The sequence below is a fragment of the Prinia subflava genome, chromosome 8 (genome assembly GCF_021018805.1).
Source record: "Prinia subflava isolate CZ2003 ecotype Zambia chromosome 8, Cam_Psub_1.2, whole genome shotgun sequence".
In the NCBI taxonomy this organism is placed as follows: Eukaryota; Metazoa; Chordata; class Aves; order Passeriformes; family Cisticolidae; genus Prinia; species Prinia subflava.
Window position 1 is genome coordinate 331155 of NC_086254.1, and position 137981 is coordinate 469135.

General features: G+C 52.3%; 8 protein-coding genes across 21 annotated transcripts; 4 read left to right on the forward strand and 4 right to left on the reverse strand.

Annotated features, from left to right (window-relative positions):
- Nucleotides 1-407: 407 nt before the first annotated feature.
- Nucleotides 408-25573, reverse strand: FKBP6 (FKBP prolyl isomerase family member 6 (inactive)). The gene is made up of 8 exons (XM_063402313.1): nt 20309-25573; nt 18889-18978; nt 18119-18321; nt 16832-16951; nt 15678-15872; nt 15286-15395; nt 11893-11980; nt 408-819 (listed from the first exon to the last, which is right to left on the reverse strand). Exons 1-7 carry the CDS (start codon nt 20535-20537, stop codon nt 11905-11907), a joined length of 1023 nt encoding a protein of 340 aa, XP_063258383.1. The 5' UTR covers nt 20538-25573; the 3' UTR covers nt 408-819; nt 11893-11904.
- A 352-nt stretch (nt 25574-25925) lies between these two features.
- On the forward strand, nt 25926-29424 carry NSUN5 (NOP2/Sun RNA methyltransferase 5). The gene is made up of 10 exons (XM_063402312.1): nt 25926-26154; nt 26275-26397; nt 26508-26682; nt 26761-26869; nt 27129-27267; nt 27643-27758; nt 28092-28270; nt 28351-28555; nt 28627-28779; nt 28946-29424. The coding sequence occupies exons 1-10, from the start codon at nt 26062-26064 to the stop codon at nt 29049-29051; spliced, it is 1398 nt and encodes a 465-aa protein (XP_063258382.1). The 5' UTR covers nt 25926-26061; the 3' UTR covers nt 29052-29424.
- Nucleotides 29425-29614: 190 nt separating this feature from the next.
- POM121 (POM121 transmembrane nucleoporin) lies at nt 29615-88655 on the reverse strand. 14 transcript variants are annotated; one of them, XM_063402304.1, is made up of 32 exons: nt 88478-88655; nt 59634-59697; nt 58948-59090; nt 58321-58377; nt 56966-57046; nt 56221-56297; nt 55988-56049; nt 54645-54785; nt 54204-54261; nt 53388-53463; nt 52813-52944; nt 52154-52251; nt 51924-51996; nt 51402-51585; nt 51219-51307; nt 51014-51130; nt 50827-50928; nt 49931-50125; nt 49665-49815; nt 49487-49573; nt 49274-49381; nt 48748-48884; nt 48531-48641; nt 48353-48411; nt 48150-48243; nt 47675-47775; nt 47457-47562; nt 47204-47327; nt 46661-46722; nt 46044-46155; nt 41710-41913; nt 41314-41454 (listed from the first exon to the last, which is right to left on the reverse strand). In XM_063402304.1, exons 1-31 carry the CDS (start codon nt 88598-88600, stop codon nt 41750-41752), a joined length of 3288 nt encoding a protein of 1095 aa, XP_063258374.1. In that variant the 5' UTR covers nt 88601-88655; the 3' UTR covers nt 41314-41454; nt 41710-41749. The 14 variants fall into 14 exon arrangements, with proteins under 14 accessions (XP_063258372.1, XP_063258374.1, XP_063258373.1 ...); XM_063402303.1 differs by having other exon boundaries at nt 51909-51996; XM_063402305.1 differs by having other exon boundaries at nt 49665-49812; nt 88478-88654.
- A 10810-nt stretch (nt 88656-99465) lies between these two features.
- Nucleotides 99466-100538, forward strand: LOC134553060 (C-C motif chemokine 5-like). Its single transcript, XM_063402316.1, has 3 exons — nt 99466-99582; nt 99853-99967; nt 100439-100538. Exons 1-3 carry the CDS (start codon nt 99510-99512, stop codon nt 100536-100538), a joined length of 288 nt encoding a protein of 95 aa, XP_063258386.1. The 5' UTR covers nt 99466-99509.
- Nucleotides 100539-101295: 757 nt separating this feature from the next.
- On the forward strand, nt 101296-106937 carry LOC134553055 (E3 ubiquitin-protein ligase TRIM39-like). Its single transcript, XM_063402311.1, has 6 exons — nt 101296-101907; nt 102531-102630; nt 104471-104697; nt 104801-104823; nt 105374-105486; nt 105992-106937. Exons 1-6 carry the CDS (start codon nt 101470-101472, stop codon nt 106561-106563), a joined length of 1473 nt encoding a protein of 490 aa, XP_063258381.1. The 5' UTR covers nt 101296-101469; the 3' UTR covers nt 106564-106937.
- A 6679-nt stretch (nt 106938-113616) lies between these two features.
- Nucleotides 113617-115135, reverse strand: LOC134553058 (C-C motif chemokine 4 homolog). The gene is made up of 3 exons (XM_063402314.1): nt 114934-115135; nt 114415-114529; nt 113617-113962 (listed from the first exon to the last, which is right to left on the reverse strand). The coding sequence occupies exons 1-3, from the start codon at nt 115001-115003 to the stop codon at nt 113875-113877; spliced, it is 273 nt and encodes a 90-aa protein (XP_063258384.1). The 5' UTR covers nt 115004-115135; the 3' UTR covers nt 113617-113874.
- Nucleotides 115136-124186: 9051 nt separating this feature from the next.
- LOC134553059 (C-C motif chemokine 4 homolog) lies at nt 124187-125698 on the forward strand. Its single transcript, XM_063402315.1, has 3 exons — nt 124187-124321; nt 124805-124916; nt 125267-125698. Exons 1-3 carry the CDS (start codon nt 124249-124251, stop codon nt 125352-125354), a joined length of 273 nt encoding a protein of 90 aa, XP_063258385.1. The 5' UTR covers nt 124187-124248; the 3' UTR covers nt 125355-125698.
- Nucleotides 125699-129097: 3399 nt separating this feature from the next.
- Nucleotides 129098-130882, reverse strand: LOC134554388 (C-C motif chemokine 5-like). The gene is made up of 3 exons (XM_063404931.1): nt 130763-130882; nt 130174-130285; nt 129098-129672 (listed from the first exon to the last, which is right to left on the reverse strand). The coding sequence occupies exons 1-3, from the start codon at nt 130833-130835 to the stop codon at nt 129585-129587; spliced, it is 273 nt and encodes a 90-aa protein (XP_063261001.1). The 5' UTR covers nt 130836-130882; the 3' UTR covers nt 129098-129584.
- Between the last annotated feature and the right edge of the window lie 7099 nt (nt 130883-137981).

Here is a 137981-nt window from a genome sequence, read left to right on the forward strand (position 1 = left end):
AGCCCCTTGTCCAAAGTCCATCTCCAGCTCTCTTGGAGCCTCTTAACACTGAGGCATTCCTGGAGCCTTCTCCAGGTGAACACCCCCAGTTCTTCCAGCATGGCTCCAAAGCAGAGGTGCTCCAGCTCTTAGAGCATCTTTGACTCTGCACTTACTCAGTCTCAACCACAGCCCCATGTTCTGAGCACACAGAGTTCTAGAGTTTGCGCCAAAGCTGGTATTATTCAGCAATTTTAAATCTAGCATCAACATTCACAGGAGTGTTCAGCCAAAACAAAGAGTACAACAACCTGCTGCCCACAAACGGAGCCAGCTCTACAGACTCCATTTCAAATTCGAGTTCCTTTCAGGCATTAATCACTCTTACACAATAAACTGGCAAAAGTCATGCCAGCTTTAGTGCTTAAGTTGGTTTATTTCCTCAGAACAAAAATATCAAACATATTTTTTTTGAGAACAACCTGTGTAAATAGAAAACTTCATGGCATTCTCCTCCCACTTACAAATTCTCTGAAAGCAGCCTGGAATCTACCTGCAAGAGGCAGGACATCAGGAAAGAGTTTTCTTCAAACTTTGTGCATGGGAGAAGAGAAGGAATTTACTCAGACCCTTCCTCTCTCCAACAGCAGGACTTAATTATTCTGGAAACTGCCTCAAAACATGGCAAACAAACCAAACTTCAGGAAAATCAAGTTGTGTATAAACACAGAACTTTCACTTCAGTCTCTCAAAGTAAGACAGTGCTCCTGCCCCTTTTTCCAAAACTTGTATATGATGCTGAGATCTCCATGTGCCCAGAGCTGGACAGCTGGAACAGTCCTAGGATGACAAAGTATCACAGTCAGTGTTTCCCCAGCATCACCTGTACAGTTTATTTATTTTCAGCTCTGAATCATCCATGGTTACCAGCACACACATCCAGTGGCCCTGTAAGAAACACCTAGAATTCCATGGCTTAGCACAAGTGTAACAAACACAGTGAAATTCCATTAAAAATCCATTCAACTTCCTCATGAAAGACTTGGAGAAAACAGAGTATCAAGTGACAAGAGCTAAAAACGAGCCAGGCCCCCTCATGGAAACCTCCAGAGTACTCCTTGGGCCACTTCCTTTCCTACACAGGGTCATCCATGCTTCCCATCACTTACGCTTTTCCACCCTGGTTCTGAGAAACTGAACCCTGGATACTTACTCTGCCTTTGGGAGAAAGGTCAATCTTGTACGAGACACAGGAATTTCTCCTCAACCCAGATTTCTATTGTTTCTCCCCATATTTCCCTGCTCCCAGCCCCTTCCTGCTGCAGGACAGGAGCACTGGAAGGTATAGCCATCTAGCTGCAGCCCAGCACCAGATCACAGAGCACAGCCAGCACTTTGGGCAGTCATTACCTCACCTCATCACTCCCACTTGCAGTTGGGTCCTTGACAGTCTTGGAGCCCTGGCAAGAGGAATCACAATTTCCACATCTAGCAAAACCTCTTTCTTTCATCTCAGCCTCCACCCATACCTCCCCTTCTTTAGGGTAACCTGAAGGAAATCAGTACCTTGGTGCAGCATCAGCTTGGTCTGGATAACAACCAGGACTGTTTAAGCAGTGATTCCTCCCCCCCAAGCTCTAAATTTCACAGGGGAACATCTCTGGTCACTGATCAGGACTTGGCTCACCTACTTCACCTTCTAATGGCTTCACTTGAACTTGTTGCCAAAAGCTCACCTGCTCCTCCAGTGCCTCTCCCAGGTGGGCTTTCCCTCTGCTCCTGCAGAAGAAGCACCTTCCTCTCCCTCATCCTCAGGCATATCCAGCACCTTTCCCTGTGTCTGGTGCCACAGGTCACATCCTGCTGTTCTTGATGTAGCTGCAAGTGGCTCCTCTCAAATACCAACACAGAAAAACTCCTACTGAAAGTATTTCCCCAATTTGTGAGCACAAAAGGCACCAAAATACTGTTGGAACATAAACCTTGTCTCTCTCTCTCATCCACAGGATTACCAGCACAAGGAAAAACAGAACAAATGAAAAACCAAGGAAATCCTTGGAAACCTTTCCCCAAAACAACCCACTATCTGTTTCCTACAGGAGCTCTGAGGATTAAAGGATCTCATCCAAAAGGTGCATGACCTGCTCACAGCTCAGGAATACCATGACCCCAGATGCATTTTTATACTCTTCCAGCATCCACATGCCACCACAGCTGGCCCAGCCAGCTCAGCTACAGTGGCCATTTCAGCACATGTAAATCAAATTATTGGTAGCAAAATAGGGAAGCCTGTTCCTTAGAGGATATCAAGTTACAGGCTGCTAACCAAGAGGCAAACCCCACCCCTGGGAAGTGTGAGAGAAATAGCCTCTTTACAGACTAAAAGAGAAGATGAAATTACATGATGCTCAAAATCCACTCCTCATTTGTTACACATCCTTGAAAGGCACCACAGGATCACGGGGTAACTGGGGCTCTGAGGAACATCAGGACTCTCCAGCCCACCCCCAATGACTCATCTCCCTCTGCTGACCCTGGAGCAGTGGAATCAGAGACACACAGAACCTATGATCAAAGGCCACCCAGCCAGAAAACTGGGTCTGATTCAGGACAATGGGCCTCTTACAAAGGCTATCCTCAATTTAAAGTTCAGGATAATGAAAGCACAGAAGAGTTTAGGAACTTTCAAGACTGCCAGAAACACAGGACTGAGACTTCCATCCTACCACAAACAGGGATTTAGTGCAGTCACTGTCCTGGTTCATCCACACTCACCAAATCCCATGTTACAGCCCCATTTAATAGGCCCCCTTGTACTGCCAAACATCTCAGAACCAGGGGTACACGAGGTTCCTGACACACAAGATACCCATTGTCAGTCCAGGCTGGCAGCACTTTCCAGAAGAAGGGGGAAAGGAAGTCCATATAGAAGGAAAACGACTGAAGGACATTCAGCTGATCTCCTCCTTGAAAATGAATCAGAGAGAGAAACGCTTAAATCATTTGTCCAGTTCTCAGCAGAAAGTTCTGTCAACCAGGAGAAGGAAAGAAAGGCTTCAAGTGGGAAAAAGGAGTCCTCATCCTTGATGTGCTACAGTGTTCTGTGCATTGTTAGACTAAAGCATCCCTGCTCCTCCTAAAATACAACTGACTTCCACTCTGCTTCTTGTCAGTCTAATCCCATCCCCACGCAGCAGCTCCTTGACACGTTCCCAACAGGAATACTTCAAAGCTGATCACTGGGTGTTCCCACCAGTGTCAGCTGTGGTTTGGGTTTGGAACAACTGTTCTAATTTGGAGCAAGCCTACAGCTACTGAGGCTTCTTGTGCATCAGGAAACTAAAGGATCAGACCAAGAGGTTTCTGGTTTCATGGCTGCTATTTGAAGTACTAAAGTCTTTATGTGCAGCTAATTAAAAAAATATTCAAACTGAAATCCTAAAGCCATTTCAGGGAGTGTTTGATCAGTTTATCTCTTGCGTTTATACCCAATGGCTCCACAATCAGAAGAGAAGTGGGGGGGAACCACATGGCCCTGCAAACACAGGAGTTGGATGGGGTTTGATACCAGTGCTGCTCCTGATGGAGGAGAACGGCACACTCCAACCAAAACCCTTCTCCAAGATTTGTTTCCTTCACTAAGGCAGGTCGGAGCAACTCAGCTACGAAACCCCACAAGGCACATGCAGATTTCAAAGGCCACACCCAAGCCTGTTAGTCTCAGTTATTTTAACTTATCCTTCAGAACTACAAAGCTGATCATCAATTCACAGGGAGTAACACACCAGGTCACTTATAATCACAGTCACTTTTACTCTGCATTAAAGCCACAATTAACAATTAATGCATAACTAAGGCTTTTAAATTTGTTTAAGCTGCTTTTCTGCACAAAAAAACCTGCAGGTGCATCTTCCCCAGCTCCCCTTTTCCTGCCTCCATCTCTAGAAGGGCTGTAGGGAAGCACCAAACACAGCAGAGAAAGTTCCTGTCAAAACATGAGGAAACTGAAAAACTCAGAATTGTGCACTTAAACACTGCTCCTGGCAGTTCAGCCCTCACTGCCCCCATGCCTTGAGGCAGCAGCTCTCAGAATGTTGCACTGGGATAACCCTGAGTGAGAAGAGCACTCCTCAAGGCAAGTATCCAAGAAATGAGGCTGGTGGTGGCAGTCCGGAAAGCTTTCATATCTCAGAAAAGTGACCTCAAAGGCTATTCAGAGAAATGCAGCCTCCTCTCTTAGGGGAAACAGAACATCTCCTCTTTCATGCTTCTGTTCAGATCTAAATGGGATTCACAACTGAGCATGGAGAAGAAAGGAAGGGAAGGGAAGTTGTGACTCAGTAGCCAGAAGGATAAAGCACATCCTACACCATGGTTCCACATAAACCTGGCTGGGAAAGCAGATGTTATGTGCACGCATCAGCAAAGAGCCAAAACCATGAACAGCAACTCTCTGAGAAGTGCTCTTCACTCAGAGCCTGACCAGCCCCACAGGCACTGCCACTCTGGAGAAAAACCACTGTGACCAGGAGGGAACAATCTCGTGGACTCCGTGAGGGGTTCCTGACAGGTTGTGGTGCTCTGGAGCACTGAGATGAAAATCCAGCAGCACCAGACTGCTCTCAGCAGCTGATAACATTATATTATTATGTGCTGGGCAATCCACCCTGACACCAGGAGAGGCAAAGCTATTTACAATGCCAGCCTATCCTGATTTATCTGGGCATGAGGCATTGCCATCCCAGGGAGCTTTCTCTAGGCACACAACATGCCTTAGGGAGAAAATTCCCTAATTACAGACCATTTATATGCTCTCTGTGGAAGTGACTCTGCAGTCAGCCATGCCCTCCTCTTTTCTCTGTAAGTGTTCTTTAGGGATGTCCAGCTGTGGGGGCTTCAAGTGGCCACTCCAATGGTTGAGGTGGCTGTGGATATACCCTCAGAGCATGGCAGCACACACGCACACACACTCACCCTTCCCACATCCAAAGTCAGAGCCCCATCACAGATGCCCAAATCCAAAGAGGAAAGTGGAAGGAACAGATATGCTGCTCTTCTCTTCTAGAGCCAAGCTACATGAACTTCAACTGCCATCTGAAGATTTGCACTTAAACACATTTTTTTCCTCAGGACTCTTTTGCTGATCCAAGTCAATTTGCCGAGATCCTCAGGTCTGCAAAAGATCCATAGTGAATTCCAAGAACCTCCTGTATGCCAGACAGACAACTCTGTGGCAGGAGGAATTCTCCAGAGATCTGTAACAAGTCTTGACTCCAAAGGCCCTGAATGCTGATGACAAGCACTACCATCTCAAACCTAAAGTGATGGAAGTCAGGTCTGCTTAGATCTGGCATAAGACAAGGATACATAAAGCAAAAAGCAAGAACATAAAGCAGAGCTCTTTCCATTTCTTTTTGAAAGGTGTGAAAGCACACCTTTCAAAAAAAACCCCAAATCCTTAAAACTGCACCCAGCCAAAGCAGCAAAACATCTTGTTCAGAGAGCAAGAGGTCTCCTAAGAGGTGCAATTATGGGAAGGTGAAAGAAGTGGTGAACTCTTCAACACACACTTCTGACTCAGGAAGTACTTCATCCAGCAAGTTGGGGCTGAAACTGATCCTTGGAGCAGCTCCCAGTCTTTCAAGTGCTTAGATAGCCTTTAAGACAATAATATTCAGCATTCTATGGAATCAACAGACCCTGATAAAGCAGGGTGGGCTTATGCAAGAGGCATATTAAGGTCATGTCTATTCTTACTGGAAATAACTCTTGACCTCTGCAAACCAACTCTCAACAGTGCCAAGACACTCCCTGCATCTGCAGCATAAAGCCTTTCCAAAAGCTCAGTCAATATGGAGCACTTGTGGGGATTTCCTGGTGCCAACAGCCAAAAACATCATCTGTTTGCAAAGTGCTGCTGTCAATGTGTCAGACACAGACACTAGTGCCCAGGTGCTGTTGTGGCAGGGATGCAGCCCCCTATTCTATCAGGTACTCTGTGCTGCTGATAATGGAAAAGACACTCCTATATGGAGCAGCTGAGGGAGCTGGGAAAGGGGCTCAACCTGGAGAAAAGGAGGTTCAGGGGGGACCTTGTGGCTCTGCACAACTCCTGACAGGAGGGGGCAGCCAGATGGAGGTCAGGCTCCTATGGAACAGGGACAGGACAACAGGGAAGAGCCTCAAGCTGTGCTAGGGAAGGTTTAGTTCAGATATTCTGTAAACTTTTTTCACAGGATGGTTAGTCAGGCTCTGACAGAGACTGCCCAGGGCAGTTGTAGAGTCTCCATCCCTGGGGGGTTTAAGAGATGTGTGACACTTGGGGACAAGGGTTAGTGGTGGCCTTGGCAGTGCTGCGGGAACAGGTGGACTCTGTGATCTTAGAGGGCTTTTCCAACCTCAACGACTCTGTGATTCAGTGATTCCATGCACAAGTGAACAATGGTGAACAAGGCTTGGGAACTCACAAGCAGAGGAATGTTTCTCAAAATGACAATGAACACTTTTGAGGGCCCTCAGCACTTTTTTCATTAACTTCAGCTGTCCCTGTGTCATCATAGCTACTGCAATGCCCAAGTAGAGCACTTAAAACTGCCCAAGTTTGCTCACTAGAGCAGAGAGTTGGCAGGTCTCAGGACTCGGACTAGCACCCTCCTATAACCAGGAGAGCACTTCCCCTGAAGTATCAGGACAGTAATAAGCATCCATGATAATTTAAAAGCCCTGGATTATAGACTAAGAAAAACAGATAGGACAAAGATATCTCTTCTGTTAGTTCAAAGGGAAAGTCTGGAGCCTCCAAAGCAGCAGGACTGGTGCCGAGACAGGGCACAAATCGAGGGGGAGAGGAAGTCGGCCTTAAAAATTATAACTCAGAGAAAAACTTGGGATAATTATGTGCCTCCTTGCTGCTGGAAGTGAGGGATAGTGACTCTGAGTGCTCTGCAAAGCTAAAACTTCATAAAGAAATTCCCATCTTACACAAAGCCAATTCTCTTTAAACTCCACCTTCATGATAAACCAGCTGTCATCACGGGACTGAAAAGAGCACGTTCTTCATGTTCTACTGATTTGTAACATCAGAATATTTCATATTAGATATTATATTAATTATATTTATATTAGATATTTTATTAATCTAATTTTTTTAATTAGATTTGCCTGCTGGCAAAACCTCACACAAGGAGTGTGTGGCATTCTCAGCCTGGCCTTCGCAGGACCAGTGCCACATGACCGTTAGTAGGCAAGAACTGGAGGAGAACAGAATCACAAAAGGGTGGAGAAACCCTCTAAGATAAGTCCAAAAGACCGAAGTCCAGCACCACACGTTCACCACTAAACCATGTCCTGAAGTCCCACATCCATGCATTTTTTGAACACTTACAGGAAGGGTGACTCCACTACTGCTCTGAGCACTCTATTCCAATGCTTTACAACCCTTTCAATGAAAATTTCCCAAATAGCCAATCTAAACCTGGTACAACTTGAGGCCCTTTCCCCTTGTCCTGTCACTTGTCACCTGACAGTAGAGCCCAACCCCACCTGGCTCCAACCTCCCGTCAGCGAAGTTTCCTTTCAGCACTGCAGGCAGGAATCTGCTCCTACCTCACCTGGGAGCTTTGTGTTTGAGCACAAGAGGAAATTACAGGCTTTAGGCACTTCCTAAATCAGAGAGAACAGTTGAGGGCCCATCCTTGGATGAGGCTGGAGGACCAATACTTCACCAAGGCCTTGAAGGACAGGCACAGTGGGACACTGGGATATTGCACAGGTCTCTGTCCTTTCTGTTTCACATAATCTTGTGACTTTTAAGTCCTGGCCAGACCTCCCAGTCTGAGCAAAGCCTAGTGCATCCAAACCCATGTCCAATACGTTCACTGGGAAAGCATATCAGGGGTCCCTAAAACCAGGTGCTGCAGTAATTTCTCCAGTTTCCAGAAGAGATCAGAGCCCAGGATCTTTCCAGAGAGGTATACAGGTACTATTGCAGGTAGGAATTGCAGAAATCCTTAGAAAAAAAGTTCAAGATGCTAGAAGAGGAGAGAACTGGAGGGAAAACAAAATCCCCAACTCAACAACCTCATTAAAGCTTTTCTCCTTCCTCTGCTTAACAAGGAGAATGCTTAATTAAGTCCTCCTTCAAGCCTTCCCCCTCACAGAGCAAGGCTCAGCAGAAAGCACTGATTTAACAATTGCCTCTGCAGCACAGGACACATCAGTGGGCCGGGAATTTGCATATTCTAAAGGAGGAGTGAATTGCTGGTTCTCTGTTGTTGAGTCACAGTGAGGAGGGACAAAATCAGCAGGAGGTACACTTCAGATCTGCTCAGGAATAAGGGAGAGCAGGAGGGGAAGGAGTAAGTTGCTGGTTATTCCAAGTCTGGAGCTTTCCCAAGGCAGGATTGTGTTATGCACAGACTTAGTTTATTTGCAAGCCTCTTGCAGCTTACTAGGTCAGTTCAACTGGCAAATGATGCTGATTTTCAGCCCAATTATAGTCACTTCCACCTGGTGACACAGCCTCAGTTCTGCAGCCAATTCTTACCCATTAATGCCACCAGAATTGGCAGAACTTGAAATTCGTGGCAGTCACTGGTGACCTCAAAGATACTGTTTCCTGACATAATTTCAGCCTTATTTGTTTCCACTGGAACATCTCCCTGTGTGTTCCCAACTCCTGGGACTACTTCTCCTGTGTACTAAGCTAAGATACACATTAGAGATAAGTTTTCCACTCTGGCTGACTTATAATCAAAAGCAAGAGCTTAGAGACTGATCCTCCTGGTACAGAACTATCACCAAGGATCCTCTGCTAGAATCCAGACATGGCTAGGGAAGTTGTCCCTACTCCTCTTGATTTAGTTCTCTTATGAAGAGCAACACAGCAACACAACAATGGGAAATTTATTTTTTTTAATTTTCTGATGGGTCTTTCAATCAAAACAGAACGAAAAGCTCCAAAAAGACAGAGGCCTCAAGCCCACCATTCTGCAGTTTAGGGGACACCAAGGAGGACTTCCAGCTCTGCACATCCCAGGAAAGTAGGCTCTACCTACCTGCACCACACAAAGTGAACAGAGACAGGTAAATAAACCAAACCCTGAGAGGAGCCAGCTTGAGACCCAAGAGATTCACAAGGAACTGCAGCAGGATGGATTTAAAAAGGAGCTTGTGCTTCTATGTCTCCCTCTGAGTACTTCTGAATTCCTCCCAAGAAGCACCTCAAGCAGCCTTACATTTAACCAAAGGGAAAGGTTTATTCTGACCCGAAATTCCATTCAAAAGGTAGGAAACGTGTTCCAAGCAAGATGTTTGTGGCAATTAGAAGAATTGGGCTCTACAGCTGGCAGGGGATACAGAGGTCACGGAATGGTTTGGGTTGGAAAGGACCTTAAAACCCATTAGTTTCACTCCCTGTCATGGATAGGGGCACCTTCCACTAGACCAGGGTGCTCAGAGCCGCATCCAGCCTGGCCTTGAACACTTCCAGAGATGGGGCAGGCCCAGTTTTTCTGGTGAACGTGTGCTGGGTCCTCACCACGCTCACAGGAAATAATTTCTTCCCTATATCCAATCTAAATCTCCCCTCTTTCAGCTTAAAGCCATTCCCCCTTGTCCTATCACTGCCAAATCCCTCGCAAAAATACCAGGCGGAAGGAAGATGCTCAGGTATACACCCAGGTTTGAGTGTAATGATACAAAACAGCCCTGGATTATTCAGTACAGAGAAATGAGCTTTGCTCCTGGAACACCAAAGGCACAGCAGTCCCACCTGGGAAAGAACTCTGAAGCAACAGATGGATGCAACAATGATTAGGAGGGAAGAGATGCCACAACTGCAGCTCTGAGCTATTCAGGAGCTGGGCCACAGGTCAGCTCAGTGCTCCACAAGTACCTGTCAGCTGGAACATAGGGAGGTTTTCTGTAATTTTTTTGATTCTACTGGTCCATTAACCATGGACTGCAGACAGCATTCCCAGCCTATGTCTCACTCAGCGTCTAACAGAAAATGGATGAAGCTGGCCTGCCAGACTGGCCCAGTACAGCCTGTGGCCTAAACTTAACTGGTACAAAGCTGCTGGAAAACACTAAAGAATGTTCTGCCTCAATTCTGACCAATTCCCAGTGTCTTTGACAGAGAGCGGGAGCTTCTGCTGGAACTGCTTTGCTCCTATCTGAAGGTATAATGAAGTTTTAAAGCAGCAGCCCAACCTCCAGCTCGCACAGGGCCCTGCAGGATTCTCCTCCGGCAAAGGATTAATTTTTTGTCATGAATGAACAGTAGAATTTTTTTGGGGATCTCAGTGATTTATGTTCATCTGGGAGACTTAGTTTACTTTTAATATTGCAACAAAAATCAGCCTCAAGGAAGCTTAGAAATACTTTTGACTGACAGCTACCTATCATCTGTGTAACGTGGGAGAACTCCACACACAGGAGTCAGTGGATAAACTGGTTGATAAGCAGCTTAGCTCAACCCTTAAGCTTGCTTACAGGAGAGATTTCTGCCTTTCCCTTTGTACTTCTCAGTCTCCTCTAACCAAAATCACTGGTTTACTTACACCAGATGTGTCAAAATCAGCACCTTCAAAAGATGCTTTTGGGGAAACGAGAAGGCACACAACTTCCCAGCAGATCACCACAGTCACTCTGACTCCCACCACAAACCAGGCCTAGCTGATCACAGAGCCCCACAAGAGCTTCCCAGGTCAGACACCACCAGGGATGAGACCCAAGGCATCCAAACTGCCAACCTAATGAAACACAGCAAGTGGAAAATCAGGGCCTCTTGCCAAGACTAGAGCTACAGACTTTCTGCACAAGACCTCATCAGTCTTACATCCCCTTTCAGAGTTCCTTTCCTGAGGGCAGGCACCTGCTAACACAATAAGTCCCATCCCAAACCCAGGGCAGGATGACTTGTACTCTGAGGCCACATTGGACCAGAGCACAGGGGCAGCAGGAAGGGTAAAGGCTCCACAAGGAGGCATCTCCAGCCAGGAGAAGGCTGTGCTCCTTTAGGAAGCAGCACTCAATCCAATCTCTTCTTCAAACGCTGCTTTAGCTTTCTCACAGGCACAAAGAGACAACTTTAAACACCAGAGCTGATGGAAAGGCTGCCAATATTCATTTTTCTGCTAGCAAAGAGGTATCCTGTATTGCAGGAGAGACAACAGCAGCAAACTGATGGCCCTGAGCTGGGGATGGCTCATGACAGAAGGATGTTGTCATTTGCCAGAACTCTTTCCCTAGGGCTTCCCCCAAAGCAAGAGACCAGCAAAGATTTTCACTCCTGCCTACACCCTCTGAAGACTTTGAGAAAAAAAAAGAATGATCAAAGAGCCTTTGTGCATTTATAAACCTGTCAATTTTGCTAGAAAATTTAAGGCTTTAAAGAGTCCAAAACATCTACTTGAAATTTTCTATCCAAACAGACTTCTTTTAATACTTTAAAAAACCTCAGAAATAAAATACTTAGATTTTTCTGAAGCGAGGCACTCCAATAGCTACAGACAGAAGCACTGGAGGAGAGGAGGAAATCCAGTTCTTAAGTTTGACAGGAACTTTTTTTCCCCCTTTCTTTTAATTGGCAGAGAAATAAGACTACAGAACCATTCTGACCAGGAATAGCTAGGATGAGCTGCACAGGAAACAACAAACCAAATTTACTCAACTGCTGGCAGTTTCAAGTCCCTGTCCCACACATGCTTTGCCTCACAGGAAAGATTCTCCAAGGTGATGAGGCAGGAGTATTCCACCTCACCATCCTCCCCTTCCTCTCCACACACTCCCAACACTTTCTATTTTGTCTCTAAAAGCCTCCCGCGCATGAGAGAAGCAGGTTCCCCACCTGAGAACACTACATGCATGACAGGTTTTGGGAGAACTCAGCCTTTTTCAAAACCTGGTTACCTTGATTTCTTCTCAGCCATAAGAATTGAGAGGGTCAAACATCTGGCAGCACATTTCTTTCTCCATTTTCACATACTCCTTGTAGTATCTGCAAAGTAGAGCACAGGATGGCATAAGGGGCTGGAGACTGTTTGGGCTACCCTCAGTGTCACAACCTGAAAATAATGTTATTTTTTGGATATAAATAAATTAACATAATGGAAAAGTGTGCTGGCAGCAGAGACACAGTGCCTCCAAGCCCTTCTTTCTGCAATGTCAGGGAAAGAGAGCTAGAAACGTCATGCCTCATCCCCAGATCTTGGGTCTCTGCTCTGCTTGGGACTATTTAGATCATTTGCCTTCTATGAGACAGGCGCTTCCTATACTAGTTTTGGAAGCATGGGACAGTTCAGAGGAATCCCACCTGTGTACTGTGGGATACCTTAGTGCATCCTTATGCAAGTTGTTTTAGCACCCAGGAACACTGTCCAACTGCCATACAGCAGGGTATTTACCATGGATATAAGATCTGGGCAGAGGACGAGCAGGAGATAGCAGGGATTTGTGTCTGGACTAAGTGGACGGCAAGGCAGATGTTTCCTCCTCCATTGTCTTGTCCTTGCCAGCATTATAGGATGGCCAAAGCTTTGCAGTCTGCTCCATTTGAACTTCTCCAAGCACAGCATCCTCTGCTCCCAGTGCTCTCACCTCACTGGTAAGGAATCCCTGAGCTGCAGGGTGACTCAGTTTGAGAACACTGTCCCAGGGATCAGTGGCTGCCCACGAGTTTGGCTTTCCTGCATCTGCTGCCATATAAGGCCAAAAGAAAAGGGGTTTGTGCAACACACTAGAACCATCCCCAGTGAGAGGCTGGCTCAGGCTCTCTCAGCTGCAGCCCTCAGCACCCTTGGGGCCCAGAACCTCAGAGGGTGTGAAATCCTGGCACAGCAAATCTCTTCTAGTAAGTCTCACACATAAGTTGCTGATCAAGGATGCAAATGATCAAGGATATGGCCTATTCCCACACCTATGACAGCAGGAAATCCAAGAGCCCCTTGTTTGGAGGAACAGATTAATGCCAGATATTGGAACAACCCAAATTCCTTCTGGTTTTGATGCAATGCAAGTCTTCCAATAAAATTATCAGCTTCAGCAGCAGAATTTGCACCAAATCCACCACAGCTGGTGCCAGACCCATTCTACATACCTCCCACCCTGGATTCTGCCTGTTGTTCTCCAGGAGATTTCACCAAGAACCTGTTTCAGCCAGTAAACAGATACATTCCAAAGCTTTGTCTTAGACAGCAAAAGGGAGTTTACTGATTACCACACAACATTGCTTTTAACAAAGTATAAATGTACTCAGTAAGGAAGTGAAAAGCCACTAAGAACAAGATTTTGATTAATATTCCATTTCTGAAGCATTTTTCAGATCACACTACAAGTTCCCAGGTAAGGGCAGGCTGGCAACATTACATATCTAACCTGAGGTAAAGCTTCATTAACAACACCCAGTAACACTTGCTTCATCTGTTTCACACTAAAAAAATTCCACTCATTATCACAGGCAAAAGACCATTCCTCCAGTGCTGCGATCCAACATCAGAAAGACATAGAGCTGCTGGAGCGAGTCCGGAGGAGCCCATGGAGATACTTCAAAGGCTGGAGCCCCTCTGCTCTGAAGACAGGCTGGGACAACAGGTGTGTTCACCTGGAGAGGACTCCAGGAAGACCTCAGAACCCCCTCCTCTGCCTAAAGGGGCTCCATGAGAGCTGGAGATGGACTTTGGACAAGGACAAGAGGGAGCAGCTTCCCACTGCCAGAGAGCAAGGTTAGATGGGACATTGGGAAGAAATTCTTCCCTGTGAGAGTTGTGAGGCCCTGGCACAGGCTGCCCAGAGAAGCTCTGGCTGCCCCATCCCTGAATTGTTAAAGGCCAGTTTGGACAGGGCTTAGAGCATTCTGGTGTGGTGAAAAGAGTCTTTGCCCATGGCAGTGAAATGACCTTTAAGGTCCCTTCCAACCCAAACCATTCCATGGTTAAAAGCAAAAATTACAGCAGTTTTAACAGGCAAGACGACAGTGGCACTCAATTCTGATACACGCACACTCACTAAATGTGCTGCTCTCTACAGAGCTGGAGCTGACAAAGGCAGAAATGCCTTCTTGCTTCCCGGCCACACCACCTCAACAACATTAGCAAGATTTCTCTTTTATCTACCAACATATTTCAAACAAATCTAAGTGAATACATGAGACTTCTAGAACCAGGCCTTCTAGCACTGCACATGTACATGCCCCCAAGAGCAGCCAGCCAGATCTAGTTTAAAACTAGTTTAGAACTCCCTGCCATCAGTGGACATCAGGTAGCTCCATACCCAGTGGGAGATCAGGATGAATACAAGAGATTAATTTAAATTTTTTAGACCAGCAGCTAATACTGCCTTCAAGCTCTTTGTACTTCAGAAGTAACAGAATAAATTTGAAGACTTGGTATTATGAATGACAGAGTATTAAAGACAACAGGGATACACAGGACAGAACGGCCCTCTACCAACACATCCCCTGGTGGAAGGCACTCCGCCCACCAGACTGGCTTTTCCAGCAGCACCAACCATTCTTTTTAGATGTTAATTGCTGCCTTTCTGCAAGTGCCTGGTAGTGATGTACAGAAGAAGGTTTGTTTTCAATGGCTGCTTTGTGAGCTCCACAGCTGAGGACAGCATCACTCCTGCCTCAGCAAACAGTGCCAGGAGGACAGCACCCACTTTTGGGAGAAAGCTAATACTTTTGGCAGTTTCAAATGAAGAGCATCATGAGGACATAGACAAGCATTAGTAATGTTTTAGTGGGGCTGGAGCATGACTAAAGCTGGCAGGATAGTCCTGTACTCAGTCTGTGAGCAAAGGAAGAGTTCATCTTCAGGGCTGTTCATTTATTATCTCCAAGATGGCAAGAAATTCACTTTTAATCAATATCAGTATTATGCATTGAAGCACTTGCAGTGCAGAAAAGCTGCTGAATTTAACCATCACATGTTAAAGGGAACAAAAATCATACTTATTGAGAACATTAACAGCTGGAGCATCAGCCAACTGTCTTTCATGGGATTTGAGCCATTTTAGTAGCCCCTACATCCCTGTCCTCACCTTGATCTGCTCACAAGTCAGGCAACACACATCCCACCAAAGAAATATATGGAAAAGGTAGGTGTTCTCAGCTCCTCACTTGCAGCTTCTGGGCCTGAAAAATGTTTCAAGCTGTTTTCTCCACATGCATTTTCCCAAGTCACTTATTAACGCAATTGTTCGGGGGTTTGGAGGGTTTTTTTACATTTTAAATATTTTGGAATGGGTATTTACAGCCTGTCCAAACACTCTCTCTTCCCCAGGCATGGAAAGGAGGGCTCTCACCTTGCCAACTTCTTCAGCTCATTGTTGATATCACGGTTGAAGGGCTGGATGCATTGAGCTCTGGCCAGGAAATCCCGGGATTTGCTGTACTCCCTCATGTAGAGACAAGCCTGTCATGGAAAGAAGATAGATACATCACAAGATAAATAAAGACCCACTGCCCTTCTTCAGTCCTTGTGCAAAAATAAACATTCCTGAGACAAATAACTCAGGAACACCCCAGGAAAAGCTCCGTGTGATACATTACCAGAGAGCCAGACTTTCCAAAAGGGCAGATGCAGACAAACCACCTTGACTGCTACAGCAGCCCAGAATTCAGAGATTCTCCTCAGTTCATTCTGGGCTCCCTCCACAGCCAGGCTGGGATGTTCCATGATGATTTATTTGCCCACCTGGCCACACCTGAACAGCGCTTTGGCATTTCCTTGGTCCATCTCCAAGGCTAACTCCCCGTATTTCAAAGCTCGGTCAGCACATTCCAGTTTCAGGTAAGTGAGTGAGAGATTCAGGAACAGCAGCAGTTTGGAAGCATTGATCTGGCTCTGCTCTGCCTTACTGGAAGACCTGCGACCCAGGATGGAGAGTGCCTGAGTAGAGAGAGAAAACCAGCCAGCACACAACAAATCCATCATGAAAAGTGAGAAATCCATCTCATCCAACAGCTACACCCACGTTTCTGTTCACTTAGGAAACTTAAAATAATAACAATCGGAACTCTAAATACAAGGCATGGCACTCTCAGCAGGACTAGTCATGCTGGCCATATAACAGGTTTAGGAGCTTACCATGGAATACAGCAGAATAAAAAAAGACTCAGGTCTCAGATATTAAGGATAAATATGGAAATCTTACAGGGAAGAAGGCAAGTCAAATTACTTTTGTTTCAAAAATACCAAGCAAAAGCAATCTTGAATCATCTCTACCTCTGAAAAAGTAGCAGATGCCTTTCAGTTTGAGAATAACTGAGCATTTACCCTGTCTGGAGAGGGAACTGAAGAGGCTCAGGCTGGGAAAAAGGATTGGGGGTACCTTCTCACTCTCTACAATTCCCAGACAAGAAGGTGCAGTCAGATGGGAGTCAGGCTCTGCTCCCAGGAAGCTGGACAAGACAAAGCAGCCTCAAGTTGCAGCACAGGAGGTCTAAGTTGGATATTGGGAAAAAATTCTCACTGAAAGTGTTGTCCAGCCCTGGCACAGGCTGTTCAGGGCAGTGGTGGAGTCCCCACCCCTGGAGGGGTTTAACAGCCCTGTGGATGTGGCACTTGGGGACATGGGTTAGTGGTGGCCTTGGCAGTGCTGGGGAATGGTTGGACTTCATGGTCTCAGAGGGCTTTTCCAATCAAAATGATTTTGTGTCTATTCCTTCATTTACCACTGCTGCTCACACAAAACCAGATGTGCAAACCCTGTTCTGAAGTAACAAACTATGCCTGGAAAATACCACAAAGTTATTTGATCTATAACCTGTACCTGTTGTGGTAAGCTAAAATAATCCCTTCCTTCACAGCTTTCCAAAATCCCAGCCCACATTTTCCTGGTGCCATACCCTCTTGTATCTGTCCTTGGCAATCTTGAAGCACTGCTTATAGAAGAAGTAGTTGCCAAACTCTCTCTCCGTGGCTGCCACTTTCAACACCTTTTCTAGAGGAAGTCTATCCTGCTGTTCCTGTGTGAAGAAATACATGAATTACAGCTCAAACTAAAGAAAATAGGCAGAGAACTCAGACAGGACAGTCCTGCACAGCCCACTCCTACTCACAGAGCAGAAGCCAGGTCCTTACCAAGGCCAGGCCACCACCAGGTGGTATCTCCCCAGCCATGCTGAAACTTGACAGTGTTCTTGGGCTGATTATTCCTAACAAAGAGGTCAGGAAGTTCCCCAGGCCCAAAGGGGGACTGAAAAAAGCAGGAATGTGTCCTTAAAACCTGCCCAACTCTTTCAGTGCACAGCTGAGTTAACACAAATGCAGCCACTGGCACAAAGCTGCTTGAAACATTATGTCGCTCTAATTGCTCTCAGGCCAGCTCTGGGGCAGCCTGGCACTCCCAAAGACCCCAATCGGCAAAACAAAAACCCCAGCAATCATTTAAAAAAATATAAAAATGGAGGCATAGGTTTTCTTCTGGGCCCACAAGTTGGAACCAGCGCATAGAGAGAGGTCAGTCAGCCAACATGGGTGGGCAAGGGGCAAGGAGGGAGCACAAGTGTGGTTTGCTCACAGGGCTCTGGGGAAAAATATGCCTGTGCAGAGGCTGGAGGGGGCTGGAGGGCCTCCCCCATTAGCTTCTTCCTCCACTCACTGATCCACCACCACAGCCCAAAGCCCTTCTTGACATGAAAAGGTGAATTAACAATAGCACAGTTACCAGGGAGGAAAGAACAGGGAAGGAACACCTGGGAGAGGAGCCAACAGGTAGAGACAAAGCGGGGGCTGCTGGTGGGGCACTGGAACACTGCAAACTGAAGAGGATTGTTACAGACAGCTCCTTATTGTTCCTTAAAGAAATTCCCGGAAGTTGGTGCCCTCTAGTGCTACCATGAGGTTTCTGGTAAAACTAAAAATAAATGGGAGCCATTCCACTGACTCCATCCAGCACAGAGGAGTGAACAAAGGCAGATCCCACCTTCCCCCTTTGCATGGGAGGGCAAACAGAGACAGACATGAAGGGACACAAAAGGCAGGCATGTGGAACAGAGCAGAGCTGGAAGCCCAGGGACTGGATACTTGCAGCAGCATAACACATGTAGCACACAAGCCACAGCAACTGTGAGACAAGACAACGATGGTGCACCCTCCAGATTTCAGTCTCAAGCCTCATTAAGGGAACTCACATAAGTCAACTCAAAGAACGTGTCACACTCTTCTGAGTCTATGAAGTCCAGCAACTCCACCTTGAAGAGGACCGTGGTGTTTGGGGGGATGGAGGGAGGACAGCCCCGCTGGCCGTAGGCGTATTCTGGAGCAAGGACAAACAGCGCAGCCTCTCCTTTGGTCATAGACAGCAGCCCGATCTCCAGCCCCCACAGCGTGATGTCTGTCACGAGGGGTGGGACAGGTGAGGTTCACGAACACCAACACCCTCACACACACCAAACAATGTCTCCTTAAGCCTGAACAAAAAAATCCCTGAGAACTCCTGTCTCAGCAACTACAACAGCCAGTTGCTCCAGAGAGGATTATCAGGGCAGCCTGTGGTGGGACCAAACATGTGGTATTGCAAATACCACAGTGGGATGAGTTGGAAGGGGCTTTAGAGATCATCCAGTCCAAGCCCTGCAACTGCAAGTACACCTTCCACTAAACCAGCATGCTCCAAGACCTGTCTGGCCTGGAAAACATCATCTCCTCTCAAGAGATTTAAAACTACCTGAGGGCAGGTGGGAAACACCTCCCTACCACTCCCAGGCAGAGGGTAAGCAGGTCCAGATTCCTTCTCCCATGTGAACCAGGAGGATTTAGGACTCCATGAACTGTTAAACATTTCAAACAACCTAGGGACACCAAACAGCACTTAAACTGAAATGCCATAATACAACCCCAGGTCCCAAAATGCCTTAATACAATCCCAAGCCTCGGGACAAAGTTTGTGCTTCAAACCTACCTTTTCCAAGTTTCATCAGCCTTGGATACTTGATGTTCCCGTTTGAACAGAAGAGTTTATTCCAATTTCCAAGGTATCCGGAGTACTTCACTGTACAGCCCAAAGTGAGGAGTGGGGAGAAGGGAAAAGCAAGAGTTTGATTTCATAGCCCATAGTGGCAACATCAGGAGCATACCAGCAGCTGTAACCACCCAGTTATCCTGCTTCTCTTCCATTCTGCTATAGAACGGCAGAGGCAGCACAAACCCTTTTGTTTTACACCAAAAACCTGGTCACATCCAAGCAGCCAAGTGCTGTGTTTCAGCATCATTCCCAGACTAAGCAGCTGCTTCACAGTCCTGAGTTATTTAAGAGATGTGATTTTGTGCTTTTAAGAATTGGAAACTTCAGCTGAGCAAATTAGAATGCCCCAGTTACATGCAGAAATACTTAAAAATAATCCCTTAACTGAAGCTGGAACTCTGGAAATTGGAACAAGGGGGAAAATGTACCGCCACCCCAAGTTCTGCATCTGTAACTCCAGTCCTGCCTCAGAAAATATACTGTAATGGGCCTCTCTTTACACAGTACCAGGGCCCTGCACTTCAGGAACTTCGAGCTTCAAACTACTCTGTGAGCACAGATGGGCCCTAGAAATCCTTCTTTCTGCAAGGTCAAGATGCCTTTTCATTTAATGTGTCAGCCACAAGAAGTTAAACAGGGTATCCCAAATGTTAAAATACTGATGAGGAGATAGTCTCTGCTTCAGAGACACACTACAGTATAATATCAGCACTTTTAAGTCTTGTTGTGGTCTTTGCCACCAGCACCTCAACATCAGAGTCTTGGAGGATCTTTCCCAACAGTCTCTGCCCCCTTTTTTTTCCCTTGGCACATGCTTCAGGTCCAGCCACACCGACCAAACCTCACACCAAGACACAAGTGACAGATGAGCACCAGACCCTCACTCCAGCCTACACTTCCAAGGACTTTTGCTTTCTTAGTACAGCTGAACACAGACTAAACTAAGCAATTCCTATTTAAAAGCGGCTCAGATGGTTACTGGTGCCTCAACTACCTGTGAATTCAGGCGCAACATTACTGCAGAGCACGCTGAACCTCCCCCTGGGCAGCCCGGCCGAGCTCAGGCAGCCTCACCCCAGGACACCAGCCATGGTGAGACTGCAAGAATCGTGGAATGGTTTGGGTTGGAAGGGACCTTGAAGATTCAGTCCAACCCCCTGCCCCATGGGCAGGGACACCTTCCACTAGAGCAGGTTGCTCCAGCCTGGCCTTGAACATTTCCAGGAATGGGGCAACCACAGCTTCCTTGGGCAACCTGTGCCAGGGAACTGGGAGATCCTTAACAAGGTGCCTGGCCCTGGCCACGGGACCTCCCACGGCCCGCAGGAGGCTCCGGGGGCCCCAGACCCAGCTCTACCTGCCACGGAGGCGGATGGGGGCACGGGATGACCGGTGCCGGGGCGCAGCTGCTCCTTGCGCACCCCTCCATCGCCGGTGAGGTCCTGCAGGGATTGGAGAGACTCCGAGGCCAGAGACAAAGAGGGTATCGAGGCCGAGGTCGGGGTCAGTGCCAGAGCCCACGTGGGAGTCGAAGCCGGGTCCATGTCCTGCCACCCGGCCCCGAGCTCCTCCTCGCCCGCCATCATGGCCGCGCGGCGACTCTTCCGCGCCTCACCCGCTCCGCCAACGCCGCCCGCCCAGCGTGGCGCCTCCAGCCAATCACGCTCCAAGGAGCGACCTCGTCCCAAGGAGCAGCTTTAGAGCCACGCGGGAATGGACACGCCCCTGCGCGGCTCTGCACCAATGGAAGATGAAAAGTCACGGACCGCCGCGGTGCACGCTGGGGGGTGTAGTCCGCGGCGTGCACCGCCTCTGCACTTCGTTAAAACAAAAATCCCGAACCAAACCAACCCAAAACTCAAAAACCAAAACCAAATTCCACAAAAACAACATAAAAAACCCCAACCAAACTACAACAAAAACCACACAACTACAAAAAACACACACCAAAAAAAAAAAAAAAACCAAAAAAACCAAAGCAAAACCCAATCAAATAAAACCCCACACCAAAGGAAAACCAAAACCATACCCACCACCAACCAATCAACCAAAAAAACCAAAACTAAAATCAAACAAACCCGCCCCAAAAAAACACAAAACAAAACAAATAAACAAAAATAACAACCAACCAACCAACCAAAAACTAATAAACCCCCAAACCAGCCAACCAACCAACCACAAACTACCACAGGCAAAAACCCCAAACTGGTTTCAAATTACTTTGTAAGTTTGGCCTTCTTCAGGCACCTGAAATTGTATAAATGCAAAATGAATGAGAATATAAAATAAAAGCAGAAAGAAACCCACATTCTTGAGAATTTTTGAGATCACCACAAAAGAACATAAACCCAAGTTTTTTATTCACAGAAGCTTATAGAAGGAAGGCAGGAAGGCAGGGGAAAAGACAGGAAGGGACATCCCCACAGCCTGTCCCCAGCCCCTATTTGGAGAGAAGGTGCTGCATTTTCTGCTTTGCTGTGTCCGGAAGACCTTCAGTGTGAAGCTGGGTGAGAGCCCCAGGCTGATCCTTCCCTCACCACATTCCCAAAGTTGGACACTTTTCCAGGGAGGAGACAGGACCATCCCCAGCTCCCCAGGAGATGCTGAGAGGGAAGCCAGGGGATGGGATCATGATGGGATTCATATGAGGGATGCTCATAAGCCAAACACATCCGTGAACCAGGAATTATTTATTATATGAGAAACTATATTTTTTCACAATCATACAAAATAATTCCTTGTGCTTTGCCCCACACAGTATGAGCAGTGTTTGTTTTCCTGTTTTTTCCCCAAAGCATAACAGGTTTTCGCCAGACAACAAAAAACCCCCACCGGTTTAACAACAACAACAGCAAAATTGTAGTTAATAGCAAAATTAACCTAGCCGATAACAATATCTTAAAGCCAAGTTGCTTTAAACTTAGCTGATAATAAAGGGCTTTGGTGAGAACATTCTCTCTGTTGCAGTGGGGATAAAGGAAGTCCCATGGGGATCTGGGGATCCTGGCTGCTGTCAGAGGTAAAGACAGCCAGCTCTTCTCTTGGTCCTGCCCAGTGATGTGCTGTGTGTGCCCACGCATGGCTCCAGGCAGCCCTTCCTGGGGTGTGCAGGGACAGGGGGATAAGAGCCTGCCTGGCTCTCCTTGGGAGCAGGAACATCCCGGAGGGGCTGAGGCTGCAGGACGGGAGCCACTGGGGTTCCCATCCTGAGGAAGAGCTACCTTGTCTGACCGGGTCCCACCAGCTTGACTGGGAGAAGCTGAGGAAAGTCCATTGGGTCCATGCACTGGGAGAAGCGGAGCTGGAGAAATCTGTGCAGGCTACCTCAGTGGTTGGGTACTATTTGGGTCTCTTTGAAGTGTTTTTCTGTGAGTACACGGAGCACCTGAGGCTAGTCCCTCTGCTTGTGCTCCGGGGTTATCTGGTGGATGTTGCCATGAATTTTCCTGGTTTGCTGAGCGTTCATATTAAAGGAGAAATGTGCAGTTTCTCACGCTGGTGAATTGTAAACACAGGACCATGTTTTGTAAATATTGGCAATGTTATGAATACTTTCTCCAAGAGAAGGGGAGGTTGAATGACAGCCTCCTGGACCAATGTGCAGGAGAGGTGGCGATACCCTTCTCCAATCCAAGGTGGTCACCTTGCCACAGATATATAATGGAAAAATAAACTAAGGGCAGGTCTTCTGCCCTGCTGCTGTTGATGCACCCAGATCTGTGTCCCCAGTCTGTTTTCCTGGTTGGGCCTCCACGGTGATAGGTGGACACTTGAGCTTCTCTTGATTCACCCCACAGCAATGTGTGACACCAGCCCAGCTCAGGTCACAGCCTCTCCTTTCCCTGGGGAAGTAACCAAGTCCCTGACTTCAGGTTTGTTTTCTTCAACTTCGGGGCCACGTGTTTGACTTGCCCAGGAGTCTGCAGTTCTGTCTCAACTACGAACAGCAGGGAAGGCAGTGCTGCCTGAGCCTTACAGCTTGGAAACACACCACCCTGTGCTCCCTGGAGCTGACAGAAGAGGCTGGGATTTCAGCTCACATCTTTTGGGGAAGAGCATGGAACATGGAAACAAATTTCAACGGGGTGAGTTCTGCCTCAGCTTCCCAAATCCAGCTCTCCTGTCTCCAAGATAAATGTTTTTAATGTTTTCCTTCTGCTTCTTGCTTAGATGTATCACTTGAGTGATGCCAGTCTTTCTGAGGATGTCCATGGGCTGAAATAACTCCAAAGAGATCTGTGGGAATTCATACAGGGACAAGACTGGAATTTTTCTGTGGAAAATGCCTCCTGGCTGTGTCTGGGCCCTGGGACACAGGCAGGAGTCCACTTCAGTCTGACATCCCTGCCTGGGCCCAGGTGGAAACAGCTTGGGGGTGACTGCTGACACCTTGGGCAGACCCAGGACACATGGCCAGGTGTGGGCCAGGTGTAGCCACAAACCCATTATGGGTAAAAATCATCATCTCAGACTTTGTTTGGAGTTTTAAGGATGGGTTTGCAACTCTCCGTTCTGCTGATCTTGTTCTTGGAAGCAGTGTTTCCCAGCCACGATCTGTGTGGAAAGGTGGCAGGATGGCTCAGAAGATGAGCACTGACACGATGGAGGAGCAGCTGCTCTGTCCCATCTGCTTGGAGATGTTCAAGGAGCCACTGATGCTGCACTGTGGTCACTTGTCCTGTCAGCCCTGCATGCTGTCTCTCCCAAGAGTGCTGGAGGGGCAGCTCCTGTGCCCTGTGTGCTGCCAAGGAGTGGTCTGCAGCTCCCTGGCACCCAGCATTGTGCTGGCCTGTGTCATCAAGGTGCCAGGGCAAGGACAGAGCCCACCTCAGTCTTGCCCAACGCATCCCACAGATGCACAGGCATAGAACCGTGGAATGCTTTGTCTTGGAAGGGACCTTAAAGACAATCTCATTCCACCCCCCTGTCATGGGCACGGACACTTTCCACTAGACCAGATTGCTTCAAGCTCCATCCAACCTGGCCTTGGAAACTTCCTGGGATGGGGCTGGATGGGCCATAGCTTCTCTGGGCAACCTGTGCTAAGGCCTCTTCACCCTCATGGGAAAAATCTCTTCCATATATCTAACTTAAATTTCCCCTTTTTGAGTTTGAATGCATTTCCCCTTGATCTATCCAGTTCCTGATGAAAAGTCCTTCTCCAGCTTCCTTGTACCCCCCTTCACATACTGGAACTTCCTCTTCTCCAGACTGAACAGCCCCAGCTCTCTCAGCTTATCTCAGTTAAAGCTGTGGCAGAGTTGTCCTCCTGTAGAAACCGTGGTGCTGCACAAAGCGCTCCATCATAAAGAAGAATCCTTTCCCTCTCCTCTAAGGACATAAAATGTCAGCCTTGACCTCAGCATCCTCATCCCCAGTCTACCACACTGAAACACAGCTTACCTGCCAGGATGTCCCCGTGGAAGGGTCTGTATGCCTGAAGAGGGTGAGCTGTGAGTGTTCAGGGTCTTTGTGGCACATCCTTCCAAATGGAGTTTGAGGTGGATGGGCTGGTTGCTGGCTGACACAGGAACCCTCTCTCAGAGAACAAGCACAGCTGGAGCCAAGTGGGCAGCCATGGTGAGAGGCTACTGAATAGGTCAATGGGGGCACAAAAGGAGCTGAAGAGCTGTGTGCAGGCAGCAAGTCAGTCCTGGTCTTTCCAGCTACCCAGGGCAGTGAGCTGGCATGGGGGACTGTGTGCCCAGTCTGCTAGGGAGAGACACTGCCTAGGGCCATGGGCTGAGGGGAGCAGGGCACCTAAGGGGCTCAGCCACCCTGCACACAGCCCAGAAGTGGCTCCTGCAAACTGCAAAGGGTTACCAGGGGCCTGGCGCCTTGGGCCTGTCACCAAAATGCACAACCAGCCTGTGCCAACCAGAGACCAGGGAACAAAATACACCACCACCAATGTATACGTTTGTTCTTGCTTCTCTGCCAAACTGAGGCTCCTGAATGTGCCTTTCCACAGGTTCAAGTAATGTAGAATCATGGAATATCCTGAGTTGGAAGGGACCTACAGGGATCATTGAGCTCAACTCCTGGCCCTGTACAGACACCCCAATAATCCCACCTTGCACCTGAGAGCATTGTACAAATGTTGCTGCAGCTCTGGCAGACTCAGGGCCGTGCCCATTCCCTGGGGAGCCTGTTCAGTGCCCCAGCACCCTCTTGGGGAAGCACCTTTTCTTCATTTCAAACTAAACCCTCTTGTGACAGTGACAGAGCCATTCCCTCAGATCCTGTCATTAGGATGAGATTCTTCCACCCTTTGATTGTTCAGCTACTGAACAACAGATGACTGATCCCCAGCACCCACTGCTAACCCTTCAGACCTTGCAAAGCAGTTCTTTCCTCTCCCTGGAGGCAGGTGTCCCTGGAGCTGGTCGTGCTGAAGTGACTGATCCATCACACCAGATGGTCCTGGGACATTTTCAAAGCCATGTCCAGGTTGCTGGGATATTGCCTTATGGTATCCTTTACTCTCCATATACAGCTCTGAGCTTCCTGGAGCAGATCCCTCTTTCCCAGAGCAGATCCCTTTCCCGGAGCAGACCCCTGGGCTGGGCATCTTTTGCTCTGAGTGCAGCATGAACACCACAAAGTCTGCAGCAAATCCCCACCAATCCAACGCCCACAGGGTACTACAGGGTCTAACCACTAGTAATGTCAGTGTGCTTCCTCATGCAGGGACCAGATAGGGTGTCCGTGGCTGATGACCAGGATCACTGGGGTGATAGAGGTGGCTGGTATGTCCGGGCTAACCAGGATGGTCAGGGTGATTGGTTGGTCAGGGTGGCCGGGATCACCAGAGTTGCCGAGGTCATTGTGATGATGGGGTGGCCAGGGTGGTCAAGGTGGCTGGGATCACTGGAGTCACCAGGGTGATGGGAGTGACCGGGGTGACTGGGTGGGCCTGGGTCACTGCGATGATAGTGTAGCCCGGCTGACCAGCGTCCTTCCGCTGGCGCTGCTGCCCAGCAGAGCCCGCATGGCCCTCGCTCCGCCCCGTGCCCCCCGCCCGCTCTGCCGCGGGCACCGAGCCCGGAGCGGGGCCGCGCTCGCCCCCTGTGGCTCCGGAGGCCGGGGCGGCAGCGGCGCGGGGCGCACATGGCGCTGTACAGCGCGGCGGCCGCGGTGCTGGCGGGGCTGGAGCGCGGCGAGGGCGGCCTCAAGAGCCTCGTTTACAACAGCGGCTTCCCGGTGCGTCCGAAGGTGCCGGGGCTGCGGAGCGGCCGGGAGGGGGAATCACACCCGGGAGGGCGGGGGAAGGCCCCGAGCCCGGCGCGGGCCCGGTGGTGCTCACCGCTGACTGCTCCGCAGCATGTCCGGCAGCTGTACGCGCTGGTGTCCGAGACCCTCCGCTACGCTTCGGTGCTGGAGAAGCTGCTGGATGGAGCCGCGCTGCTGCAGGCCGAGAAGAAGCTGGCGCCGCAGCTGGCGAAGGTACGGGCGTCCACGGAAGCCCTAGGCCGCGGTGTCCCAGAGCCGCGGAATCCTGGAGCTGCGGTGGCCTGGGGCGGCGGGGCCGGGCTCACCTCGTCCCCTTCCCGCAGGTCCTGGTGTATGACTTGCTCTTCGGCAAGGGGCTGAAGTGCGGGGGCCGGTGGAAGGCGCTGGCCCGGCGCCACCGGCCGCGGCTGGAGGCCGAGCTGGCCCGCATGAAGGTGCGGCACAGGGTGAGCCGCAACGAGGACCTGCTGGCCCCGGAGGAGGCAGTAAGCACCGGAGGTGAGTGCTCTCGGTCTGGGTGGGCACCCTGTGCTGGGAGCAGTGGGGGGCTGTGTCTGACCTGTCCAGCCCCTGCAGCCTCCCAGGTCCCACGCTACGTCCGAGTCAACACCCTGAAGACTTGTGTGGACGATGTGATCGACTTCTTCAAGCGCCAGGGATATGCCTACCTGGGCAAGGCAGCCAGGTGAGTATTCCTTTCTGCTATCCCACCTTTCCCAGAATGTCCACAAGTGGTGTGGTCTGGTGGTTGAATGGTTGCTGAACTTGGTGCTCAGAGTGATTGGGTTGGGATCTCCATCACTCCCCACTCTTAGATGCTGCCTATGTGGGTGCTGCCTGGAGCTGGTGAGGAGCTGTGGGGTGAAGGGGTTTCTTAGCCTGGGCTCTGCTGAGGGCACCGGGATTAGGACTTTGTATTCATGCTCCCTTTGTTTCTTGGGCAGTGTGGAGGAGCTGAAGACCCTCTCTGGAAAAAAATTCTTGTTGGATCTGCATCTCCCGGAGCTGTTGGTTTTCCCTCCACAGACAGACCTCCATGACAACCTGCTGTACACTGCAGGACACATAATTCTGCAGGACAAGGTGAGGGAACTGGAGCAGGAAGTTGCAGGGGCAGGAGAACTGCTGATACGGATGAAGGGTGAGCTCCTTCCACGGTGGCTCAGCTTGCTGCAGTATTTAAGTCTAAGCAGAAACTGTGGGACTTCCCTGGTGCTTTGCTTCCATTGCTTGAAGGTTCAGGATGAAATCCTGGGGTATAAAACCCCTGGGGGAGCTGGGGACCACCAGCAGCTGGGAGGAGGAGGGGGCTGTGGATTGGGGAAGGCTATTGGTGGAGTGTGGTGGTGACCTTGGCCCTGTGTCGTGGTGGTCCCTGTGACCCCACAGCATCAGCCATGCCTGAGGAAGGGCCAGGTGTTTCTGCCCACCCCTCTGACCGTCTTTGCCCTCTTGCAGGCCAGCTGCCTCCCTGCCTTCCTCCTTGGCGCTGTTGCCGGCTCACATGTCATTGATGCCTGTGCTGCCCCTGGAAACAAGACGAGCCACCTGGCTGCCATCCTGAAGAACAAGGGGTGAGGGCAGGGTTGTGTGCAGGGGTGGAGGGAAGTGGGGAGGTGGCCCTGGTCCCCCTAAGCCCACAGAGAGCACAAGAAGGTGGCAGGAGGAGCTGCAACTTGTTACCAACCCAGGTGAGCTGGTGTCTCTGACAGTTCTGGGCCACTGGAAGGACCTGAGAGGACATAAAATCACATAGGGGTTTGCTCCCAATCCCCAGCCCTGACCCTGTTCCATAACCCTGCCAGAGGGGAGGCAGCTCTCAAGGTCTGCCTGCTCAGTATTTGAGTGTTCCTGGGGGCCAGGTGGTCTGTTCACAGCTTCTCTTGGGTACTGGGCTCTGCCTTCAGACAGATCTTTGCCTTTGATGTGGACCCCAAGCGCGTGGCCACCATGAACACGCTGCTGACGCGGGCAGGGGTCACTGGCTGCCAGCTGGCCCAGCAGGACTTCCTGACGGTGGATCCCAGAGACCCCAAATACAGCAGGGTGACCCACATCCTTCTTGACCCATCCTGCAGTGGCTCAGGTAATGTGTGAGGCTCCAGCTGTTCACCTGGAGCCAGGCTGTGGGTGCGCAAACCCTGTGTGACAGCTCCTGTCCTGCAGGGATGGTGACTCGGGGGCCAGGGGAGGAGGCAGCCCCGAGTGCTGAACGCTTGCAGGCACTGGCTGGCTTCCAGCGCCGAGTCCTCAACCATGCCCTGAGCTTTCCAGCTCTCCAGCGCCTGGTCTACTCCACCTGCTCCCTACACCAGGAGGAGAACGAGGATGTGGTGCAGGCTGTGCTGCAGGAGTGGGGCTCGGCCTTCAGGTGGGTCTGGCTCAGGTAACCTGGAGGGCTGTAGGGCAGGGTTTGGTGCTGACCCCTGTTCCATGCCACAGGCTGGTGACTGCCTTCCCATCGTGGCCCTGCCGAGGACTCACTGCCTTCTCTGGAGCAGAGAGTTGCCTCCGTGCCTCCCCTGCAGAGACCTTCACCCATGGCTTCTTCGTGGCTGTGCTGGAGCGGTGCAAGGAAGGGGCTGCTGCCTCCAGGTGAGAGGGCTCTGTGGGGGACTCCAGCTGCTTCTGGGGGCATCATGGCCAAGGTCAGTGCTCTGGGCACCCTGGGGAGGGTTTGAGGGGACGTGGCTGTGGGAACAGAAAGGCAGGAACTGTGGCACTGGCAAGTGTGGCTCAGGCTGTTTGGTCTTGTCCACAGCTCCCGGCCTGCAGCAGGCAAGGAGAACCCACAGCTAGGAGAGGGAACGGAGCCAGGAGCAGCTCCCAAGAAGAGGAAGAAGAAAAAGCAGTGGATGAAAGAGTGAAACAACATTTTCTAGACAAACCTCTGCACAGCTGGGCTGTGGGGAACTGGCCTGAACACAAGCTGTGTGCCAACTGCAGTCATAGTGAGAATTCTGTGACAGCAGGGGCTGAGTGTCAACACTGGGACCACGCTGGTGCCAGAAAGGGGCAACTGCTCACCCAGGGCTGCCCCTTGCAGCCAGTCCCTGCCCCAGGTTTGCCCCCAAGGCAATCCCCACTCTGCACCTTACAGGGCTGTGGTCCTCCAGATGGATTAAGGGTGGTTTATCATGTTCTCCTCTCCAAAATTCCAACCCCTAGCCTGATGTGGAACTTTGAAAAAGCGTTTCACTGTAGGAATGAAGCAGATTAAAAGTTTCTCTCTTCACTGTCTTTTCCAGTGTATTTGTGCAGTCCTGCCCTGAAATTGCCACTGCTCATAGTAAAGTGTGGGGGAAAAGGTGAAATAATAATCCTGTCCCTGCACCTCTTTGAACTGGGGGAGCAAGGACACATGAACCTGAACCCCACCAGCACTACCCTGCCCGGGGAATTCCAGCCCCAGGAATCACACACAGGCATGGACATGTGAACACAGTCATTTTATTTTAAACTGGGGACATAAGAAGCGAGGAAACAAAAATTGCACATTCACACTAAAATCCCTATCAGCCACACTGGGAATGATCCGACTCTTCAGTCAGTTAAAACCCAACTTCCCCCCAGGCACAAGGGGCTCTCCCAGCAGGGCCTGTGTGGCAGGGAAGGAACAGCCTGCCTCTTTACAGTGGGGCAGCTGCTTGGGGGGCAGGACCAAGCTAGGGTGCCCTCAACCTTATCCTAGCTCATCCCCATCTTGTCAGAGCTGACCTGGCCAAGTCCTGGCACCCTGAGGATGGTGAGCAGGTGTTCTCCTGGCCCAGGACCCTAACTGGGGCACCCCAGGGTCATTCTTAGCAGGCACTAGCCCTTTCCCATCTGCTTCTTCCAACCCAAAGGACACATTTTCCCAGCCTGGCTACTCTTGGCCCACTGCACCCTCGGCCCTGCTGGTAGGTGATGGCCAGAACATTCCCACCAACACCTGCAGGTCCTCTATGTCCCCTTACTACGGGGCTGTGTTCCCTCTGTGCCACACAGAGTCTATCATGTGCCCCTTCTGCTTTGACCCTGGTACTCAGCAACACAACGTGAGAGCTCCTGCTCCTCACCCTCAGAGAAATAATTAAAAAACTTTAAAAAACAAACAAAAACGGTTTAGTCACATCCACATACGTCACATTTAAAAGGAAGGGGATGATGTACAGTAGGGGAAGCATGGCAGAGCCTGCAGGGTGCAGCTGCCTTTCCCAGCACAGTACATTCCCGCAGGCACAGCCAAGGTGGGAACAGCTAAACACTAACAGCTGCGGGGCAGGCAACTTCACTGAACCAAGCTTGAAGGAATTTGAAGGCAATTTAGCTTAAATATAAAAATAAATTTTTATTTTGTTAAAAAATGTTTAAATATTTGTGTTTTTATTTTTTTTTAATTTAGACCTCAGCAAACACACACACTCACACGGCTCGGAGAGTAAAAACCCAGCAGCAAAGCATTCCTGGGAATGGAGTGCCCATCCGTCAGCAGGGACAGGGCAGGGGGTGGCTCTTTGGTGAACCCCAGCTCTGGCAGTCTCTTCCCACAGAAGGCAGGGAAGGGTGGGATTCCCACTCCTGGCTGGATGGGGATAGGAGAAGCAGCACCACAGTTCCTAGGAGCTAGTAAAACCCACTGGGATGGAGATGAGCTGAAAAATGAAAAACAACTTGGATTTGGGATTGGAGGGAAAATGCATCTGCTCTCGACTCCTTTTGTGAGCAATTCCAGAGCCTCCTGAAGTGCAGAAGAGGTACTAGGAGAGAAGGAAAGGGAGGGGAGAGACTGCCAGAGTTGAAACCCCCTGTCCCAGCTGCCTTTCAGTCACAACATGGAAGGGACAACTCCCCAGCACGAGCAGCCACGCAGTGATGCTACTGTCAACACCCAATTAGCTGGGGCAAGTCTCCCCCCAAGGACTGGTGCCCCCCAAAAAAGAAACTCCAAACAGCAAATCCGGCATAACCAACATGCCGCCACACACACGGTTCAGCTCTTCCTCCAAACTCGATTCAGTGAGCACAGAACAGGAGCACAGACAAAGCAGAACTGGGGAGAAGGGTGGGGGGCTGCCCACAGCCTCATGGAGCAGCAGAGATGGGAGAGGGGTGGGGGGACCCCCATCCTCACCCCATGCCTCCAGCCCAGGTCCCGGGCTATAGCATGTCCACAGCTGCAGGTAGCAGGACATTAGGTCCCAGTGGGGGCTGTCACCCAACTGTATCCACAGCCATCACCTGTGGCACCAAAACAGAGCCAGGCTGGAACCTGCCCTGGCTGCAGCCATGGAACCATGTTCACTAGGCCATGGGATGAACAATGGGAAAGATTTTGGGACCTGGTGAAGATGGTGTCTGACAGCAACTTGGAACACAGCATGTTGCCAGCCAGGCTCTGAGTGGGACATGGCCTTAGGGCTGGCTAAGGGCTGGGGCAGGGCATGGGAACAGCTAGAAGAAGCAAATGGGGAGAAATGTACATATTATTAACCAAGACAAACTTAACTGAGGGAAAGAACATTGTGGATATGTACAGAGATGTGTCCAGCCTTGGCTCTGGAACTGTTCAAGTAACAAGAGTTTGGTTTATCCTGTCCCAGCATGGTCTCTAGTGGGTGATAGGGATGGGGCGTGGCTCCACCACAGGGAGAGCTCCAGCCCAGAGCCTCCCACGTGTGGGCCAGCAGAGCCCAGCAGCACCAGGGTTACTTTTTGCGGGTGTGCTGCCTCCGTGCCTGCAGCCGTTGGCGAGTGCCCGTCTTGGATCCTGCCCCAATGGAGAAGGTGGGAGTGGATGAACCTGCAAATAGAAAGGTTGCTTAGGTCTCTGTAGCTTTGGGATCAGTGCAAGCCTCACCCTGGGAGGAACGGAAGGCTCAGCATCCCCCGGAGTCCAGGCAGGTACCACCTGAGCCATCTCCCAAAGCACACCTGGCCCTACCACTGTTCCCAGCCCAAGGGGACAGACACTATGACCCACGAGCTCCCCAAGGCTCGAACACCAACTCCCTCCTTACCAAAGGAAGAGCCAACTCCTCCAAAGCTCGAGGCAGGAGTGCTGGGTGTCCTGAAGGAAAGGGTGCTGCTTCCACTGCCCACGGCTCCGGGGACAGGTGTGCCCTGCCCAAAAGTGGGCACCGGAGCTCCTGGAAAGCAACAGGTCACTGTGAGCCAGGGCTGACGAAGGATAAAGAGTCTTTGGGAGTTGGTGGCACCTACAGGACGCACAGGATGCTCTCTGGGGGCCGAAGCAACACAAACCATCGCCCGGAACCAGCCTCTGCTCCTAAAAACCCCCTTTAATGCAAAAGTTACACTCTTTGGATAATCCCTGGGCTCTCCAAACAGCAGGGCTGCACAGGGAGGAACAAAGACCTTGGCATTTCTAGATCAAGGAATTGTTCACTGCGTGGGTTTCAGTTCCATGGGACCTGGGAATGTCCAGCAAGGATCTGAAGTGTTAGGGAAACCCTGAGAGCAAACATGAAGTGATGGCAGTTGCTGGCTGGCAGCCTTCCAGCTTGCTAAGGTGTTCCATGTGGTTGTTAAGGACTCAAGACGCTCTTGGCTCCTGCATAACACTTGGATGCGGAGCAGGTGCCTTCAGAGGGGCCAATGAGCAGAGTTTAGGGATACCCTTCCCCAGAGGGCCAGGATCCTTACAGAGAGTGATGGGAGTGCCTCCCCTGTGTGCTGTGGACCCCAGGAGGTGCATCAGGAATACTACTGCCCAACTCTAGACTCTCAGGATGGCCAGTCTGCCCCCATCCCACCCTGGAAATGTTCAATGCCATGTTGGACAGGGCCCTGAGCAATCTGGTCTAGTGAAAGGTGTCTCTGCCCAAGGCAGGGGGGTGGATCAACATGATCTTTAAGGTCCCTTCCAACATGACCCATTCCATGATGACTCACCTCCAAATGCAGGCTTGCTGTTGGGAGTGCTGGTCATGGTGAAGGCGAAGGGGGTGCTCTGGCTCTGCGCTCCCAGTGCACTCTGTGGCAGAGATGAGCCGAAGGGCATTGCTGCTGGGGCTGCCCCGCTCTGCCCAGCTCCAAAGTTGAAGGCCACAGCTGGGGACCCACTGCTGAGGCCTGGTGTACCCATCCCAAAGGTGCTGGTGGAGGGGCCTGGCTGGGTGGTGGCCCCAAAGGTGAACAGAGATGGGGTGGTGCCAAAGACAGTGCCACTGGTGCTGCTGCTTGTGGTCTGGGTGGTGGCACCAAAGCTGGATGTGGTGGAGGTGGCTGTTCCAAAAGAGAACACCGAGGTGGTGGTCCCAAACGCTGCCTGGGTGCTGCTGGTGCCAAAGGAGCCCTGGGAACTGGTTGTACCAAAGACTGGCTGGGCACCACTGCCAAATGCTGGCTGAGCCACCGACTGTGCTGAGGGGGCTCCGAAACTGAACGGGGGGGTCAAGCTGATGGGTCCAGTAGCAGGCTTGCTGGTGGGCACCTGGCTCTCAGCAGCCCCACTGCTGAAGGTGAGCTGGCTCCCAGTGCTGGGATATGGCGGCGGTGGCTTTGTGCTGGCTGAAAAGCTGCCAAAAGCTGAAACGGAGGAGCCGAATGTCAGTGGTGCTTGAGCTGTGGTGGCTGGGGCAGAGGAGGTCAGTGTAGTGCTCCCAAATATGCTAAAGCCCACGGTGGTGGCAGCAACTGTTGAGTTTGAAGGTACCTGGCCAAAGGCAGGGCCTCCAGGGACACTTGTGGTAGCAGTGACTGTGGCTGGAGGCAACTTCCCAAACTGGAACACAGGCCCTGAGGTGGCAAAGCTGGTTTCTGTGCTGGGAGCTGAGCTGGCAAGGCTCCCAAACAGGAAGGGCTGGGCTGTGCTGGTGGAGGTGGCAGCGGTGACAGTCACGCTGGGAGCAGGGCCAGTGGAAGCAGGTGGGTTCAGTCCAAAGCTGAAGACAGGTTTAATGGTGGCATCTGTGGAGGAACTCTGGGTGGTGGCAGTTGTAGCTGCAGTGGTGAAGATGACATTGGGAAGACCCGTGAATCCTGCCAGAGTAGCTGTGGAGGCAGTTGGTGGCTCTGAGGCTGGCTGTGCCATGGGATTGAAGGCGAAAGGAGAGACTTTTGCTGGAGATGAAACTGCAGTGATGCTGCCAAAGATGGGCTTGAATATGGAGGATGTGGAAGATGTTGAGGCAGGGCCTGAGCTTGCAGACACAGTGGCTGTGGTGGAAGTGACAGCTGTGCAGGCTGCTGCGTTCTCACTCTTTGGCACAGCACCAAAGATGGGTTTGAAGATGGGTGCTGTAGTGGGCACAGCAGTGGCTGTGGTGGGCACAGCAGTGGATGCAGCTGTGGCTGCGGTGGGCACGGCAGTGGATGCAGGCACTGCTGGCTGGCTGGCTGGAGGGGTGTTCAGCATCCCAAACAGGATGCTTGGCTTTGGGAAGGAGGGAGGCTTGCTGGGGGTCTGGCCCAGCTCAGTGAATACAGGAGGTGCCAGGCTGCTGGGGGATTGCACCGCCAGTACAGGGGGAGCACTGGGAGTAGGTGTGCTCAATACAAGCATGGGCTTGGTGTCAGCAGAGATGGCAGGCAGGGTGCTTGACTCCGATGACACAGCAGGAGCAGGTGGCTGTGCAGCCGATGGAGGTGATTTGGATGCTGCCACAGCTCCAGTAGAGTCTGGAAAGGGGAAAGAGCTTATTTACAAGACAGACAGAAAGAGCTTATTTACAGACAAGGGAGCACTTTCAGAAGCCCACCCTTCTGCCAGATGCCCACCCACTGCTGCAAAAACTCCCATCACACCCCACCCTCCATGGTCACCATAGCCTCCAGCAGGACCAGGGGCTCAGCATCCCCAAAGGTGTCCCCTCAAGCCCTGACTGCTAGTTCTGCTGCCAGCAGAGCATTTGAACAGTGGGGTTTGTCAGCTGCCTCATGCAGAGGCAACAAGCAGTTCCTGCTGCACCTGCCCGACTCTGCTAGCATTCCACTGTGCTGACTCTCCTCCTCCTCACCTGGTGCTGTGGATACAGCCTGGCTGCTCTGCATCTTCTTCAGGCTGTCTAGGGGTGAGGAGCTAGCCAGGGCAGGAGCTGTGGAGGCAGGCATAGGCCCAGGGGAGGTCACAGCAAACACCAGTGACTTGGACACAGGCATCATCTCTGCAGTGGTGCTGGGGACTGCATCTACAGAGAAACAGCAAGATATCAGGACCTACAACTGGCTGTGAGGAACAAACCCTTAGCAGAGCTTCCCAGCAGGCAAGGGAACTGCACCTACACCCTACAGCCCTGGGCAACCTCACCCAACACCACAAGGCATGGGATCTCCTCAGCTAGAAGGCATCAAGAACACACCCAGACCACTTGTGATCCTACCCCTCCACATTCCCAGCCCATCCTTACCAGCCTTATCCTCCAAGACACTGTTGAACCACTGCAGCACTGCCGCCTTCTCTGCATCCAGGTCCTCTGAGGTGATGGAGTAGCCCAGCTGAGGTGGTGGGGGCTGCCAAGAGAGATCAGCAGCAGCTTAGCTCCTTCCCAGGGAAACGGGCAGAGCCTCTTTGAAGGTGTGCTGGCGACTGGCTGTGGCGAGCCCTGTGAAGCAGGTGGTCCTGCCGCAGCTACCGTGCAGCTCCAGTCCCCAACTCTGGTGGGCCCCTGGCGTGGCACTGAGGGCACAGCAGGCCTTCCCCAGGCCATTACCTGGTCCGGCAGCAGGCAGCACAACCACGCACAGCCCACCAGACACTGGGGCTGGGGAGAGCGTCACTTCCCACTCGGCCAAGGACGGGGCCTCCTTCCTGAGGGCAGGCAGGTCAGTGTGCCCCCAGCCCTGCAGAAATTGCAGTGAGCACATTCTATTGCCAGAGTGGGGCCAAAGGGGCTAAGAGACAGCAACATACCAGCACCAGCTGGTCCCCACGGAGAGACGACAGCAACGGGATCTTTCGCTTGCGTGTCCCACTGCTCCCTGACGTGGATGGTGGGCTCAGGGAACTCTGCTTCTTCCACACTGGTGACTCCACCACTATAGAAGGAGACAAGTCAGGTCAAGCTTTGGGTTGGAGAAGTGTTTGGTTGTAGTGACAGGGCTGTCCCTTCTGACCCCATTCTGGGTGGCCCGCTCAGAAGGAAGGGCCAGGGGCACAGTTTGATACTGAGGACAAAGCTGTGATGCCCCAGAAGAGCAACTTCACATCCAGGAGGTCCATGACATGAGGCTGGTGGGGCTCTGTGGGGCAGTGGCCCCTTCCCAGCTGCCTGGCCTCTTCCCACACTGCCTTCCAAAACCAGATGCCACAGCTGACACTGTATCATGGGGCCCATCTCCCATGGGCAGAGGATATCCTCTCTCTTTTAGCTGAGGAAGCACTGGAATAAGCTCATGCTACTCATGCTGCTAGTCATGCCACAGCAGGTTGTGGATCAAGGCTGACACCTGACCCATGTTGGGTTAGGAGCTGGACTTCCTCCTTGCAAGCCAGCTCTCAGACATTTGCTAGCAGCCCAACACTGTCAGCATCGTCTTATCACTTGGAAATCCCACTTGGGCAATCACTGAGGCAAACAGAAGTGCCACTGCGTGGGGAACAGCACATGCCAAGTTTCCTCATGACCCCTCAAGCCAATCCCACTGCAGATCTCAGCTGCCTCCTGTCACGCTTTCTTGTTGGTGACCTGGGTGCAGCATCGGGGCACATCTACACTTACCTTTCTCTGTCTGCAGCTCCTTGTCTGATTTTGCTGGGGTGGAAGTGTTGGAATAATGTGACTCCTCTTCCCTGTGTAAGCAGGAGGGACAGTTAGGGTCAACCCTGGGCTCAGCCCTGTCCCCAGGGAGCAGGATGAGACTGAAGAAGCTGAAGACTTGCACAAGTATCCCTGGTGTGTTTATTTGCCTCCTGCAAACAGATCTCAGGACAAAAGCTTTGCCCAGCTCCAGGCAGAGGAGTTGCTTCCTGCTCCAGACTCAGCTTGGCTGAGCACTCTCCACGAGTCAGCCCCAGGAGCATAGCTAGGGGTCTCAAATGGGAGTCACTGCCCTACACAGGTTGGGCCCACCCAGTCGATTGTGACAGTTTTAGTTCTGACATAAGCTCAGGCTCCTCTGACTTGGGAAAGAGGAGAACACAGGCTGTGCTCCAAGGCAGGCACTAAAATACAGATCTTGGGATTTGACTTTGAGATGCCAAAAATTAGGGTGTGATTTTTCCCAATGATCCAGCAATCCAGACCATGTCAATGCCATGAGGCAACATCACTACTGCGGCAACCTGTGCCCTTAAATCCCCGATCTGGCTTGGGAGAGGGCCAGGGGTGGCACAGCTTGGACATGCTACAGCATGACAAGGTGACAGAGGTCAATTGACACAAGTGGGTCTCTACATCATTATGTCTAGGAGAAGGACCTGGACTGTCCCAGCTCCAGTGGAAAGTGGGACTTGTGTGCTAAGATGTCTGGGAAGGACTGCCTTCTTGCTGGCTGGCCATCAGCGAGCAGGCACTTGCCATGCGACCAGCTGATTACCTGGCTTTCTTGAGAGGCCACTCTGGTGTCTGAGGGCGGGAGGATGCTGGGCTGGACAGAGGGGACACGCTCACACCACTTTTCTTCCACAGCTGCAATGCAGAGATATCAGCAGTAACTTGGCATGGGTATAGCAGCGAGCACAGCCCCCCTCCTCCCTGCTCACCCACACTAAGTCCCAATGCCCAGGGCCACGGCTGTTGAGTCCAACGAGCTCAGAGCTTCTCCTGTTTCACCACCATTTAAACTCCCCTCCACATTTTAGGGAGCACAAAGTCTGGCCACCCCAAGTTAAATCCACGTGAGGAACAAGTGGCCTCCATGGCTTTTACTGCTCTGGCTGAGCACAGAGAGGGAGGACACTGCTGGGCCTGCTCCTGCCTTTGTGTGACACAGGCGAAGGCCACCAAACTGCTTTGGACACCCTCCTGTGTGGGGCTGCTCTGGCAGGAGTTAGCAACTCCTTGCCAGGAGTTCAAAGCAAATGGATCCCAATGCAAGGGTCAGACTCTTTGCAGCCCCAGCAAAGCCCTACCTCCCACTGCCTGAAGCAAACCTTTCCCCATACAGACAGAGCTCCAGTAGCCATGGCTGGGTGTCCCTGGCACATCTGCAAGCCCAGGCAGACCACAAGCAGGGCTCCATTGCAGGTAGGATGCAGAGTGGGAACAGACAGCTGCTGACTCCAGCTGAAAAGGTGTCAGCACAGCAAAACCATTCTTTTTCTCCTAAACCTGGATCTATCCAGTCTAACAGACTGGCCAAGAAGGAGGAGAAAGGGGAAAACAGTCTTGTGCTTGGTTTGGTATAAGAGCAGCAGTACAGCTCAGCCTGGGACTCCTCCAAAAACCAGCTAATTGCTGCTTCGACTATGGCCCACAGCCCACTTGATCCCCAGGGTGGTGAGACTGCCAGGCTGAGCACACTGCATCCAGACACCCAGCCCACACCGGTGTCTCCTCACAAGCCCAGAGCTAGGGTTACATGGGTGATCCCAAAAGAATGTCAACCTAGTGTCCCTACCTGTGTGACACCCTGGCTTGAGCTGTAGGAGCTGGCAATAGCATTGCGGATGGAGCTGGGGATCCCACCAGCATAGGTGTTGTTGAGGGAGCTCATGGAGGAGGTGCGAGACCTCTTGTTGGAGCAGTCATCTGGGCAGTGTGAGACAAGGCTCCTCTTCAGAGAGCCTGGCCTGGAGGGGATGAAGGTTTGATGAGCTCCTCACCGCTCCTGCCCACCAGTCCTTTCCTTGCAGAGCAGGTGAAGGAAGGCAATCCTGCTTAGAAACAACCCTCAGCAGCAGCACAGCCCAGCTGTCACAGGGTGACAGACTGAAGGCACAACCACAGCTTCTCTTGCTCTGCCCTGAAGCTAGGCTCTGCAAGCAAAACCCAAGCTCTTCTTCCAGATCCCACAGACATCTGCTCCCTCTCATCTCAGGAGCTGCTTTTGACCCACTGGGCACTTACTTGGGTATGAGAGAAGCAGGGGCACCATTGGCTACCAGCGGCTCAAATGCTGACTGCCCACTTCCACTGCTGTCATGGCGCCTGCGGGAAGACAGTGTGAAAGCCTATGACAGTGTAAAAGCCTCTTCCAGCCTGGGGAAAGGCAGGCTGAGCATTCAGAGAGATCAAACGTTGCTTTTTTCCTGGCACTTAATACCCAGGACAGAGCTTTCCCCCATCTACACCCTGCTGCAGATTTTCTCTCCCTGTGGGCCTGTCATCAGGAGCTCCTCCAGATGCCTGCTGGGCATAGTAGTTTGGTATAAAAAAAATTTAAAATCTTTCCTTAAATCCAAGCCAATATACTCAAGAAATTAGCTGCTGGGTCTTTCTGAACAGACCTGAGCTCTGAAACTCGCACCTCCGACCTCTCCCTAACCAGTGCCCCAGACAGTTCAAGTCAAAAACTGAATTCCCCTTTCCACTATGATTTCATGAGGATCTGAAGTGTTAAAATCACAAAAGTCATCCTGTTGTAAAGTGGAGCTGGGGATGAAGGACAGCCCTGTCACTTGGTCAGGTGCTCCCCTCAAGCCCAGAGCATGCTGACCCCAAGGCACAGGCAATCCCACACTCTCCATCAGCAACAGCTCCTTTCTGTCCACCAAAGACATGGAATTTTCTATCTACAAGCATTCCTCATGCTTGCCAGATATTAATGCCTTCAAAATTGGCTTTTGTGGCAGAGCTTTGTATTGGCATATTAAAAAAACCAGTAAATGTCTGTGCACCCATTCTGTTGTTGTCCTGATTAGCTCTTGTGGGGCTCAGATCCAATGAGCCAAGCATTCAGAGATAGGGATTCAGTGCTGAAGGAAGACTGTGTGCCCCTGCTTTACCCTGCTCTGCTCCCTGGGCCACCTCCAGCAGCAGCCCCAGTGCAGGACAATGCCCCAGGCACCACCCAAGCAGTGTCTCAGCTCCCCATTCCAGCCCAGATAGAAGAGCCTCCATGGACACAACTAGGAAGGATAAAGCAACTACTGGACCAAGTCTAAAAAACAGCTACAAGTTTGGTAAGAGGACTGGAACACCTTCCCTATGGAAATAGGCTGAGACATCAGGGGCTGTTCAGCCTGAAGCAGAGAAGGTTGTGTGGAGATCCCAGCAGCCTTTCAGGATCTGAAGGGGCCTGCAAGGAAACTGGAGAAGGACTGCATCAAGAAGTGCAGTGATAGGACAAGGCAGAAAGGCTTTAAATTGAAACCAGGGTAATTTAGGTTGGATATACAGAATAAATTCTTCTTTCCGAGAGTGGTGAGGCCCTGGCACAGGCTGCCCAGAGAAACTGTGGCTGCCTCATCCCTGGAAGTGTCCAACGCCAGGTTGGACAGGGATTGGAGAAACCTGGTCTAATGAAGGGTGCCCCTGCCCATAACAGGGGGTGGCACTGGATAAGCTTGAGGCCCCTTACAATCCAAATCATCCTGTGATTCTAGGAAAAGCAAGAGGGTGGGATAGCAAGGCAGTGGTGTGGCTGGGTGGTTGGAAAGGCTTGGGCAGATCACAGCTCTCAGCTCCTAGGACACTGGCAAAACCATAGAACCCTCCCTCCTTTGAACACAGGGATGGAAGTTCCTGACCTTGAGTAACAAAAGCAGCAGACATGTCTAGTTTACTCTCTTGCTTCACCTCTCTCTGCAAAATCAGCTCACAAGGGAAGTGCTTGGAGCTCTCCAAATGCAATGCTTCCACTTGGTAACCCTGTCTCTCCTGTGAGCCCAGTGCTGACGGAAGGACAGAGCCCACAGCAGATACCAACATTTCCTACCATGCTTTCCCAGTCTGCAAATCCCTGTGAGCAGACAAGTTGTTTCCCACACAGGCTTCCCAAAATACATTTCAGCCAGGCAGGGGAACACACTGGACCTACACCTAAACCACATTCCTTCAACCGCAAAGGAGGACTTTTAGATGCAGCACCAAGGGCCAGGTGATGGATGGGGTGTGCTTCCTCTTTGCAGATCACTTCTTATAGTACTTTTCCAGCCGCGACTCCAGTTCTCATGGGGCCTGGCATGGTCTGGGACACACCCCATTTGTCAGCTCTGGAGCAAGAATCCCATATGTGACCTTCCCAACATACTGGCTGCAACTTGAACTGTTCTTTTTTTACCTTCTTTTGCTTTCCTGATCATTCCCAAATGTCTGGTCCTCCTCCTCCTCTTCCTCCACAGCCCTTTTCCTGCTCTCCCTGATGGCATTCAGCACAGTCTCCTTTGCACATGGGTCAGAGCTGCTGGTGGCTGGGAAGGCCAGGGGTGAGACCAGCTGCTCTAGACTGTGGAACAGAGCAGAGTGAGGTGTGAGGCAGGCTGGGATCCTCGATCTGATTCCCCCACAGAAGGGAGAACACAGCTCTCCCACGTAGCCCTTCCCGGAGGTTTGGACAGCACCATCCTCCCAGCCCCATGGCTGCGCTCGAGATGGGATGCTGCAGCACAGCCGGCTGAGGGCTCCCCGCGGTGTGTCCTGCTCCCCACCGTGGCTGATAACCGGGCTCCCCCAGGTGTGTCTCGGTCTCCTCCGTACTCACGCCGGGGAGCGGGCGATGCCGACGGCTGGCGGGGCGATTCTCACGGTGACGGGGCTGCGAAGCGGGGTGGCACGACGGGCCCAAGGCGCGCTGCGGGGGGAGCCGCCCTCCCAGCGGGCGGCGGGCAAGCAGAGCGGCACGGCCGGCCGGGCCTCAGGCAGCGGGTACCGGCGGCGCGGGGCCTGCGGCCGGCAGCGAGGAACCCTGTGAAGACAGAGCGCAGTCAGCGCCTTCGACGAGGTCTGGAGCTTCCCCGCCCCCTCCACCCCCATCTTCCCCTAGCCTACCCGGGCTGCGGGCGACACGGCGCAGCCCTCGCGGCCGGGCCCCCGTTGGCGGCGGCTTTGCCAGGCGGGCGCAGTGCGGGCGGGCCAGGCCGCATGGCGCACCAGGCGCCCGCCGCACCCAGCGCCGCCGCACCCAGCAGCGCGCCCCGAAGCAACAGCCAGGCTAGGGCAAGGGCTAGGGCGAGCGCCAGCGCGGCGGCCACGGCCAGCGCAGCCCTCACGGCCCCATCCCGCCGCCCGCCCCGCGCCGCGCCCGCCATCGCCGCGCGCCCGCCTTTCCCGGCGTGCTCTGCGGGGCGGGGCGGGGCAGGGCGGGGCAGGCCTTAACAGCAGGGCGGAAGCTCCTCGAGTGGGCGGAGCTTCAGGGAGAGCGCGGCTAGCCCTTTCGGCACGTACTGCGGGGGCGGGGCTTAAGGAAGGGGCACGCCCAATGGGCGGGGCTTCCAGTGCCAGAGCGACCAGTCCTACCCCCATGCAGAGAGCGGGCGGGGCCCCGTCTGTAGGCGGGGCTCAGAGATGAGGGCGGCCGGGACCAGCCCTCTTGCGTCAGCGTGGGGGCCTGGCTTCATCGGGTGGAGCTTCTGGGGTGAGCGGTGCTTCCCGCCTCGTGCGATGGGCGGGGCTCCCCGGGAGGACGGCCGGCCCTCTCTCGGCGGGCTCCCGGCATACTCTGCGCGGGAAGGGCGGGGCTGCTGCCGCCCCCGGCCCCGCGTCCCCATCCCTCCCCCGCGACCCCTCAGAACACCCCCGTCCTCCCTTCTCGTGCCCCGGCCAGGGTCTCCCCTCCTCGTCATCCATCTCCCCTGCCCCAGGCCATGTGTGCCCCCGTCCCCACCCCCATCCCTTCCACGTCGACCACGTCTCCCCCACCCAGATTCCAATTTCCCCATGTCTATTCAAATCCACAGTCCTGTTCACCACCCCACTCTCCATGTCCTCCCGGTCCCTGTGTTCCCATCCTGTCTCTAACAACCCCCCCTACATCATTCCAGCCTCTGTGTCCTCCCCTCTGCCCTCCCTATGTCGCCCTCCCCTAAAGGCCCTCTATACCATTCCAGCCTGTGTCCTGCTGTCCCAGTCCCTGCGTAGCCTCATGTCCCCAAATCCCTCACGTCCCCAGTCCAGACCCCATATCTGACCGCATGTCCTACATGCAGGAACCTGGAGGCACAGTCTTGCCTCTCCCCAGTCACCACCGTGTCCAACCTGTCCCCTTGTCCCAACTGAACGGCGCCATTGCCACCATCCTGCACTAAGGACAGGGGTGGGAACTGTGGGAAATTCTCTCTGGCTGGCTGTGCCCCTGGGGTCCCAAGGAGATATGGCTATCCCAGGAGATTTCCCACCTCACTGCCAGTCAGCTGTGTCCTGCAGAGCAGGGACCATGGCAAGCAGGGACAACAGCAGAGAAAATAACAGGGACCATGGGAGGCTGCTGTCACAGGGCTTTCTGCATCCCAGGGGTCCAGGTGGACCTAGCAGGGCTGAAAGACACTAGGTCTGCCAGGGTGGGTTAACCATGCTTAGGAGGGGACATTCCCCTGAGATCCCTGTCTGTGGAATCCGTGGGCCACCCAGCAGCAGGACCCACTTACCATGGCTCTGCTGGGATGACCCTACAGCACAGGATGATCTGCATGGCCTCCCCACTGCAGCATCACCCCCCAGGAAGGGAGGACAAAGCCACCTGTGCTCCTCAGGACTGAGTAGGGACCACATGCTGGTGCCTTCGCAGCTGAGACATGCAGGGTGGCCGTCCCTGGGGACATGCAGGTGTGGGACAGTGGGGACAAAGGCTGAAGGTCATCACCAGGACAACACCCAGGTCACCTTGACACCAAGTCATTTTGTGGGCTACTGAGCACACTGATGAGGGCAGAGCCCAGGACCCCTTTGTGACACAGGTCCCGTGTGTCCCCCCGCAAGCTGTGGGGCTGGGCTGAAGGCTTTATTGAAAAATCCAAACCAAACAACATGGTCATTATTATCATACAATGAAAACCCAAATCAACTCGTGCTGCAGTGGGGGGCACCCCTGCCGTCCTCGTCACCAGCTGCCATCACTGGGGACACTGCAGGGACCCTCTGCCCATGCCTGGCTGAGATACAAAAGGGACAAGTGGATTTGGCCAAGAGCAGTGCTGCTGTCCCCAAGCCCCCACTGCCGCTGTGACCCCCATGCTGCTCCCCGGCCCCAAGGCCTGAGGTAGTTAGGCGTGCAGGCAAGACTCCCTCCCAAAAAAGTGGGGAGGGTTTTGGGGCTCCCTATGTCCTGCAGGAACAGGATGGTTGGTATTGCATCTGACGGGAGCCAGCACGGGTTGAGGATGGGGAAGCAGCAGGACCTCCAGGAGGAGGTCCAGGTCCCTCAGGCAGGCTGGCGCAAAGACCGGGTGGTCCAGCAGCAGGGCTGGCAGGGAACACGGTAATAGTGGGTTCCTGCACACTGGACATCTGCGTGGAGGGGTGGCAGCTCTGAGGCTACGGTGATGGCAGGTCCCACTGCTCTAGGTGCCAGCTGGGTGCTGACGGGTGGGCATTGCTGGGAAAGCACACAGTGACAGCCCAGCCCCTTCCCAAAGGGAGAAAGGCCAAATTCTTTTGGCCCCAGCAGGGCCACCAGCAGGACGGTGGGGGATGGGGACATTGCTGCATGGTCTGACGTCACTGTCTCTACTGCAGCAATATGAGCTGGGGTGGCTGATGGCCCCTGCCCTCTGAGTCCCCTGCTCAAGGCACAAAGGTTCCCCGGCTGGTGCCAGCCCCATGGCCACCCCTGCCCACAGCCACACTGGCCCTGGTCCCCCTGCACCCAAGAGGGTGGCGATGACACCAGGGTGGCACCAAAGTGAGCAAGGACAGGGAGTTGCTAACTCTGGCTTTGGGACACCCTGACTTCCTCGCAAACCATCTGTGCTGCTGCCCTAGAGTCACCCCATCCGCAGGAGCTGGTGGCTTGTGCAGTGGCACTGTTGTGGCCCAAACCCACACCCAGCACCTTGCGGAGGGTTTATTGCTGGCATGAACACAGTGAACTGTCAGGGCCGAGCAGCCCATCTTAGGGGGGGCTTGGGAGGCATTTTGGTGGCCTGGAATTAGGGGCAGGAGCTCATGGCAGCATCCCTCCTGCTGCCGTCCCTCTCCTAGCTATTCCTGGCACCCTGTGTCCCAGCCAGGGTGTCCCATGGGAACACCACCTCTCAGCCTGCGGTGGCCAAAGGCACTCGGTGCCCCTGCCAAGGGGGAGCACACTTAGCACCAAGCCCAGCAGCACCCCAAAAGCTGTCCCCCATCCAGTGGCACCCCTGGGGCCATCTGCATGCTTATTCCCAGGAGAGGGGGATGTTCAGGTCGAGCCAGTGGCTGGATTAAGGCTGGAAAAGCAGCAAGAGGCAAGAGAAGCCCGACTGCTCTCACTCAGCCAGAGATGGCTCTAGTTCTCGGGATCTGTGCAAAAACTAAAACCAAAGGATTGAAGACCCCCGCGTAGACACACCCCCCCACCCTCAGCAGCTCTAATAAATACAGGTGCAGTCTGTGCACTGGTCCTGGTGTCTCACTGGCAGCTCAGCTCTGGTGCTGGAGGTGGCTCCTGGGGGAACACAGGGGATGTGTGCTTCTGCACCACTTCGTTGGGGATCTTCTCAACAGACTGCACCAAATGGGGTCCCAGGGGTGTCCCCCGCAGGGTCCCAGATGTCCCCCGTGGGCTGCTTCTACCAGTGGTGCTAATCTGCAGCTATAGGTGGGAAGACAGAGTAAGGGGGTCCACCAGCATCCCTCTGCCTCATCCCTCTGGGACCACAGGGCTGCTCTAGCAGCACCTGAGTCCCCTGCCTGGGTATGATGCAGATACCACATGTTGGGGTCTTTCCTGTTGAGATACCCCATTGGATTTGCCCATGTCTGCCAACTTTCCCCGGGCTTGTGCCAGGTGCAGCAAAACCTCCTCGCCAAAACGCTATGGATGGCAGGCAGGGCTTCTCCACCCTGCCCCACCTTTTCCAGCAGCAGCTACCCAGCTGAAGCAGCGCTGGCACCACTCACCATCCTCCTCCCAGCCCTCTGCCACACCAGCCAGCTCGTAGTGCTTCTTGCGCAGCTCCCCCAGCTTCTGCCGCTCCTTCTGCAGTTGGTTCTCCAGCTCCAGCACCCGCACCTGGGGACATGGCCAGGACATGCCCACCCTGGCACAGAGCTGCGCCAAGCACTTCCCTTTCATACCCATTATATCCCCAATATCGAGCCCAAAGTCCACAGAGGTGCGTCCCACAAGTAGACCTAGGGAGGGGATGGAGCTCAGGTGGGCACTGCTTGTGCAAGCAGGTGAAGGCATGATGATCTGTGTGGGTATCCCAGGCAGAGGAATTCCCCGGAGATGCCCCAGGCCAGGCAGGGGGTGGGTCCTGTGGGTAGTACACAGGGGGCAGGGGTGGCCATGGGCTGCTATGTCATGGTGGGAATAGCACTGGGGAGGGATTGAGGACAAAGTGATTGTGACTCCTGGGCAAACCCATCTGTTGCCTTCACACCTTGGGCTTTGCCTTTGCTTGTACTAGCTGGGGGCAGCTGGGCATGGTGACCCCAAATTTTATGGCCCACACCAGGCAGCCCAAGAGAGACAAGATGAGGTGCGTTTCCCAAAACACGTGGGAATCTCCTACCTGCGAGTCCATCTCCTGACGCTTGATCTGGGTGAGTGTCATGCTGGAGAAGTCCATGCTATCTGTGGAGAAAGATACTACTAGACCCCTCAAGCTCTGCTCCCCCACTCAGGCCCCCCAGCAGCTCCCATGCTGGTGGCAGGGTCTGGCACCATGGGATATGCAGGGAGGGAGTGAGGGGCAGCCAGGGGCAGAGATCATGGGGGCACAGCCAACCAAGGATGGTGAGTGCCAAGAGCAGAGGTTTTGCGGCAGGTTTGTGCTCCAAGTATTAGGACCAAAGGAAACGGCCTCAAGTTGTGCCAGAGAAAGTTTAGGCCGGATAAAAAGGAAAATTTCTTCATGAAAAGGGTTGTTCAGCACTGGGAGAGGTGGCCCAGGCCATGGTGGAGTCACAGTTCCTGGAGGGATTTAAAAGCCATGTAGATGTGGCGCTTGGGGACATGGTTAGTGGTGAGGGAACAATTAAACACAATTATCTTGGAGAGCTTCTCCAGCTTCAGTGACTACATGATTCTAAGACCCCTGCAACCCAACACTCACCTTTCTCCTCCACCTGAGACTTCCCAGCCTTGGTGGAGGCCACCACGCTGGCTGTGGCCTGGTTGACGCCCCGGGAAGCTTGTTGGAGCTTGCAGAGGTTGGCACTGTCTTTGTCTGCCTTCACCTGGTGGGAGAGTGAGGAGGGGGTCACACCCCGACAGGCAAGCAGAAGACCAGCTCCATGATTTGGGGTGACCACATGGTGCCCCAGCATCACTCTGAACCACAGGCAGGGTAGCAGCCTTGCTCCTACCTTGGAGGCTGCCACCAGCTGCGCGGTGCTGGCTGCAATCTCCCGGGAACAGACCATCAGTTCCTCAAATGTCCCCTTGCCTTGCACTACCAGGTCAGCAGCATCACTGTGGGAGAGCACAGAGGAGCTCGAGCATCGTCCCGCCACCCTTGTCACCTCCTTGTGGTGATGGCAGGACTCCACCATCCTCTCCCCACTCTGGTGACAGTGGCACTTACACCATGACAGTGGCACCCCAGCCTACTGCCTTGGAGGCAGAGATGAGACCCTCGGTCCAGCGTGAATTCTTGGCATAGAACTCCTTGGGGGATGCTGCACCCTGCCATTGGTAACGGCACAATTAGTTACCTGGCACCCCCAGACCCCTGCTCCGGGGGGAAAGGAGGAGGTCAGGTTGTCATTCAGGATGTGTATGGGAGCTGGGGACACACTGAACTTAGGAGTCCCTGTGTGGGAAGGCAGATCAGGGATCATCATGACACCCCAGAAACCAAAACCAGGGTGAGCACCTGGGGGTGTAAAGGAGCTCCTGGCAGCTGCTGGGGAAGTCCCAGTGGGACAAGGGTTGGAGCAGCATGTCCCAGCAAGTGCATGATGACCCCCAGCTGGACAAGCACCCCTGTCTTCATCCTTGTCCTCAGCCCTTCCTACATCTCTGCCTGCCCCCTTGCCCTCACCCCTGTCCCAGCTCACCCGTCCACTCTCCACGATCTCTCTCTGGAGGTCCTTAGAGGCCAGGACTAGGACATGGATGGCCTGCATGAGGCCTGTGCAGGAGCCCAGGATCCTGTGAGACAAACCCCACTGAGCCCTACCTGTGGAACAGCTGCCCTGTCTGCAGCACCTGTCCCCATCCTGCCTGCCTGGCTCTGTCCAGTGCTCCGATCACCACTCACCTCTCGTTAACTTCCAGTTTGACTCCAGTGTCACCAGCCCGTGCCTTGCTCAGCATCTCCTGGTTGATGGGAGAGAGGCTTGTACTGAACCTGCTGCACCTCTCTGGCCTCTACAGTGGTCCCAGCAGGCCCCCAACATGGTGCCTGTGGGCACCCCTCTGCTCATGGGGACCCTCACCTCAATACGGGCAGATGCTGTTTCGATAGCTGTGGCCGTTGCTGCCATCTCCTTGTCCACTAGGTCACCCAGCTCCTCCTGCTTGACATCCAGACCTCTGGGACGCAGCTCCTGGGAATAGGATGGGATGAAAGGGACCATCCAGGAGCACTACAGTCCCTTTGGTGGTGCCTGCCACAGCCTGATCCCATCCCACCAGCCCTCCTGGGCCACCCACCTCCCCGATGGCGCTGATCTGGCCCAGGCAGGCTGTCACCAGGCTGCAATCAGCACTTGCCACCATCCCTGGGTCTTGCAGGGCGCTGAGGTAGCTCACAGCCTCACTGCCACACTGCTTGCACAGCTCCAGCAGACCTGTGTGGGCAGCATGGGGGCTGAGGGGGGCCACACATCGGGAGGAGATATCTGGTTCCTACCTATCATAGCATTTTGCCTGTGCTGGCCTCTACCTGCCCTGGTTTCTGCCCACTTCAGCACCCTACTTGCCCCAGCATCCCGCCCGCCTTATCCCTGCGACCTGCCATGACCGCTGCACACCCTGGCCTCCACTCACCCCAGTACCCTCTTTGCCCTGGCCTGCCCTGGTGCCTTCTCACCCTGATATCTGCTCACCCTGATCCCCTGCCCATCTTGGCCCCTGCCCACTGAGTTCCCTGCCCACCCCAGCCTTTGCCCACCCTGACCCCTATCCATCCCAACCCATCCTCACCCTGATCCCCTGCCCACCCTGGGGCATCACTCACGGTCAGCAGGCTCCACAGGGGCCACATGGGAGGTTGCACTGCCCTGCATGAGGGTGTTGCTGACCAGGTGGGCGAAGAGGGCCAGGCAGGGCAGCAGGGAACCCATGGCTGTGGCAGGACAGCAGACACAGGCCTCAGCCCCATCACACTGCCCACCTGCCCCCTGTGCCGGGGCTGCCCCTGTGCCCAGTGCCCGGGGCTGCCACCTCTCACCTGCACCATCCGAAAGGTACTTGCTGTGTGCGTCCTGCAGCCGCTCTGTGCACTCGGAGGCTGCCAGTGTCTGGGACAGGAGGCAATCTGCAGGCAGACAGCAAGCAGGGCTCAGCTGGGACCACAAGAAGCAGGCAGGCTGGGATAACGCCAGGTTGGGGAGCAGCAGGGGCATCACCTGCTGAGCCAGTGCAGCTGACATGAGCAGGATCCTCCATGTGAGCCAAGGCATCCTGCACCATGCGCTTCGCCTCGTGGATGGTGCCCTGCAGCAGGGACAGCTGCTCCTCAATCAGGTGCTGCTGCAGTGTCTGCGCTGTGTTCTCCTGCTGGGCCAGAGCTGGGTTCAGAGCCCCTGCTGAACCACTGGGCACTCCCTGCACCTGGGCCTACCCAAACAACTCTGGTCTGGCCAGAATGGTAACGGCAGGACCCTCATGGTACCTTGTCTCTCAGCTGGGTCTGCAGCATCTCCAGCTCTGTCCTGCTGCTCTCCTGCTCATGGCTGCGCATGTCCTGCAGGTGCTGCAGCTTAGCCTGCAGAGCTGCCATCTCGTCCCTGTGCTGCTCTGCTGCTTGGCTCAGCCTGTCCCTCTCCTGCTCCAGGCTGGCAATCCGAGTGTTCTGTTCTGCTCCTGCCTGGAGGGGGCATGACATGGCAGTTTGGGCTGTGCCGAGGGTGAACCCTCCAGTTTGGGGACTCATTCTTGATCCAGGCTTGGGCCACCCCGACTGTCCTTGCTGGGTGCATCATGGCCTGCACAAGCACAGCTCCTCACACTAGCAGCACTGATGATCTTATTTGGTGACAAGTGAGGCTCCTGGGGAGTCTTTTTACTTTTATCAGTGAAAATGCATTTTAATCATGACTGTCACCACCCTGATGGAAGAGTGGTGCTGCCTCTGCCCCATTGCCATCCTGCTCCCAAGTCTGCCCACTTCATAGATGGGTTGACTGCATTTTCCCACCAGCTTCTGCCTCATACAATGAGCCCAGGCACCCCTGCTGTTTTCCACAGCACTGTAGGCATAGCATATCCTCTGGCACATCATGCAATATAGTGCCACACTGCTACCTGGGCTTACAGCAGGCAGAGCTGCTGAATGACCTTGTTCTTCCAGGCCTTTTATTCCATAATCCCTGCTGCTGAAGCCCATTGCTCCCCATACTATCACACTCAGGAGTGTGAAACCCACCTGTGTGACCTCAAACCCACTCAGATTTAGCAAAGATGACAGGAAGCTGGTTTTGATGCCAGTGCTGGGTATCACCGCTCAAAGGATTAAGGCCTGGCTACCCAGCCCAGAGGGGTGCTAAGGGTGCCCATGTGCTCTCTCACCTGTGTGCTGGACTCCAGCATGCCCTGGAAGACCTGTAGCTCCTGTCTGCTGGCTGCCAGCTCCTGCTTCAGTGTCTCCAGCACCTCTGCCTGCTCCTGAGACTGCAGCAGGGGGAGAGGTTGGCAGCACTGGCGCCCCATGGGGAGCCCCTGCTCATCCATGGTATGTTCCCTCATCCCTACTCACCTTCCTCTGTGCCTGCTCGCTCACCCGTTGGAAGGAGTCCTCCAGTTCCTTCTTTTCCTGCTCCACATCCCCCTGGGCCTGCCTGGCCACTGTAATCTGCTTAGTCACCTCTGCATTCTGGCAATGTCAGAGAATGAAATGAGCAGCCTCTGGTATTGGGGGCACACTGGGAGAGGGATGCTGGGGGGGGGTTTGGGGAGCCCACCTTGCGCAGCAGGTCAGCATGGTTCTGCACCAGCTCGCTGTACTTTTCCTTCAGTTTGCTGTACCGCTGCTCATTGGCCTGTGCCCGTCCTGCCATGCATGCAGGGATACAGAGCTGAGCACCTGGGACCTCCCACTCGGGGCTGACCCCCACCCTGTGCTAGTGCTGGCACTCCCTGCTCACTCTCAATTTCCGTCAGGCTCCGCTGAGCCTTCTCCGTGTCCTCCCGCTGCTTCTTCAGCTCCTCCAGCTCTGTGCGCAGGAACTCACTCTCGTCCTGTGCCTGCTGCTTCAGGTGCTGCTGTTCGGCCAGCTCAGCCTCCAGCTCGCTGGCACGGTCACGCAGCTGCACCACACCCCGTGTGCTCTGCGGGGACAGGTGGGGGCTGATGGCGCTGTTCAGTGCTGGCCAGGATCATCCAAGGCCCACTGGTACCATCCAATGCCTACCAGTACTGTCCAGCACCTCCCCCATGGGTACCAAGTGCATCTGGGCAAAGCACAGGGATGCTGGGCAGTGGGGCTGAGCCCAGACCCCAACAGAGATGCAGCCTCCTGGCACACCTGGGGACCCGCTGTACTGGGGAAGCCACTGGGAAGAGGGCAGGGCAGAAATGGGGTCACTATCTTGTCCACCCAGGGACACAGCCACCAGTCTATCCAACATTCCCCAGGTCTTATCCTGCCCACCTGGTTATCACGCACCTCAGCCTTGAAGTTCTCCAGCTCTTCCTTCAGGGCTGTGATCTCCCTGTAAAGCTGCTCAATTAGCCGGTCCCTGGCAAGGAGAGACATGGGGTACACCCTCAGTGCCATGGGGACACAGCCTGGGAAGGGAGGTGTGTCCCCTGTGTCACCATGACTACGGTGCTATTCCAGGCAGGGAGCTCCTGGTACAATCTTGGCCATTCTGCAGCATCACCAGGATTGCTTACTTGTCATCCTTGCTCATCCCGTTCTGGCTGTTGAAGTTGAAGGGGTCACAGCTGAAGGAGCTGCCAAAGATGTCATCAAACTTGTTGTCAAACAGGCTCTGTGGGAAGAGCACGACAGATCTGGAGTGACCCCACCACCACTTTGGTAGCTCTTGTCCCTCCATGTCCGCAGTGTCACTGCCAAGCCAGCCTATGAGCTGCCTGGACACTGGAGCTGTTTCTCCTCCTGCTTCCAGGACACTGAATGTGATGAACTTGATGAACATGGAGCATCTGTGGTCCACCCCACAAAACTCCAGAAGGGAGAAGATCCTCAAAGCCATCTCCCTCCCCACTCAATGCCTGAGGACAACCCTTGGTGGAGAGGAGGGTGAAGACCTAAAGGTCTCCATGGCAATGCTCGAAGCCAAACCTCTCCTTGCCCATCACTGGAGGGCACCACACCACTGAGCAGCACTGGGAGAATTCGGGCTAGTTCAACCCTAGCAGCACCCAGACAGGACACCCAGCACCCGGACGGGACATCCAGCACCAAACCATCTCTCTTCAGTGACACTCCCTAGCTCCCGAGGCCATTCCCACTGTCTCAGTCCTCACTGCAGCATGGATTTGGAGAAATAACCCTGGGCTCAGAGCCAGAGAGACCCCACCATCCTCACCTGAGAGGCTGCATCCATCTCCACCAGGTCTGTGATGGGTTCGCTGTCAGGTGAGGATGCCTCAGCGGGGATCACCACCACAGGGCTGATGTGCTCCGACAGCGCAGAGGCACGCAGGAAATTGGGAGGGTTCTGGGGAGGGAAGGGAGCACGGCTGAGGGGAAGGACTGGCACTGGTGCTGGCCTGAAGGCACAGTTGGTTGAAATGCTGCCCTGGAGCTGAGCTGGCCATGCCTTGACCCATGAGAATAGAGCCAGGACCCACAGGGATGGAGTCAGGATGCAGAGGAATAGAATCAGAACCCAGCAGAATGGAACCAGGACCTGCAGGGATGGATCTCAGCAAGGGCTATGGATCAGGGGATCCCAGCTTCCAGTCAGAGGGCAGCTCCATCCAGTCAGATGTCACCCAATGAAGGATAAAAGAATGATCTTCAAGGCCCAGGAGCCCCATGCTGCCACCAGAACTAAGAAGCTGGGCAAGGCAGCAAGAGGCTTTTTTGGGCGTTTTGCCAGTGCCCCCACTGCTGCCCCTGGGCACAGGGACAGGGAACATGGGGACTGCAGGATCTCACCTCTGGCAGCTGCGGGATCTGAATCAGCTGCTTGAAGTACTGCAGGTTGCTGGAGCGGTAGAAAAGGTCCTTGAGCCTGCAAGCAGCAGAGAATGGTTAGGTATGGCTCTTGTCCAACCTGGACAACCCCTTGCCTGGCTCCAGGGAGTGTCACCTGGCCACTGTACTGCTCTGGAGGGGAAGGTGTGCTGCCACCAGACTCAGGGCAGGTCCCATAAACCCCAGGCCTGATGGGCAGGGAGAAGGACCTGGAATTTGAGCAATCTGGTCTAGTGGAAGGTGTCCTTGCCTATGGCAGGGGTTGTACTTGATGACCTTCAAAGGTCCCTTCCAACCTAAACCACTTCCTGCCTACCCAAAGTTTCCAGGAGCAGGGGGCTTTCCTGCCTGGAACCAACACCCTCACTTTCAGTTCCTGCAGAAGCATCTTCCCTAGAAGCAGGGTACCTCCCTCCAGGACTTACAGTTTTGGGGAGGAGAGACAGTGCCGAGCCGCACCACTCCTAGCTCCCAGCTCTCCCAGTCACCTGAGCATCCCAATCAGGATCTTGGTGCTGTTGATCCCTGTCCCAAGGTTAGTCCCTGTGTGGTCAGAGCACAGCCAGCCCTGCTTCTACTCTTTGTAGTTTGTGACCTTGAACCAAGCTGTCCCTCAGCACCATGACATCCCCTCCCTGCTCTCAGTGGCAGTTTTTGTTTTAGTTATTCTAAATAATCATGTACCAGAGGCCACAGCACATCCCTGCTCACTCATTTTTAATCTCAGTGCCTTGGGAGCACTCCCAGTGCACCAATGCTCTGGGTCTGGGCACTTACTTTCGGAACTGCTCCAGGAAGCGATCTCGGTGGCCCTGCAGTGTATCCGCTGGCAGACCTGGAAGAAGCAGCAAGTAGAAATGTCCATAGATGTCTTCATGGATCAGGGAACAACCCATCAGCACAGCCATGTGGAAATGGCTCTTTCTCAGAGATGGCCATCCTCCTCCGGGAGTCTGAATACACCAGGCAGTGTCCCATTGCAGGAGGGGACCACATCCCACACACCACAGGCCACAGAGAAGTGTGGGATGGTGGCGCCACAATTCCAGATCCTGAAGGATATGGGTTTTGCACCTCTTTGCCAGGGTGACTCCCTTCATCCCACAAAAGAAGCTGGGGAAGAGGTGGTTGTGAACAGCCCAGGCTGAGCAGGGTGGTGGCCCCAGCACCTTCCTGTGTGTCACCCTCATCAAAGGCAGTGGTGCTGGAGACACTCACAGGAGTGGAGCTTGAAGAGCAGCTTGACGGTGTAGTCGTAGAGGTGGCTGGAGTCCAGGATCACCTGGATAAGCGGAGCCAGACGGCACTGCCCCGCTGCTGTCACTGACACCGAGCGTGACATGTCCAGGGAGCTGAACACTGCAGGGAAAGAGTGCAGGATCAGATTCAGCAGCACTGGCAGCATCAGAGGGTGCCATACTGTGTCTGCCAAATCCACAGATGTCATCCAGCACAAGATACCCTCTGGCCCTTGGGGACATAGCCTGCTGCCCTGCAGCTGTTTGTGAGCTCAGCGGGAGGGGAAATTCCCACTGAGGTCCCTCACCCAGGCCTGGGAACACTCCAGCCTGGCACCATAGCCCTCCAACCAGGACTGAGCCCCAGCCGTGTCCTGGGCAGAGCTGACATGTGACTCCTGTGCTCTGCTTGTCACTGTTGTCCCACTGGAGTGACTGGAGTGTGCTGCGTGTGCCAGAGGAAAGGTGTTTCAAAACCAGCTTGAAACAGCTGAAGACCATCTCATTCCAACACCTTCCACTAGACCAGGGTGCTCCAAGCTCTATCCAACCTAGCCTGGAACACTTCCAGGGATGGGGCAGCCACAGCTTCCCTGGGCACCCTGTGTCAGGACCTCACTATCCTCACAACCAACAATTTCTTCCCAATTTCCCACCTAGCCCCACCCTCTGGCACTGGGAAGCCATTCTCTGTTGTCCTGTCACTCCAGGCCCTTGTCCAAAGTCCCTTTCTGGTGCTCTTGAAGCCCCTTTAGGCACTGGAAGGGGCTCTAAGGTCTTCCTGGTGCCTTCTGTTCTCCAGCTGAACATCCTCTCAGCCTGTGTTCAGAGCAGAGGAGCTCCAGCCCTCAGAGCATCTCTGTGGCCTCCAACAGCCCCATGTCCTAGATGTGCTGGGACACCAGGGCTGGAGCTCTGGAGCTCTGCAGCTAGGCTCTTACCTAAGTGGGACAGAACCACCTGCTGCCCACACTAGGGGATCAGCCCAGGGCATGTGGGGTTTTGGAGCACACATGTCTGGGGCATGTTGAACTCCTCATCCTCCAGCATCCCCAGGTCCTTCCTGGCAGGGCTGCTCTCCATCCCTTCATCCTCCAGCCTGGATTGATACCAGGGGTTGCCCTGACCCAGGTGCAGCATCTTCTACTTTGCCTTGTTGAACCATAGCTCAACAAGTGAAGTGCCCACAGAAGAGCTGAGCTGTGGTGCCCTCAGCCAACATCCCCTGTCAGAGCCTCCTCCAGCTCGGATCAGCCCCACAAAGGGGCTGGATTCCGGCAGATCTCTCAATCCACCGTGTCTCAGATCAATGCAGGGCTTTACCTGTCTGGAAGAGGTTCAGTTCACACTCCAGGTAGTCAAACATCTCCACCGTCAGCTGAAAACTAGGAAACCGGGTTGAGGATGGTTGGGAACCCCATGGCCCATGGGGTTGGGTTCCCAAGGCCACCCATGAGGAAGAATCCTATCTCTGCTTGGTCATGTGGCTAGTGGGGTGGGCAGATCGCGCCACCCAACTGCACCTACTCCCTGACCTTCCCCTGCCCCACACTCACAAGTTATTGACATCGTTCTCCCCAGCCTCATCAAGCTGCCGGTCGGACATCTGCAGATTTCCAGGGAATCGGGGATTCTGTGGGGAAAACAGGAGTCAGGAAAGAGTTCCAGAGGACCTCCTGGTCTGGCCACAGCTCTGGGAGCACCAGGCCTGTGATCCTGCAGCCTCAAAGTCTGCAGCTTGGATGAGCCAGGGGAGTAATGTGGGGGAAAAGGGAGGTAGCACACGGTCTCTGAACCCTGGGTGATCACAGCGTCCCTAATCCACAGTATCTGTTCTCTTCCCAGCAAGAAAAGCTGATTCTCCATGGACTGAGAAACCTGCCGAGCAGGGAGGAGACAGGGCTGCCAGCAGAAAGCTGGACGGATGGAGTGGTATCTGCCCCAGGGGGTACCTGACCTGGCATTTTGGGGAGAGTTGCATCACACTTCCAAAACAGGGTGATAGGCACAGGAAACACCTCTTTTCAGCAGTTTTCCCCTGTTTTCCCATCTAGGATAGCTGGGGGAGAAAGGGGGGTGTGTGTGTCCTACTACTTGTAGCCCACCAGCTCCCAGCCCAGCCCAAGGGCCACCAGGAATCCTGCCACCCCCAAAGCATTGGTCCTTGGGTCATTTTCGATGGCCACTGGCAGCTTTGGGAGTATTTCACGGAGACAGCAGGATGGCCATACTGATCCCTTGCTGTCACCCCAGTGCCCACCCCTTGCTACAGCCCTGGGGGCAGGGACAGGGGGTGCTTACCTTGGTGTGAAATTCCATCTTGGTTCTCAGCAGTTTGAGGTAGATGCTGCAGAGTTGACCATAACCCTCACTCAGGTGGCCCTGTGGGAACCCCAAAAAGCTGTAGAGATCCAGGACAGGCTGTGGAAAAGCCTTTTTCTGCCACAGAATGATTCTTCCCTTATCTCCCCAAAAACACAGCCAAACCCTCCTCGCTGGCACCTGGATGCAGGCTGGCTGTACTGAAGGGATTTGGTTAGACCTTCTCATCACCTTCTCTGCATGTTTCAAAGCTTCATTTGACTGTCAGAGACGAGTTTTTACTGGGTTTTGCCATAAAACAGGAAAGAGGCATTTGATTTTGGTGGAAGGAACACAGAAAGCAACTAAAACCCACCTACCCAAGGTAGGTGATGACAGCCACCGGTCCGCCATGGCTGTGCTCCGCTTCCTGGGAGAGGGAACTCCCCAAGCCTACACTCCTCCAGCCTGGCCGAGTTTTGGGGGTTAGATTTGTTTCTTCTTTTTTTAGGTATAGAATTTTTCCTATAAGTTGCTAGGAAACTAACTGCTGGGTAGTTGTAGGTACTTAAGCAGAACAAAGGAGCCAGAGGGGAGGAGGGGAGGAATTACAGCACCTGGCTACACTTCTTTGAGTCTTTGGGAGTTTCTCGGTGGGGGAAGATAACGCGAGGTTTGGGGGCAGGTAAAGGACAGGGCTGTGGGCAGCTTCCATCTCCTGCCCTGGGCATCGGAGAATGGCCAGGCTGCTGCTCGCTGCAGGAGTTCGCTGTTACCCCCTGTCCGTTCTTGGAAAATCGACCACCATCTGTGCCAGAACCCTGAGCTCGCCTCCTCCTGCCCTGCCGGGCCAGCCCTGTCCCGCCGCTGTTCCTTTCGGCGCTGCTTTGAGGCTTTCTGCTACTCTGTGGCCCTGCACTGCCCCTGCCCTGCTGGGACATCCCTGCCGCTCCAGCTGCCACAGAGCTTCTGATACATCTCATCCACCAGTCCGGGATTATTTTTTTTCCACCGCTCCAGCTTGGTGCTGTCAGAAACCCAAGAGATCAGACTGCCCCGGGCTTTGTGAAACCAAAACCCCTCGAGGTTCTTGGTTCTATTTATTATTAATGCTGTAGTTGTTATTGTTTATTGGCCTTGTTAGACATACTAGTAAAGAACTGTTATTCCTATCCCCATACCTCTGCCTGAAAGCCCCTTTAATTTTCTAAATTATAATAATTTGGATGGAGGGGATTTGAATTCTCCATTCCAAGGGAAGTCCTTTCCCTCTCTAGCAGACACCTGTCTTTCAAACCGAGACACCAAGGCACCCCTGGGGTTTCCCTCCACGGCTGGCAGGGTTGGTCACTTACCCACATCCTGCTCATGTCGCTCAGCTCATTCTTGTATCGCATGGAGTCTTTCAGCACCTGAAGGAATGATGTTGACAATCAGTAGGCAGAGCACCAGGACACAGTGGACACAGTGGACACAGTGTTCCATACTGTAAACCAGGAACTAGTTGACAAATGGGAGGTCTCGATGCATTCTCAACTCTTTATTGCACCACCAGCCCTGGGTGCCTCCACTTCCCCAAGGAGGATCCTGGCTGATGGGTCCTGCACCAATGCCATTGCCAGGCGCTGAGCAGTTTCCTCTGGCACTGCCGTTGGCACTGGAATTGGAGGCACATGGTGGTTTTGGGCAAGGCAGCACCAGGAGGGTTCTGGCACCCAGGATTGACCTGCAGGAGGGCACTAACCCTTTGGAAGAGCTCCAGCACTGGTGTCCACGTCCCCTAGAAGGGTCAATCCTATGTGGAGGATTGAGGCCCTACTCAGGACTGAGCCCTAGGAGGCCAATAACCCTCTGGGAGGACTCGAGTCCCCACCTCAGGACTGATCCCCTAGAAGGACACTGACCCTCCAGCATCTCCCCATTACCTGGTGTAGCCCTGCAGGGGAAAAGATTTGGCCCTAAGCTGTGCTTTGGGCACTCACATTGGAATGTCCATCCCGGAGGAGCTTGTGGAAGACATGGCAGAACTTCCAGCAGAGCACGGCATTGCTGGACAGTGGCAGCCGGTTCACCACTGACCAGAACGTCTGTGCTCCCTTCTCATGGTGGGTGCCCAGAATGCACGGTGCTGGTGGTCAAGGAAGCACTCCTCTGCCCTCTGGTGATGGAGAATGGCCACCCAAAGACAACTGCACCCACAGAGCCCAGGGGGACCAGGCTACCACAGGGAGTTAATGATGCCCAGGCCAGGCATATGCTGTTCCCCAGGTGGCACAAGCCACCCCCTCCCCCCACCCCTGCTCTGGGAGCACCAATGGCACATGCAAGGCTGAGGCTGTGCCTCTGCTGAGTCTTCCCAGGTTCCTGCCTGGGATGCTGGGGATCCACTTTTGGTGGCAGTGTCCCAGCCTGCTGTGTGCACCTTCCCCTCCTGCCTTCTAGGATGGCAGTGCACCAGCCTGGGCACCTACCAATATTCAAAGGCCGTGACAGCAGCAGCAGGGATCCTGTGCCATGCTGGAAAAATATTCAATGTTGTTAATAGCCCCCAGCCTCCCCAGCACCCTGGGCACCTCTCCTCACAGACCCTCTTAATGCTGCCCCTCTTCTAGGCAGCCCCCCCCTGCTCCCACACTCCTTGTCCCATGGCCAGCTTTGAGAAGGATATTCCTGGCATGTTTCTCCTTGACAGCCACTTCCTGCGCATTAATGGCCTTATTGATGCTGACGGTCTGCAAGAGAGAAGTGATGGGGGTGAGATGGTAAAGGTTGAGGCTCTCTCATAGTGCCCCCCTTGCCCACTGAGACCCTCCAGCTCTGCAGTGGCTGGGTCCCATCCAGGTCCCCAATCCCTGCTTGTGCCAGCTGGATGCTGACCTTTCCCGGATGCCTTTCTGGGACACAGTTGGCATCCACCAGGTTCAGCTGCTGCCAGGACTCGTTTACTCAAGATAATAACAAAGCAATTAAAGTAGCGCCCACTAAGAACCCTCTGCTGCCCTCAGACTGAACAGGCAGAGGGAAGGCAAATTCCTCCCCTGCTGTTGGATCATGGGCAGCAGCTGGTGACTCCTACCCCACTTTTGGGGGTATTGAATGGGGAGGACAATTTGGGGGGCACCAAAAATCGGGCAGTGGGATGGCAAGACCACTGCCAGGGCTGCCTGGCAAGGTTATGGCTGCTCCATGAACTAGATAGAGGGACAGGAGTGAAACCCACAGGCGGGACTTGCCATGCAGATGTTGAGGACCTGGGGGAGTCCACGCTGAGGAGCCTGGGCACAGCCAGCCACCATTTATCCTATGGAAGACAGTGGCAGCCACTGGAAGCATTTACCAGGCAGGATTTTTAACTCTACCTCATTTCTGATCCTTCACAGGGCCACAAAAGATAACAGCTCAGAGTCATTCTCTCCCCAAGCTCCCACATCACCAAGTGCTTCCTTGGCACCTGCTCTGTGAACATTCCATCTGCCTCAGCCCTGCCAGAAGTAGCTCATTACTGATATAAACCAATTAAAGTCGTGAGATAAATTTCAATACCTTTCTCACTATAATCCTTGCTGCAACCCTGTTTCCTGCCCTCTCTGAGATGGCCCCACATGGCTTCATCTCTATGGACCCTGGTGAGTCTGTCCTGAGCAGGGGTGGAGGGGCCCACAGGAGCCCCAAATGAGGTGGAGTACAGCCCAAATCCCCCAGGAAGTCCATCTGCCACCAAAACATGTACCAGCTGGAGCAGGAATGATGATGGCCTGAGGTATACAAGACCCCATCCACAGCTGCACCCCCAGCCCAAAGCCAAGCACCTCCTTTAGCTGAAACTGTCCAGATGTCCCAGTGTGAGCCAGTTCTGCTGCAGGGATGCCACTGCTCTGTGGTGTTTGCAGCCCCATCCCTATTGGCTCTGAGTGGTGACCAGTAAGGACCATGGAGGTGACATGGGAGGTTATCAGCAAGATGCAGGAGGCTCATTTTGAGGAGTCAGGGGACCTGAATTGTCAGTAGCAAGACACCCATCCCAGGCACACAGAGCAGAACCTGGATCTCAGCTTGGTTTTTTCAAGGAGAGCTGAAAAGAACACCAGCAGTGGAGAGACCCATCCATCCCATCCATCCCTTCCATCCCATCCATCCCTTCCTGAGGGGCTGGATGGAGGTTCCCAGCATGTGAGGAAAAGACTGGGAGTCACCTCTGCAGCTCTGCCTGTCCCAGCACCCACAGCTCCTTGTCAGGAAAACCACAAAATTAAATTCAGCATTAAAAAAGTGCTTGGGGAGGTGCTTCTGCCAGTGTGGAGAGGGATGCCCATGTCCTGGAGACTTGGAGCCTGTATCCTAACAGCCATCTGTGATCCAGCTCTAGGCAGCTTGCCCTCATCCGAAACCTGTCTGGAGCGCCCAAAGCCCCCAAGACTGTCAGAAGAGTTGTGATGAACCAGACAGCAAAGTGAGGAGTGCCAGGATCAGCATTTAAATGCACATTCCACCTCAGAATGGAGTCCTGGACCTCAAGGAACAAGCCAAATGCAAAGCCAGAGCTGGGGAGCAGAAGCTCATAGCCAGAGGCCAGATGTAGGCAGCACTCTCCTGAAGCCACTCCTGCTGTCCTTGAACAACCAGAACAGGGGTGGTCTCTGGAGGGAAGCAGTACTGCATCCCTGGGAAAGCTAGAAATGGAACTCCCAGTTTAACTGCTCTTTCATGCCAGCTTTTCCCAGCAAAGCAATAACACTTTTTTCCAACTAAGGAAGCCCCAGTGACCTCCCAGAGTGAGGAGAGACAGTGGGAAGGTGACAGGGGCTGGCAGCCCCTGGTTCCAGGCAGGGACTAGCTGGAACTTCTCTCCACAGGTTCCCCAACTCCATTTGAAGCACATACATCTGTCTGGAAGGCAGAAAGGTTTCTGAGAAAAAGCTGCATCTCACTTTCCTGTACTTATGGACATCCCATTTTCACTGCATCCCCAGGAGTGCAGGGCAGGGGTCCCATCCTGGGAGCCAATTGGGACATGCCCAAATTGCCATATCAGTGTCTCTGGCAGCGGCCACATCAGCAAACTGGGGGAGCACGAAGCAGCAGCAGGAGACCAAGGCTGGATTTGTCACCTCTGGGGGACAAGTGGGGTCAGGGAGGGTGATTTGGCTGCAAAATTGGGTCAGAACGAAGGGAAATTTGAGGCTGCCTAGACAACAAGCCCAGACCCCTTCCCTACAGAGGGTCTTTCACCCTGACTCAGAGATGCTGCTTCCCATCACCATCCCACACCTGCAATTAATGGAATTTTAATTTAATTATGAGCTTCCAACCTATGAGGGTGACTTCTGACCCACCAGGACACATCTGGGCAGCACTGCTGGTCCTGCTCTGGTTTCATGAACAGGACAGGGGACATTGGGGACGGGGCAGCCCCACACCCCACCCTGCTGCTGGGACAGGAAACCCTGGTGTTTGCTCTTGTGCAACGGGCCAGGCAGGAAGCACAAGAATCCAGAGGGGTCCATTGCATAAGGACAGGTGTGCGGGTGACACTGCCATCCAGCCACCCCGGCAGAGCCACAGGGCTAGGATGTGGGACTGAACTCAGTGGGGCAGGACCTGGGGCAGGGCTGCGCACGGGCTCTGCCAGGCTGGAAGTGGCTCCATGGGTGCTGCAAGGGCTGAGAATGCTGCAAGCACTGTTAGCTTTCCAAGTGCCACTTGAGCAGGGTGAGGAAACCCCACTGGCGTGTGCATGGAAAAGCACAGGCCATTTGGGAGAGGAGCAGTCTGGGACTATCTACCCCTGAGCAATGGGATCTTTCCAATCATCTTTTCCTCCCTCTGCAACACCAAGGGGATTCCCAGAAACCTGTGGAAGCTCTACTGCCAATGGCTTGACAGGTCACCATAGCTATGTCCCATGGGAATTCCCAACCCCTGATCCAGCCCAGCCCTTCCCATAAGGAGATCCCACAGCAGGGCTGAGTCATCAACAGCTCCACACTGGAGTGACCCATGGACCAGGTCTCATGTCAGCTCTCTGCACATGTGTTTGCCGGCTCCAGACAGAGGAACCCAAAACTGCATAGAGGAAAAGGGTTGGGATGAGAGAGGCTTTCTGAGCCCTGACACACACTTCCCTCTGTCACACATACCCTCCCTCCCCACCAGTTCTCCCCAGATTACACTCTCACTCTCTGAATGCAAAATTTCTCATTTGGAGGCAAAGAGCCAAGCTTGGCTCAGAAGCACCACAACGCCTTCCCGTTTTTTTAACTTCCAAAAGGAAACAAGTATTGATTAAAGAATCCAGAGCTACTGCAAATTATTTGGAGAAATCGAGTAAGTTGCAGTGCAAATCCTCTTAGTAATGCTCCCTCATTTCTCCTTAATTCCTTTCTATAAATGGAGAGCCGGGTTGGAGTGTACCTCTGGAAAACCACTCACAAGCCCTGCAGAGACAGGAGCTTTGGAGAAGGGAGTGTGCAGGAAGACTTGACTACAACAAGCCTGGAAGAAAAATCCATGGGCCTAATTAAAATGCAAATCCCAGTAAAGCAAAGCTTGGCTCAGGCCCTGGAGGTGTTCAGGAAATGGGAGGCAGACAAGCTCTTCTAAGGCCACAACTCTCTTTAAACATGACCCACCTCCAGCAGCTAATGTCAAATCCCAGCCTTGATGGGGCTCAGTGAACAGTTTTGTAAAGCAAAATCCTAGAACAAAGCCAGCTGGATAACACCTGGGGTGGTCAGTGCTCCACTGAGGACTAGTGAGAGCTCCTGGGGGCAGCTGGGGTGGCTGTGGTCCCTCCATGCCGGGCACCTGTGGCCTGACAGCAGCAGCAGGAGCAGGAAACAAGCCTGGCTTTGTGCCTGCCAGCAGCTGCAGGGAAAGGGAGGCAGGAAGGCAAGAAAGCAATGTTGGCAGGCCTGGCCAACCACACAGGATGTAAAACCCAGGGATATATTTCTATGTATCGGACACGAGGATGCTCAACCTGTCTTTCCGCTCAGTCCCATAAGCCTTCTGGGAGTAGGGAGTCAGGAGACGTGGAAAATACCTTCCTACAAACTTAATCCAGGCTATTTGGCTGCATCTGCTGCTGAAACCATGAATTTGGAAAGCAAGTGCTCCCCTCCTGGCTGGCTACATCCTGGAGCTGCTCTAGGGATGAAGCTCCTTGCCCAGGATGTGTGAGCATATCCCAAAAGATGCTGCTGCTCTTCTCACCTCCTGCTCCCTCCAAATGAGAATTGCTCTCAAAATGACACAAGTCTCAGATTTCCCACCACTTGGGCCATAAAAAAACCATTTTCCCTGAACAAACTACATATTCCAGTGACAGAGACCCCAAAACCTCACTGCATCTATCAGTCACTCCCAGTGGTGATGGCTTCAGATGTCCCTCTCCAGGAGATGCTGATGCCACCAGCCCAGATGCCATGAGGAGGAGGACCAAGGTGTCCAGAGACAGCCCTGAACCCCAAGTGATACCAGTGTAGGTGTTTGGGGTCACCTTGTCCCAGAGCCTGCATATGGAACACCCCAAAACAGAGTCATGGGGAATATGGCAACAGGCTCTGTGAGCCACGCTGGAATCCAGTGGCATCAACATGATGTTCTTCTTGGCAGAGATCTTGTTCTGGCATTGCAGCTTCCAGGTTTGCTCTATGAGGCCAGGAGGATAATGACTTCAGATCAATGACACCACTGGCCCCTCCGGCACTCAGCAATGCCCAATAGAGGAGTGTTATGGAGCTCTTCCAGCACAGGTGGGGTTTCCAGGGAAGAAAACACCTGGGCCAGGAAATGGAGTTGGTGGTGTGAGGTTCAGAGGTCTCCAATCACAAAGAGATATGCGAGGCTGGAAGCTGACACCCAACTTCCTACCATGCCTTTGCCTTGAGCTGTAGTGCTGTTATCCCAGTAGGAAAACCAAAATAAAGTTGTAGGATGTCCATTATGTCCATTTGGGGTGTGCCTGGACAGCCCATTCCACCAGCTCCCAGCTCCTCCTGAGGGTAGGAGAGATTGGGATCCACGCATGAACTGTGTGTGCAAGGACTTGACCCACCGTTGGCTCTTCCAGAGCCTCCAGTGAAAATCCCAAGTTCCACATCATCAGGAGAGATGGGGTAAGATGAGACATTGTGATCCAATTGCTCCTCCACCTTCGAGGCAAAGGAAAGAAGGAAGACAACCAGCCAACCAATCTGTGGTGGGTCCCAAGGGCTCCAGTGAGACACTCGATGCCAGCGGGGGAGAGCTGGAATGATCCCAGGGAGGATCTGGCTCCCAGAAACAAGAGTTCACCGCAGTGAACACATCACTGCCCACCACAAGGAGTGCAGGGCAACTGGATTCCTCCAGCCATGAATAACTTACGTAGTTTAATTACTTGGACATGGAATTTTAAAATCCAGTTTAAGGAATGCGGACTTTTCCAATACACAGATAAACCTTAGGGGAAAAAAAGGATGGTAAGAAGCAATTTCGGGGAGAACAGCCGGAAAAACGCAAGGCTACAAAATCCAGACTTCACAGGAACCAACTGGAGAAGCTGACACTGTAAAGTTCAGACCCCAGGCTGCTGCTGCCCACCACTTCCAGCCCCAGAGAACAACCAGAGCCTATCACAGTGGGCCGGATGCGAGGAAGAGGCAGAAATCCAGGGGGAAACCCAGGATTCCCTTCCCTCCATTAAAACATGCACATCTGCTCATTACTCTTCTCACTTAATTACTGCTCAGGGCACTCCATCAATCCTGCCTCACGTGCCCAGCTGGCTCGGCTGCAGCCAGAGCCTTTCTCATGAGCTGCCCCAAAAGTCAGGATTTTAATTTTAAATGGGCATTTTATGCAAGGATAATCTCTTCCAGCAGTGGTGGTTTCTGTCTGGGGAGGGAGCGTGGCTGTGTTTGACAGGGTCAGCAGTCCACGAAAGTCTTCTACCACCTTCAAATGTTCCTGAAACATTCCCAGTCATGCTGACCAGAGTCTTCTGCTTCCAAGCAGCTGCAAATATTTGGGCATTTTTTGGAACAGGAAGAGATAAAGGAGTGAGGAGGGAGGATTTGAGGAGCAGATGCAAGGAGCTCATCCAGATGTGCCTTTCTGTGATCAGCTGCCATCCACGACCCACCTTTCTTGGGAAGCATCCCCCCAGCAAGAACACAGCGGTGCTTATTGCCCTAGCAGGATATTCCCAAATCAAGCTCAGATCTAGTGTTGGTGGAAATCGTTCCATGCAATGCTTCTGGGTGAGCAGCAACCCCAGGGAGCAGGATGGGGCATCCATCTCTCATTATCCCCCCAGGATGTCTGGATTCTGCAATGGTGAGGCTGCAAGAGCAGCCACAACCACTGGCTCAAGCACTGGGAAAAGCCAAATTCTCTCCCCAGGTGGGCAACGCAGGGGCGAACATGCTCCCTGGAGGAACAGTCCCAAAAACCCCATTTCTCGCCCCAAACTTGTTTCTATTCCTTCTGCCTGGGTGAGGGGCAGTCCCCATGGGCCGGAGGAGCTGTGACAGCACTGGGCACGGGGACACAGGTGCATGGAGATACAGGCATGTGGACACAGGTGCTCGTGGGGACGTGGCAACATGGATGCATGGGGACATGAATGCTCGTGGGGACACGGGTATTCGTGGCACAGCCTGAACCTAGCGGAGCCGGGGACTGGGGGAAGACGTCTCACACGAGCGTGTGGGAGCGAACCCGCCCCGGCCGCAGCCGCACAGGGAGCTCCGCATCACCACAGCGACGAGCCCCCACACCCGCTGGCGAGTCCCGCCGCTACACGAACCATCCCCGCTCCCCGCGATGTTCCTCCGGGAACGGCCAATATCGAGGGTAACGAACTTCCCCGGGATGGATTTTCCCTGGATGGGAACCCTGACTCCAGGAATGAGCCCGGGAGGGGCGCGAGTGTCCCCGGGGGTGGCCGTGGCCGCGCACTTACCACCTTGCCCAGCTCCATGGCGGGGGCTCGCGACGCCGGGTGCGGGCTCAGCTCAGCGCGGCGGCGGCGCCCATGGCGGCGACCCCGCGGGCGGCAGCGCTGGAAGGTTCTGCCGTGCAGCGGCGGCGGAGCGAGACGGGGGGAGCGGCAGGGGACGGAGCGGGGCCGGGGTGAGGGGGGCGCGGGGCGGGCGCGGAGCGCGCTCCTGCGAGAGGCGGCACGGCCAGGGAGAGGGGCGCGGCCGCGGCGCTCGGCCGGAATAACAAAGGAACCCTCGGGGGGCGGGCGCGGAGGGCGGCACGCCCGGGAGGCGTCCCGCAGAACCGCCTGCCCACCCCCGCCGCGCCGCCACGGCCGCTTCGGGGCAGCGGCAGAGGGTAGGGGGCGATGGTGGCCGAGCGGTGAGCGGCTGGGGAGGTCTGCACCCCTCGGCGCAGGCGCCTCAGCCCTCCTGCCTTGCTTCATCTCCGGCCCCACCGCTAGATGCCTGTTTCATCCCCTGCACGACCCCCGCCCGAACCCCTTCCCCTCTGCCAGATTTGCTGCCCCATCCCATGCCTCCTGCTCCATTCCCTGCCTCATCCCTTGTACCACCTGCACCCTTTTGCTCCATCCCCTGCCCCACTGCCTGACCATCTACTGCACTGCCAGACCCCCCTCTTACTCCCTGTCAGACTCCCTACCCCCTGTGTCTGCCCCTGGTCCATTCCCTGTCAGCCCCCCTGCTCCATCCCCTGCTCCACCTCCTGCCCTACCTCTGTGCCTGGGGGTGAGGCTACACCAGAGGGTCTGTCTGGGACCTGCCCAGGGTTCCCTTGTTGCACAGCCCACTCAGCTGCTAGCATCTTAGTTCCAACAACAAATGTGATTAAACTAGCATGGTAACAAGCCCCTGGCCCAAGCCTGTCCCACAGGCAAGCAAGCATGGCTTGCTAACGACCATGACCACCTGCCAAGGGACAGGAAAGCATCCAGGCAGGAGGATTTGGTTTTTCTCAGCTCCTCCTTGTGCTCAAGGAACATTTTCTGATGGGAGGCACAAAAGAAAGCCAAATAATTCTTCTATCACTCAGTGAATCTCCTAAAAGCAACCCCAAAGCACTGCCCAGGCCCTTGGCTTGCCAGCGGAGGAGGCACTTCAGAGCCTGAAGAACAAAGTGCTGCTGCCAGGCCAGCTCAGCCAACATACTAATTCCTGGGGATTACTGCAGTCTAGTCACAGCTCAGCCAATTTACTCCAGGATGGTGACCTGGCCTCTCTTAATGAGATAACAGGATCCCACATCCCCAAGAGGACAGAGTGCTGCCACCCCTGCAATCTCCCAACACCCAGCTCCGCAACCACCCAGTTCATTCCAGCCTTGGGGGAACTTTTAGGGCCAAGTCCAGGTTGTATTTTCTTCGTGGTTGTTAAAAAGCCTCTTTGAGACTTCTGGGATGGACAGATGGATGGAACACCGCTCAGCAGCACTGCTTGTCTCAGAGCACACAGCTCACAGGTTGTTTGCTGGACTAAATGTGTTCTGCTAGACCAGATGGTTTCAAGCAGCAGCCAAATTCCTTAAGGAGCATAGTCTGGATGCCGCTCTGAGCCTGGGAATGAGCACAGATCAATGCTCTGCAATCAGGGCAGGCATCTGCCCCTACTGGGTGTAGCTGCTCCTGTCACAGGTGCCATCATAGGGCCAGGTTGTGCACCCTCCCCGCAGTGAAGCCCCTCAGCAAGTGATTCCCAGCTGTGTTCTCAGCATGAAAAGTGAGAGCTTGGATCCTTACTGTGCAGCCCACCCCCTAGCCTAATGTTTCTCCCAGCTTAAAGGGATCCTGGAATTAATTAATTTCTCTTTAGCTGGGTTTAGCATCATTCTGAACTCAGTGCCATGACTGCTACTGCCTGCTGCCCCAGGATATCCTGGAGGTGCAGTCTAGAATTTCCAGGGCATCGTCTTCAGAGTCACCAAGAAGCCAAGCCACAGCTTCCAGAGGTCACAGTGCTGCAATTAGTGCTTGGTCATCAAGTATTAATGGATCATTTGCATGAAGAGACCTTAAGGCAGGTATGTAAAGAGCACAGCCAAAATCAAAGAGGATCTAGACTAAACCCAGTCCCTTCCACATGCACAGGATGGATGGGACTTCCTCTACAATGCCACTTGCATGGAAAATAGCCCCTAAAATAATAAACAGGATACATCCATTTTTTCATAGTTACTGGTGACATGCTGTAATGCCACTGGAACCCATGTGCAGCCATGCCAGACGGCCCACCCCTCAGTCACAGGCTTTGTGCTCCCAGCATCCCTACTCAATCCCCCAAATTAAAATCAGCTCATCATCATTATCCTCATTTTTCCAAATCAAGTTTTCAGACCAGCTTCCCCCTGAACAAAGTGCTCAACTCAGGGGGAAGGTATTCAGGGTCTCCTACAGAGCCAGGACATACAAGTATTTGAGGCCACGGCAGCAGTGTGGTTCCTTATGGCTGAGCTGCTTCAGCTGGCAAAGCCCACAGTTTGGACACCACCAGTAAGCACTTGGAGCAAAGGCAGCGAGCTCCAAATCCACCTGGTTTCACAGCATGGGGGAGAGCTTCAGCCAGGGGACAAAAATCAGAACCAAGGCAGCTCAAGGAGAAAATCTGGAAATTAACTTAAAAGCAATTTTGGGAGGGTCTTCAGAGCAATGGGAAACCACAGTTCCAGAGAGGCCAGGAAAGTGGGAATCACCAAGCAGGAATGACAGCACCCAACCAATCCAGGGCTCAAGAAAGGCTGATGCAGCCTATGGAGACAAATCCCACCACTTCAGGGATCCACTGAGGTGGAAGGAAAATTTCATCCTCTTCCCGGGGGAGTTCCTTGCTGTAGTTCACTGCATCACTGTGAGGACACAAGGGTGAAGAGGCATTCCTGGCTCCAGGGTGCTCTTGGGTTATTCCCAGGGGCTCCCATGAAGAGTGGGGGATACACAGAGTATCCCAGTCAGATGTGCAAACCCGCATGCTTCACCGCAGGCTCCAACAACCCTCTAAAGGGCTGCATCCTATCTCAACCATTCGAGATGCACTTGCAGAGGCCCTAGCAAGCCTCTCCAGGTGGGATGGAGGGAATTACGAGGGAATGCACTGATGGGGCTGCTGCACAACTGCAGGGCATCACATGCACTGCGTCCACTGCGGTAGGAAGGAGCCACAGGGGATAGGGAAGGCAAAGTGAGGACTGCTTCCCTGGAGTACCAGGGGGGAGGCAGGTCCTTGCTTCACCCTGTCCCCTGAGGGCCTTCATTCATCATCCTCTGGTCTGATCTGGAGAGGTGCAGATCCCTCCTCTCCCCCTGGCTGTACTCAATCTCCTTGGGTACTTCACCCCAGCTCCCTTCTCTCCACCCTGGAAGCACCCTCCATCCTCCTGTGGCTCCATGACTCTCCTGCCAACTTCCAGGATGGCATGTGTGGTCTGGATCACAATGTATGAAAAAAGAAGGGACATTCAGCATCTTGCCCACCTGCTGGAGGCTCTGCAAGAAGCTTTTAAACTCTGCTTCAGCAATCACCTCCCGTTAAAATGATGGGAATTAGGGAGACATTAAAATGGCTCAGCAAGTATGGCCTTTTGTCATTGCAGCCCAGAGAATCTCCTTGGGAATGCTCTCTAAGGCTTTGGCTTTTATTGCTTTTACATCTCTGATTTCTGTTGGAGCAAATCTCTGCCTGAGCTGATGTTCAGGACAGGAGTGGGAAGCCCAGGCCAAGCTGCTCCAGGGAGCATTTACATGCCTCTCAAAGGTCTCCTTCCCTCTTTTTTCCTCTCCTTCTGTTCATTTTACCAGGTCTAAAAATACTCCACTAAAAACCCTCTTCCCCTGCACCCACCTCCCTCCTGGATGACTAATAATATCTGTTGCTCCTTCTTGATCTCTCTGTATTTCCTAAGTCCTCCCCAAGGGAAGGAACCAAATCAGGGCTGTGCTCTCAACCAACTCTTTGGATTCAGACTCCTAAATTCATTTTCCTCAGAGAATGGGATTTTTCCCCAGATTCTCCAGTGTAGCAGCAGTTTAAACCCACATCCCCAGCTCACAATAAACTAATCCTGCTCCACGGCTTACACCTGCCCAATGCTGATGGAGCATTGTTCTGAGCATTGTCCTGGGAGCTCCAGGATTCTGGGATTTTCAGAGCTCTAAGGAATATAGCAGGTTCATTGGGAAAACCACTAAGCACTTAGAAAACAATTCATTGTCTGTTTTTTTCAGGTTTCGGTTCTTTCCAGCCCTGGAGCACTCCCTTGGGGGATGTGCTGAGGAGACTGGGTTAGGCTGGGTTTGGTGTCTGGTCTTTGGAACTGGATGAGCAGCACTGGCTGCGCAAGGAGCTTTCATTTTAGGAGCAGGGGGTGAATGCTGGGCACTGGGGGTGTTTGGGATAGGAGGACTTAGAGGAAAAACCCACCTTGTCACCACATTGGTGGCAATGGCTTTCTTACCCACTGAGTGGGATGTTAGAACACTGTTAACAGGGATCAGCTTTCCTGCACTGCTCCATGTCTTTCCAAAACAGAGCCAAGACCTGCACCAGGCACCCTCCCCACTGCCAGGACTACATCATGGATTACTCAGGATACAGAGATGGAACAGCACTGGCAGGAGCTGGAGGTGTGATGAGTTTCTCTGGACTCAGACACTGCCGTACAGCCAAATCCCTCAGGGCTGATCCCAACCCACTGCGATTTTCCAGAGATCCATTGATGAACAACCTTTGGAAAATCCTCATGCTGACACTGGTAATGGAAAAAGTGTCCCCAAATGGTCACAGTCCTGGTGAACCAGCTACTTCCAGCTCCAACCCTGCACTGCATGGAGGCAGATTTAAAGGGTATTTGGCTGCTCCAACATTTCTGGAAATCCCCCTGGCCAGCTAATGTCCAAATACCTTTGCAAATCTTGATTTAGAAAACGTAACTGCTTGGGAGCAGGGCTTAAAAAGCTCAAGGCCATTCTGAAATCCTTGTAATGCTGCAGTTTCCTGGACATGTGAAAGTGAGAGGAAAAAGCAGATCAGGCTGAAGCAGGCACACAGCCAGGGCTGGCGGCTGTGCCCCAGGCTGTGCCAGCATGGAGCAGGCAGGAGTGGGCAGCCCAGGGGTTATTTCAGCACAAAGCTCCCCCAGCTCCTCACCACAACTGGACCAGCATGGAAAGCAGGGAGGAGAGCAGCCCTTCCACATTACCCCAGGCAGGAGATCCACGAAGGGCTCCCAGGGCAGACCACGATTCCTCATGTACAGAGGGGTGTGGGTGAAGCCACTGTTAGCCCGGTGTGTGGGCAGGGAGCTGAGCTCCATTATCCCTCCTGCCTTTACAGGAAGCCACTTGGCTGAGTTGTCAATATAGAGATTTTCTTAAAAACAAAAACAAAAACACCCCAACACACCAACCAACCAAGCAACCAAACTCCCCCAAAACAATGGGTTCACAGTGCCGTTATCGATCATTTGGTATTTTTAGCTCCTTGTTCAATCCATCCCTCTTGGTGTTACAGCAATTGCACAGCCCCGTGGAACTCGGCTCAGTGGGGCTGCTCCAAGCTGAGGAGAAGCTCAGAGAGCAGCAATACAATGCCAACAGGATTAAAAATGCAAAAGGGAAAGTGAGAGGTGGAATAAGCAGCATCCTCCTCCCCTACTGCTGCCAGCTCCTGCTAATGTTACAAAGAGACAGGTAGATAGATCTTCCCATCCAAACCAGAGGCAGATGAACCTCCCATTTCCTACCTGCTGTGGAGGGCTGGGAATGCATAGACAGGGTGAGACTGGGCTGAGTGATGCCATCAATGGGCTGGAGGGAAGGAAGGGCATCCAGAGGGAGCGAGATAGGCTGGAGCAGTGGGTCCGTGGGAGCCTCATGAGATTCAGACAGGGCAAGGACAAGACCATGGACCTGAGCCAGGGCAATCCCTAGTGTCTGCACAGACTAGGGAGGTCTGTGGTGACCCCAGAGGGCTGTGAGGATAAACACCCTCAGCATCTCTCTCCATCCATGGGGTCATTTACCCCCACAAATGGCCTCCCAATGTTGTCCTCTTGTCTCCACTTACAGGTCTTCCATATCCTGGATGCACTGATTCCATAGTGATTCGGTGTATTCTACTATCACTGATTTCCTAGATGATGGATGGATGGATGGATGGATGGATGGATGGATGGATGGATGGATGGATGGATGGATGGATGGATGGATGGAGATGACCCTGTAGAGGACTGGAGGATTCTGGCAGGTGACAAATGGAACATGATCCAGCCACGTGTGCTCACAGCCCAAAAAGCCAAGTGTCTTCTGAGACCCCTCTGGAACTTCCTGCACCTCTGGGGTCTCAGCACAGGACAATGTTAAACTGAACAAGGGTGGGGTCAGGTTAGACATGAGGAAGAAATGTTGGACTATGAGGGAGGTAAGGGGCTGGCACAGGTGAATCATGGCAGTGGGATGTAAACCTGCACACTTAAGCTCTATGTGACAACTTGCTCATCACTGCAGATGTCTCCTGGGTTACCTGTGGCCCCATTCTTACATGCAGGTTATCTGGGAACCCTCCTAGGAACCCTAGGCTGGCTCTTTCTTTGCATACACACAATGCTCTGCTGTGGTGTTGCTTCCTTCTTGCCTCATGCTGACACCACCGAGATGAGCCAACGCCCAGAAGAAGGAAACAGGGTCAGCAAAGGAAACAGCTGCAGTGGAAACTGGCTCATGCTGCCCTCCCTCACTACTCCCTGGGCTCACAGGGACCAGAGCTCTGATGTCACCCACCACCTTGAAAGCCCCAAGGTTTACAGGGGTCAATGCCCCCAGCAGCTCTCCCCATCCATGGGGATGTTTTCTCCCAGCCATGAGTCCACTGAGCCCCCCATCAACAACCCCCAACTTTGTTTGTCCTCCTTTCTCTACTTGGAGCCTTTCCATATCTGTATGAGTGTCATCAGTGACTCAGAAGATGGAAATCACAGAATCCCAGAAGGATTTGGGTTGGAAGGGACCTTAAAGCCCATCTCAGTCCACCCCCTGCCATGGGCAGGGACACCTTTCACTATCCCAGGTTGCTCCAAGCCCTGTTCAACCTGGCCTTGGACACTTCTAGGGATGGGGCAGCCACAGCTACTCTGGGAAACCACCCTTGCAGGGAAGATACCTAATACCCAATCCAAACCTACTCGCTTTCAGTTTGAAGCCATAAAACACATCTCCCACTCACTTCCTTTTAAAGTTGCCCTGTAGACTTCATAAATGGGGAGCTGAGGCTTCACATAAAGCACAGTGCCAAAACACATTCAGTATCTGCCCTCAGGTGCCTTCCTCCCTCCCCCAAAGCATAGTGAGGCCCTCATAAATCTCCAAACATTCGCCTTAGGTGATCTTTCAATTGCCCCATCAGAGGAATCACTAATTATCTGCTTTTGCTTGCCCCTTGAATTGAGACAGCAAAGGCTGGCAATACCAAGTGTGATGCTCAGCTCAGTGCCCAGCCCATAACCACTTCCCAGGAGCTTCCCAAACCTTCTCCTGAGCTTTACATCCATGTGAATTCAGACAGGGCAGCAGGAGGCTGTCTGGATGCTCCAGTGCAGGCACACACACCTCAGCACCTCCCACAAGTCCTAAATGTGAACAGTTTTGTGCAGATGCAGAGGGGGAACAAACTTGACTGAAATGAAACCACTGGATGCAATAGGTTGGGAAATGCCACAGCACGTGTTTTCCCTGCATTAGACCATATCCTATGGGGCCAGCCCCTGTCTGCAGCCCCGTCAGCAGTGCTGAGCCTGTGGGGGGAGATGTGGGTGCTGCGCCTGCCTCTGGCTAGTGGGCAGCAGCCAAGGTATTTATAGGAAATATGCAACATACTTCCAGCCTGGGGACAATTTCCAGCCCTAAGCTCGTTCATATTTGTCGCATGGTTGCAGGGGGAGATCGGAGCAGAGCATGCAATGCTGGCTCAAAGTAATGCTGGCTCCTCCCAGTGCTCCCACAGGTTTGGCTGCTCACTTTGGCCCCAGAGGCCACTTCTCCCACCCTGGCTACCGAGACCCCATCCAACTCCCCATGTCCCAAAGAGCTGCTTCCCAGAAGGGCTCTGGAGCCACGGGCTCCAGACAGCTGCGGGTTTGCACAGGGGCCAAGGGCTGGTCTCCTCTATCCCCAGAAGACCCAGTGGGATAGGGATGCCCAATTCAGTCCAACGGGAAAATGTTGGAGCAAATAGGTGTGCAAATGACAGATAAAAATTACATGGTAAATTCCCTGCCTGGCATCCTCTCATATGCACCAGTGCCAGGATGAAACCCCGTGGGTGAACCTTGAGGGCTGGAGATGTTCTGCTCTAAAGCCAGGCTGGGATACCTTGGGGTGTTCAATTGGAGAAGGCTCTAGGGAGACCTTAGAGTCCCTTACTCTGCCTAAAGGGGCTTCAGGAGAGCTGGAGAAGGACTTTGGACAAGGGCCTGGTGTGACAGGACAAGGGGGAATGGCTTCCCACTGCCAGAGGGCAGGTTAGATGAGACATTGGGAAGAAATTCTTCCCTGTGAGCGTGGTGAAGCCCTGCCACTTGTTGTCCAGGGAAGCTGTGTCTGCCCCATCCCTGGAAGTGTCCAAGGCTAGGCTGGGTAGAGCTTAGAGCAACCTGGTCTAGTGGGAGGTGTCCCTGCCCATGGCAAGGGGTTTAGCAAGATGGTCTTTAAGGTTCCTTTCAACTCGGACCATTCCAGGATTCTCTGCTATGTGAGTTCAAACTTTCCTTGTGCTCTTTTAACAGTTCCTGCTCCCACATCCAACACCTCTCCAGTGCCTGTGGCTGCTTCTGCCGCAGGTGATGCTCCTGGCAACAGGCTGAGAGCACCTGCACGCTGCCTGCTCCTTGGGTGTGAGAAGGGCCTAAGGAGGTGGCAGGGCTGGAGCACAGATTTCTGCTGTGACCAGGGTGGAGCCCGAGGTGGAAAAAAACAAGGCACATAAAGGAAACTGTGTTTCATGTGTTATTGCTGCCTGTCTGAGATGATCCAGAAGGAACAGCAGGCACGATTCCATGCAAAAGGCTGCAAAATCCCTTCCTGAGATATAAATATTTGGTTTTCCTCATTTATTTTCCTTATGTGGGAATAAACACCACTGGCTGGAGCACTGCCAGTATACCCTTGGGCTCACCCAGCCCAAGGAGAAGGGTTGCACTGTTGTGCTCCTGCCAGCCCCACCACCAAGGCTGGAGGGGTCCTATGAGCATGAAACCCAGCTCTGGGTGTGGAAAACATGCCTGTGCCTACTGGAAGCATTGGGATGGGAGGCACTTGGAAGAATCACAGACAACAAGAAGCAGCTCCATCAGGAGCTTTCTGACAGCAGGGGATGCCCCCTGCGCTGGGAGCCATTGGTTCCCCATGGCATGGGAGGCATCCCCCATGTGTAACTCCACAGTGGAACAGGCTGTGCATGGAGGGCTGTGCCTGCCACTCTGTTCCCTGCCTCCTCTGGCCCTACCAACAGGATGATACATCTTCCACAGCAGGATGAAGGTGGGAAGAGGGGCACCTGAAGGGCTCTGCACCCTGGGGATACTCCTGCTGGAGTTCATCAGGGCAGAGGGAAAGGCAGCCCGAGGATTTCCATGTTGTTCCAGAAAAACAGGAGGTTTAATGTGGGAGGGAAATCTCTGCTCTGGAATGCAAATCACAACACATGGAGCACACACAATACCATCAACGCTGGCAGAGGGACGTATGGGACACCCAAACATGAGGAATTTGCTGAGAAACACTAAACACACCCAATTCCCTTCTTTTCCAGCAATTCAGCAGCTGTCAGCCACTTCCAGCCCAGCCCTGCTCAGCACAGGGCACCTTGGTCCTCACACTCCCACCCAACTCCACTGCCCCGCCCCTGGCACATCCTCCCACCAGGGCCATACTGCGCTGGGAGGTGACAGCGTTGGGTGGAGTGACACAGGAACAAGGCTCCTGGGACACAAAAGCCGCAGGAATCAGAGTGGCCTTGGTGAAGGTGATGGATGGCCTAACCAGGCACCAGCCCGAGGACCATGGGAGCTGCACGTACTTCTGCAGAGAAAATCTTTCATGTTCCAATGATGTTCAGGGAATCAGGACCTTTTTTTTTTTTACATTTTTGGATAAATAAAGAAAAATGTGCAAATGTGCTGACAGCCCTAAGCACAGCTCAACCACCACAACCAGTTCCTCTGCTGTACCCTGGTGAGGAAGAGAAAAAAATCCATGTGGAGACAATTGGTGGGAATTTCTGAATGCTGCTTCCTTCTGGAAGAGCATATTGAACCTAAACACAGAAGCAGGAACATCTGCAGGGGAGAAACAAACATCCAGGTCCTGAAACACCCAGGCTGTGGGACTAGCAAGGGATTGCTATGGAAGGAGCTGAGCACTATCCTTACCCTCCAGGGCTGGGAAATATGAAAATACCCATGGGAAGAAGAAGCAGAAGACCTCACCATGCCTACACACCCTGTTTGTGAGATGCTTGCTATTTCCCCAAGGAGAAATCACAGCACTTCTGCTGCAGCTGGAAAGAAAGAATCCCTTGGAGGTGCTGGGACTGTGTATCCAAATTTGCTCCTTATCCAATGAAAAGGCCTGACAGACTTCACCCTTCTGATAGGTGATCCCACTATGTGCAAAATCTCTTTTCCCTGCAGATAGGAAGTTGGATTGCAACTGCTCCCAGGGTTGGTGAATGCTGCAGAAAAGGAGGGAAAAGGGTTAAAATGATAAAAAATCTAACAGGGACAGTAACTGTAATTTCCATGTGATGGCTGATTAGAAGAAAGATTGGTTCTGATTTGATCCCAGAATTATTTTTCCCTGGCATGTCCCATTCCCAGCTCACAGAGATGCTGGTACACACAAATGGCACTCTGGAGGCTGATAGACAAGGGGCAGCAGGGACCCAAAGTGGTTCTGTGCTAAAAAAACTCTCAGAGGGGAGATTGCAGCTAGGGTATGCCCCACAATGGTATGCAAGTATTAAGGGATTAATGGAAAAGTCTAGACATGACACAGTTAATTATACCCTGCTCCTATGGGAGAGAGGAGCCAACCCTGGGATGCTGTGCATGCTGTGCCAGGGAGCTCTGTCCACATGCCCCTGCCTTGGCATAGCACCCCAACCAAAATCCCAGATAATAATGGGCTGGAAACCACAGGTTTTGTCTAACAATTTCTCCTGTGTCCTTTGCTCTGGCTTATTTGTGTCGTGCTGCTGCCAAAGCTTTGCTTCCCTCCCCATAGGCAGAAATTGCTGGAAATTTTGTCTGAGCTGTTTGCTCACCACTCAGAAGCTTTGGCTGGTACCTGATTGTTCCTCCACCCCCCAGACATTACTAATTCCTCAGGGAGTTCTCTTGCCAAACCAGCTGTGTTGAGGAGTGAAATTTGGGGGTTACAGAAAACACAGGCAGGGCTGACAGACCCCATTTGCCGGGAAAATCAACCCGAGGTGGCTCAGTGGCTGGTGTGAGGGCACTGGAGGCAAATGAGAAAAAAGAACCAATGTGAATGGAAAAAATATTGATGTTCTCAGTTCCATGCCTGTGGCAATGGGACTCTTCAAATTTGGACATTTCAGCTAAAAAAAAAAAAAAAATCTGGAATACAGGAGCAGAGAGCAGCCCTATTTCTAGCTGTGGCTCCTCCCTGTGTGCTTGGCCTCCAAGACGACTCAGAAACTCAAGGCACTTCTTCCTGAGCTATAAAAAGAGCTGGAGTGGGACTGCAAGAGCCAGGAAGACAAACAAGGGAGTAGCTTGCCCTCCTGTCGAGGACATGGGTAAAGTCAGGAGATGGTCTTGCTCAACCCATTTTTCGAGGTGCCTCCTGAGGAAGGAGAGTTGTGAGGTATGGCAGAAATTCCAGGCTGGATCCCACTCACCAAAATGTTGTCTGTGCTGTGTCCCAAGGCACCCCACCACCTCCCACCCCTCCTGTGCAAAGAGAAGGTCTAGGACTGGCCCCATCCATCACTCCAACACAATTTTGCGTTTCTTGTACTTGGGGAGGGTCAAAGGTACCATGGTGATCAGGGACAGGGCATGGAGTGTCCCCTGAGACCACAGGGTGGAGGAAATGCCACCAAAACACAGCTCCCCTTTCCCCCAGGCTGCTAAAAGGGTTAACAGCCTCACCCGACACCTGCTCCATGAATCCCAACCGGACAGAATGGACTATGCAAGTTCCAGGTGACCATAAAATTCAGCAAACTGAGGAATACCCACCTTTGCCCTCTCCAGACAAGTATTTACCTCTGCAGAAGCAGCCAAACCCTACAGACTGTTGGAACATTTCATTCCCATTTGTGAAGTGCAAGAAACATTCCTGCCTGGAAAAACACCACCAGGTCACTGACTGGGAACGGTGCCACCAAGAGAGATGAGTTCTTCAGTGGTTTCACTGACTTAGTGCCGAAGAAGCATCTCTTCTGGCACAGCCATTCCCAGCCTACACTGACTTCTTCAACACCCAGAAAGTCAAAGTCTTCCTCTGCCACTACTTCAGCGTTCCCTTAAGACCTCAGAAAATCTCACACCACTAACTGGTGCTGCAGGACTTTCCTACTGAGCAGTTCCAAGGGTTGTAGAGCTGGACAGGGTGGTCCATATGGAGCAACCTGAAGTTGGCACACTTGTTAACCACGGTTCAGGAGGAGAGGGACAACAGAAGGGACAAGAGGGCATCACCTCAAGCTGAACCAGGTGAGGTTCAGGTTGGACATCAGAAGGAATTTCTTCATGGAAAGCATTGTCCAACATCGGAAAGGGCTTTCCAGAGAGGTGGTGGAGTCTCCATCCCTGGAGGTGTCTAAAGAATGACTGGACATGGCACGCAGAGCTCTGGGCTGGGTGACAAGGTGGGAATCAGTCTCTGGCTGGACTCAATGACTTTGAAAGTGTTTCTCAGTCCAAAGGATTCTGTGATGCCCATGGATGAGTAAGGTGAGGGCCAGCACTGGTGTGACCAGCTGCCAAGCCCACAGAGATGCCAAAGTGCTGACTCATGCTTTATTCAGTGGGATACAGAGGTTGCATTTAGTTCATTTAGAAATGGGATGCAGAGGTTGTGGGTCAACTGTAATTTCACCAGGATCAGGTTGGGAATATGAGGGTCATATCTGGCTTGCACAGAAGATGCCAATTGCTCTTTCCAACAGTTCAACAGAGCTTTCCTGTGCCCAGAGAAATATGTCCCTGCCCATGGCAGAGGATTGGGATCAGATGATCTTTACAGGTCTTCCAGCCTAACCCAGATGTTTTAAAACAGCCTCTTAGCACATGAAGCTGCCTTTTGTGACTGTGCAATCTCAGCCCCTTCTTTGGTGGGACACTTCTCCAGCTTGCCAAGCCTCACACCCATGGAGAGCATGTCCTAAGGGTTGGTTGTGGTTGGTGTTGTGTGATGAGGATAGGCTCAGCTCTCCATCTGCTGCAGAACTGGACCCTGGCCATGGCTTCCAACATCTTCAGGTCAACACAGGATGTCAGTCCACATCATGGGCAGGGCTGTGTCTGTCCATCAGCCTTGTCCTGGGGCCTGTGCCCTCCACAGTGCTTGCCACTCACTCACCAATCCCCTCCTGCCCCTTGGTTGTGCTATTTTGGTGCTTCAACATAAAGGTGCCTTTGTTCCCACCAATGCAGAAAATACCAGTCCAGTAGCTGGGAACACTGTGGACTGAGGAATTAGGCAGCTCCAGAGTTGCTCTAGCTATACTCAGCTCATAGGGAGGTTGCCAGGCTGGTTTGATGGTTTGGCCATGAAACTCTGGTGCAAGGAGACCTTGGGTTGCCCAAATGTGCCATACTTAAGCCTTGAGGTGAAGAAGATCCTTTGTTGCTTGACAGTGGAGCAAACTAATAAAACTCTGCTGAGCTGTAGCTACTTTATTCCAAGACTTCAATAATTTTAGATGCTATTTTTATCTAGTCTGACTGGTAGCCAGCTTCATGTGATGACAATAAATCCCAGTTTAACACCATCAGCCTGTGCCCTTCCCGGGTGGGTGTTTAGTTCTGTTGTGCCAAATGCTTGCCATGCAGGAAAGAGGAAACTTCCATCAGAGAAAGAGATCCTTTGAGAGAAGTCGCTTCTCTTGCCAGGGCCAGGTTGAAGATTTTCTGCTTATTGTTACCATTTGTCTCTTTTATTGGAATAAAAGACAGATGTTAGCAGCCCAGCACTCCCGAGAGAGCCCATGGCATCATGCTTTATTTGAATTAGCTGATGCAGGTTGGAAATTAGTTTTTTCCAGTCGTTATATTCACATGGAAGTGAACAAGAATACAGGTAAGTGCAAATTGTGTTGCAAGGTGCTTGTGCCAGAACCTCAGGGAAACCCAGGAATTGTCCCTTCTCCTCCTAAGAGCCCAGAAAACAGGGGATGGCATCAGTGGGGAGACCTCAGCAGTGATGGCCCACCAGGACTCCTAAACAGCACAAGGAAAGCTCAGAATAGCACAGAATATTGGACTGGTTTGGGTTGGAAAGGACCTCAAAGATCACCAAGTTCTACCCCCTGCCATGGGCAGGAACACCTTCTACTAGAAGGAAGACCAGATTGATCCAAGCCCCATCCAACCTGGCCTTAGACACTTCCAGGGATGGGGCAGACACAGCTTCTCTGAGCAACTTCTCTGAGCCAGCACCTCAGCACCCTCACAGCCAGGAATTCTTCCCAGCATCCTGTATCTATCCACTCTCTGTCAATCTGAAGCTGTTCTCCCTTATCACTCCAGATCCTTCTCCAAAGCCTCTCTCCGGTTCTCCTGGAGCCCCTTTAGGCACTGGAGGGGCTCTAATATCTCCCCAGAGCCTTCTCTTCTCCAGGTGAACACCCTCAGGTGTTTCAGCCTGTCTCCAGAGCAGAGGGACTCCAGGCCCCAGCACATCTTCATGGCCTCTTCTGGACTCGCTCCAACAGCTCCACTTTAATTCCTGGAGTAGTCCAACGCCAGGCTGGACAGAGCTTGGAGCAACCTAGTCTAGTAGAAGGTGTCCCTGCCCATGGCAGAAAGCAGAACAAGCTAAGCTTTAAAGGTGCCTTCCAGCCCAACCCTCTTGCTGAGTCCATAATAAACTATTCAGTATCAGTGTATGCCTTTGAGAAAATAATTTACCTTTCTACTGTGGACTGGGATCATTTACCCTGCCCTGTGATTAGCCCGGAACAGCACACAATGTATAATTAGTCCAGCTGTGGGCTGGACTCGCACATCCGAGCTAGAATACCGGCTGTGCTGCCTGTTTCTGCTGTCACCCGGGGAACAGGTTGTTCCCAGGAAGTTTTCTTATTTGGTGACTGTGCAAAATAAATCAGCCAAGTGGTGGCAGGGAGGAGGGCCAGGATGCAGCCCGTCCTCCAGACGTCACGCTGCTGTATTACCCCCAGCTGCTGATCCTCTGTCCCAGGTTCAGAGGGTACAGAAGCAGCAGTGGGTGATGGCATGAGGATGGGCACAGAATCCAGGTCCTGGAGCTCACTCCACAGTGTCATGTGCTGGACAGTGCTGGAGCAGGCAATGCTCATCCTGGCTGCATGTCATATACATGGGATGCAATGGGCTGGAATGGGCACCTTCTCCCCATCCTTGGAGCCTCAATATTTCAGCCAAAATTGTCCCACCAGAAGCTTCAACACCTGTCCAGAGGTTTTTTCTTCTGGCAGAGCAAAGCTGGGATGAGTCACCCCCTCCTCATAACAGGTGCCCACATCCTATATGCCCTTCTCTACTGTTTTTGCTGGACTTGGGTCATGGCCAGTGGCAGCAGAGGGGACCACACTCAGTCCAGAGTGCTGTGATGGGGAATTTAGTAAAAACCCTGCCTTCCTGGCTGCTTCTCCTCAGCTCTGCAGATGAATGGAGTTAAACTGCATAAATTTCAGAGGGCAAGAAACCCCCTGCACCCCTCAGCACAGGACATCCTCAGTGGAAAAGTACATGCTGAGTGAGAGGGAAAGGGGTTTTTGGAGCAGCAACATTCTCCAGCATCCCTGTCTTCCCACTCAGCCTCTGGTGTAATTCAGGGCAGTTCCCTGAATTGCTTCCCTTGCCCCTTGGTGTTCCCGCTTGTCCCTTGGTGGTCCAAAACCATGAAGTTTTCCTAGCTACAGAAGCTTCTGAACTTGGTGCCAGTATCTTCAGCACCAAATCTATTCATCCTCCTGAAGCTTAGCTGCTTCTGGAGTCCACATTAAAAAACTCAGATATTTCTGCATCTAAAATAGATATTTCTATATGTAAAAAAATCTCCTAAACCCCTCCATCCTTGTGTGCACTAACAAGAAAAGCAGCCCCATATCTAGTACAAGACAAACTATTTTCTTTCCCTGGGGATGGAAATAAGTTTCTAAGAGAGACTCTGAAAAGAGACGAGATGACTCATTACTTCACTGCTGAAGCTGCAGTCAATCCCCAGCACTTCTAGTTCCCAGTAAAAGCCAGAACACCGAAAGCATGGGGGTTCATACAACACAAAACCCAGAAGCTCCTTTTCCTGGAGATGAAAGGGCCATGAATTAATCCTATGTATCACCCACTCCCTCAGGACGGGCTCAGCTGCAGTCAGCCCTCGCTCCTCACCGCCAGGAGCTATTTTTTCCTGTTCTTGCTAGTGTCAATATGTTTCTTTAAATATCTTTTCGGAGAGGCTATATATATATAGCCCCACTCTGGTGCTTTGAAAGGAGCCTCATTTCCTGTGTAAGTACTGAAGTTCTTGGCAAAGCTGCTGGTGGCTGCACCATCTGAACCACAAAAATTGTTTTTTTCAGTAGTAAATGGTATTTCCTTTGCGACTGTGAGTTGGACTGAGCTGGGTCTGGTCTGAAACCAGCTGGGTTGCTGTGTATGCGAGATACAGGATCATATTCCCAATTATAAAAATGATGAGAGAAAATGATTAATTACATTAATGGGGTGTGATAGTGGCCCAGAGGTGGCACAGTCCATTGCAGGGACAGGATAGGCACAAAGCTGCTTTTAACCTGCATTTGGCTATGAAAAAGTTGGGTTCTTATATCAAAAGGATTTATTAACTGACACTGAGTGAGGAAAAAAATCCATTTTATTGGCACCTGATACTTTTTCTCTTTCTTTTGCACCATCTCTCTGCACCTGGTTTTGGAGAAGGCTCCTCCAGCAGCAAGGCAGGAAGCAAAACAGCTTTGCAGCCCCTGAGAGATGGCTCATGGATACTAAGGACAGTAAAACCTTTCTGAGGAGATGTGGTATCTGCTGCATTCAGAGCTCTGCATCTCCCTGACATGAAAATGCCGCACCTTCCCAGTGGGATACCCTTAGCAGGAGGGTCTGACACCCTCAGCACCACCCTGGGGACTCTGATGACAGGAATGGAGATGCAGCCAGGTCAGCAATCACCTTCTGCTGCAAATATGTCTTCGCAAGGTCATTTCTGAGCCTTCAATTGCTTTTATTGCTGCACACAGTCCTAAGAACCCAGTGTGTAAATGTGCCAGAGGTAGTGGCAAGTGGTCCCTGTTTCCCTTTGCTACTCCTTGAGTTTTCAAAAAAAAAACCAACCCTGCAAGTTTTTTAGATTTTCTACAGGAATTTTAAAGAAGCATCTCCTCCCAACCCTCACCCTTGTCAGGACGGATTACCCTTGGAATTGTTCTGATGGCACAGGGACTATGCAGCCACATCTGCTGGTATAAAGCCCCAGCAGCTGTGAGCTCTGGGAAACAAACACGGAACTTCTGTAGATCTTCCACAGCCCCAGGCACTGTCTCCACTTCATGTCCTCATCTCTGGGACACAGGGCAGTCTGCAGTGGTGTGGAACATGATGGCTCATGCTGGAGCACAGCCAGGCACTGGAGCAGTGCTCAGGATGGGAGACACGAGAGAGTTATTTGGTGACTTTGCAGCCCAGGAGATTACAACACAATATGCCGCCTCCCTTCCACCCAAAACCCACAGGGCAGGGACAAGGACTGAGGCTCACGGCATGTCTTGCTGCAACTTCAAGCACACTTCCCTCAGTTTTGATGTCCGAGCATTTCTGCCCCCTCCAATGATAAGTTTACGAAAAGAAGGAACAGGTTGGTGCAGGACGAGCTGAGCTGTGTCAGGAAGGAGATCTTTCCACACCTCCACCCTTCAAGGAGTGAGCTGCTGCTTTGCTTGGGAATGTCATGCACAACCTCTGGGAGTCTGCAGCTGCTCCTGCACTGATGCCCTGCTGGCCATAGCCCTGCTGGGAATGAAGGGAAATATCCTATGGCAGTCTAAAATATGAGTGAAGGAGCAGAAGAGCCTGGGACATCACCCCTGGAGCATCATCCCTGCCCTGCTGAAGTCCTGTGTCCTTCCAGTTCCACTTTCACCCTCAACACTTCAGCTCATCCAATTGTTGAACATCCAGTCTTTGCCAACCAGTCAAGCACAGAAGGAATTTTGCTCCTTGGCTCCATCGTGGCACAAGGATGTCTGCTGTGGACAATTACAGCATGGAAAGAGTAAAAAGAAGGGAAGGAAGGAAGGTCACAAAGAGGGAAGATCCCAAGTACCAACTTAAACAAAGAACACCTTCCCTGCAGAAGGAAGGATATGCTCAGGACATGCCCCTTAATCCAACCAGAACTTGGAGGGGATGCAAACATCAGACACCTTGAGAAATACAACCATTTATCTTAAAATATGTCAGAATTTTTACTTTTTGGTGGTTTTTTCTCCTTCCTTGGTGACCTTTGCTGTGCCCAAAGATTTGTGCCGAGGTTGAGGTGGTAAGTGTTGAATCGCCACGTGAAACACCAAAAAAGGGGGAACAGTCATTGCAACACTCATTGTCCCATGGCAGGGCTGCACCCAGGTCATTCCAATGGCAGCAGAACTGCAGGATTTGGTGTCCCTGTTGCTCAACTTCCTATGAAAATTATGAGCATTGGCAGGAAAGGAAAAGAGGAGCCCTTGGCTGTGTCTTGTTCTCCCTGAGCTGCTCTTGCCCAGCAGGCAGCAAGGACAGCATGAAAAGAACACCATGCCTGGGCATGTCCTCAGGTTTCCCACATTTGCATTCCCAGGAAAATTGAGACACTTGAACAACTGTGGGAGCAGAAGAGAGGCCACCAGGAAATTTATTCCTGTTTGTCTCCAAGCCAACAGATGGATGTTGTCAGAGCAGAGTCGTGCAATGTTGTGCAATGCAATGACCACCATGGAAGTGTCCTACCACCATGGAAGCTTTCCACCACCAGAATATCCTACCATCATAAGAGCATCCCACCACATGGAACCATTCCATCACCAGTTTACCACCACCACAGAAACATTCCACCACCATAGGAATATCCCACCACCAGACCTCCCCACTACTAGGGTGTCCCACCACCACCACAGAACAAGGTGCTCTTGTTCTTCCAAACTGAGCTCAGACCATAGAAATTGGGTGCTGCCAACCCAAGCAGGTGATCATCAGGCTCCCCAAAGGCCCATTTGGACACACTTTCTGCCTGTTTGGGCTCTTTTAGACCAAAACAGGCTTTGTGATGCATGTGCTGCTGCCCTGAGACAGTCAGAATTGGAGGGGAGGGAAGGAGTCTGTACATGCCGAAACACAGGGAAAATCGTCATTTTAAAGCCATTTAACAGATTAAATGTTTCTTAAAAGAAGTCATTTTCAAAAAGAAAAAAAACCAAACCCACAAAGTTTCTCTAAAAACCACCTCAGAAAGAAGAAGTTGGACAAAAACTGTAAGACCAAGACCTAAGGGGTGCCTGGCAAGTTCTCTAGACTGGAGAGAGAGAATTAAAAGGAAAAAAAAAAAAGAAAAAAAAAAAAAAAGAAGGAAAAAAAAAGGGGGGGGGGAAATGAATGAGACAGGGAATTGCATGGAGCTGAAGCGCAGAAGAAGGAAAAGTCAGACAGGGCCATGCTGTGTCATTAGTCTGGAAAGCAGATGAGGAAGATGAAATCCAGCTCGTAGCGATGTGGGGAGTGGTGCTGCTCCACCGCCCTTTCCACTCGGCCCTTCCCGGAAAACTGCGAGTCTCAGGGGGAGCCTTGTGAAAACTCCGGGCTCATGAGGCTGCTGCTGACACAAGGAGCCAGGAGGTTCCAGGAGCAGACCAGTGCCACTCCTACCTTTAGCAGTATTAGTAAATAATTGATGTCTGAGGTAACCTGAGCAGGAAGGTGAGCAGAGTCCTGCACATGATCCTGCATCCAACTTCACACCTTGGTGGCTTTTCTTCCCACAAAACCCTCTCAGACCTGATCCTTGGTGTTTATTTCCACCCCTAAGCCATCTCCCATGTGTTGTTCCCACTCTGGGCTCATCCAAGCCTGCTTGCACTGGTCCCACTTCAGCTTCAGCCTTAGTTTCCCTTCCTCTCCTGGAGTAGGTCTGGACAGCTCTGCTTCACTGGTACTTTCCATTCCCGGACATGGAGCAGGGCCAAGCTGTTCCCAGCTCCCTCTGCTGCCATCCCTCCCCTCTTCACCCTCCCCATGCCTTGTCCAGCCATATCCCCAGCTGCTCCAAGCACATCCTTTCCCCAAATCACCAGTTTTTTCCACCAAAGCACCCCTGCTGCCCCTCCAGCTTGGCTGCCACCTTTCCTCTGTGCAGGACATCAATCCGTCACCTAAAAACTGAGTGAAGGGCCCCATCCAGATACTCTGGATGCTGCTGAGGAGCAAATTCTGTCTACTTTTCAACATATCAGTGCCTCTTCCCAGGAGCCACCCACAGGGACAGATCCTGTCCCCTGCTCTGTCCACACCTGGTGTCCCTGAGTGACACGGGAACAGAACCCAGTGGGGTGACTGACTCCACTGGCCAAAGAGCCACTCCATGTCCCCTCCAGCCAGTGGAGACACAGGCTGTTTGTGCCCAGGGTGGTTCCAAGGACAGGGTGGCACTGTCCTGGGCACGATGCCCAGCTGTGGCTGGGCTTGGAGACTCGTCAGCTCAGGCCAGCGGGTGAATGTTCCCCAGCCCCACTGGTGGGGAGGCCAGGCTGAGCAGCCACTGTTGGGCTGGGGCACTCCGGGTGCCACTACACCCCGATGTCTCCGGGCGTTCCTCCAGGGCCAGCTTCAGCCCCAGCTAGGGGGCCCGGGGGGTCCCCATCCCTGCCTCCCCACGGCGACCTGCTGCCCTCCTGGGTAGGTGGGGCCAGTCCCGCCCCGTCAATCTCCACCTACCTGGTGCAGCCCCGCCCACTGGTGCCAACCCAGCTCACCTGGGTCGGCCGCGCCCATTCTTCCAAGCCCCGCACCTTGTGCCAAAACCTACCTGCTGGGCAACTCGCGCTGTCCCCGTCCCCGGCTCACCTGGGCTGGCCCCGCCCACTCAAATAATCATCGCCCACTTTGGATAGCCCCGCTCGCTCGGCAAGGCCGCGCTACATTGTACCACTCCACGTACCTGTCGGGCCGTTCCCATCGGAGCGCGCCCCAGCCTGAGCCCGCCCCCTCAGCTGGCACCTTCCCTTCCTCGCCGTTCGCATCCCTCGCCCAGCCCTGTCCCGCCCGCACCTGGGCGCGCTCGAAGCTCTCCCGCTCCACCTCCAGGCCGCCGCCGCCGCCGCCCGCCCGCCGGCTCAACACCTTGGGCAGCGGGTTGGACACCTGCTTCATGGTGCTGCTCACGCGGTCCATGGCCGCCCCCGCCGGACCCGCCACCGCCCCGGCCTCACCGCCCCGCGCAGCGCCGCCGCGGCGCGGACCCCGCGCCATTGGTCAGCCCACCTGCCACTCACAGCGGGGCACGCCCAGCGGACACCACCCTTCCACCAGCAGCTCCGCCCGTGGGCCCGGCTTCTCGCCCTCATTGGTCCCGGCGCAGCCCCTGGGGTGGAGTGGCATGGAAGGTCCAGCCCCTGCGTGGAAACCGCCAAGCTCATTGGTTTGGCTGGACGTCAGTCAACACTAGCTCCCGCCCTCCAAGGATCTCCTGCCCGCTGCCCCGCCTTCAGGGACCGCGCTCTTAGCACCGCCCACCCAAGCGCTGTGGCCACGCCTTCACGCCGTTTCCTGCTCTAATTGGCTCACGACCCTGCCGCTCACACTTCGTTGTCCCGCCCCGCCCCTCATCAGTGCGGGGCGCGGCGCCCCCTGGCGGCGGTGGGGATGCCGCTGATGCCGGGTCGGTGCTCGAATCGGGCCGCGCTCGGGCTTCGCCGGGAATTGCTCGGCCGTGTACGGGGCGCCGCCGCGGGGTCCGCCGGGCGTGGGGGGGCCGCTGTCCAACGGCTTTGAGCAGCGGCTGAGCCATCCGGGGCCGCAGGCCGCGGGGGCCCTTACAGGTCGTCCGTACGGCCTGCGAGGCTGCGGCCCCTCGGCCGAGCCCAGACCACGGAGGTGACATGGCACCACCCCTCCCTGCTGCCCGTCTCAGGCCCGGTCCGGCCCCTCTCGAGGCTAGGCCAGGCAGTCCTTGGCGCACCGGATGCTTCAGGGCTCTCCAGCCCTGCCTGGCGCCTGGCGCCAGCCTGTCTGCGCCGTCGGTCAGCGCTAGCAGGCTCTGGCAGCCTGCGGAAGGGTTCTGTGGGGCTTTTCCTTTATGGGATCTAGGTTGTGGGTGGGAGTTCTGGAGGGGGATGCTGCAGGCACAGCTGGCAGAGCCCAGAGAGAAGGGTGTAGCATTGGGAGAGGGGCAAAATGTGGTTACAGATGGTCTGAAAGGACAGCTGAGAGAAGGATTTTGCTTCCCCTGAGCAGCTGGACTGTGCTTTAGCATAACCTGATCTGAGCTTGAGTCTCTGGTCCCGTCACTCTGATGAGAGGTTTATGTAGGGTTAGATTGGATAGCAGGAAGGAATTATTGGCTGTTAAGGGTGGTTAAAGTCATGGCACAGGTTGCCTGGAGAAGCTGTGGCTGCCTCATCCCTGGAAGTTATCCAGGACACATTGCACCGGGCTTGGAGCAACCTGGTCTAGTGGAAGGTGTCCCTGCCCATGGCAGGGGGTGGAACAGGATTGTTGGAAATTATAAAACTTACAAAAATTTTAACTAACTTTAGTCAGGGGTTTACTTCGTCTTTGCTCTGGGGGAAGGGAATGATAGTTTCTTTTCAAGAGACTGTTGCTTGGGCAAGGCCTGATGAGCTTAACATCTCAATGGACTGGGAGCTGCCAGAGGATGCACAAGAGATAAGTGACTACAATACCTGAAGATCCTTCCTGGTGTGTTGGAGACACCTGGTCTGGGAAAAGATCATAAGAGAAGAATTGAGGACTTGATTAGCATCGAAGGTGAGGGGATCAATAAGGGTTTCAGTAGGAAACCAAATACTAAGAACTGTGTAACTGGGGACCAATAAACATCAAACAAATTAATTTGTCTGGGTTTTGACTGTATAAGTGTGTGGAAAATCTAGAAAGAGACGTGTGATGGAATGGTTTTCTTTGCACAACCCAAGCAATGCATGGATGAAATGACTTCTGTTACACATCCTGGCCAGAATAAAGTAATGCTTGAGTTCTCTTAACACTAAAAATTGTTGGAGAGATTTTGTTTTTCCTGCTGTTTCGGTGACAGGATGAGCTTTAAGATTTCTTCCAACCCAAACCATTCCGTGATTCTCTCAACCTGGTGAATTGCTGACTCCTGTAATTTTTACCAGGAATACCATCCCATTCCAGAGATGACTTTCTGACTTGGAACATTTCTGCAATACTGGGAGAAAGTGCTTTTTTTGTGAAGGGACTGAAAAATGAATCCTCAGATATGGCAAATGGGCAGCCATGCTGGGGTCATGCCAGCTGAGTTCCTGCATACTTAAAAGCAGACCATAACAAATCAGTGACTTTGCTCCAGGTGGGGGAGGAACTGTGCAAAACACTGGGGTAATCTGGGAACAGCTGTTTAGGATGTGGGCTGGCAGGAGCTCTTGTACAAGCAATTTTCCCAGCATAACTCTCTTTTGTGTCTTTTCAGCTGAAATAATTGCCACACCAGGACCCTCCTGGATCTGCTCAGCAGGGTGTGTGACAGGCTGTTTGCATCACAGGCCTTCCCAGTCCCTGTGCATTGGATATCACATCCCAGCTGATGGGAAATGGCCTGCCTAGAGCAGTGAGGCCATTCCTCCCACTGTGGCTTGTCTCAAGCCTGTCTGCATTCTCCTTAATGTACTTTCTGGAAACCTGCCTCCTTCCTTGGGGCTGCTCCCAGGGGAGGTTTAAAGGGTTTGATTCATTCACTGTTGCAGTGGGGTGATTAATAATTGAAGAAATTACATCATTGCTGAATAGAGATGGAAGAAAGGAAGAGCAAAGGAGGGCACTGGACAAAGGATAGTGGTATCCTTGTGATCTGGACCTCTGCCACCCTCCACCTTGCTCAGAACATCCTGCTCCTGGAGCCCATGGCTGAGGCCTGGTGTAGCTGCTCCCTCCTACTAAAGAACAGACTCACATCCTCTTCTTCCCTAGCCAGGGCTCAGCGCCCACTTTGGGACCTGGACAGGAGCAGAGGAAGGTGCTTGGATGTGGGACAGAACAGGCTGTTTCTACTGGCTGCTTCTGCCTCCCCCAGGAAGGGGCTGTAACAGGATGGAACTGGGATCCAGCACATGGGCTGCTGGTCAGACCACCTGGGCTAGCCCAGTCCATGCAGCATCTCTGCTGGAATGTGCTGTGGGGCTCTGCAGAGATTTGAAGGGCTCCTTTCTAGTGGGAGAGAGTACCTTGTTTTCAGGTAGTTGAGAGGGGAAGGCACAGAGCTGTTCCTGTGGAGCATCTGTTCCTCTGTCTCAGGTTCCATGGGGAGATGATGGGGAAGGACTGAAAGTGAGCAGGGTGGAGGTATTGCACTTCCTCCCCAGCAGTTCCTTTTTAAAAGCCAAGGCTGGGGTTCACCTGCCCTCACAGTGCTCTGTCCTCACTCCTGTCCTAGAAGCTGGACTGAAGGCTGATGGCACAGCCTCTCATGTGGGTGTCTGGCCTATGTGGGGACATTGTCTGGACATGGAGAGGACAATGTGTGCCCTCTCTTTTTTCCTGCTCAGCAGTATGTGGCACCCATCAAGTGCTGCTCAGGCCAGGCATGTGGGACTGAAGCTCATCCTTCCACTATTGCAGGGCTCCATAGGGCAGCTCCCTCTTCCTGCTCCATGCCCAGAGGCTCCTATCCACAGTACCCTAAAAGGGATCTGCTTCCATTCTGTCAGGACACCCTTAACCTAAAGGGGAAGGACAAGTGGCAGGAGAGGGGCCAGAAGGAACTGCAGGGGCTATGGGGTCTGCTCAGGGATGCTTTTTTTGCAGGGACTGGGAGGTAGAGTCTGTTTTCCCAATCTCCTCCCCAGCCAGAGCTGGAGAGTCCCAGGGTGTTGCTGCAACACTCATCACCCTCCCATGGCCTGGCCTGGGGTCAGGGAGAGCACAGATCTCCCTTGTTTCAGCAGGAAAACAGAATCACAGAGTTCCACAGTCCTTCCTCTGTTATCCTGCTGGTTGTGCCAGAGTGGGCTGGCACAGGGCTCTGTGCTAAGATCCTGCTCTTTCCCCCTTGGAGGTGGGAAAAATGGATCCCAAATGGATCCCCTTCAGTAGTCCCTTTACAGATTCCAAGGCACACCATCCTTATCCCAGCCAAGCAGATGAGCTGTTCCTGGGGCCGCATCTCAAAAGGGCAGTGGCCATGTCAAGCCATCCATAAAACCAATCCTGCAGCCCCAGATGCGGCTCTGCCCTGATGATGGGGTAATGCTCACACTCTGGGATAAAAAAACCCTGCTGAGCCAAAGTTCCCACCTGAAGAGGGCAAGGTAGTGGTCCAGACCCAGCAGGAGGGTCCTTGGGGAGCAAAGACTGTGCCAGGAGGAGCGGGCATGGGAACACAGGGAGGATTTTCATCTTTTCATCCCATGTTTTGAATGCTTTGGGCAAACAGATGCTGCTGCTGAGTCTTTGCTTGTGCTCCTGAAGAGATCCTGGGCTGCTATTTGGGGCAGGGACAGTCCTGGTGCAGGACCTGGGAGAGCATTGGAGGCAGAGCAGCCTGGGATCGGGAAAGTCTTGGAGAGAACTGCTTGGCTATGGCACTTAAGGTCCATGGGGCCCCCACCTTTGTCCTGTCTAGGTCTCCTACTTGACCACATGTTACAAGGAGGGCTGTAATCCCAAAACATCATCCACTATTTTCTGCACGGAAGCCTCAGCAACTGCCTCTGCTTGCCCAAGAATTCAAATGCAAAGCTGAGGAGGTTTCCAGATGGATCTACAGAAGAAGAACTGAACTCCACAGGGATGCTGGGCTGCAGGGGCAGCTGCCTAGGTGAGAATCGTGCTCACAAGCAGGACCTGGAGGTGGGAAGTGTTTTTGCCACTTGCTGGAGAGCGTCCCCTTGGCATGGCCAGTAAGTCCAGCTGTAGCACCCGACTGAGCACAGGTGTCTTCCAAGGCAGGACATGGCAAACCTAGTTTCATAGAATCAATTGTTTGGAAAATACCTCTGAGATCATCAAGTTCATCTTATAACTGATCATCACCATGTCAATTAGACCATGGTGGACACTAAGTGGACACATAGGACACTAAGTGTCACATCAAGTCTTTCCTTAAATATCTCCAGGGATGGTGACTCCACCATCTCCCTGGGCAGCCCATTAATGGCTGATGATCCTTTCTGTGAAGAAATTCCTCCTAATTCTTCCTTTATTTCTTTGGTGGGAGCTTTGGCTGCCAGAGTGGGATCACTGAGGAAAGGATTTCTACTTGGAGTGTGCAGAGTTGGGTGTGGGCACAGCACAGCACAGCCCTGTGCCCACTGCAGAGCAGTGTTGGCAGAGCACAAGGCCCTGCAGCAGAGCATGGGCATGGATCTAGAGAGCAAGTATATCCCTGTCTTCTCTTTATGAAACAGGAAACATTCTGGCTCTCTACAACTCCCTGGCAGGAGGGTGGAGCCAAGTGGGGGTCAGGCTCTGCTCCTAGGGAACAAGTGATAGGGCAAGGGAAAGTGGCCTCAAGTTGAACCAAGGCAGGCTCAGGTTGGATATCAAGGAAAATTTCTTCACTGAAAGAGTGAAAGAGTGGTCAAGCATTGGAACGGGCTGCCTGGGGCAGTGGTGGAGTCACCATCCATGCAAGGATTTAACAGAAATAGAGATGTGATGCTTAGGGCCATGGTTAGTGGTGGCCTTGGCAGTGCTGTACTCAGTGATGTTAGAGGTCTTTTCCCACCTGAATGACTCCATGATTTCTATGATTCAACACCCACCAGTACACTTGTCAAATGTTTTCGGGATTCCTGCAACTCCATTGCCTGACTTGCAGATGTCCCCTGTACCTCCAGCTGACGACAACAGGCGGCAGAGTGTGCAAGGACAATGCTGCTGTCACTCTGGTGCTCAGCAGCCTCAGGTCCTGCCCATCTCAAACCCAACACCACATGGTTCTATTTTCTCTGAACAGTGGCTAAACCCGTTATGCTGTGCTGCAGCTGCTGGATATGCCCTGCTCAGCTCCAGAGCTCAGACCAGTGGCTGCTCAGTACTGAGCACATTGTTGATGAAACAAAGGTGTCATGGCAGAAGCATCATTTGGCTGTCCTGGGAAGTAATGTCAGATTTCTGTGAGGGACACATCCCAACATGGCATCCAGCCACCTCCTCCTCTTTAGACTCTTCGTCCCAAAGTGAAGCTTTTATAGGTGCCCCAGATTTGTCCTGGAAAATTGCATGGATCGCAGCAATGTATTTCTGCTTTGCTGCGTGCTTAGAAACTGTTGGAATCTTTCCGCTGACATTTACCAAAATCACCTGGAGGCACACCCTGATGTAAACATTTCTGTCTAGGGATTTCAATGCAATTTCACAAGCTACTCTGTAGCCCTGATGGTCCTGTTGGACCAGTTGTGCTGGGGAATCAAAGATGAACAGTCGCAGAGGATGTAGACGAAGGATCCATCTACATCAGCCTTGATAGCTCCAGATGTGGCCACAGCAGACCCCTTGAAGAGACAGATCAATATTGTACTGCACCCTGGAGTGCGCTCTCAGCCCCCAACCATTCTCATTTTCCAAACCTTCTCAAGCTTATTGCTCTGAAATCAAAGCTCAGACTCAAGGAAATTTCCTTGTGCTCACTATGTCCCTTGGCAAGGAGCTTCTCATGTGAAAAGCTGCCTCACTCTGTTTCTTTTGAACCTGCCTCTTGCCCACTCCATTAAATAACCCATGGTTCCTGCTCTGGGACAGACAGTGACTGATTGCTTTACCCCTCTTTCTAGACCACTTACCATCTTGCAGACTTCAATTCCCATGTGGAAAGTCTCAATTCTTCTTGAAAATACTTCTTATCTGAAATCTTGCTTGGAGCTGCACCACCCCATGATCTCTGGCCCCAGTCATTTTCTTTCTGTTTCCAACTGATTTGCTCACAGTTAAACCCAGTTTCCCACATTAGTGATCTGACAACTCCCAGGAGCACTGTGATAAAGTGATCCCCCAGACATGACTCCAACCCAGGAGATGGTGTGGTGGAGCAGGCTACTGTCAGGGCTGAGCAGAGGTTTTCTCCCACATCCCAAAACTGTCCTGGTGATGGATCCAAAGATACTGTGTGTGGTTTCTATCTTTAGCTGAAGCACACCATAATGCAGAGGTTTTACAGACTCCTTAAACAGCCACTATTTAGCATGTATAATATGGAGGAAGTTTTAGAAATCAAAATATTTAGGAATTTGTATTATTTGTCTTGGCAGGAAGCAGCAGCCAAAACTGAAATACTGAATCCTTAAGGAAGGAACAAAGTTGAGGAAAACAGTAAATAGGGGAAATAACAGAAGTGTTGAAACCTCAAAGAATTCCTTTTGGTTGAATGGAAACAGGAAATACAGCACGGTGTATTCGAAAGGAGGAAAAATTCATTGACAGTGTGTCTTGGTTTGGAAAGACAGGTATCTGTCAGGGAAAACTGGAGTTTCCCTTGGAATGGAGGATGTAAAACCCCCTCCCTCCAAATTATGACAATTTTGCAATTAGCAGCTTTCAGCCAAACATATGGGAATAGGAGTAACAGTCCTTTACTAGGAATATTAAAAATGCAAATGCAGTAATAAAAAAAAAAAAAAAAAAAAAAAAAAAAAGTCCTAGAAAACCCTGACAGATACAGGAATATGACCTGACACCCCGTTGGCTAGGGTGTTTGAAGCAATCCAAATAAGTCCTCCTGGAATAACAGATGTGGTTCTGTTGGAGTAGAGATGATCCTGTAGTGGTGGTGAGATGAGTCTGGTCTTCCTCTGAGAATCCAGTGGAAAAGAGGATGCTCTGCTGTTCTGAATCTCAGCTTTTATCCAGGTAGGAATGCTTGGCTCCTCCCACTGGGTGGAGAATCTCACAATGGAATGATTTCATTTTATCAGTGATGTGGTGAACCTTAATGGCTCATTAACAGCAGATATCCCCCTGGAGGGAGGATGGGTTGTGGAAGAGATAAGGAACATCGCTCCCCCTGGTTTTAACAGCTGGCCCATTAACAGAGGGCATCCACCCCCCTCGCCACTGGAGTTACAAGAGATAAAAGAAAAAAAAATCTCCCCAACTGGTTTCAACAGATGAAATAGAATACACTTTTTTTTGGTTACATAACCCAAGACACAGTGTTGAGGCACATTTATATTCCTGCTATAAAATACTGATTTTTCAAAACAAATCTTGACATTTTGATCAAACCTGTAGTTGAATGTTGCAGAACATCCAGAACATTCAACTAAAGCTGCTCTGAGCTGGGCTGTGTTTGTGTAAGCCATCAGCGAGGAGGCTCCAGCTCATTCCCCAGTCTGTTTTCCTCCTCTCAGTTTTATTCTGGTCCCTGTGTGGAGATGTGTCAGAGCAGTGTAGGGTTGGTCTGGATGGGAATTTGTGCAAGTTTGTTTCTGAATGTGCTGGTAGAAATGGAAGGAGGCTGGGGATGGAAGGAGTACATGTTGGTGACACCTGATCTTGGAGGACTTTTACAACATTAATTGTTCTGTGGTTCTGTGATTCTGTGACTCACACTGAGCAGTTTATTAACACTGCTCAGAGAAGACTCTGACAGGTTTAGAGGTTGCCACTAAAAATGTTGGAATTGCCATAAAAATGTTGGAATCTCCTGACCTTTCTCCCCACTTCAGCTATATTTATATTATTTTCTTGGGAAAAGGTAAAGTTACAGTTGATGTAATTTACAGTTTAGGCAGAGTTTGATTGACGTTAATTATTAGCAAATGTAGAGGTGAGAAAATAATATGTATTTCTGAGTTAAACAAAGTTCATCTTTTGATTTCCATCTAGAGCATTCCTTTGGCTTGGTTCCCATTAGCTGCATTGTTTTCCATGGATCCTATCCACAACACTGCTGTGTCACTCCATCTTTTGTTTTATATTTGCATTGATTTCAACAGAGAAATACTGCAGTGCCTCTGTGCTGTTCTATCCTCTGTTCCATGTCACCCTTGGAGTGGCACACCAAGCTCCATCAGCATTCCTGCTCCTAAGGTGTGCAGACAGTTTGTCCCTGTCCTTGCACTCTGTCTTGCTGAGCTTTGGGTGTCAGTCTCCACACACCTTCCTTGTCCCACTGTGTGCTGTGTGGGAGGAAGTGGATCCATGATGGTGGTAGGACATCATGCCCTTGGAGGTACCGGGTTTCATCCCAGTATCTGAATGGGCTCTGGAACATAGGACATGGCAAGCCATCAAGCAGGAAGGATCCCAGAGGAATCCTGAGCTTCTCAGCTGTTCCGAACAGGGTATTCTGAGTTTTTTTCTCAAGTAAAACCTCAGCCTTAATTCTGGCTGTCTCAACTGACTCTCACTTTGTGAGTTTAACCCCTTAGCAGGAGCTGGGATGAAAGCAAGCCAATCCATGGAAAAAGAGCTTCAGAGAAGGGAACATATGTGCCAAGGCTAAGCTGGGGACTGGGCTGTGATAGCAGCAGAGAACCCATGGGCTGTATGAAGCCTGCCCACCTGCTGTGGGAAAGGCAGGTATGTCCCTGCTAAGGAAATGTCTTTCCAAAAACCCAGCAACGTGCCCTGTGCTCCCAGGGCTCCGTGGCAGACCTTCCTCAGCTGTCCACTCCCCAGGCTTATAGCTGCACCTCCTTGGCACCACAGCACCACGTGTGGTCTCCCCTAGCTCAGTTTTGCTCATGCTTAGTAACACAGTGTTGCAGAGAGAGAAAAAGCTTCGTGTAAAACAAACCCCACTAGGGCAGCAGCCTGTACCCTGTAATGACTCTGGCTCACTTCTCTATGGAGTTCAGTCTCCTGAGATGTGTTGATTGTCTATCACATGCCCTGGAGCACTTGGGAGTCGCAGGACTCCAATCTGCCCTTCCAGGGAATATCTTCATTTCCCTTTGATTTCCTCTTCTGGGTTCCTACAAGGAACCCCACTTTGGGTGGGGGATTTTATTTTGTGACCATCCTCCTCCACAGAGGAGCAAGACCCCTTTTGTGGCTTTCTCATTGTGGCTGTGGTTGTCCAGCATCCAGACACATTTCCTAGCTCCACTCTCCTGAGGCTTTGTCCACAAAAAAAGGCTTTTCTGCCTGGAAAACAGCAGAGTCCTTCTGGAGGGATGTAACATTTCCAACAGGTTTTTTGACAGTGCAGAGACACCATTCCCATCCCAAGCAATATACGCTAAATCAGCCAATCTTCTCTGTGTGTGTGTTTGGCAGCTGAGACAATGATAGAGCAGTGTCAGAAGAGTGCTAATACTACACTGCTGGAACCAAATAACCATCTTTGTCAGTTTGCTGTGCTAACGTGGTCATGAGCTCTTAAACTTCTCTGTATGTGTCCCATGTCCATGAAGAACTGAATACTATTTTGGCTGTCAGTGGTATTTAAGTTGTTGCAGAACTGGTTTCCTAAAGACTTGCAGCAAGGGATGCTCTAGGATAGAAGAGTAACCCCAGTCTGAAATGGCACCATGCTCCACCCTCTGCTCTGCACATTTTTGTACTGTTGGCCTTCTTGGGTCCCATGGAGGAAGTCCCCATTGCAAGTGGGACCCAGCGTGGCTGGGTGGGAACATGGGTGGTCAGCCCGACTCTCAGACTTTTCCGGTTCCAGTTGCTGTGGCAGGGATGAGATGTCCTGTTTGTCCAAGATGTAGATGTTCTCAGAAACATAAGTGCATGACAACCATGATCATCCTCCATCCGCTGCTATGACTTCTAGGCAAGAGGTCCACCTACTGATCTTCTGAATCACTCATTCTGGGTTTTCTGCAGAGTCCTTAGGTCAGGGGAAATGAAATAACGGGTCATATCCTGTTCTCTTTTCTCTCGTGGTATCTTATCACCCATTATATCATGCCCTATGCCATGTCTGGACACTGCTCTCATCAGGGCTCTGGACAGTTTCCCCTGCAGGGCTGTATGGTATCCTTGACACTGCACTTTTTCCATTGTGTCATGGCTTTCATCATGTTTCAATCTTGGTTGCTGTCTCCTATATAAAGAGGGCTGAACCCAGGGATCCCACACCAGGCACAGCAAGGGACACACTGCAACAGTCCACCTTTGCTCCTACATTTCATCTCTACCCAACAGGACCATGAAGACCTTCACAGCAGCCCTTTCTGTACTTTTTGTGGTTGTCTTCTGCTACCAGGCCACCTCTTCTCCAAGTGAGTCCAATCTCTCCTTTCCAAGGAGCTCTCTCCTCCTTCTGTCTGCTGTATAAGGTCTACTAATACTTGGCAGCTGTCTCTTAGCAGATCTTGCTGTAGAAAAGGAGAGACCTGTCTTAGCTTGGCTCCCTGAGGGGAAGATGGCTGTGGTGGGAGCCCAGTGTGGGATTAGAACTTCCTCCATTGGGGATCTTCTCATACTCTGACCCTGCTTCTGCTCACTGGCACTTTTCCTGGTCTGGTGTAATCAGAAAACTTCTCTTCCAGTTTCTTCCAACTTTTATGGTCCCTGCTGTCCTGGGTACATCACCAGACCATTGCCCTTGAGCCGTATGGTAAAGTATCAGCACACAGGCAGCTGGTGCTCCCCACCAGCTGTGATGTAAGTAGATCTCCCCTACCCTGCTTCTGGGGACCCTGCTTGTCCTGACAGTGTCAGGAAACCCCACATCATACCTCATCCTGACATGGAAAAGCACTGGGCAGGGCTCTCCCATGTGAGGAGAACAGCCTGGGAACATATCAGAGGGCAATCCCACATCCCAGGCAGCCAGTTTGTGGACCTCCCTATTAGATTTGAGCCAAAGGAGCTTTTGCTGGTCACCCCCCTCACCCCAGATAGTGGGATCCAGCCAGGATGGTGTCCCAGATGGAGTGATGCTTGGGATAAAGTGGTTTAAGTGGCAGAAAGCAGGACACCTGTAAGGACATAGAGCCACTCCCACCCTATTTCCCTAGGGCTGTTTTGCAGTCTCTAGAGGTGTCTGGTGGGCTTCACTGGTGGCGTGGAGCAGGTGGTCCCACTCTCCTCTCTGTCATCCTTTCCCTCTCCTCACTGGATTTCCTTTTCCAGATTTACCACCATCAAGGGAAAGCTGGTCTGTGCCAACCCTGATGACAAGTGGGTCCATGACGTATTGAATCAGTTAAAGGACAGAGAGCACAGTGGATGAGCAGTACCCTGTTCTCTCCAAGCATCACTTCTGCAAGGACCTGCTCTCATGGACACTCAGAGACATACTCCATTTTCTCATTGACTGGGAATTTGGCAGGATATTCAACACAGTGTTTAGCTCTTTTATTTAAGGTTTTTCAAAGGAAATCTTAATTTATTTGACATTTTCAGTGAAACTTTTCATTCTCCTTTGTACTGAATGTATTGAAAGTTATTTTTGTATAATAAAAAGGAGCAAAACTTGCAACTTCCCTCAGCAGTTCTCTATGCACAGAGACCGGGGTGCATAGCAGTGGCTGGAAGGGGGTCAGGGCTGACACTTGAGGGTGTGTGGTGATAGGATGACACAGCCCCTCTGTGCGTGCATGGGAGAGCACTTCTCATCCTGCCTGTCCCTCCTGCCTCCTGCCCCGGCACATTCCCAAGCTCCTGGGTCTCTGCAGTGGGTGGGTGTCACGGGGGATGTTTTGGCACAATTGTTGGTGTGGCGGGGGGTCCCTGACCCCGGCCAAAATCTTTGGGCAGCGGGCAGGTGCCAAAGGGGCTCCACGGGCTGCTGAGCTCAGCCAACACCAGCCCGGACCCCATCTCCACTACCGTCCTGGTCCAGAGCTGTCTCCGGCCACGGGTTTCTGGTGCTTCCTAATCTGTCCCGCTCTCCCCGCGGGGTTTTCCTCTGGCTTTGCTCCGCAGGGCTGGAGGCAGTCCCAGCCTTTGGGGCTGGCTGCAGCTGTCCCGGGCGCTGCCAGCTCCTCCCCCCAGCAGAACGGGGGCTCCGTGGCCGGTGCTACCCGGCAGCAACTCCGGCTCGTCCTCCAGGCTTCCATGGAACTGCCGGTACTTCCTTGAGGTGGGGCTGTGCCAGCCGAGCCCGCCTTTGCTGGTTGACGAGAAGGGAGGGCAGAGCCCGTCCAGAGCAGTGGGGTACCATGGCGCTGGCAGGTGCCCTGGAGCGGCTGCAGGAGGAGGCCATCTGCCCCATCTGCCTGGAGTACATGAGCGAGCCGGTCAGCATCGACTGCGGCCACAACTTCTGCCGGGGCTGCATCGCCAAGCACTGCCAGGACAAGGGGCTGTGGGCCGACGGGCCCTTCTCCTGCCCGCAGTGCCGGGCCTCCTGCCACCGCAGCGGCTTCCGACCCAACAGGCAGCTGGCCAACATCGTGGAGAGCATCCGTCAGCTAGGGCTGCGGAGCGGCCTGGGGCCCGAGCCGGAGCCGGGGACCCCCCTGTGCGCCCAGCACGAAGAGCGCCTGAAGCTGTTCTGCGAGGAGGACGAGGAGCCCATCTGCGTGGTGTGTCGGGAGTCCCTGCACCACCGCCCGCACACTGTGTACCCCATCGAGGAAGCGGCCCACGTCTACAAGGTAGGAGAGAGTAGGGCACCGGGGTCCCTGTCCTGCCCTTCGGCACTCTGGCAGGGCGGTGCAGCCGCTGGGACCCCAGCATGCCCAGTGGCATCTCTGGGACAACAGAAGAAGGGGTGGTGCAGACGGTGACACCTCCCCCCCCAGCCGCCCTCACTGCGGGGTTAAGGCTGGACCCACCTTATCTTCCAAATTGTTGGTGGACTCAGGCTCACCCAATCCATCCAGCTGGGGGAGGCAGCCTGGCTCCCTGCCCATTCACAACCCCTGGAGAAGCTGAGCCGGTGGGTCCCTGAGGACATTTTTGCCTCGGTGGAGGAATGCTGGCACCCAGACCCCACATCCCAGTTATGATTCTGGCAGTGCCACCATTCACCCCTCACCAGCATTGAAAGAGGACTGTCACTTTGGTCTCCAGAACCTTAATAGTGGGGAAAAACATAGAGGAAACCTGAGGAGGGTTAACGCTGCGAGTGAAGAGCACAGCTGCTTGGTTTGTGTGCCAGTGCTGGCACCGCCTGGCACTGAGTCAGTGTCTCCCCTCAGGCAGAGGGGACACAGCCAACCTGCAGTGCTCAGCTGATACTACTGGGGTGAGCTGAGCTCATTTTTCCTCTTTCCAGATCAAACTACAGAAATCCTTGGAGAATCTTTCACAGGAGGTAGAGGAGGTGAAGAAGCGTGAGTCAGCAGAAAGGATGAAAACCCAGGAGTGCAAGGCAGGTGCCTGTCTTAATTCTTAAAGAATGAGCTTCAGAGATATCAGGATTTAAAAAAAACCCACCCTGAATGGTCTCGTCTGGGGACACAGATTTATCATTGTCTCCAGGCTGTGTCCCCGTGTCGTGCTGTCACATGTAGGAGCAATGCGGGAAGCCAGGCTCAGTAACTGTGTATGGCTCCATAAAAAGGTTTGCAAGGAGCAGCATGCCAGATTCCCTGGAATCATGAGGACTTTATGCTGGTTAAACAAGTAGACATGGGCTATTTTTTATTGCCTTTTGTTTTATAATGTGTGCTTGAGTTCCAAGCCAGGCGTGAGCTGTGTGGTGAGCTCTGCTCCACAGCAACAGGAACCAGAAGTGTTTTCATAACAAAACAAAACAAAACAAAACAAAACAAAAAAACCCTGAATTACTGCACCTCTGCCTAACTCCAGGCAGTTCTGGGTGGAGCAGATGCCATCAAACAGCTGCATTTCAAGTCCCTTGAGTGAAAGCTGGAAAGTAAAAGTAACTGCAGAAAAGGAAATGAAACTGCTGGACGAGTTGTCCAGCCCTGAATTTGAGACAATGGTTAATCAGCTCTGGCAGGGAAAACAGGTTTCTCTGAACTCCCCTGGTTTTTCACTCAGCTCCCTCACCTGTGGCAGTCCAGACAAGTGGTGGTGGGTTTTGAGGATGTCCCTTTGAGCCCTTTGTCCCCACTGGGGCAGAGGGACAGAGACTGTGAGAGCTGTGTCACTGTCCTCCCATCCACCTGAGTCAAGGCTCAGGGCCATGGTTCAGCTGCCTCCAGCTTCCTCTGGTTGTGCTTTTATAGCAAAAAGAGGAAAAAGTCCCATGTGTATGGTGGGGAGAAGAGGCTGCCCTGGCTTATCAAGTCTTCATGACTCAGGTCCAAGGAATGCTGTATTTGGATGGGAAAAAAAGTGGAGTTCAATTTCCTTTTCTTTATCTTCTTTGTTCTGAGGTTTCCTGGCCCAAGCTCACCACAGTCTCTCTGCAGCTCCAGGTTTCCAGCCAGTTTTTAGGAATGAGGTGAAAAACCCTAAAGCACTGGCAGACCCTGCCAATGGCTGGCTCTTCACCTTGTAGTGAGACCCAGGGAGCCTCCTGGGCTCTGCATTTCCATCCCTCCACAGCCCCTGGGGCTTCTTTACATGGCAGATAGAGACAGGACATGAGGGAACTGTCTTAAACTAAAAGAGGAGAGATTTAGGTTAGATATGAGGGAGGAACTCCTCCCTGTGAGGGTGCTGAGGCCATGGCCGAGGTTGCCCAAAGAAGCTTTGGCTGCCCCATCCCTGGAAGTGTCAAAGGCTAGGCTAGACTGGGCTTGGAGCAATCTGGTCTAATGGAAGATGCCCCTGCCCATGGCAGGGGGTGAAAGCAGATGGTATTTAAGACCCCTTGCATCTGAAACCAGTCCATGATTTTATGATTTTCCACCTCTTGCCCTTTATTGGGGATTTTCCAGCATTGTCCACCTGTCCAAACAGTTCATTAGCCTGGATTTGGCTGGAGGTACGGAGTCGTAATAAAAACTTACCCTGACACCTGAGGACACCTCCTTGCAGCCCAACACATCCCAGACATCTGGGGTTCAGCTGAGCAGAAATGCCCCAGGCAAAGTCCTGCTGCTGATAAACTGAGGATGTGGAGCAGGAACTCCAGTGAGGTGGAAGCACAAGTTTGTCTGGCTGGTTTTTCAATTCATGTACTTACCACAAAAATGCAGTGTTTTCCCAGGGCCTGATGCGGAGCATGGATGCTGGAGCATCTAGCTCTGTCTCGGCTGCCTGGATGACATTCATCCCATGAATCTTCTTATCCCAAGGAAGCAGTAAAGAAAAAGCGTGAGAGGATTGTAAGTGAGTTTGGGAAGCTGCATCGGCTGCTGGCTGATGAGGAGAAGCTACTGCTCCAGAAGCTGGAGGAGGAAGAGAAACAGATTCTGCTGCTGATCAATGAAAACTTGGCCAGGCTGATGGAGGAGAAGTGCTTGCTGGAGGAGCTGATCCTAGAGATAAAGGAGAAGAGCCAGCAGCCAGCTGATGGGCTGCTCAAGGTCAGGCTTTGCCACCAGCAGCACTAATTCAGCCTGTTGGCTTTGTCACTTGGGTGGGTGGCTTGGCCCCGGCAAACCCAGAGTAATTTTTGTCTTCTTCTAGGACATGAAAAGCATCCTGAGCAGGTGGGTGATTTTTGCTGGTAGGTGCCATGAATATTCCTGGTAGGTACCCATGGTTATTCCTGGCAGGTGCCCATGGTTGTTCTTCCTACTGTCCTAGCTGCCTCCAGGCTTTGAGGCAGATGTTTGTGTCTGTTCCACAACAGCCACCCCATCCTCCCTGCCCAGCATCTGCTTTGGTCCTCCTGGGGTAAACACAGGAGGAACAGAGACAATCTCTCAGAGGTACCATCCGCTTTTTCCAGGGGCTCACAGCTAAGGGCTTGTCTGGCTTGTGACATGTGAGCTGTGTCCCCTTCTATGGGAAGTGCTGCCCAGTGGCTTTGTTCCTTCCTTCCCCAGGCCTGGCACTGCTGCTGCCTGTATCATTTAACTCTGATCTCATTTGGATTGCCAATAGGCAAGTAATTTTCCCTAGTACTCTTCCCAGCCAGAGCTCCAGGGAGGTGATAGATCTATGGAGCCAACAAAAGGGCATTAACGCCCCTCTCGGCTGGAGAGAGGCCATGGCACAGGCTCTGGATACAGCCCATGGGCATCCCTTTCTTCTCAGGTGTGAAGGAGTAAAGTTCCAATCCCCCAAGGCTGTGTCTGTGACCCTGAAGGAAAACTACAGCATTCCTGAGCGCTGCCTGGGCATGAGGGACATGCTGAAGAAGTTCAAAGGTGAGGGGGCGGCTCCTTGCACATCTGGACTCTGGTTTCCCACAGTTCCCTGGGGCACAAGGAGATTTTTCCAACAAGCTTTGTCCAGATGCTCCCAGTTTGTGCACTGATGAGTTCAGACTGGTTTCATGGTGGGTAGACCTTTGTTGTGATCTTGGACAGACAGTGAGGTGACCCTGAAGCCCAGGATGTCCCTCAGGGGTTTCAAGAACTGTGTTGTCCATGACATCTTGCTTTCAGTGTTGGCTTTTTCTGAAGCTGTGGAACTGCCATCATTCTGCCCTGGCTCTGCAGCCTGACACCAAATATTTTGGTGTGGCTGATTTTCTATATTGCACTTCCCTACTGCCAGGCAGTGCTGGGAGCAATGCAAAACCACGAGCAGATCATTGTAGGATGTGGGACAGTTTGGGAAAGCCCAGCATCCAGGTCACAGGCACCTGCTTGTGTCTGTGCCTGCAGGTACCTGAAGCCTTGTCTATCTTCTGCCCTTCTCTCTCTCCAGTGGATGTGATTCTGGACCCAGAGACGGCACACCCAGACCTCACTGTGTCCGAGGACCGCAAGAGCGTCCGGCGTGGGAGCAAGAAGCTGCTTCTGTCCCTCTTCGACAACCCCAAGAGGTTCGGCACGACCCCAGTGGTGCTGGGCAGCCCCGGCTTCTTCTCAGGCCGCCACTACTGGGAGGTGCAGGTGGGAGACAAGCCCGAGTGGGGCCTGGGGCTGTGCCGGGAGGCTGCCGGCCGGAAAGGCTCTGTCCTCTTCTCCCCCAATAATGGCTACTGGGTGCTGCGGCTGCAAAATGGCGGTACCTACGAGGCCCTGACCGTACCCGTCTCCCCCCTGACCCTGAGTGTGAGACCCCGGCGCGTTGGAATCTTCCTGGACTATGAGGCAGGAGAGATCTCCTTCTACAACGTAAGCGACCGCTCCCACATTTACACCTTCACTGACAAGTTCTCAGGCAATCTCCGGCCTCTCTTTTTCCTGGGTGCCTTTCTGGGGGGCAGAAATGCAGAACCCTTGGTGATCTCCTGGGTCAGGGACCCACAGGGGACTGGATGCATCATTCTGTGAGAGTGGCTGCCCTGCTTTGTCACTGGTGGGCAGAGATCTGGGAACCCAACCAGCTTCTACCCATGAGTGGGGCAGCACTAGGGAAAAACCTCAGTGCCCTGGTGTCCTGGCAGGATTCTCACATGGTTCTGGCTGCTGGGGTAACCTGCCATGTGTAACACCCACTGTGTGCCATGTGTTGGGAAGGCACTTTGCAGCAGGGATGTGCCACAACCTTCTGTGCCACAAGTGGGGGCAGGGAAGTCCCCTGATCACTGATGCCCTGACGCTTATCTCACCGGCTGCTGAAGCAGCGTATGTGCCCAGTCTGCCATGTAGTGCTGACTTTGGTGTGAATTGTACTGGAATAAGGCAATAAAGGCTTGTTTTGGGGAGTCTTGTGTGGTTAATGGTGTGGGTTTGTAGTGCTGCAACTCCAAAATATCTGGAAGGCAAAGGACGTGGTCCTCTTCAGCCCAGAGAGGGTCTTTAAGAGGACCTACTGTGGCATCTGTGGGGCACAGCAGCACTCACCAGGCAGGGATTTGGGAGTGGCAGCTGCCTGTCTGGTGGCTTCACCCCAGCCTTATGGTGTTGGGGCCTAGGGTGAAGAGAGAGGACATCTGTGTGGGTGTGGGTGGTCCCTGGGCTGCTGTCTCTGGTCCCCTGGTCAGGAGATCCCTTCCAGGTCTGGAAGCTCCAGCCCCTCCACCCCCCCACAAAGCCCCATGCATGGGAAACCTCCTAGTGTGGGGAGCTACCCAAGACAGGGCAGGGGTACTTCAGGGCTGCAAGACCCAGGGAATGAAAAACAGCTCAAACTCTCCAATGTTCACTTTTGGTCTGTCCATCCCTTGGGACATCCCTTCTCCTCCAGGCTGTTTTGCTGCCCCAAGGCTCTTGCCTTGAACAGGCTGCCAGTGTGTCACTGGATGAAAAGCTCATCTGAACCTGAGTGGGGCTGTGGTGTCTTTGCACCACTCCTGCCAGGAGGCAGGAGACACTGCCCTGGGTGCATGAAACACTACCCCGGGACACATGGGGTGTAAGCAGTGCCACCAGCCCTGGACTACCAGCTGGAGTGGCTGTGCTTCAGACAGAAATCAAGAAGCTGCTCAACCTGAAGTCTGATTCAATCAAATAAAATGAGATTTGGTAAAACACAATCTGAAATGCTCAGCACAATTTATCATAGAGTCCCGGACTGGCCTGGTTTGGAAGAGACCTTAAAGTTCACGTTGTTCCACCCCCTGCCATGGGCAGTGACACCTTCCACTATCCCAGGTTGCTCCAAGCCCTGTCCATCTTGGCCTTGGACACTTCTAGGGCAGCCACAGCTGCTCTGAGCAACTTATGCCAGGGCTTCTCCACTCCCACAGGGAAGAATTCCTTCCCATATCCCATCTAACCCTGCCCTCTGGCAGTGGGAAGCCATCTCCCTTTGTCTTGTCACTCCAGACCCTTGGAAATAGTCTCTCCAATTCTCTGGGGATGTCCTGGATGATGCTTTAAGAGCCTTCTAGTGAAAAATTAGCTTGACTGGCAGAGCAGTTCTTGGCTGAGTTTTGCTGTGTTTATGGGAGTCCCACAGTCCTTCAGGATCTTTCTTTTGGAGACTGCACGACAGAGAGAACAGATTAGTGAAACAAGCTCAGTCACAACTTTGTCATGTGCCAGGAAGAAGAAGGGTGATAGGTCTCAGTGGGTCCCGCAGTGCCCTACTACCCTGGAGATATTACATGCAGGTTGTGAACTTACATCTGCTCTATGGAGAGGGAGTTTATGGAGCCTGAGGAGATAAAGAAAGGACATGAACTTTGAGGCTGAAAGCAGAGGCAGTTGGTGGAGGGAGTGGTGAGGACAGCCACAGAAACCTGTTGTGCAGGAAAGGAACCAGGGTAAATGTCACTGAACCAGGGTGGGAGGAGGTGATGTAATAGAGCAGCCTGATTCTGGCAGGTGACAGACAAGTGTCACTTGCTGCTGGGCACGGGTGTAAAGTGTTTCCAGAAGAAGCAGAAGGAAGTGCAACAATTCTGAGATCTTGCAAGTAGTGGAAGAAATGAATGAGCAGAAAGGATGTGAACTCACCCCAATGCAGCATCCAAAGTGTTCCTAGAAATCATAAATCTGCCTCCCCCGGAAGGACAGTAGAAGTCAAAGGTATGAGATAGCTCTGAGTAGGCTCCCAGATTTTCCATCTGGTGGCAATGGGCAGCTGGGGAGCAGCTGGGAGCACTGGGACCTGGCTTTGGGAGCTCCCTGCTGCCCTGAAACTGATCCTGGGGTGATTTGCAAGCAGGATTTCTCTCTAAGCCATGGCAAGTGGAGTTTGTCCCTGTCCTCGGTGACAATGCATTGATGTCTGGCTCCGGCCTCCACACAGACCCTGTCCTGCAAGGACCAGATCCTGGTCAGCTTCATCCAAAGGGAATGGCTGCACAGCACAGCAATGATAGAATCATGGAATTGTTCAGGTTGGAAAACACCTCTAAGGTTATCAAGTCCAACTATTACCCCAGCCAAGGACTGTTCTGCTCAAGGGGTGTGGTTTGGCTGAAGGCAGGAATCCCTTGAGATACCACATCTAGAAGAGGGACCATGGACCATGAGGGTGTTACTGTTTTTCTGAGCAATCAGTACATTAACATCTTTAGACGTTGGCTCCTGGGGCAGTTTGCTTAATCTGAGGCACTGGCAGTGTCCCCTGTTAAGATTCAGCACAGTGAACAGACTTGCAGCTTTAGAAATATGCTTTCTCAAAAATGTTGCGTCTTTCTCTTCTAGAAGAAAATGCTTCATCATCTCAGGGGGATGTGAGTCATTGTCTGTATCTTTCTAAGAACTCAGCAGAAATGTTCTTTTGGGTCCTCACGGCCACTTCTGCCTTTTGTCGGCCGTCACAGGGAAGGTGACAGCCAGGCTGTTCTGTAATACTTCTGTGTCTTCCTTAGCCCTGGAAGTTTGGGATATCTCACCACTTTAGGAAAACACTACTTTTGTATGCACATACAAACAAATCCCCTTTTACATTATATTTTTGGATTCTGGCCCCTCAGAAGTGACACATTCCCTGCTTATGGTATCTCTGGGAAGAGCAGTTCTGGATGCAGGACTGAGCCTCCCCTCCCTGTGGCAAACTAGGGTCCTGGGATGGGGAGGAAGGCACGGAATTGTCACTTCTGGGCGCACAAACATTTTACCTTCAGTGTGTCCAATTCCTCTCTGGAAAGTGGAGATGTAAAAGCTCAGACCATGAACCTTGACTGGCTTCAATCCACATCCCCATCAGCACAGCCCAGCTCCTCCTTCTGTGAGATGCTGGACTCCAGCCTCTGATGCCTCTGGCATTTGATGTGCCTCAAAATGCCTACAGACAGACTAGAGTGATGTAAACAGCAAATATGGAGACATGTGCACATAATATTATAATAATGATATACTTATCATAGTAATGATGGAATTTTTGTTGACAGCTAGGCTTGCCCAGGAATTTTGTCAAAAAAAAACCCCAAAGAAACACACAACAAAACAACGACAAACCAACTCCCAAAAAACCAAAAAATCAATTATTTTTATATACATTATGCAAAACATTGAGTAAATACCACATTCTGATTTCAGGATGAGTAGTTTACAAATTTTCAAAACTCTTGACAGCACTGTTCTTCTTTTGATCTGAATCCAGAGAAAATTCCCCAGAAAACCACCCTCCTCTTGGTCCCAGCCTCACTTTTCATCTGTTGTCTTGAGCTTAAGTATCCCTTCCAGTTCAGCATATTCTGTGATTCTGGTGTCCACCTGCTTGAGCACCCCGTGAGGCTGTTTATGGGAGGGATGAGCACCATAATTAGCCCAGAGCCCAAAAATCCTCTTTACCATGAGGGTGAGGAGGCCCTGGCACAGGCTCCCCAGAGCAGCTGTGGCTGCTCCAGCCCTGGAAATGTCCAAGGCCAGGTTGGAGAGAGCTTGGAGCCACCTGGGATAGTGGAAAGTGTCCCTGCCCATGGCAGGGAGTGGAACAGGATGAGCTTTGAGGTCCTTTTGAACTGAAACATTCCATGACTTTATAATTCCATGATTCTGTGACCCAAGGATTGCATGGTGTGAGTGTCTCCTTGCATCCTTCAGCTCTAGCAGCAAAAGCAGTCTCAAACAGCTGCACCAACCACAAATACATCCAGTGCTTGGGGCAGGGTGATCCCTGGGTGAGGATTTGAGCTGATGGTGCCTTGGTACTGCAGCCCCTGCCTGCTCTGGGCCACTCCTCATCCTTCGCAGAACGTGCTCAGTTCTCACCTCTCTACCGGGGGCGTGGGATTACAGCTCCTCGCTGGCTCCTCTGAGCTGTCACATGTAGGTGGGTGCAAGATGAGAAAAGAAATGAGTAATTCCAGGCTCCTGCAGGCTCCCAGAATAGTGGTGAGGAGCCAGCTGAGGTACCCTGGAACCGAGGGGAAGGGCATGCCTCGGGGAGGCTGCTTTTTGGACACTGCACAAGGGGTTGTTTGCCACAGGCTCCAGCAGTGCCAGTGAAAAGAACAGGGCATATGCCTTTATTAATATTCAACTCTTTATTAAAGTGATTAGTTCTTTATTAAAGCCATCAGCTGGATGGTAGGGTCTGACAGAAGTTTTCCATGCTGCTGTAGCAGCCTGAAGGAGCAGGTGCTGTACCAGTCCATCACTCCACTGCAAACAGTAGGTGCCGAGTCCTTGTTCCCACAGGAACAGCTAGAAGCTCTGTCTGGTCAACCCTCAAAAGGCAGAGCAGTGAGGGGTCTGTCATTGAAGTGCAAAGTAGCAGAAGTCAGCTCTTTACCCTCAGGGAAAAACCGCGAGAGACTCCCATTCTCAATCTCAGTCACTTGAGTTGGCCAGTTCCCATTCTATTCAGACTACTCATAGGTTATGGTGAGTCTTCAAACCAGGCCAGGGGGTGCGTCCACTCCTTCCTCAGCCAGGGCACCATCTAATTCTCCTCTGATGCATCTAGCTTCCCATCTTGGGGTGCAGTTCCTCTCAAAAAAGCCCTACCAGGATTCACAGGGTCGGTTTTATTTGCATATACAAATGTATATGCATTTGTCCTGGTCACAGCAGAGGGTATCCCTGCTGGAAAGGTAGCTACAGCGAACAATGACAGGGCTATCTAGACAGTAGTTGCTCCTTTTCACATTTTAATGAGGTAGGAGAATGCCACAGGGCAGTTTCCCCTCATCCTCAAACTTGTTGGGGTGTGGGCTACATCTCACCTAGCCAGGAGGGGGTCAGCGGCTCCCTAGGAGCAGCAGCATCATCCCAGCTATGGGGTTCTCTGCAAAAAAGAAAACCCCCCATCTTTCTAAAAGGCTGTGTGACGGCACAAATTGATGGGAGGAGGGGGTTGCATTTTGAGTACTCAGAAACTCTTTTAATATGCTAATGGATGCTCCACATTTTCCTCTGGGGGGATGGAGTGGCTGTCTTGGCTGTCTCGATATGGGGGCTAGGACAGGGATGGCACAACCCCTCTGGACCGGGTTTTCTGTCCCTGGGAAACGCTTGGGGTTCCAGTGCTCCCCCCTCCATTTACTCTGTTCAGAGCCCAGCCGTGGTTCTTGCCAGCAGTGGCTGAGCCTGTCAGCACAGCGTGGCTGTGGCTGCCCGGCGGCTGGTGTTCTAGAGACACAGCCCTGCCCCCTCCCAGGGCCACAGCAGCGAACATGGGCAGCTTTTTGAGCCCTCATATCCACTGGGAATTAGTTCATAACACCCGGGCTGGATGATACTCCCTGGATGACCCTGTACCCTTCCACAGAAAACCCTGAGGCTGCAGGACCGCTCCCAGTGCCACCGGGACAGGTGGGGCTTGTATCCAAGAGGGACTGTGGAGGCTTAAGTGATTTTGGGATAATTTCATCACAGGTCTTTACCTCCCTGTCTCCTGCTCCTGCTGTTCCTTGGAGTGAGGGCAACTCTGGGCACTAGGCTTTGTGTCAATCTCAGTCCTGAGGGTGAATCTATCAAGCAGCACCCAGGGTGGCTGGTACCCAGTGGCCAAGATGTTTTCCTGGCCCTGATCAGCCCTCCTCCTGGCTGGAGTCTGAGGGGTCTGGTGAGTCCAGGCTTTCACCAAAGCCACCACTTTCTCATGTGGGTGGTGATATCCACCTGAACCATGGGCTCCCTCCCCTCCCAGCAGCATCTCAGGACTGGGGGACTCTGGTCCTGCTCTCCACCTCACTACCCTCCTCCCAGGATGCTATTTTAAGATGGATGCAGTCAGCACTGAGATGAGATGACTGATGGGATCCACAGGGCCCCTTGGGCTGAGGAATTGGGGGCTGCAGTTCCCCTGGTGAGGAGCATTGTGTTCCTTCCTCCCTGAGACACACCCACCTCCCCCGATCCCTCCGAGCCCCCCTGAGGGAGATGTTTCCTTGCAGAGGCAGGTCCTGCCCTGGGCTGGGGTCTGTCATGCTCATCTCTGGACAGGCATCTCCAGAGATGAGCAGGTTTTGGAGCCAAGGTATTACTGAGAGGGAATATCTGCTAAGCTTCATGTCCCAGCTAAATGAGAACTTAATGAAATAATTCTAAAATTCTTGTAGTGAAACATATTTTTTTCATCCTCAGCTCTGGAAATAGCTGATCCATTTTAGCTGTAGCTCTCAGAAAGCTTTCCCTAAAACAGTCAATGGGTTGAATTTCAGCCCCTAAAGGTTTTGATTGACTATAATGGGGCCAGCAGCAAAATTTAATGAGCTTCCAATTGTCACAATGAATGAAGATATAAATATCTTATAAAAAGCTTGAGACAAGTTACCCGAATGTAGTCCCTGCCCTTCTCATGACTCCTCCTTCATGGCTTTTCTTGTTATTATTTTGCAAAACAGGATGTTCAGACACGGAAAGCTTGTAGGAGTTTTGACAGTGTGGAAGAGGAAATGAAGAACTTGTTGTCACTATTTTAATTTCAGCTATTGCCATCCCAAAGGATTGTAATAGAGGCAAACATAGAGGGTTTTTACAAAAATATTTATTTATTGACATCTGAATTGAATTTTATGTAAAAAATACAGTTACTTAAATACAGAAGATATAACCTGAGTCTACAGGTAAAAAATAATATATATATATTAAATAAAATTATTTTTAATCTCAGCGTTATTGCACTTGATCCCTCTCCTATAAAAAATTAAATACCACAACATTAAGTTGGATTTTGAAATGTTTTCAGTTTCTTTGCTAGCTCTAAATGACATTGAAGCATTTCCAATGGACCCCAACTGGTCACGCTCGTCCATCTTAGCAGCTGGGGACACAGAACAGTTGGATCTGTCCAGAACGTCAGTCCAGCTCCAGCTCATTCACGTACTGCTGAACCCAGTCCTCCGTGGGGTTGGCACACACTTCCCGGCCCTTCCTGGTGATAAACCTGTGGGATGCAAGGAGGTCAGTTTTTGGTGGGACAGCATTGAACGGAGAATCATGGAATCATGAAATTATGGAATGGTTTGGGTTGGAAGGCACCTTAAAGCTTATCCAGTCCCACACCCTGCCATGGGCAGGGACACCTTCCACTAGACCAGGTTTTTCAAGCCCCATCCAACCTGGCCATGGGCACTTCCAGGGCTGGGACAAGAGCCCCGCCCAAGTCCAGTCTCTCCCAAGGATGAGCTACTCCATCCTATCCATGAGCTTGCTCATCCTATCCAGCAGCCACCACTTTTATCTGCAAAGGGGTAGCACAGGAGCAGCATGTGGCTTCTGTGCTCCAAGCATGACCTTGTACTTCTTGTCTAGCCCAGCCTTCCTTCCCTTTGTGTTTGGAAAAGACAGCCTGGCTCCTCAGCCCAAAACCACCCCTGGCCCAGGGGAGAGACTTACACGACGGCAGGCTGGGAGCACTGGCTGTTGGTTTCGTAGTAATCCTTCACAAAGCTGCGAGGCAGCTGCCGGGAGATGTAGGAGAAGCAGCAGGAGGTTGGTGGGTCGGAGCCAACTGTGAAGGGCAAAGACAGTCATGAGCAGTGGTAAGGGATGGCAAACAGGGCAGAGACCTGGAATCACCCATCCCTGGGTCTAGAGAGCAGGGATGATGTGGAAGAGGAAAAGATGGAGTCCTTTTTCTTCTTCCTTCAGTTTTTTCCCTGTTGGGTTCACTCTGAGCTGACATTGACACTATGCCATCAGACATCTCCCAGCCCAAACATGGCCAGTCCTAACATTCCTCAGGGTGCCCACATTTGACCTCTATAGCAGGTATGGGGGACATGATTGTGCTTTAACCCTTAAAAGGGTAAAAAGCCTTTAGCTTTTATGGTAATGGTCTTTGAGCTGTGCCTGTCCCAGCAACAACTTCTCTCCTGTCCCCACTTAGGAAGGGTGGGGAGAGCCTGGACTTACGTGGAGCAGCAGAGGTCTGGTAGCAGAAGGCAGCGATGAGGATGGCGAGGGCAACCACAGACACCTTCATGTTGGTGGAGAATTGGTGGCTGGAGCTGGAGCAGAAAAAGGTTGCTTGGATGCCTCTTTGCTGTCTGGTGCTGAGACCATCAGCAGCCCCTCAATTTATGGGGCGAGAGGTCCGTGGAGTGGCTTGCGTAGGCATGGTGGAATTTCCACCAGAGTCCACTTGTGGTGTAGTCTCGTGATGGAACACAGCAGCCCCAGCCCCGTAAGAGTGAAGCTTCCTACTCTATTCAGTACCTCCCCAGCGACACAGGATATGAAACAATCACTGTGGCTATTTCTGTTTCTCTAGTATTTCCCTTAGTAAGAAGTTCCTCTGTGGAGGTTCCCGCATTTGTTAAGTCCCCTGTTACCCAACCTTCCCGGCTGGGAGAGTGTATCCATGCAAGAGCTGTGCTGGAGGGCCCAGGACCAGGAGGCTGGTTAGGGAAAAAGAGACTGAAGTCTCCTTTACATAGGCTTCTCCCCTCCCATATCTGCAAAACCCTTGCTGCCCCAGGAGCAGGAGGTGGGAGCTGTCACCAGTGTCCTGCATGTGTTCCCCATGGTTGGAGGTGCCTTAGAGCAGCTGTGAAAGCACTGCAGGCAATGGCATAGGTAGTGGTGGGCATGAAAGAGGAGTCTGAGAAGCTGTAACACTCAAGTTTCCTCCTCAGTTTAAGGGAAAGTAGAGCTGAGATCGGCTACTTGTTATCTCCTGGAACTGCCTTATGCACTCCAGGTCCTACAATTTAATTATACAGTTTTTTTATACAGATTATACAGTTACATTTCAAGGGGTACTGGCATTCTGGGCATGGGGATACAGAGAACTGAAAGAAGTGTGGAGACTGGTAACCCTGAAAATGAGGCAGAAGGAGTTCCAGGAGCAGGGTGAAGAAGGAAACAGTGATTCTGAAAATGAGGAGCAGATTAATTGTGGGGTGAGAGCATGGGCAGAAACGGGGATATTGGGAAGAAAATAGTATCTTTTCTCTTTGATGAGAGAAAATGACCACAGACTAGGGAAGCAGTACAATGTATAGGAGAGAGTAAGAGCTCTGTGAAGGCTGGGCAAGGGCTGAGACAGGGAATGGGTCATTGGGAAGAAGACATCAGCCTCCACACAGAGAGCTGTGGAGGTCAGACAAACTCCCTGAGGAGGAGAAGGAAGGCAGAGTGGTGATGAGTGCTTTGGGAAGAGCTGAGGGCTGTCTAGCTGTAGTGAGATGTGCCTAAAAGGATCTGTTCTCTACAGAAAAGCAGATATTCCTGGGGAATGTCTCCATTTTGTTATTTTCAAGATATCACAGAGTGGTGATGTCTTGATAGACACTTCCTGAATACAAGTGGAAGGCTTATAATGTAAAGTGGAGCAACTGAACCTCACTTTGGGACCTCTGCACTCCCCCTGGCAACACTGGGTACTGACTCATCCTGTTTCTTTTCAAGGTTTCCAGCTACTGCCCCAGGAACCTTCTGTAAATAACCTCGTGTTTTCCCAGTATCCTTCAGCCCTCCACCAGATGTGCTGGGTTAGCTCCATGCCCAGGTGGGCAGCAAGGGCTCCAGAGGACATGGCACAGGAGAAGCCCCAGACTTGTCCCACCCTCAGTGAGACTCCTGCTGGGAGCTGTGGTGGTATCTCTCACCCAGATCTACCTCCTGGAGCAAATATGGCTCTCGCCAAGCTGAGCATCCCCTTCCATAGCTGATCTGGCCTGTTTCCATTTTTCCCTTTGCAGAGAGGCAGCTTGCAGGCTCACTCATCAGTCCAGATCCCATTGCGTCACTCTGTTTGCCATCTTGCTTGTCCCCAAATATCCTGGGAAGATGAGGAGAGAGCCTGCCTCCACATGCAGGGCGCCCGGCCAGGCAGGAGATGGGAACCTGGTGTTCCGACGGACGCCAGCTGGGCCAGGAAGGAGTGAGCATCAGATCCCTTGGATTCTGTCTGGTTGCTCAGGGAATATAACTTGTATATGGATGTAGGAGTACGGTTTGCCTCTGAGCTGTCCCTTCTGACTGTGCCTTCAAGCATCCGTGGGTTACGCCTGGAGATCCAACACCTACAGCCAAATGCTCCCGTCCTGCTCTGGGGGCCCACGGTACCAAAATGCAGAGAAATGCTCTGCTAAAAGATGAGTTTCATGAAAACAGAAGGATTAGTTTGGAATCTGCTTTGATTACTCAAATGTTTTCAATGAGAGATTTTTCCTTTCAGGCAGATGGACATCTCTGTGCCTTAATTCTTTTGTCAGCAAGATTATGCCAAAAACATGCCAAAATTATTTTGGACTCTCACGACTATTTTGAAATTAATAAAAACAAAAATTTCCCCAGTCAATTTAGGATCAGTTTAGTTTAGGTAATGTGTGTTACAGGGGACCGGTAAGGGCTGAAACTTTTCTACTGCTGAGAACCAAAAATAAGCCCAAAATCAAGTTTCTTGGTTTTAGGAATCTAGAAATCTGACAAAAGATCCTGCTCTGCCAGCTCATGGCCAGCTGGAGGAGGTGGAAGGTTACAGTCATGCCAGTGATGCCCTGGGATGTTGCAACATGCTCCTGAAAAAATGTTTTCTTACTCACTTCCCACATTCCAGAGACGATGACAAGAGAAAGTCGTCTTTTCCAGCTCTTCCCCCTTTTAGGAAGGGAGATTGAATTTGTCTCAGATGAGGAACCATCTTCCATGGGACGTGCCTTGAGATATTGAAGATGGCCATGGAAGAGTGGGAAAAGTGGGCTGAGCATCTCTGGAGGGATTAATTTAATTACACAGCAAAGTGGTGGTGTAGGAAGGAACTTTTCCCATCAGGTGGTTTCAGAATTCCTGACCCAGGAGGCAGTGCTTGAAGTCAGTGGAATTTGCCATTTGAAGGAGTCTGGCTGATGTTGCCCTGTTTTACATAGAGGGATATGATTGAGGTTTTCTACATGTCCCCCCAAAAATCCCAGGAGAAAGTGCTAAGTAAAGCAAATGCCCAAAATAAGTTCTGTGACAGTAGAAATAGGGAAATTCTCTGTCTTGAGTGAAAGGGGAACCTGGAAGAAACTGGTGAGACTGGCTGATGTAAGTTGCTATTTATAGCAGGGTTTAATGCTGAGGAATTGGGACTCACTCAGAGAAGGAAGTAATTAAAGATGTCCTGAGTTCAGAAATTGCCCCTAAGCCAAGATCCACCAACCCCTGCAGCAGCTCCATCCTGCCCTGCTCCAGCTCCACCACCATGGGCTGTTCATCAGTGTCCAGAAATTTCACCCCCACCATTCTTGACATTCCTGGAGAAATGTTGGAATTTTTTAGATGATGTCACATCCTGGAACTGACTCCAGTAAGAAGCTGTGCCTGTGGGAGTGACTGGGGACCATCTGTCCCCAGCATGGTGGGTCCAGGGGTGAGCACGGCCACCTTGGCTGGTCACTTCTGGCTGGTTCACAGAAAACACTTTGTGTTTCTCCGAAATCATGTCAGGACAGGAAGCTGGTAGTAGCTGATAAGAAATGTTTAACTAAATGTTTATCCAAAGATCCTATCCTTCTCCAGCAGAGGCATTAAAAAAAAAATCAGGGAATGCTTTTCTTTCTAGTGGCTGATGCCTCAGATTTTTCCTGACCTTTCTTTTGAAGCAGAGCAAACCAAAGAGGATGAAGTGTACTGTATTTCAAAGCAAATTAAAGTGAAATAAAAAAGCCTCTTTTCTCCACACCCTTCTCCATTCTTGTCATGAAAAGAAAAGAAAGAAACAGGGAAAACCTGAGTTTCCACAATTTTTGAGCCTTAGGGAGGTGACTTTGGGGCTGTGCCCTTGGTTCACCCTGACTGCTGGTTCCAGGGGTTGGGACATACACAACCCACCCCTTCAGCATACCTCAAACCCCAAATGTCTGGGAGGACCAGACAAAGTGTCTCTGCTGGGGCTGCATCCCCTGCCCACCTCACTCAGATCATTGTTGAGTCCCCCAGCAAGAGCAAGGAGCACCAGGCTGAAAATTCAGAGCTCTGCTAGGATGGAAACTAGAAGAAGGTAGAGTTAGAACAGATATGAGGAAGGAATTGTTCCCTGGAAGCGGGGACAGGCCCTGGCACAGGGTACCCAGAGCAGCTGTGGCTGCCCCTGGATCCCTGGCAGTGTCCAAGGCCAGGCTGGACACTGGGGCTTGGAGCAGCCTGGGACAGTGGAAGGGATCCCTGTCCTTGGCAGGGGGGGTGGAACAAGGTGGTCTTGAAGGTCCCTTCCATCTCAAACCACTCTTTGATTCTATGATTCCATGAATACCAAACCCACTTTTAATGAACTCAGTGGGCCTTGCCTGCTCGTTATAATCAAGGGAAAATAAAAATAAACAAGACATAAAGAGTTTTCGTTTTCATTGGTGCTCCTGCTGTGCAGTTTTCTGGGCTTTTTTGATGGGATGGGTGGAGGTGGCCCCAGGGATGTCTGGCTGACCCCCACAGGTTAGAACCACAACCTCCCCTGAAAGCAGGGATAACCTTTAAACTTGTGTCAGGGCCATTGCCACAACTGGAGGACTTCCCTAATCAAAGAATGATGGAATCATCTAGGCTGGAAAAGCCCTCTGAGGTCATTGACTCCAACCATCCTCCAAGCATTACCAGGGCCACCACTAACCCAGGTCCCCAAGTGCCACATCCATGCATCTATTAAGCCCCTCCAGGGATGGGGACTGATGGCCCCCAGACACACTTGCCCAGTGCTGGTCCCTCTCTGCCAGGTCCTGGCAGGGCTGTGTCACTGCCAGGAGGTTGGAGCCCCATGGGAGGTGTGAGCCGCAGTCCCACAGCAAGGTGTGAGCTCTGCAGCTGCCAGTGAACAGCCGTGGTGCTGTCATGCACTGGTGTTTACTGGACTCATGATTTATTCAAAGCTGTAAAACCACTTCCCACATGTGGGGCTGTTTGAAGGTTGGGGTGCTTGGCAGCGTTTCTCTGAAGTGCAGGTCCTGACCCCTGTAATGTGGAGGATATTACCACCCCAGATGGGTTTGTGCCCTTCAAAGAGGATATTGTCTGGCTGCTCCAGCTAGCACAGGCTGTGCCTGGCACCCGCATCCCCTGACAGAGGGGATGGCTCGGGGAGCTTTGGCACTGCTCACTCCTGCATCCCCACATGGCCCTGCAGCCTTCCCTGTGAGCCCCTGCATCGTTCCACAGCCTCTCTTGCATGATCCCACCACCTCCACAGGCACAGCATCCCCACCCTCCATAGCCCCAGAGTTCCTGCATCCCTTCAGGACCATGCAAGGATGTGCAGCCACATGTTAGGACTTGGTGTGGTCAGTTTGTGAGTGGGAGTAGAGGGACTTAGGTTTGGTCAGGGAGCACCTGAGGGACAGTGCTGTGACCTCCAGAGCACTTCACCTCTGGCCCAGGTGAAGCATCTCCCAAATGGACCATCCCACTCCTCAGAGCTTGCATCGACTTGTGGACCTACAGAAAGAGGAGAAACGGGTACAGGAAGTAACAGGGATGGAATAATATTCCTTCCTGTGCTCCAAGGTCCTTCAGTGCCAGGGCTGAGATAGTGCAGCCCCCACAGGTGAGCTGCGCCCCAGGGGGAGGCTGACAAAGTCCCCCCCCACCCTGAGGACAGCCCTCACCATCACCCATGGGCAAAGTACCCCCATTCCCCTGTCCTGGGTCATTGGCTTTCCTGTGTCTCTAGGCGAGGGCAGGATTTCAGGGGAGCTTGAAGGAGTTGGAAAGCTTCTGGGCTAACCCATGTCACTGTTTATATCCCAGGGGTGAAAACTCATCAGCCCCATAACATCCTTCCCTATACTCTTCTCCTTTGAATAATTTTAGCTTTCCATTTCTACCCTTCCCGCACCAAAACAAACCTCATATGCCAGTCGGGTGAGGCTAAAGGGGTAAAGAATGGTTTGTTTCCAGGAATAATAAAGGAAGCTTGAGAGAGGTCAGCTCATAAACAAGCTGCAGGAACTGCAATAGCAGAGGGCTCTGGGATTTGCCAGAGAAGTGAAAACCAGTGGACAGAAGCAGAAAACTTAAACCAGAAACTGAGCTCAGGGGTCGGTGAGGGTGGCTCATTCGGGGTTGTCGTGGCAGAACTCCAGGGCTGGCAGCTGATGACTCAAAGCTGGAGCCCTGCGGGGGGGTGTCTGTGACAGGGAGGAGCTGCCCCCCTTTCCAGGACGCTTCCTGGCATTCTGGGGTAAACAACAGCCCAGATGACAAAGCAGCTCTGTGGGCAGCCACCGGTGACACAACCAAGGGGCTGCAGCTGCAGCAGCTGTTTGCAGCACCTCCTCCTCCTTCAGCACCTCACACTCAGCTATGCTTTCTTTCCTCACACTGACCATCTCAGAGCTTTGAGGTGAAAGACAGAGCTGCAGTTTCCATCACAGCCATCACATCTCCCCACATCCTCCTATTCCCCATGCACATCATCAGCCTAATGGTTTGCACCTTGCAGGCAGCAGCTCGTGAGCAGAAGGTGCGAAGTTCCCATAAGCAAAGCTGTCACCTGCTGGTGCCAGCCACAGAGTGCCTTTCTACAGCCAAAGCTTCTGTCACTGCTCCATGTGGCACTGGCATTTGTCACATTTGCATGTGAGTTGCAAGAACAGAGGAACATAAAACTCCCACTGTTGGTTTCTGAATGAATTATTTCTGTAGCAAAAAGCCATATTTTTTTTTTTCAGTACCAATCCAGCTGGAAGCTGGAGCCACTTCTTCTGTGCTGAGATGATCAGACTTCTCAAGAGAACAAAGAGCTGATCCTGCCAGAGCTTGCTTCTGGCAAAATCCACCACTTCCCCAATATCCATGTCAGGATTTATGGAGACTTTGTTCCCTCTAAAAGGACACCCTTGGCCACTCTGGTGAGAGGTCTCTGCCAAAATGAGGATGAACCACATCTGGCAGTACCAGGGATGCAATGTAGGACAAGGCCATGAGGGAAAGGAGGAATGCAAACCAAATCCTCCCCATGGGATAAGCATGGGAAGGAGCTGACCAGTCTGAGGAGCCTCCAAACTTCTCCTTTCAGTCCCTGCTAGGGACCAGACAGCTGGTGAAGGACAGTGCCTCCATTGCGCTCATGTGCAGCTCTATGATAGCCAAGCAGGGGGTTTAGAGTTCTGGGAGAGAAAATCCAGGCTCAGAAACATAACCAGAGGCCTGAGCATCCTCTCTGCAGTGGAGGGGTCTTTGACTGCATGCCCAGAATGTGACAGGACACCAGGAAGCCCAGGTCATCCCTCTCCCTTCTCCCCAAGGAGCTGCCCAGTTTTGTTGGCCTGCTGAGACTTGAAGGTCTCTCCCATGTCAGGCAGGTTGTCCCCCACTTTTGTCTGACCTCTTTAGCCAGAAAATCCATCTTCTACCCAAGGCATCTCTTGGAGGGAGAGGCTGAGGCTGGCAAAGAGTCTTAGGTGTGGCAAACCCCTTCTGCTAGTGAACTCCCTGCTCCCAGGTGACATCCTGCCCTTTGGGATGCCTGTGACTGCTAAGGGCAAATGAATGAAGGGTGGATTAGTGAAAGAGCAGTGAGAGAGGCTGAGAATGGGCTGGACACTGTGCTTGGAGACTTGTGATCTATGGAAAGAGGTCCAGCTGGAGGTCAGTCAGCAGCAGGGAAACCCAGGGTTTCTGGGTTAATATGTTTATGTCTTGGCTGATGGGACAAAGGTCACCCTCAGCAAGCTGGAAGGTGACACAAAGTTGGGAGGAGGGCTTGTCACACTATAGGTACATGCTGCCATCATAGAATCATGGAATGTATTGGGATCAAAGAGACCTTAAATCCATCCAGATCCAACTCCCTTCCATGTGCATGGTCACCTTCCACTGTCCCAGGCTGCTCCAAGCCCTGTCCAACCTGGCCTTGGACGCTACCAGGGAGGGGGCAGCCACAGCTTATCTAGGCAACTTGTTTCAGGGTCTCACTACCCTCAGAGAGAAAAATTTACTACTAATGTTTAATCTTAATCTCCCTTTTTTTTTAGTTTAAAGCTGTTCCCTCTTGTCCTATACTTTGGCCTGTATGAAATCCATGGAGACCTTGTCAGGCTGGAGAACCTCATGGAGCTCAAAAAGAGGTGCAAAATCCTGACCCTGGGAAGAAACATCCTCAGGCACCAGTATATGGCAGTGCTGACCATCTGGAAAGCAGTTTGCACAGAAGGACCTGGAGCCCCTGGTGGAAACCAGACTGGACATGAGCAGCAATGTGCCCTTGCCACCAAAATTCCAACAGGCTCCTGGGCTGCATGAGGAGGAACATTGACAGCAGGTTGAAGGAGAGGACCCTTCCCCTCTACTCAGCATTGGTGAGGCTGCTCCTCAAGTGCTGGGTCCAGTTCCCAGGATTAGAGGTGTATGGACATACTGGAGAGAGTCCAGCAAACGGCCATAGAGATGATGAAGAAACAGCAGCATTTCTCCAGGGAGGAGATGTTGGTACAGTTCAGACTGGAGAAGGCTCAGAGGATTCTTACCATTGTGTTTGGAACGAAGTAGATGAAGCCCAACTCTCCTCAGTGGTGGCCACTAACAGGACAAGAGGCAACAAGAAATTCTATTTAAACATCCGATAAAACTTTATTGCACTCTGAAACAGACTGTCTAGAGGGGCTGTGGAGTCTCATAGCACACCTAGACATGGCCCTGGGCAGCCTCCCCAGGGACTGGGCTGGATGAATTCCAGCCTTGGCTCCTCATCAGCCCTACAGGTGTGGGGAGGGCAGGCTGAGTGTCTTGGGTGGCACAGAGCCCTCAGTGCAGCCACTCCTGAGCTCCGGGGCAGCAGCTAAGCAGTCTCTGGCAAACACCCAGCACACAATGGCACGAGAGCACTTCTCTGCTGCGTGTTGGGGTATTTCCTAGAGCTGCATAATCTTACAAAAACATTGTCTTTGCCTACACAGCCTCACAGGGAAACCCCCCTCCAGAGTCCAGTGGGACTATTCTCCTTTTTGTGGCCAGGCCACTTGGACATTTAAGTTTCCTTATGATTTGAATGAAGCCAAAATGAGTGCTGAGTCACTCGGCGTTGTGAACCATATTCCATTCTGCCTCACTTTTTTTTTTGTTCCCTCTAATTCCCTTCGGCTTTTTCACTTTCATGTCATCCTTTATCATCATCTTGGAATTTCCATTTAGGCTTCTCCCAGCTGCCTCTAGCACTCCCTTTTAAAAGGGGGCCGAATTCAGCTGCTGCACACTGAGCTGCATATTCCAGAGCTTCTGCTCCTGCTCCAACAGCCCTCTCCTAACGGAAAGATGAAAGTCCCTGCAGCTGGATTGGCTCTTCTTCTCATTTCAGCCTCCTTCTCCCAAACTTTCTCCGGCCCAGGTGAGTCCTGCTTTTTCAATTGTGAAGAGAGAACAGATCTGAGCCTTCCGCATTATTTCTCCATTGAGTTCCCATGGCAGATAGCTGGGAATTTATCAGCATTTAAGCCACTCTCCACTCTGCCCAGAGATCAGCTGCATGTAGGAACCCTGGAATTAGAAAATCATCCATCCATCCATCCATCCATCCATCCATCCATCCATCCATCCATCCATCCATCCATCCATCCAAACTGGGATCAGTGTACTTATTCCTGATTAGAGTTGAGAGATTTCCGCCTCTGCCCTGGGGGGCAGGAGTTGGGAAAGTGAAGTTCTGAGCAATGCCAGGGTGAGAATCTCTCACAGTACCTCAATAATGCTCATGGCATTGGGCCAGATGATTCCCATGTCCATTTCAACCTTAATTATTCTCTAATTCCTCACTACCTTCCCTGCCCACACAGCTCCAGGAGCTCACATTGTCTTCCTTTGCCTCTTCTAGCTGGACTCTACATCCCAATCTGCTGTTTCACATACAGACAACACAAACTCCCATGGAAGCTCATCCAACGTCATTACATCACCAGCAGCAGTTGTCCCCACCTGGCCATTGTGTGAGTGCCAGCGCATGGGACAGGGCAGGGACAGCCACTGTGGGGGGGTGCGTGACCATCTCTGCACAGCAAGGGGGCCTGTAGGAAGAGAGCAGGGAAAGGGAAATACCAAGGAGAAAGGGCTTGAACAGCAATTGCTGGGGATGCTCAAGCAGGGATTCCCAGGGATGCTCCTGCAGGAGTGGAGGAGGCAGTGCAGGAGAAGGGATGGGAGTGGGGAACATCAGTTGGCTGCTGTTTTCAGCATCAGCATAGGGGAAAATCTCTTGCAATGCTTGAAGCTAGGATCTGGGCTTTTCTGGGAAGCAGGTGTGAGCAGAGATCTAACATGTCCTATCCCTGTTCCCCAGGTTTGTCACAAAGGAAGGCCGCCAGGTCTGTGCTAATCCCAAAAACACCTGGGTCCAAAGCTACCTGCAAATCTTGGAGCAGAACTGAGCCAAGCAGTGTGGCAAGAGCAGCTGCTGTCATGGAAAAGTCACATTATCCTGAGCTCCAGCCATGGAGCAGGGCCCTGGGCCAACAGGAGCCACAGGACCATGCAGGTGTCCCCAGGGGACTGGTGGAAGACCACCTCGTGTTCAGGTCTGCTGCTCATCCTTGGCTTGCATGGACCAGGCTTCAGCCTCATCCCTCAGGCCCATGGGACTACACCTTGGCTGTTGTATTATTTGAAGTTATTTAAGAAATCATTATATGAGGTAGTCAGTCCTTTTTTTCTGTGGATAATGATACTATTTATCGGGTGGTGACAGGGAGGGTATTTATAGGAGAGTGACCGAGTATTGGATGAAGGGGGACCTTGGTTTATACATGTCAACTCATGATTCTGGAGAATAAAGAATTTGGAGAACACCTTTGCTTTTTCCTTTTTATGTGCCTCTGTGTTTTGTTCACCAGCACACAGAGAATGTCCCTCTGAGCCATCTGAGCCTCTCTAGGACACATGAAGATGGAAAATGGTTTGAGGCAAACCCATAAAGTTTCCATGCTGCAGACTCAGGAACATCCTCCAAAACCTCATTCCCCCACAGCACAGAACCCCACTCCGCACATCTTCTACAGAATTAGAAGAGTTTGTACCCACATGTGGGACTTTTACATTCCTGAATCTGCTCTCCACACTCCTCAGGCACATCCTACACACTTGCTGCTCCCAGGCCTACACATCCCACCTCAAAGTGATTCCTGGGTGTGCAATGTTGTGCTGAGACAAGTAGTGCTGCCTGGAGAGGGACAGGGACCCCATCTTTCATTCTGACCACCCAAATGGGGGTTGTTCCTCATTTTCCCATCTGTAAAAACAAGGAGAAAGGTCCAGCTCTTGCTGTAGGGGTAAAACAACTAGCAGAAATCCTGCTACAGTTGTTCTCAGGATGAAACTTTCCATGGGAACATGAATGAGAAGGAGCAGGTCCTAAGGGTGAAAGCACAGTGCTGGGCACAACTTGTCCAGGGCTCATTGACATCTGCACTCTGGGAAAAATCCCAAAAGGATTTGGGTTGTAAAGGACCTTGAAGCTCATCTCATTCCACCCCTGCCATGGTGCCACTGGACTTGTGTGCTCCAAGCCCTGTCCAACCTGGCCTTGGACAATTTCAGGTCTGGGGCAGTCACAGCTTCTCTGGGCACCCTGTGCCAGGGGCTCCCTACCCTCCCAGGGAAGTATTTCTTCCCAATGTCCTTTCTAAATTGACCTCCTTCAGGGTAATACCATTCCCTTTTGTCCTACAGCAACAGGCCCTGCTAAAAGTTTTGTCCCCATCTTTCTTACAGACCCCCTTCAAGTGCCCCCATAGCATAGTCCTGAGCTGGCCTTGCCTTGCCCACATCCCATTCTTCCTAAAGCAAAAAAGCACGTTATCTTGGTGTTTATTGTTTTCCCCTGCAGCTATTGGTCAGATTTGGCAGCTCTGAGGGTGGGAAAGCACCTCTCTGTAGTCTTGTGATTTTTCTCTAGTCTTGTGTTTTCCGGGCAGGAAAGCTGGCTGCAGTCAAGAGTGTCACGGACCACCAAAGAGCAGCATTCCAGCTGCCCTTTGCTGGAATGCTGCTCCTTGGTTGTCCATGGGTGTCCAAGGAGCAGCATTCCAGCAAAGGGCAGCCCAGCCCAGCACCATTCTGTGTCCCAAGAGATGATGCTGGGGCAACACATGGAGAGATGAAAATCTGCAGGGAGTGCATCCTGAGGGGGGCTACCTCACTGTGCTGTGAGAACCCTGGAGCAGAGTGGTTGGTGGATGGACAGGAGCAGGTGAAGATCCTGGGAATGGGGTGCTGGATGTCTTCTCTACCCCTGAGGACATCCCAACCCCAAGTCTGGTGCTGCAGAGGAACTGCAGGAGCCCCAAATTGTCGTTGCTCTGGGACTCTGAGCTGAGAGGGGATGGAGGATAAATATTTTGGAGAAAGGGAAGTTGAGAGGAGCACTGGGGTTTATCCCATGTGCAGGATGCAGGGACAGGCTGAAGAGGCTGCATCATCCAATGCTGCAGCTGCCTCCCCTCTGGACAGTCCCTGGCTGAGTGCCCAGGCACTTCTGGGAATTTCCCTCTCAAGACTTTCTGGTTTCAGTTTCCAGTTGCTCAACTTAGGGAATGTTTCCTTCACTGCCTACAATGGCAGAAGGCATCAGGAGATCAGAAGATCTTCATGGTTCCATGGGCAAAACACTGGATAGCCTGGTTTTCTCTGGCTGTTTTGAGAGCATGATTCCTGTGACTGTTCACTCTCTCCCAGCTTCACTTGAAGAAGCCCTGGGAGGAGAGAGGAGCCATGGAGACCCTCAGTCCCAGTATCCACATTGTCTCCCTGCTGGCACCTGCTCCCAGCCCCATCATGAACATCCTGGCAAGGCCTCTCACTGCCACTCTTGAAGAACTGATGGTTTGAACTTGGCCTCACACCTCAGCCTCTTCAATTTCTGTCTTTTCAACTTGCACTGGACACTTCATCCAAGAATCCTTTCTCCTAAACCCACTCATTTATACATCCCATCACTGGTGCTACCCTGTGGAAAGTGGAGGCCCAATGGATCAGTACTAAGCACAAACGTGGTCTGTGTGTCTGCCCAAGTCCTGATGGGAACTTGAAGATCTCTCTGCTTGAGCCTTGTTTCTCTCCTTGTTTCTGCATTTCTTTCCCAATCCTGCTCTGCTCCAGGTAAGTCCACTCCCCCAGAACCATAGAATTTTTTCCAACCTAAGGCTAGAAAAAATCTCTAGGATGGTTGCTCCAGTGATTCCCCTAGCACTGCCGAGACCACCACTAATATGTCCCTAAGTGCCACATCCACACATCTGTTAAATATCTTCAGGGATGGGGACTCCACCTCTGCCCTGGGCATGGGTGATGATGAGCAAGAGGAGGTCAGGAGACAACCCGAACATCTGCAGACCACTGTGGCATCAAGGGGGCTTGGGGATGTTTTACAGGCAGTTTATGCCACACTGGTTTTCTTGGCCCTAATAACCAGCTCTGATGAACACAGCCTGAATTGTTTCCATTCTCTGTAGGCCTTCAGCAGGGAGGTGGGACCGGCAGTTTCGTTTTCTACCCACAGAGTTACCAGCCAGTTTTAAATGTCAGCTGCAGGCTGATAAAGTGCTTTTGTTGGTTTTACTTTGTGCTTTTTTAAACAACAGTCTTATTTTCTTCTGCAGGAAGCTACAGAACAACAGTGAGTTGATGCTTGTCTTGCAATAAACACTAACAGAGCATCCCAAAAACTAAGCCTGCCTCAAGCTGCATTCCAGAGGAACCTGTGCCAGGGATGTGGTCCTGGCCATCCCCCTTCCTTCTCACCATAGGGACACACCTGAATCCCCACCCTGAGATTTCCAGGCATTCCTTTGCCAAATCTACAGTGGCAAAGCCCCACCATCTCCCAGCCTGGGCTTTGATATGATCTGGGGAAAGGGCTGTGAAGAAGTTCTGGCTCCACATCAGCACAGGGGCTGGGACATGCTGGGGCTGCTGCTGCTGTGGTCCTGGGATCAGGGAGGCCAAGCAGAAGGGAAGGCTTTTAGACCTAAGGAGGCTGGGGCACTTCAAGCTGAGAAGTTGGGGTTTTTTCCCCTGCATCTCCAAAAATAGTTGCAGTAGGGTCTCCATTCTGCAAACAGGAGAGGAACAACCAGAGATAACACAGAGAGAAAACAACTTTATTCTTTGGCACCAGCACCAAACAGTAGTTTGAGAATAAGGCTGAACACTGTGGTTCCACCACAAGTATCCTGTAAGTAACCAGGGTACCACTTCCTTCTCTAGGACAGATCTTATTCACAGCATCTACTGCACTGTTACAAAATTCAGCAGGCAAAACTCAGCCTGGGCTTATAAGACAGCACTCAGACCTAATTCCAACCCACAAATAGCTCTGGGATGAAATCTCCCTCCCATTCTAGGAGTGGAGGCACAAGGTAGGACTCAGTTTAGCCACATCACAAAGCAGGGCCCCGGCTGGGTTTGCAAGCCCAGGAGGTCTTCAGCATCATGGCTGCCCTAAGTGTGGCTGAATTATTGTGGATAAATTACACCTTTGCAAGACAAAACAAACTTCAGGCATTCCAAGGTGGCTCAGCAGGTCCTGGTGCTTGGCAGTAGCATTTCTAGTTCTGTGCCAAGCTCTGACAGGTGATCTGGCAGGACTTCTCAGCTTTCAGTGCTCACTGCAGCTCCAGGCTGTTCACATATTCCTTCACCCACTTGGCATCAGGGTTAGCACAGACCTCCCGCTTCTTCCTGGTCACAAACCTGGCAAGTCATGAGTTCAGGGGTTACTCGGAGGGGAAAAGGGACATGAGGGACTTGGGTCATGTCATTGGGTCATCTCCCACAAGCCCTCAAGCATCTGGAAGCTGCAGAGTGTGCTAAAACCCAGGGGGAGATCAGGGTCCCTTGGGAGAACCTGCTATCCTCAGATATTCTTCTCCTTGTCCAATCCAGATGTGAGTCTGGATGCAGCGTGAAATATTGTGTGGATTGGGTTCATCAAGCTCTGGAAGGTCCTGCTGATTCCTGACCTCCTTCCCATGCCTTATTCCCAGCATCAGGACAGTCCAAGGAGACCAAGGGACCACTTACTTCTCAGCTGAGGAGGGTGAGGGCTCACACGCTGCACATGGAACCTGAGTGGCTGCTCCCTTCCCCAAGGGATGATGCCTCACAGCATCCTGCCCCTGGCCCTGTTGCATATGAAGCCAGGAGCCCAAAGGCTGGTAAAGCCTCCCTTCAGGACCCAAAGCTGGTACTTACACAACTGCTGGCTGGGAGCACTTGCTGCTGGTGTAGAAATACTCCTGCACATGACTCTGAGGCAGCTTTCGTGAGGTGTAGCTGAAGCAGCATGAAGTCGTGTCAGACCCCACTGGAAGAGACCAGGAAATCCAGCCTGAGACCATCACTCAATAAACTGTACATTCCCAAATAAGAGCACAGGCAATCACCTCAGCCTTAATCAGCTGGACTGCCCCTTCTCCTATTTTCCATGAAAATCAGCAAGAAATTGTTTTGAACACAGAAACTTGATAAAAAACATTGCTAGGATTGTTTGTTGAATGTTTTGCACTCACATCCCAGGGTAAAAATTTCTGTCATTACCCTGGATTTACTCCTAAAGGCTAGCAAGAAAATCAGGGGAGAAGAAACCTGAAAACTTTGATACCAGTAAAATTTATCTCTAAGATAAAATGATGTTAGAAAGGAAGACCAGTTCAAATAAATCAGGAGAAGTTAGTCAAACAGGTTTGCAACATTTGCAGCTGACTTTTGCCAGTTCTGCTCCAAATTACAGGCAGTCAGAGCAGAATTCCACCCCAGGAGAGCAGAGGGATGCTGTACTCACATGGAGCAGGAAGGGCCTGAGAAAACAGAGCAGCAACCAGGATGATGGAGAGGCAGAGTGTGGAGATGTTCATCGTGGACAGGGATAAGCTGCAAGGGCAGGGGCAGGACCAGAGCAGGATTCTCCTGTGCCTTTTGTGAGGTGCTGGCTCAGTCCTTGCTTTTTATAGGGACAGTGGCCAGTTAGTCAGATTTGAAGGTAAATGTGGAATTTCCAAAACATAATAGAGCTGATGTCATGGCACCTTTGCCTCAGAAATACTGGGGGGGGGGGGGGGGGGGGGGGGGGAGGGGGGGGAACCAAAAAAAATCAACCACAAAAAACCATAAACCACCACAGCTGATTAAGGAAGCAGCAAAATAACTTTTGTGTGAAGGGAGGTGTGATCAAATCAGCCCCCAGTGACCAACAAACCACCCTTGAGCAGCAGGTTCACATTTGCATCATCCAAAATAACTCTGCTTATCAAAGTCACCTCAGCATCCCCATCAAAGCACAAGGAAGACCCAGCTCAGTCTCTTCTTTAAGGAACCAGGTCTGGGGGTCAGGGGTGCTCAGACCCTCAAACAGAAGATGCAGGTGCAGCCAAGGGGTCCCTTCTCCAGTGGTGGGTCTGGGAAATGTCCAGGGTCGATACAGGGAGTCAGTGAGGGCAGCATGGGCAGCAGGAACACTCAGCCTGGAGACTGGCTGTAGATCCAGGCTGGCAGTCTTGGCACCATCAAACACAAAATTCTCATTGCTGTGCTTCCAGTGTGGGGTTGTGCCCTTCAAACCACTCCCAACACCCCCAGTAAGGGCAGGGCTTGACTGGGAATCCTGCCTGGATGGGCTGACTCTACAAAGAGCATCTTCTCCAAGTGCCTGTGGGTTTGGTACAAGGTGCAATGCAGAGGACAGAGCAGGAGCTTCCCCAGCCCAGGGAGCTGAGAGGGACCAAGAGACACCAGTCCCTGGTGCCCACCTAGAGCCATGGGGGGTCATGGTGGCCCCTGGCACTGCTCTTGCCATGACATGATGGGTTCCCCCGGATGTGCCAGGGAGCATTTCCCCTTTTTCCACCTCTCTCTTCTTCGTGACAGGCCCCCATTTTGCCACCTCACAGTCTGTGGTTCCTCTGGGTGTTTTCCAGCCCAGCTGCTGCTCACAAGGCACCATGAGCTTGTGTTTCCCGTATTTCTTCACTGACCCTTCGCTCCCATGATGCAGCTGGGCTGCAGAAAAGGGCTGCTCTGCTGTCCCTCTCCTTTTCCCCCATTGGCCTCGTGGGTCTGGGGACTCAGAACCTCCCCAGTGTACCCTCCACCACAATGTCCCCATGGGTGGGCACCAGGGCTGCAGGAAGGTCTCCAGGGATGTGCCAGGGACCCTGCTGGGGTGGACAGGAGCCCATGGTTTTTCAAAATCATCCTCCCAGGAGGCATACTGGTGGTGTCCTGAGGGCTCTTCATGAGCAGGAGCTGGAAGCTTAACCAAGTGCCTGACATCATGGAGTTGTCACAGACACATGATTGTGGCATTTTGGGGCAGCACAATAATGTGCTGCAGGTATTCAAGCTTCACAAGGGACAAAACCTCAGCTAGAATTTGCCAAGGGACACTCCCTGTCAGAGATGGAGAGATAGGTTATTTATTGCTATTGCCATATTGCGTTCCAGAATTGTGATTAGTCTGTTGGTCTGGCTAATTGAAGTGTGCATTGCTTATGCCCCAGATCCATATAGGGTGCAAAGTAAGGCAGTGGGTCTCACCCTCATCTTTCAGCACAACAACTGCATTTTGTGCTGAGCCTCATACCCACTGCCCCAGGGCTGATCCTGGGGCTAAGATTTCTCCTTCCAAGGAGCAGTGCCTGTAGAAAAAGTCTATTTTTTATGTCCCCCACCTGCCTTCCCACGTGGCCCTACAAAGGGCTCCAAAAAGCAGCTCCCATGCTGTGTCACCTTCTGGCTGCCTGTGGTGAGTAGCAGCCACTCACCTCCCACCAGAGATGGAGATTGCACTGCCTTGGGACATGCAAATGAACCTGTTTGGTGTTCCCAAATCTGCAGGCAGATGAAGGAACTGTTACTGCCTGTGGCATAATATGTGACAGGGCCAGATCAAGATCTAAGAAACCACAGAAAGATACTGATGCTCCCCCAACCGCAAGGCAACCAGAGCTCACACTCTGTCACGGCTGGTAAAGGCAACCGAAACCATGACATCTGATTATTCCTCTGACAGCGCAGGCTGACTTCTCCTCAGCCCTACACAGCCTCCCCTTCCCTGCTCCAGACATACCCAAGGGCTGGCACAATCCTGTAGGATCATCACACAGCCCAGCCTTGCCCCTCACTAGGGGACTTTGCCCTGTGCAGGGTTTTTTGAAGGTGCTGGGTGCTCTGACCCTCACAGCAGAGATGCCAGAGGTTTGGAAAGATGCCATGTCCTTTGCCATAGCTCCATCCTTTCTCCAGGCCTACTCCACATTCCCCAAAGCTGCTTCCTTTTGCCTTTTCCTTCTCCTTGCGGGGCAACTCCCCAAGGAAAGGTGTTGGCAAAGGCTGCAGCTGGAATCCACCAGGCACTGCAGAGAAATCTGGGAAGAGATTGTGGCACCACAGGGATGGGGACTGGATGCTCAAATCCCACTGGGACCAGGTCATGGAAGGGCTGGGGGGGGGACCATGGTGGGATTTGGCCTCAGATGGAGATGGGAGCTGCACTGACCATTTTTTTTTAAGCTGCATGGGACAAGGCAAAGCACAGGGAGGTTTCCACAATCTGTGTGCATCGATCCCTGAAAATCAGAGAGGTTTTCTCTCTGTCCATTTACTTCCCCTCCTAACCCCAAGTGAGCGTCCAAGGAGCTTTGGGCCCTCTGCTGTCCTCCACAGGAAGCCTTCCTGGAGCTCTTCCACTCATCTCCACCTCAGCCACGGGTCCTGCACCTGCTGAGGAGCCCTGCAGACCCTGGAGACCAGTGGGCCCTCGTGCTCCCCTTGTGAGGTCTCCTCCCTGCACACAGCCCAGGAGCTCCATCCTCTGTGTCAGTGCTTCTTCCCCTTGGATCTCAGCCCTGCTGTGCTGGGAGCTGCAGGCACAGGTGACACTTGTGACTTGTCCCCTTGAGCCCTGGGCTCTCCCTTGTGTTTTTGTTCTGGGCAGGGGTCCAGGGCTCTGCAATGCCCTGTCTTGCTGCCTATGCTGGTAGCAAATCCCTGGGGAGTCAGGGGACCATTTCCAGCCCCTCTCCATCTCCCTATTCATCAGGGAGACACTTTTTGTTCCCCTTCAGTGGAGCAAAGGAAGACAGAACTTTCTACTCTCCCCAAGGATTCTCTGTAAAGGAGAATCACCTGCTCTTTACACTTCCAGATTAGGTTCCAAAAGCTGGCCCCAACCTGCTGTTTTCTCATAATAAAATAAGATGACCAGGTTACTGTAAAACTAGCAGGAATGGGGACTCCAGACACACTCCCTGCCCAGCACCAGGACTCAGATCAGTTTCCCTTGCCCAGGAAGGGCTCTGCTGACAGCCTGTACCTGCATTTTTGTTCTTCTACCCAGGTGACTCTGGAGAAGCTCAGGCTGTGCACTGGAGGTCAGTATTGTTGTGTCCATGACACTGTGTGACACTCTGGTGTGTGTCACATGAGCCTGGCAGTGCACAGCAGCCCCAAGGGGGTCATGATCCAGTAGCAGCAGGGAAACCTCCTTGGTGAACCCCCAGAGGATGCTACACCTTTTCCTGAACCATTTGCTTCACTGCCTTCCCTAAATCTGCCCTCAGTGGTGGTCAGAGTCAAGGCACTACCATGTCCTGCTTCCTTGGCCTGCAAAGGTGGGATCCCCTTGCACAGAAGGGCTTCCCAATGCCCCAGGCATCCCTGCTAATTCCCCCAGCAAAGCTGTGGCATCCATCCCCTCTGGTCCTCTCCTTGAACTGTGGGGAACAAGTGTCCCTGACCCTTCAGGGCTTGGTTGATGCCAGCAGCAGGTCATTCTGGTGGTGGCTGCCCTACACTGGGGTCACCACTCCTCCCAGGAATCCTAGTGCTCAGGATTTGGCACTCTCATTGACACAGCCTGGGTTTAATTCCCAGCCAGGGAAGGGGCTCCTGCAGCCACCACAAGTCCCCGACTTTTCCTGGGTGGGTGTGCTGTTCTGGAGCAGTTCATGGGGTTCAATTCAGGGTTCAGAAGCTCCCAGTGTGTGGGGCTGGATCGGAGTGGGATGAATTTTGGAGGGTGGCAGCAGCCTCCTGTCCTCCCATTGCCATCAGGCTGCAGCTGTGGTGGCGTGCAGGGAGCAGGGTGTGACAGGCCTGTAGGGGGCTCACGTGACAATGCCCCAGTACGGCCCCGGGGAGGGGTTTGACACTGTCTGATGCAACACGGAGGGTTCTGGGGGTTTATGTGCCCTTGTCATGACCAAGGATTGGCCCCATTTCTGCCAACGCTTTATTGTGACAGTCAGGAGTTATCGGAAGGGAGGGAATTGGCATAATAAAAAACATTACCTTGCCTCCTATGGATCTGCTTCTTATCAGCCTTTGCCCTTATGTCTTTAAAACATTCAAGGCATTAGCCTCTGGCCATCAGGATACAATCAATCACAGGGCTCTACAGGTTTTTTTAAACAAAGTCTATCACTGCAGATTGACGGCTGGGGGGAGCAGGATGATGGGCATGGGCTTTTGGGAGCAGGGTGACTCAGCTGTAGGCAGCTGGGTGAAGGGCTACAGAAGGCAGGGTGACACACTTATAGAAAGCTGGGTGACAGTTCTAGGAGTGGTGTGACACCTCTGTAGGGAGTAGGGTGACACATCCAGAGCAGTGTCACACAGCTGTAGGGAACAGGGTGACATGGCTGTAGGGCGGGGGTTGACATGCTATTTCTTAGGATTTCTTCCTGTGATAAGAAGAAGTGCAGGGCTGCTTCCGGGAACATCTTTCTGACCATCTCTTAAAGGCAAAGAGTCCCTGGAGGTCAGGGCCAGGGCCAGGGCCAGGGCCAGGGCCAGGGCCAGGATAGGAATGCAGGGTCCCTCGAGGGCGTGTGACTGCCCTGTTCCTGTCCCTCCTGGGGACAGGGGGACAAGGGGACAGGGGGTGACAATAAAAGTCCCACTGTGAGCAGGACTGCGTAGGGAGTGACCCCATTGGATTTCAAGTCCATCACTTTCACCACTCAGCCATCACAGCAGCTTGTTCAGGCTATGTCCACAGAAGCCCCTGGCTGTAACCCTGCCCAGGAGCGCGGCAGAACCTGGTCCCATCCTGGACATGGATTCTGCCATTCCTGCTTCACATCCAGCTCAGGGACTGCTGCCACCTGCCCTGCACAGAGCATCCCAGCATTGCTGGGATGGGAACTGTGCACCAGACACAACATCAGTGGTGATGACATGGGGAATGAACATGGTGGGAGGTCTGTGTTATAAATGTCAGGACAAATTTATTGCCAAATTCAATAATTTGGTTTATTAAAATTCAAATCACAAATTTGGAATCAAATTATAACAATTTTAAGTAATAAAAACAAAACAATATGAAACCCCACAAACAGCGACACTTACTTGACAGAATTTCTCCCGGGAAAATTTGAGCCAAGGGTGACCCAGAGACACGGAACCTGGCAGTCGGTGTCTCTAGCTGGGTTCACAAATTTGCCATGTTCGAGGCTTGGTTTTTATACTCTTTATTCTGCCTCTGGCAATATTTCCCCATACTTCCCTTTGTTTCTTGGTTAGCTATTCAAACCCAAATTCGTCTCCGGTCGGATTGAAAAAGAGCTCCCCTCCCAAGTCCATGTGTTAATATTCAGTTTTTATGGATCCTTATAGTTGATGAATGTTTGAGATATGGGTGATATTGCTTGATGGTCTGTGAAGGTGGCTTCCGAGGTGTGAGTTGCTGATACCGGCTCATCTCAACAGGTCCCCCCTCCCAATACTTGAGAAAGCTGCAAAGTCTTTTGTTCCCTTCTGAATGGAGACGCCTGATTTTCAGGGTGGTCAGTTTCACCATCTGCTGCAGAAACCTCCTGAAACATAGACTTTTACCTGATATAAATTTATACAGCTTTATAATTTTCCAATTTACCATAAGAACATGAATTAATCATCTCACGTTTTTCACAGTCTGTGTCCTCTCTCGTCTCCTTGTATCCAACAGGAACTGTCCCCAGTCTCCTTTTCTAGCCTGGAAATACCCCAGCCTTCTCCATCTCCTCTTCCCACAATATCACTATTTTTGCCTCTGTGACAGCATGTCCAGACATGGCTCTTGGATGTAGCCTGAGGCATGGACCTGGCAGGTTCTGTCCTGAAGCTGGGAGGAGATGTTCCAGGGTTGTGAGGCTCTCATCAGGTTGCTGCCTGCATTTGGGCTTTTGGAACAGGGAATTTGGGGAAAGGAGGAAAAGGTGACTGTCAAGAGGAAATCCTTGCTGAGCAAGGTCTGGTAGTGACTTGTCCTCTTCTTTGGAGCATAAATTCAATTTGGAGGACAGTCCTAGAAGCACCATCCTTGGTTTGGGTGGGAGCTGGCTTTGGGGACTCATCCTGAGACATCCAAAGCCCTCCCTGAGTTCCTGGAGATGTGTCCAAGAGCTGTGCAAGAGCTTCCCTATGCCACTGGCACTTCATACCCCTCCCATGGGGATTTATCAGCAGGGTCTTGTGTAGTGGTGTGATAATGAGTTCTTTATATTTTATAAGTTTTTCTAAGTTCTTTGTAAGATGGTTTGTTCCTTATACTCCCTGTTTTGCCTTCCTGATAGTTATCCCTGGTAATCCCCCAGTAACTGTTAGGTGTCAATCCTTTCCCCCCCCCACTCTCTGGAGCCTGCCTGTCACCTCAGAGCCCTGTCTCAGAGCTAGAGGGTTCTGTGAGGGGCTTCAAGTGATAGGCTAGGTTCAGGGAAACTTCCCTCCTCTTCCTTATATGGGGTCCTCGTTTGTGTCAGTCACCTTCCTAGTCCCTTCTGTATTGAACCCGATTGGTTGTACCCTCCTCACCTCCCTCTGTACCACCCCCCATAAAAGGGGGGGGTCCCAAAAATCCAAAAGCGGCTCGGTCAGAGCAATTCTTGGCAGGTGGGGAGGCTCCGCCTGACCGCTCAAATAAACCCCCTTGGACTTACTCAGCCGACTCCTCCCTTTGTTCTCTGCCGTTGTCTGCCGCTTGCCGCCTGTGCCTCGACGTTTTGTTCCACAGGGAACCAAAACCC

Excerpts from the sequence above, each read along its gene's own strand:
- FKBP6 (XM_063402313.1), bottom strand. The coding sequence starts at position 20,537 with ATGATGGCGGGCGAGGAGGAGCTCGGGGCCGGGTGGCAGGACATGGAC. Across the intron at positions 15,873-16,831 it reads CCAAGGACAGATACAAGAGG|GCACTCTCCATCCTGGGTCG; the intron begins GTATGGCACCAG and ends CTCTCTACTCAG. Across the intron at positions 11,981-15,285 it reads GAGCTGAAGAAGTTGGCAAG|ATACTACAAGGAGTATGTGA; the intron begins GTGAGAGCCCTC and ends TCTACTTTGCAG.
- LOC134553059 (XM_063402315.1), top strand. The coding sequence starts at position 124,249 with ATGAAAGTCCCTGCAGCTGGATTGGCTCTTCTTCTCATTTCAGCCTCC. Across the intron at positions 124,322-124,804 it reads CCAAACTTTCTCCGGCCCAG|CTGGACTCTACATCCCAATC; the intron begins GTGAGTCCTGCT and ends TGCCTCTTCTAG. Across the intron at positions 124,917-125,266 it reads TGTCCCCACCTGGCCATTGT|GTTTGTCACAAAGGAAGGCC; the intron begins GTGAGTGCCAGC and ends CCTGTTCCCCAG.
- LOC134553060 (XM_063402316.1), top strand. The coding sequence starts at position 99,510 with ATGAAGACCTTCACAGCAGCCCTTTCTGTACTTTTTGTGGTTGTCTTC. Across the intron at positions 99,583-99,852 it reads CCAGGCCACCTCTTCTCCAA|TTTCTTCCAACTTTTATGGT; the intron begins GTGAGTCCAATC and ends CTTCTCTTCCAG. Across the intron at positions 99,968-100,438 it reads TGCTCCCCACCAGCTGTGAT|ATTTACCACCATCAAGGGAA; the intron begins GTAAGTAGATCT and ends TTCCTTTTCCAG.
- POM121 (XM_063402295.1), bottom strand. The coding sequence starts at position 67,376 with ATGAAGCAAGGCAGGAGGGCTGAGGCGCCTGCGCCGAGGGGTGCAGAC. Across the intron at positions 54,262-54,644 it reads GCTCTTCAAGCTCCACTCCT|GTCTGCCAGCGGATACACTG; the intron begins GTGAGTGTCTCC and ends TGCTTCTTCCAG. Across the intron at positions 47,563-47,674 it reads TGGGGTGCCACTGTCATGGT|TGATGCTGCTGACCTGGTAG; the intron begins GTAAGTGCCACT and ends GCTCTCCCACAG.
- NSUN5 (XM_063402312.1), top strand. The coding sequence starts at position 26,062 with ATGGCGCTGTACAGCGCGGCGGCCGCGGTGCTGGCGGGGCTGGAGCGC. Across the intron at positions 27,268-27,642 it reads ACATAATTCTGCAGGACAAG|GCCAGCTGCCTCCCTGCCTT; the intron begins GTGAGGGAACTG and ends GCCCTCTTGCAG. Across the intron at positions 28,271-28,350 it reads CCCATCCTGCAGTGGCTCAG|GGATGGTGACTCGGGGGCCA; the intron begins GTAATGTGTGAG and ends CCTGTCCTGCAG.
- LOC134553058 (XM_063402314.1), bottom strand. The coding sequence starts at position 115,003 with ATGAAGGTGTCTGTGGTTGCCCTCGCCATCCTCATCGCTGCCTTCTGC. Across the intron at positions 114,530-114,933 it reads CCAGACCTCTGCTGCTCCAC|TTGGCTCCGACCCACCAACC; the intron begins GTAAGTCCAGGC and ends TGCCCTTCACAG. Across the intron at positions 113,963-114,414 it reads TGCTCCCAGCCTGCCGTCGT|GTTTATCACCAGGAAGGGCC; the intron begins GTAAGTCTCTCC and ends TGCATCCCACAG.
- LOC134553055 (XM_063402311.1), top strand. The coding sequence starts at position 101,470 with ATGGCGCTGGCAGGTGCCCTGGAGCGGCTGCAGGAGGAGGCCATCTGC. Across the intron at positions 101,908-102,530 it reads AAGCGGCCCACGTCTACAAG|ATCAAACTACAGAAATCCTT; the intron begins GTAGGAGAGAGT and ends TCCTCTTTCCAG. Across the intron at positions 104,698-104,800 it reads CAGCTGATGGGCTGCTCAAG|GACATGAAAAGCATCCTGAG; the intron begins GTCAGGCTTTGC and ends GTCTTCTTCTAG.
- LOC134554388 (XM_063404931.1), bottom strand. The coding sequence starts at position 130,835 with ATGAACATCTCCACACTCTGCCTCTCCATCATCCTGGTTGCTGCTCTG. Across the intron at positions 130,286-130,762 it reads TCAGGCCCTTCCTGCTCCAT|TGGGGTCTGACACGACTTCA; the intron begins GTGAGTACAGCA and ends GGTCTCTTCCAG. Across the intron at positions 129,673-130,173 it reads TGCTCCCAGCCAGCAGTTGT|GTTTGTGACCAGGAAGAAGC; the intron begins GTAAGTACCAGC and ends ATGACTTGCCAG.